This window comes from Hippopotamus amphibius, chromosome 14, assembly GCF_030028045.1.
Source record: "Hippopotamus amphibius kiboko isolate mHipAmp2 chromosome 14, mHipAmp2.hap2, whole genome shotgun sequence".
Taxonomy (NCBI): domain Eukaryota; kingdom Metazoa; phylum Chordata; class Mammalia; order Artiodactyla; family Hippopotamidae; genus Hippopotamus; species Hippopotamus amphibius.
This window is the reverse complement of record NC_080199.1, coordinates 62,806,873-62,951,051: the sequence shown is the minus strand read 5'-3', so window position 1 is coordinate 62,951,051 and position 144,179 is coordinate 62,806,873. Positions and strand designations below refer to the sequence as shown.

The following is a 144,179-nucleotide window of genomic DNA, read 5'->3' as shown; positions in this document are numbered from 1 at the left end:
CCTTGTGTATTTTAGACCATACATGGTATATGATTTACCATTTGGGGTGCCACTTTTTGAAATGGGCTTTGTTAAAATGGAGAATAACCAGAGAAGGAAACCAAGATTGTGAAGGGTGTAAAATCATAGAGCCACTAAAAAAACTAAGGATGTTTGGAGGATAGAGATTCAGTTGTCCTCATGGTTGAAAATACTAGTGGTCATACTTAAGGAGTTATCACATGTAGGTGGGAAGGAATTTGTTCTCAGCAGCTCCAGGGGGCAGTTACAAACAAATAGGTGTGTTTTGACGATTAAGATTCTATGATTCCGAACCTGAATAGGCTTGTTTTTATTTTAAATTGTATTTATTTTAAGACAGTATTTCAAAACATTGTTTTTAATATACCATCTAAGGCCAGCATTTTCAGTAATTTTTTAGAAAGTAGATAACTGAAACAAATGGGTTTATCCCTTTCCAAGTATCCTTATTGGTAATGTGTTGAGAGGGGGGTAGTTCATGCTTTTTCAGTAAATATTACCATTATTAATTGTAAATGAATGTTAGTTCAGTCCTGCAGTCTGTGGCCAAGAATGTGGAAGCAAAACAGTTCTTCATACAGGAGAAGAAAACCTTACACCTCCATAATCTTAACAGAATCTGAGTTGAAAATATGTATGAATCTGTTCTAAACAATTTTCAGAAACTGAGGCTTCTGGAAAGTAAATTTCCTCAAACAGAAGTACACTTCCTGATCCGTGTATAAATTTTCTCCCATATAACTAATATGGATATACTCTAAAAAGAATCTACTTTTTTTTTGCCTTTTGTGATTTTTAGAGGGTCATCCAAAAATATTTATGGATAATACAGTACTTATAAACTGATTCCTAACTAATTAAAGAATATAGTTATGAATCATTTAAGTAACTTCTGAGGAGGATTTTATCTTTGTTTTTTTTTATCAATTAGCTACAGGGAAAAGAAACTATCAAAGTCACTTCACAGAACAAAGATATTGTCAATATCTGAAATAAATGACACAGTTGCATTTTAAAAAGGGAATGTAAACAGGTAAATATGTGGGGAAAACTCACCACATTACCAACAAATTTCAGTAAATGTTGTACAGGTTTATGATTAGTGCACTAGATGCTGTATCTAATGAAACAGTGGTCCATCTTGAGGACTGACACTTCACAGACCTAAAAAAGACAAAAGTACTTTTAATGAATGTGTAAACAAAAAAGCACAGAAAAATACTTAAATTTAGTATTTTACCAAAATACAATATTTTTCCCAACACACTAACCTGATTAGAAGCTTAATTTGAAATTTTCAGGTAAATATTAAGTTTGAAAAATTAAAATTCATAGTAGAAAATAAATAGCTTTGGATATATGACACAGAGTATAAACATTTTCAAACCAGCCATTGTTAAACCTTATTCTTTTTGCCTTTATTATAATTCTTCTAGTTTACTAGTTATAATATTCCTGGATGGGGGGAATCCTAAGCACAGCTATTTATAGCACAATGTTTTAAATATATGCTAATAAACAAGTACAGTCTTAAAATACCTTGTTCATAAGAGATACTCAGTAAACACCAACTTATTTCAGAAAAGAACCTTCACAATCAACACAGAGCAAATATTTACAATTTTAACTCACAGATTACAAGAATACGCAGAACATAATAGAGTAAAACAAGTAATTCTCAAATTTGTTCAGGTGGCAGAGCAATTGGTGATCCTGTCTCTCTTTGCTGAGTTCCATTCATTCCCTTTAAATATTAATGTCAGTAACTGTGCTGAAGACCCAGAACAAGGACAGACAGAATCCAAGCCATTATGAAACTCTCAAAACCAGGAATTGGGGAATTCCCTGGTGGTCCAGTGGTTAGGATTCGGCATTTACACTGCTGTGGCCCGGGTTCAGTCACTGGTCGGGAAACTAAGATCCCACAAGAGCTACAATCCTTTCTGGAGGCTCTAAGAAAGAATCTGTTTTCTTGCCTTTTCCAGCTTCTAGAGGTTGCCCTCATTCCTTGGCTCATAGTTGCCTTCTATCTTCAAAGCCAGCCATAGCTGGTTGAGTCTTTCTCACGTCTCACCACTCTGACACTACTTCCATCTTCCACATTTAGAAAAACTGTAGCATTATATTGAGCCTACTCAGATAATTCAGGATAATCTATTTTTAGGTCATCTGAGTAGCAACCTGAATTCTGTCTGCAACCTGAATACCCCTTGCCATGTAACATAACACAATCACTGATTCCAGGGATTAGGATTTGGACATCTTTAGGAGAACCATTATATGCCTATCATATAAATGAATCATTTTCCTCTATATTTCTTCAGGAACACCATCGACCATCGTCCATCTCTAAAATTACATGCAAACAGTTACAGTATGCACATGATTCTAGAGAAAGAATCTGAAACAAGTTCTCAACATTTAAGAATCACTGGACTAGTTCACAGAATATCAATGTTCCTTAGAAAGACAGTTTGGCAGTGTCAACAATGCCAAATTTTAGACTGGCTTTTTAATGTGTATATTTTTAGCTTTGATCAAAAAACCTTGATATGGGTTGAAAGTTTTTTCTTGTATTTTTCCTCTATGTGTTTTTATAAGTAGTTCTAATCATCCTAATTATACCTCCACATCTTGCATTTATAAGCATTTTTCCAATTGGTAGTCATCATTTTGTGATGATGCTAATAGTAAATCCAGTGAATTTTCCACAGTTTATTCAATAATCTTACTACTATTAGACATTTCAACCCAACCCCTCCACCTTTTGCTATTATATTTAATATGCTGGAATGGGCATCTTCCTGTATAAATCTTTTTCCATGGTTTAGACTTATTTCACCTAGACTAGATTCCTGAAATTGGAACTTCTGGCAGGAAAAACATGACTATTTATATAGTCTTTTTTATTATTACTAATTACTTTCCAAATGGTCTGCTTTAATTTACACTGCCACCAGCCTTTACTCATTCATACCATCAATGTGAGGAGGTTTTTTAAATGTCTTTTGTGCATTGAAAAGAATATTCAGGGGTCATTTAAATTCTTATCAAAGTTATGAACTAAAAAACTTAGTTCTTCCTTAACTTTTAAATTCAACTTGAAACTCTGGTCAGTCTTTGTAAATTTTAACAGCAATCACTTTTAAGGAGGCTTTTTAAGGTCTCAAATATTTAGCATTTAGACTTTTATAATTTCCATAACTTCTGCTTTCCCTAAGTACTTAAATTTGATTAATAAATAAAACCTCTCCAAGAACTTATCTGAAAAAGAAAAACATGTATTTGTTTTTCTTACAGACTTATCTCTTTATATACTGAGGATATTAACCCTTTATCTACTTTATATGTTAAAAATATTTTTTAGTTTGTCATATGTCTTTACTATTTATAGCAAATTTTTTCCTGTGTGTACATTTTTTGTGTAGCTACCAGTGTCCTCCAAGATTGTGTGTTGAACCTCTTTATCATTCTACATACCTCCCGCAGTGATCTCATCCAATCCCACAGTTTAAACTACCATCTATGATTGTTCAACTAGTAAATCTATAAATACCATGCAAACGAGACCTATCCCCCAAATTCCAGACTTTGAAATCAAAAATCCAATCCTAATATCCAGTTATCTCTACAGAGGATGGAAGGATGTACTTAGCACAGAGACATATAAAAATCAACACTTCATATATCAAAATCCATCAAACCTGTTCTATTTTCCCTATCTCAGGAAATGCTACCAGCAGCCACTCAGTTGCCCACACCAGAAACCTAGGAGCCCTGCTACATGCCTCCTTCTCTCTGCTCCATATACAAAGGCTCCTAAACCTCTTTAGTCTTACCTTCTAACTTTTTCCATCCTAGCTTACTCTGCTCTGGCCTCATAGGCATTGAATTTACTGGTCCTTTCTGCTCAGGACATTAACATACGCTCCTCCTTTGCCTAGAGTGGTCTTCCTTCATAAGTCTCAGTTTAACTGTCCCTCCTTAGAAAGGCCTTACTTAAATCTCCAGTGTTAGGTTCCCATGGTGTATGCTTTTATAGCAACCTGTATTTTTCTGCTATAGTAGTTATCACACTTGTAATTTGTATGATTATTAACTTAATCCTTATTTCTCTAGACTACACCATAAAGGGAGGAACTGTGGCTGTTTTGCTCACCCCTATATGCTCAGTTCCTTGACCAATACATAACACAGAGTAGGTGCTAAATAGTTACCTGGGAATAGTTACCTAGTTAATACTGAATAAATAAATCTAATCTTGTTTATACTTCATTTCACCATCATTTCTAATTCTTTGGTTCAAGTACTTTTTTATTTCTTGCCTAGATACGACAATAGCCGCTGCAGGACTTTCTATCACCACTCTTGCATTTTCTAATCTGTTCTCCAGTACCCTTGGTAAAATGAATTTCTAAGAATATAAATCTGGTCATATTACTCATTGGTTTAAGATTTTTCAGTTGCATCAATATAAAAGTGACATGTAAGGCCCTTCATGGTTTAGCCTCTATCCACTTGATCAAGCTAAACTTTCCCAACTCCTCCAAAGCACCTAGGCAACAAATCACACAAACTACCTGAATATTCTTGACCATGCCAGGTTCTTTCTGACTCCTCTGTTTTCTTACAGTCCAGTGATTCTGCTTAAAATGCTTTCTATGGCCTATTTCTATCCTCTCTTTTACACCAGTGTAACTCCAATCCTTTAAGGCTTCACCGAGGTATCCTTCAAGACACAGCTCAACCTCCACCTCCTGAGCCACTTCCTCCTAAAAAGCCTTCCTGAGCCACCCATTCCTAACCTGGGTTAGATGTTCCTCCTGTACATTTCAAATTATAATTTTTAAAGAATTTATCTTTCTTCCATTAGACTTTCAGCTCCTTGCTAACAGGGACTACATATTTCTCATCTCTATCCAATTCTGATATGGACTTTGGTAAATATTTGACTAATCTATGTGCCAGTATATATCAAACCCATCAAAACATACCTACCTTTTGGGAACTGGTATTCCCACTTCTGAGAAATCATCTAATAAATAAACAAATAAGAAAGTCAATTAGGAAAGCATAAAAATGTTCACTTCAGAATTATTTATAATAAAAAATTGGAAACAACCTACATGTTCACCAATAGAAGAGTGGTAGAATCTGCTAAATGATAATGTAGCAGAGAAATTTAGGATGAGATTGTAAAAATGATATAGTAACTCAGAAGCTTCTTACATGTTAAGTGGAAAAAGACAAAGAAAACTATTTCACACTATGACCCTATAAAATTATATGTATAGACATTTACTAAGGGAACATGAAAATTGTATGAGTTGTTAATGTGGATTGTGATTTCATTGACTTTATCAGAACTTTATAAATATTGTTATATCTTCTCAATTACAATTATAATAAAATAATTTTAAATTAAGCCCATGTTGTTAACATGTATGTATATATTAGTGTATGCATATTTTAATGTGCATATATATATATATATTTCCTAGGTCTGTCTCCTGAAAGGTCCAAAAAGCAGCAGTGAGCATACCTAACCTTGGTCTCTAATACCATTCTCCACTAAGAGGAAACAGGGCTCTTTAGAGAAAAAGCTAACTCCAAGGCTTGGCAGGGTAAGGACAAGCTAAACTTGGAACAACTTACTATACCAGAAAGCAAGGAAGTACTCCCAAAAAATGATGTAGGCATACACAAAGACACAAGACCAAGACTAGAAGTGCTCCCATTAGCTAAATCTGGGACAATTCAAACACCAAAATAATTAAATACAGACTTAAATACTTAGAGGTGAAAGGTCATGATGTGTGTAACTTAGGTCCAAATGGTTCAGAAAAAAAAAAGTACAAAGTATACACATATCAATATAGCAGAAAAATACAAGAAAACAAAGGAAATATAGAAATGGATAAACATAGGAATTCATAAGTTAATGCAGATAATAAATAGATAAATAGAGAAGAAAGGACTCTGCCACAGAATGCTGTGGGCTGACTGATAAATGTGAAAGGAGTATTAGATTTGTTGAATCATTTTGCAACCATCATGGTAAAATTATATCAGCAATAATGGATGCTATACTTAAATAGGGACTTTTATGAAGAGCAAAATATATCTTCAAATATTTCCCCACAAATTGCTTATTTGCGAGGAAGGAAAAAAACAGTAACTATACATTGGAAAATTCGGGCCACATATGGACCAGGTGGTCAAAATTAACATCATCGATGAGGGACATATGGATATCATGTGCTTCCACAAGTGGTACCCTAAGAAGGACACAATACCACCTGTGCGGTAGTCCAGTTAAGAATGCAAAACCTCAGTTTTAATCATGAGGAAACATCAGACAAAAACAAAGTAAGGAATGTTTTATCAAAAAGGAGGGTGGAGAGAGAAACTACATTCTTCAAGAATGTCAAGGTTATAAATAAAGAAAGGCTATGGAAATATTCCAGTAAAAGAAGCTAGAGTCAAGACCCACTAAATGTAGTGCCTGACCCCACACTGGCTCCTATATTGGAGGGGGAAATGCTACAAAGCCCAACCTACAAAATTAGAATATGGATGGTAAACTAAAGTATTTCTTCAATGTTAATTTATGAAGTTGATAGGAAATACAAGTATTTAGGGGTCAAGGGCCAGGATGTATGTAACTTAACCTCAAATGGTTAAGAAAAAAATTGCATATAAAGAAATAGCTATATATATATTTGGAGAAAGAGACCTGACAAAAGAGCAAGTAAATAATATACGTGGGTGTTCTCTGAACTATTTTTATTTTCGCAATTTTTTGTAAATTTTAAGTTATTTCCAAGTAAATAAAGTTTTTTTTTTATATTAAGTCCACCTCAGAAAAATAAGACCAACAGGAAAATAAAAGCTATTTATGTAGCTTTTACATCTAGACAATTTGCATCTATGCAAATTGTTTTTAAAACATTCACCAGTGTACACTGGGTTTTCAAATTACCGTTCAAAATGTTTTCTTCAAGAGGCTTCATTCTTCCTTAAAAGATGAACAGACCTATAGCTTTTACAGTTTTATCTAAATAAGCTAATATGTTGAAGCCAACATTCCATCAGTCGCAGCTTACTCATCAGAAACAGCAGGAGGGGAAAAAAAAGCACTAAAATTACAAGACCTCTGCTCTCCACACTACCCATATTTACCATTCATTTGCTGGTGATTGCATTGCAGTTTCCAAGTAAAACCTCAAATTTTAAATTATGACTTCAGTTTTACTCTTATGACAAGTCAAGAATAGTATGCAGAGAAACAAACTGGGTGGGTGGAAAGGGGTTGGGGGGATAGGGTGATTAACTCTTCACTGTACTGAAGATGAAAGAAAGCTGACAACTTCTACCCCAATTGAGTCCCTAAATAATTGAGTTCTTTCTTCTCAGAAAGTGTATCACTGTGTGGAGTACTAAAGTTCAAGGAAGGTATTCTTACTAGTTTTTTACCTGTGAATCTGATGGTATGAAGTAAAAGTGCTCCTTTTTTTTTTCTCTAAAATTCAGTTCAGGAATTTGCACCCCCGTGTGGTCAAACATAAAATTCTTCATTTTCAAAACACCATTTTTTTTCCAGCTGGGTTTTTTTTTTTTCAGGCATAGGAACCAAGTTACTTGATTTTATTTTCTCCCATATTAGTGAAGCAAGACGCTTTAATGAAGGGTTGTTGGTTTACTAAATAGGATCTTGAACAAAACAGGACTTAAATCTACTAAAAGTGACCTCTGTATAAACTTAACTATGTGCAAAATGGAGATAACTGCACCCACCTCATGAGTTATTATGAGGATTCAAGGAGAAAATGAATATGCATGCTTAGCTGACACACTGTAAGTACTCAATAAATGTTATTATTTATTAACATCATCATCACTTTGTAATTCTCTGGACAGAATAAATCTTCAAAGGGGACTGGATAAAAAATTTACCAATTCATGATGTTCTAGTACAATCCTGCAAATAAGTTCCCCAAATATACCACGTATCCAGACTTCACCTAGCCAGTTCTCTTCACAGGTATATATATATTTTTCCTCCACAGGTATATTTTTAAATTACAAAGGATACGTGTTTATCTCTAAATGATAGAAATTTGGATGGTTTTTACTTCATATTTTAGAGCGGCCTGATTTTTTCCCTTTTCCCTTTAACTTTAATAATTAGAAAAAGCAGTACAACTATTCCATTTTCATAGGTTTCTCTTAACATCCTTATTCATCTGACAAAAATCATTACTCTATTTGGGAAAAATAATTTGTTAGGCTGATTTATCATTTTAAGGGGCTCTTGAACACAAATGCTAATTCCTAATGACCCGAACTGTAGTTTGATTTTTAAAACACCTCTAAAGAAACCATTTTAAAAGATCATTGTTAATGACTGACTCACAACAATAGCTAACATTCACTAATATACCAAGCACTGTTCAAATACCTTTACTATATTAGCTCATTTACATCCTTACAACAACCGGATGGAGTACTAGCATTAATCCCTTTACAAAAGATCATGCAGAGAAAAAGTAACTCATGTAGGATCACAACGCTAGTAAATAGCAGAGCTGAGCTCCAACCCAGTTTGGTTCCAGAGCCCACTCACTTAACCAGTGCACAAAAGTACCATAGAGACATAAGCCACATACTACTCAGCCATGTTACTTCTTGATGATGTCAAATTATTAAAATCCATTTCTCTTCTAATTGTACCTCAACAATGCAAACCATGCTAGTCTTCTCCCATTTCCTTATATCGTAGTACTTAAGGCATTTTCACGTGCAGTGTCTAATTTAACCCTCACAATCATGCATGTCTTTGTATACTCAAACAGTTATTATTCATCACAAGTTGTTTTACAACAAAAACTAAAAAAAAGTGTAGCAATGCCCCAGATTTTAAACTGTTGGATTCTTTAGAAAATACATTGTAACTTGGGACCGGGAAAAAAGTAACCGGTTTTAAAATAATCTTAAAATGTAATCATTTAGAATCAATGGCAGTTGGGGGTTTTGGTTTTTGTTTTTGTTTTGTTTTTTCCATCTTAAGTAGCCTGTGGCAGGTAGGATAATTCTCTCAAGCAAATGAATGATTAAAAGAGATTTTTAAAGAAGGTGTTCCAATATTGACAACTTTATCATCATTTACTGCCTTACCATAGTGCCCAGTTTTTAACGTTGGACAGATTCTCCTAGGTCTTGTGTTTCTACTTACTAGTTGTAAGACTTTGGGGCAAGTTTCTTAATCTGAGTCTCAGGTATCCTCTTGTGTAAAATAAAGATAATGCCTACTTCATAGGGCTGTTGTGGGCAATAAACATGATCATTCTGTAAAGCGTTTATTTAGTACCATGGCAGCCCAGAGTACAGTCAATACACGGTATCCAGCTATTATTACTTTACCAACGTGTGACTACAGAAACCCGTCTTTGCTAGATTAAGTTCCCTCACCAACCATTTTTTAAAAAATCACCCTAAGTGATCCCAAAGGCTGCCCAATAACCCATTCACCTCTCCCAAACCGAGGAGAATGTTTAAGAACAAGAACACGGTGAGAGAAGCTAGATTCGATGAATGTGCCTTCACAACAGGGAACCTAGAACCAGGCTCCAACGCGCGGGCGCGCGCGCGCACACACTCACACACTCACACACACACACAGGTTGGGTCGCACAGCACGGCAGAGAATTGCCCGAGCTCCAGAATCTGACAGATGCGGGCTCGTCCACGTGCTTGCTACCTGTGCTACCTTAGGGAAATTACTTATCAAGTCTCTGAGCCTTGGTTTCCTGGTCTGCAAACGGAGAATAATAATAGTACCTACCTCATAAAGTTGTTCTGAGGCTTAAGTGCGATACCTCCCGTAAAAGCGTTGACTTACAGCAAGAGCTCTACACACAGGCGGGGCTGTTTTAAGTACACGTGTATCCATACATACGGTGTCAGATTCCGTTGTGAGGAGTTTAGACACTGGCAATAAGATGTTTTTCTTTTCGCCTAAGCTGCACCCTTATTTGTTTTCCTCGAACAGCAGAATAAATGCCTATCGACTGATGCGTCATCTATGGACCCTCAGGCCCACAGTCCCCACGGTCTCTCCACCAACCTAGACAGAGCAAAGGAGCTGCACGCACGCGCAAGAAAAAAAGGTAGGAGGACTGCGACTGAGGAAGCGAAGGAAGAGCGGCGAACACGCGATGATTCTGCGCATGTTCAAGGCGCGGGAGTTAGGGTAGGAGTTTGCGCATGAGCAGAAGTGTCGGGAAAGCTAGAGAAGGGGGGTGAGGAGGCGGTATTGACAGCTGTGGGGGCAGCCCGCGTTCCCGGCATGCCCCGCGGCGGCGGGGTTGGCTCTAACGAATTTGAATGAGGAGCCTCAGCGCTTTCGGCGCCATTTTCGAGTGATGCCTGATCTCATCAATCTAGCGGGAGAGACGGGATAACCTGTCCGATCGTATAACGCCACTAGGACTCCGCCGAAAAATCACTAAAAAAATCGCCAAAAATTACTAAGAGCAAAGGGCACTTGGTGGAGCTTCGCCAGGGTTGGCGCAGCCGGTAAGAGCCTGAAGAAGTAGCAGAGCGGGGCTCGGGAGGTGGCAGTGGTGGGACCGGCAGGAGGTGGGGGGTGCAGGGAGTGGGCAGTGGGTCCGCCTTCATTTTAATCGCAAAAAAATGTGAGGAGATAGGGTTGGGGGTAATTGGGTGTCTGGGCGGCGGCGGGCGGAATGTGGCGGGAGCGGGGAGAGTCGGGGGTGTGGGGGGAGGGGAGCTGCAGTTTGAGCGGGACGCGCTGCGGCTGAGTGGCCGCCGCCCAGCGGATCTGTCAGCAGGACCCCCCGCCCGGGGACGGGGCGCGGCGGGGCTAGGCAGGCCGCGGCTCCTTGACAGGAGGAGGGGGACGAGCGCCTCCTCCCCCGTTGCCAAACCGAGCGGTCTTTCATCGCAGTTTTCCCGGCCCGCTGCGGCCGTCTTCCCGTGACAAGAAACTTAAGATCGGCGGAAAATTGAGGACCCGGAGTAGCGGGTGCCTTCGGTCCGACGTGCGGACAGTACCCTCCGCGGGACCCAGCTGTGTATATTGTCATCTTTGATGCCAAAGCGTGAGATGCCCTAGCAATGTGAGTTTCTCCACGCCGCCCTCCGGCTCTGCGTCCCTGGGTCCCGGCAGGGGTAGCGCTGACCGCGTCTGGCTTTTCCAATTTGGGCAAGATGGGGCGGGGGCAGGCTTTTGAGGTTTTAGCGGGCTCCTAGGAAAGATGCTGGACTTTCGCTTTTTGCTCGGGATTTTTGTCATTTGCTTTCATGGTGTCGTCCTTTTTTGGGGGGGGAGGGGGGAGCGGGCGAGTATTCTTGGGTGAGATGAAAGAAGGGACTTCGACCTTGCAATTTCCTTCTCCGAGTCGCACTTTTCTTAGAAGACTTTTTCATTCTCCAGTCTTTGAAACATGTTGTAAGAAAAAAGGCAAATCTTTGAAACTGTATTGATGTTTTCCTCCCGAAAAGTCTTTACCCGGAGAACTTAACGGTAATTTTGCAATCCCCACCTTTTCTTGGGAGCTCTCTTGACTTTGAGGCGGAGGGGAATGGGCTGTTATTTGTCTTTCCCTTTAGTGATTTTTTTTCTCGTAGTTTCTACCAATTTTTACTCGACAACTCCTTAATTATTTGGGCCAGTGACGGCTTTAACTTTTAGTAATACTTAATAGGTAGATAATGGCCTTTGTAAAATTCCTCATTAAAGATATACTGGATCTTGAATCCTCTTCTGCGCTGAAGGCACCCTAGATTAACCCTTTGCTGGTGTGATGTATTGCGTATGGGGCGCGCGACTCTGGGTTGCGAATATGCAGGAGGTGATATTTGCCGCAGCTATTCAATTGTTCGAAAACAGGAAAAACGCTTTCAGTCACACACTTTTTAGGACCATCTGCCTAAAGTTTTTCTCCCTGGAATTGATGTAACGATTGATTGATTGCTTTCTTATTTCTGTAAGGATTGGGGGACCCGCCCTCACTTAGACTTTTTCCCCGAAGAGAATAGGAGAGCGCAGTGTGATGTTTTTCAAATTGTGTCTAACGGAGCTCCCAAAACACCGAACTTGTTACCCCCTGATTGGCTGGAAGGAAGCGGGACTGGGGGGTTTGAATGTTGAACACCAGATTATAATTCTGGACTTTCCAAAAAATTATACTTTTAGAAAACCACATTATGAAACGTTAAGGCGGGGAGTTTCAAAAAAAAAAAAAAAAAAGGTGTTTAGTGTTTTTTCTTCCATTAAGGGTTTTCGAGTGATTTTGAAATGTATATTAAAAGTAAAACCTAGAGCAATTTTCGCAAAATTGTAATTCTGCTGGCTGAAATTACAAGACTTATATATTTGCCCCTGTTCTCTATTGGTTAAAAGCTGAGTTTAGGATTTAGGTTTTTTTATTCCTTTGACAGAAATTTTTCATCTTAACCAACATGTATTTGTTAGGTGCAGATTAGGAGAGAATTGTTTCCTTTATTTACATTAAAGGAAACTTTAATTTTCTTAATGTTAAGAATGAGCTTTTCCACATTTTCCACAAAAATTGGGTACATTTTTTAAATTTTTCACATATTTAAAATATATAGGTTTTGCTCATTTAGCCGTTGCAATGGACTTAAAAACCTTATTTACAAGAAATTTATGTTGCTTTAATTTAGACAGTACAGCAGGTAAGTAGCACAGGTGCGTGTGTATGATTTCATTCATAAATTCATTATGAAGAAATATATTGCATACAACAGTGTGGTTGTGTTGTGTTTTATTTGGTTGGTTTTTAGTTGGTTTTTGTTTAATGTTGCTTGAGACAGCCGTCAATATATTTCTGTTTATTACCAAGCTTGTCATTCCGTTTAATTGCATCTTGATAAAAGGCGGGTGTGGTTTTCAAAGAAAATCGGTAAACTCAATGATAAACAAGATAGCCGTCGATGGTTTTTAAAAGGTTTTTTAGTAGAAATTTATATCCTTTTATGAATAGTAATTGAAATTTTGAAACTTAGAGTTGTATTCTCACATTAGGTCAAGTGTGCATTGTTAGAAAATATTCAAATGAAAAGATCCTGTGACTTTTATAAATCTCTCTAGAGCTATAAATATAATTTATATTAATATGTGGAATAATTGAGTTTATAAATCATACTATTTTGTTTTGCCTTCAAAACAAGAATTGGAAGGACACAACCTATGTTCATTACTTTTTTCCAAAGCTGTTTATTTTGAGTCATCTCATGAAAATTTCATGAGATGCTAATTATCCTCTCTATAAAATTTGCTTTAAGGAAATTGTAGGAGACCCTATTTCTATTTTAAATGTAATTTTACCTAAGATACCAGAACCAGAGTGTTTTGCTTTTTTACTGTTTTGGTTTCTGTGTTTTATTTTTCATTCAAATTATTTTTTGACTTGGACAGTTTTGAGGGTGGGGTGGGGAAAGGCTTTACATTTCACCAAGCTGGTTAAATTTAATCATACTTTTTTTAGTGTTTTGGTTTGTGGGGTTTTTTTGTTTGTTTTGGGAGGTGATAGGTGAAGGATTTTTTTTTAATAAGCATTTTGAAAAGAAGTGAAGGGATTCCTTTATTTAAAATACTACACTGAAGCTTGAGAACACACTAGCACCTAAATAAAATCCACAGCATTCAAAATATTTTCCCTTTTATGTGGTGCTAAATAAGAGGAAGATTTTGGTTTTAGACTTGTGGGCGTGTAGGTATGAGTTCTAACATATATATATTATTATGTTGTATATATTATCCGTATTTCTCTGAAGAAATGGATAATTCTAATTTATTTTTTATTGTAAGGACTAGAAAAGTCTTATATTACCACAGGAAAACAATGGTGGGGAAAGGTGTTGCTACCGTAGCTGTATGCTGTGTTTACATTTTGTGGGGGAGAGGGAACTAGAGAAGGTGAGGTATCAGTCTTCCTGGTAGCATTGATTTTCATTTGTTTGCCCTTCATACTATTTTATAAAAGTGCAGTTTTAGACTTTTTTTTAATGCTGTTGTCTTAGTTGTACATTTACAAAATGTAGCCTTAGGTGTTTGTATGTAAAACTGCTTTTTTCCTAATCAGATTAATAATCACTTTTAATGTTTATCTAGAGCTAAGAATGAAAATTTCAAAATAGCTTTCATATTCTGGATCCCTTGTTTCATCATGCTTTGTCATACATTTCTGTTTGTTTTTTGTTTGGTGGAGACATATATTTTTATCTCTGCTTACTTATTAGTATGTAGTAACTGTTCAGAATGTGACAAAATAACTTCAATCCAGAAATACTAATCAGTTGACTTGGTTTACAAAAAGAAAAAAAAAAAAACCCAGCGACTTATTAGATATTCCTTCTACTTGATACATAAGCTTTCTCCAATTAAAAAAATCAGAGTATAAATTTACACGTGATTTTGAAATTTTATTCTATAAAAACTTATTTCTCAGAGCATTACTGGCCTAAAATTGGCTGTCTTTTTTTCCTTTTGTTTAATGAAGCTTAATAATCTTAACTGATTTCTTTTTAACCCTTTTTTAGAAGAAACAGATTATTGGTCTGATTATAACTAGAAAACACATTTTAGTCAGACTTGTCAGAGTCTTACTATACATGTAGTTTTGTTTTATTTTAATTCTGCAAACTTAGAAACATTGTGTGCCAGGCAACTAATTTTGGCATGTAATTAGAATTCAAACTATGACTTGCTGAAATTTGGTAGCCCCAAATCTTTTAAGACCAAAGGAAATCAGTAATAAACTACCACTTTCTTTCAAGTAAGTGTCGAAAATGGGATTAAGCTGCTTTTGCATTTAATTTTTACAAGTGACACTATTAGAACTTTAAAGTCATGATTCTCTTAATATTATAGGAATAACATCAGTTGTAGAATGTCACATTGCTAATATGTGTTTATATATTTTTCTGATTATTTGCATGAACAAATGACTGTAAGAGCCTTCCTATAAATATTGCTTTCTGTTAGGGAAATGATTTTCTCTTGCCTTTTTTTTTTCCTTTGCCTGTCTTAAAGATACTTTAAAGGATCTTTCTTTTAGAAAGACAAGTTTTAAGTATTGGAATTGATATTAAATATATATAAATTTTATTCTTAAATATTTTTAGTCAAATTATGAAAAGTTAAATACACTTTCGTTTAATCCTGTCCTATTTCACTAAAGAATCTTTGCACTGGAAAGACTTGTCGTGGGTTCTGAGTGTAAAAAGCCGTATTTTGTAATAGTTTTGAGATTTGAATTTTAATATTTCAGGATTTTTTAACATCTTTTTATCATACACATTGGGTTTAATATTTGTCTTCTATCTGAACTTCTTTTGTTTTTTATTATCTAACATTTTTTGTTTCCCTGCTATTTAAAAGCTTAATATTTGGCATGGAGTACTTACTGCTTTCTTCTATTATCCTGTGGTGTTTTTTTAATTAAGATTATCTTCATTTTCTATATGCTCACATATAGAAAACTGTATCTTTTGAGGAAGACTATGTACAAATTATTCTAAGTTTTTAAAATGTCATGGTTTCAGGGTTTGTGAGTTATATATGTGTGTTTTTTGTCATTAAACAATCAGATATTTGGTTGCAGAGGAATAAAGGATTTTATTTTAAATAAAAATGGAAAATTCATTAGAGCATTGTGGTTCACATATCATACATCATAAACCTTTGGTAATTTAACAATTTAATATTTTTATATAGTTGATTGCCACTAAATTATTGAGACTCAGGTGAAACAAATGAAAACACCCTTACATACATTTAGTTACACCACCTCTACTTGGACACATTGAAAAAACCAGTAGCCCAATAGTCATCCATTTATTACTTATAAATATTTTAATTTGTTTTAAAAGTAAATTCTAAGTTTTGTTCTGTTAGATTGTAATGTCTTAAAACATTTGGAAATATCAATATTATTATTCACTCAGACTTGGCAAAAGACTAAAATTGAAAATAATGGTAATTTCTGTCACCATTAAAACATATGATAATTTTGGGAGAAAGGTAATCAAAAATTTGTCTCTATCCCTTGAGTAACTTTTTAAACTGTGTGAATTTTATGGGTTTTAGAAGCACAAACTATATTTCCATTTTCCTTATGGAGTGCCCTTTGCCAGTTCTCTAACAACTACCTACATAAACACACACACTCATCTACACTGCTTTCAAAATGAAAGCCCTAAAGAGAAATGAAAGCAGAAACATATTAATCTGATTTGTTTGAAGAGGCTTCGGATGGTAAAGCATATCACAGGTGTTTCTAATCAAGATATTCCTATTTTTAAAACATTATTTTCAAGTTACGGTTTCTTAGAATATAGGCAAGATTGGGGTCGTTTTGAAGATCTTACCTCTGTGTTCAGGAATCAACTGTGAAACTGCAGGAGGCGGAAATCTGTTGAGTGTCTTCGTGCTATAATACATGACATTTTTATTGCAGGTTTTGACCTTTAGGAGAGAGCCAATTCTGGAGAACAACATAACTTCTTTGATTGAACATTCACATAATGCATTGAAACATGATAGGAGATTAAGGTATACTAATGAATTTTAAAAGCATACAATTTTATATCTTTGTAATGTAATTAAGCTAGACAGTTGGTAAAGCTAGAATTTTTCGGTGAGCTAAAATCAGTAAAGATTTATTAATAGAAATCATCCAGTGAAGTGGCCACGGTTGCATTTTCCTGATTTATTAAAACTTCAGATTTTTTTATATAGTTGATATTCTTATCATCTTGTATTAGGTCCAACTCCAGATGAATTTATCCTAAAAATAAATATGTGTGTATAATAATCTTTCTTTTTTCTTCTTAAGGTTATTACAGTATTATATGTAAAAGAATTAAATAGTGGATTTTTCATATTATAAAATGGAAGGTTTAAATCAAATGGAATTTGGTGTTTCACTCTTTGATAGGTATAGTGGTAGCTAGAGCTGGCACAATCAGATAAGATTAATGAGAATATTTTAAGAGACTTTAAGGTATTCCAAGTACTATCCTAACCAAAAGTGGCAGTTTGGTTGAAACTGAAAAACCCACTTTCTTAAGCAGAAACTAGCATCTTACTCATAAGTATTCTGAGTGAGATAGTTAAATTGTTCATATCAAAAGTTGAAAACTCTTTAAAAGTAAACTACAATTCCAAAACTTCCAATGACTTACTGTCTTTACCTGCAAAATACTTTATCACAGAACCACTTTTCCAGCATGTTTATTTGCTTTGAAATAAAAGTTATTTTGTAGTTTTAGTTGAAGTTTCCAGATACTTAGCTAATAAAAATTTTGGCTGTTTTCTAAATTGTAATCTGGTACAATGAAAACTCACTGAACAGTATTACTAAGTATTACTTGGTTAGTTTTTGAGTAGTAAGGTATTAATTACATGAAAAATTATTAACCATAATGTTTTCTAAAACACTATTTGCTAAATAAAGTGAGGTTTACTACAAAATAACATACTATAATTTTTTATTTAAATTTTTTTCACCTAAAAATATTTACTTTATATGCTTAAGATATAGGAAATCACAAAGGTTTTGTTTTCATAGGAAAAGTGTAATCTGTCTTAAGAGTGAAGTGTATTTATCACCATGGTCATGGAATTGCTTTTATCTTTAAGCAGTGTTAAAATTTTTAAAGTGAGTTCTCAAATGTGTGTTTAAGAATGTTTGAACATTGAGATGCATATCAAAATACTTAAAAAATCAGATATTTCTGTTGTATTAGATATTAGATAGTCCAGGAATGTGAATCCATTAGCAGTTAAGGTTAAGCAAAATGTTAAAGTTTAATAGAAATCAGTTTGATGTAAGGGTGACGTTCAGGTATTGGTGTCATTATACTGTAAGTTGCTTGTTTGAGATAAATACAAGGTATAGAAAGTCGTCATAACTTTGATTTGAGAATGTTATAAAAAAGCAGCTTAGTTAGGACAGGATGAAAATTGAATACAATTTTTTCCCCTTTAACTTAACCAGTGTTTTCTAGGTTAAAGAACATTAAGATGAAAAGTGAAAAATACAATTTCTGGGGTACCTGGGGGAAAAAAATCCAGGATCAGTTTATCACTTTCAATCCAGATATCTTTATACACACAGCCTTAATGAGTTAAATGGGGGAAGAGAGACAGCTTTTGAATTTATATTGTGGAAAAGATATAAATCCACAGAATTGTTCCTAATTTAGAGAGTTTATGATTTGTGATCTCTAAAGTTGTAAAAATTTATTGTTTGGACACAAGTATTTAGCATCATAAAATTGTCCCATCTATAGCTTATAAACATTGAAATTTTTAGCTTAGTAAATAATTTAACATCTAAAAGAATTGAAGCAGATATTAACAGTTTTCTTCTATTTGGTCAGTTCTTACAGAGTAAGAAACTTTAACCTAATTAGTAATATTTGTTGTTTTGGGAGACAGGTTAATAAGGGCTTTTACTGCTGCATGTGATTGGCTATCTCTTAACTACCCCTTAAAGGACATTTTGTAAGGATTTTGGCTGTTTTAAATTTACAGACCTGATTATCTAACTGAGCCTTAACATGTAGTTCATTATGACAGGATTTGGGGGAAGGATTTATTTTTTTCAGTGATAGATTTCTGTGTTATTTGTGCACTATTTATAGTTTTTGTTAAATGCATTTTCAGGGTTAAATAACATTCATTTTCAGGAAAATTCTTAATTGTTCCCAAAATACAGTTATACTGTCAGTGTTCCAGTTTTATTGAAATATAGTTATCCTTAGGGAGAAAAGAATATTTGAATAAATTAGAATAGAGGTAGTTTAACATATCTGTGGATGAAGGGACTTGGAATTATTCGTATTTGTCATTGATGTATAATGCTAGTATGTAAGGACAACTTATATTTTAAGAATTTTGTCAGCTATAAAATTTTTCTTTGAGGTTTTATAGTGTTACTGAGGATTCATTAAAGAGTAAATACAGTTTCTTAATGAAAATGTTTTAAATGTTTATTTGAAGCAGTTTTGTACATGTGTGTATTTTATGTTTTCCTTTTTTGACTAGCAAATAGATCCTTAATCTGTTTGTTTTCTTCAAATAAGACTTAATGCATTGGAATTGTATTTTCTGATAAGCATTTTCAAAAGGCAATATTTAATTAATGTCAGGACCTAATTTTTGTATTTAACATCATTTTGAAGTAGAATTTCAATTCTCAGCACCACAAACCACACTTTTGATATTTCATAACATATGTGATTGGGCTTAGTTTTACTTTCCTATTTTCTTGGTTAGAGTCAGTTGGAGGAGGAGTATGCAGCCTGATTCAAATGTAGTTGCTGAGACTGATTGATTGACTGGTTAATAGTTTATTAATTTATTACTGTTTCTAAATGTCTTAATTTTTAGAAATCCTTCTTTGATATTTGCTGTTACTCTTTTTTATTGGATAGCTTTTATACTAAGCAAATATATTTAGTAATTTTATCTTGTGATCCTCAGAATTTTTTTTAATCTGTATTACTAACATTGTTATTAAGCTGCTGCTATGTGGAAGAATTACTTTTTCAATTTTGATAAAAATTAAAGATTGGGTTTTTTAACAAAATATCTTAGTTGTAAATGTTACTGTATTTTATACTCTTATTTTAATCTCAAACCTATCCTTCTTGACTAGCTATTTAAACTTAGCCAATTCTTGCTCTTAAAAAATAATTTACAGATGTCCTAATTTTTCTGAGTTTTTAAATATTTTTCAGAATCAAAAATACTTAAGACATTAAAGAATAAGAATTTCTTTTCAATTTAAAGTTACAAGTCTGTAAATAGAATCACATTTAAGTGTAAAGATAATTTGACAGAACAGATATTTCTATTTTTGTTACTCATCAATTGATATTATGTACTTGCTAAGTTTTTAGCTTTGTGTTATGCATTCACAGTAAGGAAATTAAATATGGAAATTTTTTTTAATAGTTGGAATTTTTGTAAAAACTTTATGGGCTAAAATCTTACTTATTTGCTAATAGTGTTAAGCATATGATGGTGATTAGATATGTGGAAACTGGGAGACTGGAGCTCTTTATAAGCATAATATAATTTCATTTCTTGATTAAAGTTTAGATAGTTTCTTATTTTCCAGAAGAATAGCTAGGTGAACCTGGTTAAAACTCTTCAGAGAATTTTGATAATTGAGCAGTTAAATCTAAACTAGGAGCTAAAGTGTCACTACATGTGTCATTAATTTTTTTCCTTAGATACATTATAGGTTCCCTTTCTAATCAAAACACCAATTTTGTCTTTTCTTCCCTCCCCATCCCACTTTAAAAAAAATTTTCTTCTTAACTAATTTTATCATGTAGTGATAGAAGCAGACCTGCTAGGTAGGCTGAGCTGAACCAGCTTTTTCCTCTGTGTGTTAGTTGCATATGCATTTCTCAGCTTGCTGCTTCAGTAGCAGCAACAGTGAATAAACAAGTATCACCACAGCCCTTGTTCTTGCTCCCTACAGTTGGGAGCAGGGGTTGGGAGATTGCTGCTGCTTGTCAGTTATACAGAATAGCATCAATATGCAATAATGGTGGCCAACAGAGCCTGTACCCACCAGCTTTTACAGACCAGGTGAGAAGGGCCCAACTGTCAGTGTAACCCATATATGGTATAATGAATACATTCTTTGACAAAAAGGTATTTTCTCCCCAAAGCAGCTTAAAGAGAACAGTAGATGCTTATAGTTCTTAGACTCTTATTAATTTTTACTGTTTATTCTGGGTTTTGTTCATTTAATTTTTATTCGGTTAGTTCCATCTGTTTGATGGAAGACTCTCTTGATTCTGAAAGTATTTATGGTATGTTTCATGCTTTTCACTTTTAAGCTGGTAGAGTAGAATAAATTATTAATAGTTGCTGATAACACAAGTTAGGTAATACACTGAAGAAAGAAAAGTTGACTATGGCCACACAGGAGTGTTTCTTTCACTTTGGGAACATATTCTAAGCCCATATTATCTTTATTTTATAGCCCAGTCTAAACAAGGCCAAACTTTTGTTGACTTCACTGTAACTAAAAAGAATAACACCCTGTACTGCTTGGTGTTGTGTATAAAGACAAAGCAGGCTGCAGGTGGAAGCATGTAAGTCTCTACTTTTTCTCACTGTTAAAATAATGCCTTATATCTGAACTTGGTAAATGGAAAGTTCAGATTATTCTAAATCTTTTGGAAATAGGACTCTGTAGTTTCAAATAGTAGAGTGTTTTTGGTTTTTAATGATTGAATTTGTACAGATGTGCATACCTAAATACTATCTGTATGTTTTTCTGCTCTTTTTATATCCAAATTCCAATAGGTTGTAATTAAGGGAAGTGAATATTGGGTTTCTATTGCAGTTCTGATTTCTATAGTACTGAAAACTACAAATGACATTTTTAGTGTATAAGCCTAATGCCCCCATTTAAAGTCCAACATTCTTTTAAAAAGGTAACCATGGATTATTTTTTCGTTTGGTTGATTGGTTTTGTTTTATTTTGTTTTTCCCTGATACTATAGTGTTTTCATTAATATGTTGATGTAATTTAACAGATAACATATTAATTACCATTACCTACCCTTAACCAAAAAAGTGAGTTACATAATGCTTTATATTGAAAACACCTTGTTTTTACTACTAATTACTGTGTAAAGTGTCTGTGGACCACCTGTACCAGAATAACCTAGAGTAAAGCATTTTTCCAGATGTGTTGAATCAGAATCTCTGGAACTGGACTTAGGAATTTGTGTTTTTTACAACATCTAAGTGTGGTTTTTTTTAGAAGCACCACATGTGAGAACACTGCCCACAATGAATTGGGGAAGGATTCTTCACACCAACGAACCATTTACATTTTCTGCTTTTTTTTTCTCTAAGCTCAGTAATTAATTATGAATCTTATCATTTCTAACACAGTAGCTCTAGATTAAGTCTTGTTATTTCTTCAGTCATGAAGAAAATCTTTATTATGAGAGCTTTATTTTTGTTCAGGTACCTTGGATGAAATTTTAAGTATGTTTGGAACGTTTAGTATACCTCTAACCTGTACTTAATGAAAACAGAAGGAATTGATCACTTAAGAATTTTTTAAATTTTCATTTAGATACTAGCTATTTATCTAAATGTACTTCTAAATATGTATTGGAGAAAATACAGAAAGGGAAATTTTTCATATGCTGCTTGTGGGAGCATTTGGCAACATCCTGCTAAAGTTGAAGATATGCATAGGCTTTAACTCAGCAATTCCATTCCTAAATGTTGCAGATAAACTCAGACATTTGTAGTAAAGTCTTATTTATTTTTACTTTTAATAGGAAGAAATTGAAAACAGTGTAAATGTTAAGCAACAGGAGAATGGCAAATTGTGACATAGTCATGTGATGAAAAATGTTTGTTATACAGCTATAAAAATGAGAGCTATGTGTATCATCACAGATGAATGTCTTCAGCAAACACAAAAAAGTTGCAAAAGATTAGATGCAGTATAATAACATTTATATGAAGCCTGGAAGCAATGATATTTATTGTTTTAAATACTTGAATTTGTAATAATAGTGTAAAAGGATGCATAGAAATTAAATACCAAATTCAGGATTGTGATTATGTCTTAGGAGAGAGGGGAATGGGATCCAAGGTATGGTACAAAAGGGACTCAACTATACGTGTAGTCTTTTTTCTTTAATAAAAAAAAGTAAATAAATAAAAACAAAGTAATCATGACAGTATTAGAGTTCAAGACAGCTGTATTGGAGGGCCAGGAGTAGGATGTGGGGATTCATTTTACATCCCCTTGATTTTTCTCTGTTTTTGAAATATTTATTTTTCAAATAAGTTTTTAAAATGTACTGTCCTTTTTGGTGGAGATATTCTACAATAAGATGTGCACTTGGAATACTGTGTTAAGAGCATAAATTGGGTTTATTCTATGTCTTGTAGTAAGTGCTTAACTGTTAGTTGATGTATGAAGTACAACTTGTAATCATGGCCGACAGAAATCAAACATTCTGACCAACTTAAGTTGGGATATTTTTAAATTCTTTTATTTTTCAAGATGAGCTGTACTGTTTCCTTCCTTTGCATACTGGCTTTTAATCCTTCCTGCTCTTATAAGTAAAGGACAACCATGGAAACAGTTTCTCTTTTTTTATCACTACTCTTTCATTTACTCTTTAATTCAGGCAATTTCATGACTGTGTTTTGTTTTGGCCATAGATCATAGCATACTGTTTTCAGAAATTTCTTCATGCATTTCAAGCTCCAACTTAAGCTTTGTATTTATACTGTATTACAATAGAATTCTTGGAATTGGGTAATATACAGATTTGTAGATTTCATGTGCATGTGTGTGAGAGAAAGAGAAAAAGATTGGTCAGTGTTGAGGTATGATGCTGAATTTATGTTAAAATATCTGCAATTATATGATGTCCTCCAGAAGCCTCATTGTGCTCCAAGTTAGACCTTAAAGTATGAGTTTTAGTTACACTTACATATTTGACTTTTAAACTTCAAGAAGGTAATGGTAATAGAAAAGTAGAATTTAAAAAATTAATAATAGTGCTCTGGACTGAAATATGTAAATACTGCTGCTGGGTACTTCTAATCTGTGATTGTTCTGTGCTATATATAAGGATCAAAAAGCAATGATTGTCAACCTCAGTTGAAAACTTTCTTACTTATATAATGTGACCAAATTTTTTAAGTCTTCCCTCTTATTTTTTCCTAGGTTAATAACAATATAATGAAGACCATAATAAAACAAGCCCCCTACTTAGCTCTGCAATTCTTACCTTGTAAGTATTAAACCACAGTCCTACCATTGCTGTAAAAAGTTACTATTTGGTGTCATATTTTGCTTTATTTCTGAATTTTTTCCTACCATCCTAGAATAACAACTTTCTAACCTCCCCTTACCCCCCAACACATTGAAGTTTGATATTAATTTAGTCCATTTTAGAGCAAGAATAATGCCATTGCCTTGGGTAAGTTTTCTGTTTTGGGAAGGATTTTACAGCCAAACCCTGTCATCCCTAAATCTGAGAATCTTAATTTTAAACCCTTTTCCTTCAAAGGAATTTACAGATAAGTAGTGGTCTTTTTTTTAATCATCATTATTCATGTTTATTGACAGTTATTTTATGGTTTTATCAGTTGGAAGTGTGCTGTCCACTGGAGAAATAGTTTTTTCATTTATCTGTTTTTACATTTTACTAGATTACACTTCTTTGTGCATGCTTAAAATTTAGCTGTTAAACTTCAAGAGGTGGGAAAAACAGGAAGGCAATCCCTTTTCCTTCCTTTTATATGTACACATGCATACCTCTTTCTTAGAATAAAAAACATTTTTACCCTGATTCATTTTACTTTTAAGAAACTTGTAAATGCTAAGGGAATATTTCTAATAGGTTAGCCTAAATTAATATTATACCCCTAGAAAATTGTCAAAAACAAGGTTATGGTAAATGTACAAGATACTTATTTCCCTAAATTTGAGAACCTAAAAGCAGTTACCAAAAAGATTCATTTCTGTGTATTCCTTCAGCTAAATTTACACCTCTATATAAAAGAAACTCAATTGCCATTGTTTCTGTTCTTAATATTGAGGGATGGCCCTGTTTAAAGGAGAACTAGTGCTTCATATTCTTCTCTTACATTACCTCATACCATTGCATTAGTGACCCAGTAAATAATGTGTGTGTGGCAAGGAGTGACTTTATGATCATAGATTAGCCATTGAGCTCAATAAGTAGTTTTTAGGGTGGGAATCAATTAAATATTGAAAATTTATAGTAATGAGCCAGTTTGAAGAGTAGTTGCCAAATGCCACAGATCACTTCTTTTTATAATTTTTTCCCTTTGTATTTTTGGAATACTAGAATGGAAACATTTGCAAATCCCCAAAGAATCCTATATAATCCAGGCTTGGGTTTCTTAATTGGTCCCTTGGAAGCCAGCTCAGCTTTTCTTCAACTTAAATCTTAGAAAAAGCAATCTTTTCAATTGGTATTGCACTCTTACTATAGACTGGAGGGCAGTCTACTTTTCAAAAAGAAATAGGTATCATTTAATTTCCAACAGATTTGTAAGTACAGATAACATCACATTCTTAAGCTTATTTCATCTCCTTTATAAACTTCTAAGCAAGCAGCCTTTCTTGGATACTCTCCAGCATCCTTTAAATATAGGTCATTTGCTATATTTCATAGTTGAAATGCTTTCTCTTGTCTCTTCTAGGTAGTATGCCTGGAGTTCCTTTTAATCTTAAGTAATAAAATAGTGATGTTCCCAATTAAACAGTATCCAGAAAAATAGGCACATAGTGACAGTGGTCATTGATTCTTCATGATTGTGTGTTTATTCTGTCTTCTCTCTTTTTTATTTTATGCCATTGTTTCTTTAAGATAGGGGTTTTTTAAAACCATTTGTGGAATATGGATGTTCCAGAAATTGTGGAATATTAGTGTTCCATATGTTTGATACTATAAAAATTAAATAATGATAGTGTTTTGGGTTCATTTTTACAAGTTGAATAGAAATGAAATATTTTTCAAGTTTGTTTTTCAGTTTTAAGCTCTTAAACTTTCATTGCTTTACATAAAACATTCAGAAATAGTCGCACTTCTTCCTACTTTTTTGAGCCTTGTTTTTGATTTTTATATATTTCTGTTATGGAATTTAAAATAATTTAATACATCATTTGGTGCTAAATAAAATAACTTTAGGTTCATTGTCAGCAGTTAATATCATTGCTTCTATCTGTTTAATCTACAAAACAAAAATTTTAAGACATTGACTTTGTAAATAAGAAACAAAAGATAAAGCAGAAAATTCACTATTCAGTGCTGTCAATGTTAGTAGTCCTGTAAACAAAGGTGATGGAGATAAATTACTTTGTAATTCAGGAGACTTATTAAATTTGCCTGCTGTCCAAGAGATAGACTAGTGAAAAGAAATGACAGCTATTTCTCACATTGGGCTGGTTATCAGGATAAGTTTTTAGAAATGTTATCAAGTTTAGCCATAGAATAGCAATGGCATATAATCATACCACTCTAGAAAATCTTGTCAGTTCTTGAATTATAAATAGTGTAAATGTAGGATTGACTGATAGTACTGGAAGTAAAATGCGAATGTTGTAGTCAGTAGGGTAGTAAGTGATCAATATGGCAAATGATATAAAGTCTGTTGTATTTTCAATCAAAGTGTAGTGCTTTTTGTATGAGTCCCTAGATGTAGCTGAAATTTCTCCTATTTTTATTTGTGATGGAAATTTACTGGTGTAAATTACTGTCTACCTATGCCACTCATGAGGAAATTTTAATTATGAATAAATTTATAATGTGGATGTTTCTGAGAGAAAGATGTGTGCCAAAAGAGAAAAAAACAAATTGTTCTTTTGGCACTTGGATTAGTAAGGGGTGTTATAATCCAAAGCAGAAAATTTTATAAGGGCGCTAAGTATTGTCAGCATTTGATGGTAAAGAAGGATTTGCAAACTTAATAATATCATCAATTGATATTAATTTAGTGAGCATATCAAGTCTAAGCTCTTAAAGTTGTATATTGTTTTATAATTTGTGAACATAGAGGAACTTGACAGTATGCTGCAACAGCCATTTTTCAGTTATTGTTCAAATAACTATTTTTGAAAAGTACACAAAGCTTAATCAAATGCCAAGTGTTCCTGTCCTCAAAATTTTGTATATTTGACATATATGTTTAAGAGAATGAGTTAAATTTGAGCTTTAATATTTAAGGCAATGCTATGTTTCTGATCTCACCAAAATTATAACCATGAAATTTGAGTTTTAATGCCAAAACTATATAAAGGCAGTGAATTCATTGTTTTCCTGCCCTGAACAACTTCTCGGTTCAAGATGGATGGTTCAAAGAAGACTAATAGAAAACTTATTCTTTATGAACTTATTTAGGATATTTTCTTAGGAAATTAAAACAAGGCAGAATTTAAGAGCACGGGCCTTGCTTTAAATAGGAAATAAATATACAAATATAATGAACTCTGGTATAATAGGAGTTTCAAGTTCTAAGCATAAATATAATAGGTAACATCCCAGAGTATTCTCTGCAGTCTTGTCCTTTGCCTGTTTGTCTGAAATTTGAGTCTTCAAAATTATCTCCCTGTAAAAACAGGAATAAATTGAATACAGATTGACATAAACATATATCCAGTTTTCAGCAATCACACCTGACTTTTTTCCTAGACTGTCAGTTTCACTCTTCCTGTTATATCCAATAATAAGTTTAGTAAAATTTTTTCAGTTTTGTTTTCCTTAATTTGGCTCTACCAGCTGTTTCTTAGGCCTCTGAAACTTGGTGCCTTATAGTCAGAACTTAAAATTGGCAGTTTGTCCTCCAAATCCTTAACAGACAGCTTAGTAAAATACATTGAATTTTTCTAAGAGTCAGTTTTTAAATTGATCTGTGTTCATTTTATTTTAGCCCTCCGAATATTAGAATTAGAACCATAATAAATAGACTTTTTCCTTAGTGTTATAAATTGTATTTATGTCAGTAATAACTCATAGAAAATAAAATTTTTGTAAGAAAGCAGGTTTCAATTTAGCATGTAACCTGATTTTTGACCCTAGATTTATCTTCTAAAAATAGTTTTTGTATATTTTCTCTAAGCTAAACATACCCAAGTCCTTCCACTGATTCTCACAATATGAACTCTAGACTATTGGTATCCTGAATATTTCACTTTGAATCTGCTACATTTTGTTAGTATTACTTTTAAAATATTGTATATAGAACTCAACCCAGTATAGTTAATGTGGTTTGAGGTACAAAATACAATATGTCTCTTATTAATAAAATACGTCTATTAATGCATCCTGATTCCTCTGACTTCCTCTTTGTCATCAGTACTGTTGGTTCATGTTGAATCGCAGTCCACTGAAAACCTAAGTTTGTCAGGAGTGTATTTCAGATCCTACTATAAATTTAGATTCAGCAGGTATTTGTTGAATATTTGTTCTCTACTAGATGTGCTCATAAAAGTTTAAGGTTGTACACTCTTAACACCAGGTTCATGAAGTAGGTATTAATAGACCCATTTTACAAAGAGGAAACTGAGGCTCTGTGTACTAAAATAATTTATCCAAGATCTTGACTCATAAGGGACAGGGCCAGGATTCCATCTTGGGCTTCTGGCTTCAGATTTACTGTTCTATGTAATTGCTGCCTTGATAAATTATTTTTGCTGTTCATTTCATTGATAAAGTTAGAAATGCAGAAATTGACCCAGTGAATTCTGCACTCAGGATGATTTAAGAGCTTAGGAGACATGTCTAGAACTTTTTAATATCTTTGTTAAATGCAATAATGCCTTATGTAAACTAGATGAACTGAAATTAGAGCAGTGTAAGATAGAAAGTAAACATACCTAAACAAAAATGTTAGTGGAAACAAAATTAGAGTTGCCTATCATTTACAGAGAGGTGAGGGGGAAAATCATTAATTTATATAAATTGTATATTTTTTACTGTTTTAAAATTTTTGTTAAGTCTATTATCTAATATTAAAAGGGAACTAATTTTTAAGGTGTGTAAATATTCCCATTTACTCAGATTCATTTTCAAATTGACTTAAGCAAGACATTTATTTTCTCACCTTTCAAAATGACTGTTTTTTTCTTAGAAAATCATAAGAATGAAAAGTTGATATGTCAAAAAGCCAGTAGAGATACTTAAAAGCCCACAGGCAAAAATATATCAACCAGACTTGAAACTAAGACTGTTATGTAGAGATTAAAGGACAAGAACTGAAATGTGTCTGTTTGCTGATGTTTTTTAATAGCTTTTTTTTTTTTGGTTCTGCATCTAGTCGTCAGGGCTCTTTCCATGTCAACTTGGTGAAGGTGGCACTTGTTTTAGCCAGCAAACTTGGAAGGAGAGATTAAAGGATGCAGGCACTATGTTTCCAGTGGACCGGGATACAGAAGTGGAGAAATGGCATGGTCCATACCAGGAAGCATTGCCCCATAGGTAGTCCAGTTTGAAAGGAGGATAGATATGAAATACTGAAACCAGTTATCTGCTCAGCACAATATTCAATCCTGGGAATAATTGTCTGTAGTCAAAACTTATTATGAATGGACAGAAACCTTCAGAAAGGTTGAAGTAAGAATCCACTAAAGAAGATAGACTTAAATTGTCCTTAAAAGGAGGGATAGATAGAAGGGGGGGAGGGAGTTGTTAGGGAGTATTTTAGCCTCCAAGAGTAGGTTCAGTGAAGATTCAAAGATCAGGTAGGAATATACAGGTTAGGGGAGGAAAAAACTGGAGAACGATTTATGATAAGCATCTCAGTTCTTCTGGCAGCCTTGAAAAATCACTCAGTGGGGGAGGATAGTCACTACTCAAATGATAAGTAATTGTATTTGTTCCACTTGCTACTCACCTGGTGGCCAGAGTAGCATCAGACTTGATCAGTCTTTTGTCCACTCATAAATAGTTCACTTGCTTCTCTAACTTATAGGGACCCTTTTCCCCTAAATATATAGCCACCATACTTTAAACACACTAACAAAATTAATAATAATTCCTTACTATAATAATGTCTAGTTCCTGTTAAAATTTAAAGGCATTTGGTTGTCATGGCTCTTAAAAGAGATCTATTAACTTGAATTGTAGAGTGTTTTCATTAGTGAGAAATAGGAAATACTGGCTAGATCCTGATTATACAGACCTTGCTACTAGGCAGAGAAGCACACACTCCACTTGAGAAGCCACAGATACATTCTTGAATATATGACTTTCAGGAAGTTGTATTAGTTGACTAAAGATAGGAAGTCAAGCTGAAATGCAATTGTAGATATCAGGTACTTAGACTTGATTTTAAGGTATGAAATTAAGAATGGCAAAGAAATTGATGAACTACAATCTCAAAGAAAGGGTCAGTTAGTTTTATTGACCAACTGACTACAAGGAATGATTGACACAGGATAAAAATTGTAAAGAAAGAATAGCAATGAGTAAATATCCGTAATTTGAATGCAAAAGAAGAATGTATCTAAGGAGAAAAAAAGTTAAGATAAACAGCATATTTATTTATGTTCTCATCAAACTTTTCATATTGCATTTCTTGGCTGACATTGTGGTATAGTTATAATTTATTCATATCTAGGGAGTAGAGAAAAGTCATCAGAAATTAAAAACGCAATATAAATATTTTGCTTCTAAGTAGTTTAGCTTTGTATATAAGAAACTTGTCAGAAAATCTAATAAAATGATAACATATTTTGAGAGTACTATATATCTATATATAGAGAGAGTGCTATACAGCTCTATCTGTATAGTACTATATATATAGTACTTGTGCAAATATAGTACTTTCCTGGAATAAATTGAAATTCACTTCACACAAAGTTTCTAAGTAATCATTCATTAATTTCTTCATCAGGAAAAAAGATGAAGGGAATGTAGCAACTTTATATTTACTTAAACCAAAAAACCAGGTTTTTTTGGATTATAAAACAGACCTTCTGGATTATATCTGAATATTACTTCATTTCAAGCCTGTTCACAAAACTGAATTTTAAATGTATCTTATCTAGTTAATAAAATCTTTGTTTTTAAGCATTTGCGTCGAAAAAACAGAAGTAAAAGAAAAGCAAATTTTAATCTGTCATCTGCGAGTTTTATTTCCTCCAGGTATAATATCTATATATCATACCACTTGTGAAGTATTCCACTGTCCTGAGTAGGGATAGTCACCCTGTGGCCCAGGGGCTACGTATAGCCAGCTCCTTAGAGGTTTATGTGCATAATTTGAAGCATACTTGAAGAAAGTAATTACTATTATAAATTGTGTTAATGGCAGATTAAAAGTAAAATTATTTGAAAAATCTGAAGTATCGATAACTTAGTGACACATAAAGGATATGCGTAAATAACAAAATAGCAGAAATATTTTCATGACATGTATTAGCATCTGAATATCCCTAACATGTGACAATGGAAACTGGCTATAGATTCAAAGAAATTTTGAATTTAAAATAACCCTTCTTTGAAGACATAATATAAAACCTATTTTGGCACCCCAAAGTAGAAAATCATTATAAATGGAAAGGAAAAATCAAAGCTTACCAGCCTGAGAGATTATAGTTGCTGTTGAACACAGGTAAAGAGAGATGTACCTTCCCCATCTTGCTGAAATTGCTCCAGTGGAATCCTGCACTTTATTAATACACTTAAGTAAAGAATTTCCATATTTTTCTGGCATATGGAAATGTTTTCTAATATTTTAAATTTATCAGGCTTTTGAATAGAAGGCCATGATTTTTAGTTTTTCAGAGTTAAAAATAGAAATAAAAATAGATAGGAAAAAATCTTTCTCTGAGAGTGTTTATTAAAACAGTGGTAAAATTGCAATATTATCACAGAAAGTAATAATCTTTAAGGGATGAAATTAAGATGAGAGAAATTACGTTTGCTGATAGGAATGATCCAATAGAGAGAAGAATTAAAGATGTAGGGCAGAGCGCTACAGGAATATCCTTAAGTAAGCAGGAGAGGATAAAATCTAGTATAAAAGGGAAGGGATTTGGCCTTACAGTGATTGTTCATCTGTAATACAAAGAAGAAAGAGTTATATGAGCACAGATACATGTATGTAGATAGGTGTGGTGGAAATTGGCAGAAATTCTCTTCTGATAGCTTCTGTTTTCTTAGTGAAAGTGAGGATGAAAGGGAGATTATTGGAAGTTTGAAGGGAGAGAAAAGACACCTGTCTGATGTTTTTCTAGAAGAACGAAAGAATGAATGAGCCGAGATTGCCAGATAGCTGTGAACCAATTTTAGGTATAAAAGATTTATTAAGTAAAATTATTTCTGTTCACAGATGACATGATCTTACACGTAAAAAAACCTTGCTTACGCACATACACGCACACACACAAAAACCCTGTTGTAACTTAATAAGCAAAGTCAGCAAAGTTTCAGGATACAAAATCAGCATTCAAAAATCTGTTGCATTTTTATGCACTGACAATGAATAATCCAAAAAGGAAAATGATACATATATACAATGGGATATTACTCATCCATAAAAAGGAACGAAATTGGGACATTTGTAGAGACTGGATGGACCTAGAAACTGTCATACAGAGTGAAGTAAGTCAGAAAGAAAAACAGATATCGTATATTAACGCGTATATGTGGAATGTAGAAAAATGGTACAGATCAACCAGTTTGCAAGACAGAAATAGAGACACAGATGTAGAGAACAAATCTATGGACACCAAAGGGGGGAAGCAGGGCGGAGGGTGGGGGATGAGGTGGGATGAATTGGGAGATTGGGATTGCCATATATGCACTACTAATAAAAAATATCAAATTGTACACTTTAAATATATGCAGTTCATTGTCTATTATATCTCAATAAGAGTTCTTTAAAAAAAAGAAATAGCATGATATTACTATAAAAAGGAAATTAAGAAAATAGTTCCATTTACAATAGCATCAAAAAGAATAAAATGCTCAGGAATAAAATTAACCACAACGGTGAAAGACTTGTATACTGAACTATATATATATAGCATTGCTAAAATAAATGAAGAAGACGCAAGTAAATGGAAAGACATCCCATGTTCATATATTGGGATTCTTAATATTGTTAAGATGAAATACTACCCAAAGTGATTTACAGATTCAGTGCCATGTGTATCAAAATCTCAATGACATTCTTTGCAGAAAGAGAAAAATACATCCTAAAGTTCGTATGCAATCTCAGGGGACACCAAGTAACCAAAACAGTCTCGAAAAGGAAGAACAATGTTGAAGCTCTCACAATTCCTGATTTCAAAACTTAATATAAAGCTATGGTAATCAAACAGTATGATACTGACATAAAGACAGACATATAGACCAATTGGAATAAACTAGAGACCCCAGAAAATAAATTAGGTGCCCTTAGGCCCCTTGCATATATATGTTCAAATGATTTTCAACGAATGTGCCAAGACCATTGAATGGGAAAAGGCAGTCTTTTAAAGAAATGGTTTTGGCAAAACTGGATATCCAAAAGAAAAGTTGGACACTTACCTCACACCATGTACAAAAATTAACTTAAAATGGATCAGAGACCTAAATGTTAGAACTAAACAATAAAACTCTTAGAAAAAAACATAGGGGGAAAGCTTCATGACATTGGACTTGGCAGTGATTTCTTAGATATGACACCAAAAGTACAGGACCGTGCAAAAGATAAATTGGACTTTATCAAAATTTAAAACTTCTCTGCATCAAAGGACGCTACCAACAGAGTGAAAAAGCAACCTACAAAATAGGAGAAAATATTTGCAAGTCATGTATCTGATAAGGGATTAATATCTATATATCAAGAACTCCTATAACAAAAAAAATAATTTTTTTTAAAAGACCTCAGTTAAAAATTGAGTAAGAGACTTATTGAATAGACATTTCTCCAGAGAAAAGCAAAATGGCCAATAAATACAAGAAAAGGTAACGTCACTAATCATTAGGAAAATGAAAATCAAAACCACAGTGAGATAGTACTTCACTCACATTAAGATGGCTGTTATCAAATATGTGTGTGTTTGTGTGTGTGTGTTGGCAAGGATGTAGAAAAATTGGAACTTTTGTACACTGGTGATAGAAGCGTAAAATGGTACAACCACTTTGGAATACAGTATAGCAGGTCCTCAAACAATTAGAATTACTATGTGATCCAGTGATATATAATGGGGTATATATCCCCAAAAATTGAAATCAAGACTCAATATACCAATTGTGGTAATATTGAACCACAATTTTTTAAAATAAGTAAAGACATTCTCACTGTGAAGTTTTTTAAAAAGATTTATAAAACTGATTAGATATTTATTTGCCATGTCCATAACAGCATTTATCATAATAACCAAAAGATCAAAGAAAACAAATGTCTGTAGATTAGTGGATAAATAAAATGTATTATATACACAATTGAATGACTATTCAGCTGTAAGAAGGAATGAAAGTGTGATACGTACAACATGGATGAACCTTGAAAAAGTTATGCTAAGTAAAGTAAGTGAGACACAAAAGGACAAATACCATATGATTCCATTTACATTAAGTACCCAGAATAGGCAAATTCATAGAGAAGAAAAGAATTGTGGCTTCCAGGGGCTGAGGTGATGGGGGAGTGGGCAGTTAGTGTTAGTGTTTAGTGGGTACAGTTTAAATTGGTGTGGATGAAAAGGTTCTGGTGATGGATGGTGGTGATGGTTGCACAACAGAGTAAATGGACTTAATGCCACAGAAGTATACACTTTAAAATGGTAGAATTTATATTACCACCAATTTAAAAAATTATGGTTAGATTATACCAATTGTGGTATATCTAACCACAATTTTTTTTAATAAAATAAATGAAGACATTCTCACTGTGAAGTTTTTTTAAAACATTTATAAAACTGACTATTTGCATTTTTCAATATTCACATTTATTTCTTTCAAGTCTGGCACAGTTGGCTTAGTTTAAAATATATAGATTTAGGGGAATTCCCTGGCAGTCCAGTGGTTTAGGACTCTGCGCTTTCACTGTCGAACATGTAGAGAGAGGGAAACATATAGATTTAACCCCCCCCCCCAAAAAAAAGGTTGGAATTGAAATAATTTGATTTTTGGAATAATCATTTAATCTATATGTCTGCTTTGCGTGGGCAGAGAACAATATGCAGTGTTGAACAACTATTTGCTTCGTGTTTTTGTGTCTTATTATATAAATGATTTTAGATTCTTTCTTGAGAAGGGATTATGTCTATTTGGTACACCAGTATACCAACTCACGTAACAACTGGTACAGTGCCTGGCCTATAATAGATGTTCAATAAAATATTTTTTAAATGGAAACTGTACATATATAAATTATGTATATTTGAGCAGGAAGGGTAGCCTAAAGGACAGTTCCTTAATATAATTGATAAATAGAAATATGTATTATGTTTCTCAAGTCAAACATTTATTTTGGTTATATATTAAAAACTGTGCTGAAACTTGAGACAGTAATAGAGTAAGATGTGAAACTGGTTGCTCAAATAGAAAATTAGTTACATGGGAATTCCCTGGTTGTCCAGTGGTTAGGACTCCATGTTCTCATGGCTGAGGGCCCGAGTTCAGCCCTGGTTGGGGAACTGAGATCCCACAAGCTGCACCAGGGGGCTACAAAGAAAAAAGAAATGAAGAAAAGGAAATAAGCTACATGTATTTTTAATGGGAAGATATTCACAAAAAAGTTAATCTGAAATATGTGACAGTTATGCTTTGTATAAACAATTAGATATTAGAAGGGAGGGGCAAATTTCAGTGCACATCCCCTTATTCTGTAGTAGAAGTGGTGTAGCTATTAGCATAGCCATTTTAATAAGAAAACTGGGGTAAAAGAAATTGTCAAAGCTTGAGCTACAGTGGTGGTAGTTTTCTGGTATCTTTTAGTGAAAGAAGTAATTTCATTCCTACATCTGAGTATGTGGAAATGGTTTAGGAGTATACTTCTTTGCGTGGTAAAGAGTGGAGACAAGAAGAGAATAGGAAGATCAAGAGCCACAACAGGGCTCCTGTTTTATTTCTCATCTCTGGGTACAAAATTAACTTATTTTTCCAAGGGTTCATATTTTAGAATTACTTCCTATATAAAGTGATATCCAACTCTAACAGAATAACTATTCTAGTAGATGAATGTTGAGGGTAAAATAATGTTTGGATTTTTAAACAAATGAAGAGAAAATTGGTTTGTTTTAGGCCTTCTGTATATTTTTACTGTATTTAGTATTAAAATATTTCACATGACTTGATTTTTTTCCTTTAAAAATATATTTGCATTTTGCTAGCTTAAGTTTATTGAAACTTAGCTCTTGTATGTCATTTCTTATTTTTCCCCTGACATGAAGTGTTACCTACTTGATGAAGATGTCGTTTGAACGGTGTACTGCAAGAAATTAAATGCTGTTTGTAAATTATGCTTTTACCAAGGTAAAGACAAAATTTTATGAATTCACTTTTTGTTTATAAAAGGAAAAAATAACTTCATATATTTAATACATTCAAAAGTTTGATTAAATATTTAATGGTATTGACTTTTTAAGGTGACACAGAAAAATGGTTTTATATTTCTGCTGTTATACATCTTTGTGTTCTTAACCTATAGCCATATGCTTCACATTTAGTAGACTTTCTTTAAATTTTCACTGTAGGAATAAGTTTTATTATGCTGTTCAAAAGCTTCCAAGAAATAACTGATTATGCATACTATGTTAATGTTAGAACCTTTAAACATGCGGTTTTTTAATGTATTTATCCTCTTTTTCTAAAAGAAAATTTTTTTGTATCTTTAGGTGCTAATGTGTGTTTAAAAAAAACAAAACCTTGGAGTAAAGTAGCAGCACATAATGGTTTGTGGATTTTGAAAAGGTGCAGGCCATATTGTGCTGCCTCAAAAATACAAGGATCTGATCTTCTGAAGAAAGTATATTACTTTTTATTCATAGCTCTTATGATAGCAATGTCAGCAGTGCCTTAGCAGCACGTAAATATTGGCGTTAAGATTCTAAAATTATCTCCAGTATTAACTGTGCTGCTGAAGTAAGGTTGGCCATACTCTACAGTCATTTTAATGTATATTAATATTACCAATGTATTTTCAGCTTTATTGATAACTAATTTTCATTATTGCTGATAATCTTGTTATTTTTAGTATGATTCAATAAAAATAAGTTAGTACTACTTTCTAGATGTGTTTATTAAAATAGTATAATTGCAATTTAATAATTGTGTTGAATGCCATCCAGGGTTTATTGAAAGAGCTCATACAGCATCAAATAAGTTTATTTTAATGCATATTTATATTCAGTTTAAATATTTAATTTTACTTCAGATAGAACAGAAATATTAGTTTTCCCTTTGTTTCTCTAGTGAAATGAAATTAAGACATTTGGCTTATCTCACATAAAATATACATTTTGAACAGAACTTAGAGAATAGCTTTTAGTAATATTTCTAAATATTCTCTTATAAGGGAAAGGGGAAAGTATCAAAACACGTGGATTAAATTCCTGAAATCCTGTCTCAAAAAATGCACTTAATCATAACTTTAAAGGTAGGGAAGAACTTACAAATGACCAGTATATTTGTTTGAAACAGAAACTCAAATTAAGTAATTTGTTACACATGCAGATTAGGTTCTTAACTCTGTGTCTTCTGACTTTATACTATCATATTGGTGTTTTTCTTGTTTTTATTAAAATGGTTTTCTTTAATCCTTAGCCACAGATTTTTGTTTGGAAGTAAAGTCAAAACTATGAAGGCCTTGTTTCCTTTTTTTATATCTAATATTTAACTTTAGCATAAGACCAGAAATTATTATGAATAGTTACTAATTTTATAGATGCAAACAGTCAAAATTTTTTAAGTTTGAAGGAAAATCCTTTCTTTACCTTCCGTTCCTTATTTGTTGGTGTTTAATAGTCATTAAACTAAAAATTGATGTTCAGGATAAGAAAGAGTGTGTTTGTGTAGTGTACCATACTCCTGGGTCTTATTTCCTACAAGGAATATCTCACTCCTTTCTGTTGTTACCATGCAGAAAATCTATAAAATATAAGCAGTTTTTAACAAATCATTTCAATTATAATTGTCTTATTTGGAAACCCTAAAATTATTTCAGATAAATTTAAGGAATTGTATTTGAGCGTCTTCTGTTTAAATTCTAATTTCAAGGTGAAGAAAATATATAAGACAAAGCTCTCATTTTTAAGAACAATCTCACTTTTTTCCAGCAAAATTTTTTTCCTAAAATAAAGAAGTAATATACCATATTGGCTAGAATCAAATGCCAGCTTTTACATGGAAATAATATTGCCTTAGGGAATTTAAAAATCATTCATGAAGCTTTTAACCTATTTTCTTTATTTCATCTCAACCATTTCATGAAAGACTGTATCAAATATATGATAATTTTTGGTTCCACTAAAAATATTTCAGGAACTAATACATAGATGCTTAGAAATATTTATTTAATGAATTACAAAGTTCATCCAGTATTTTCCAGAAGAATGCAGAAATTGGATTTCTATTTTTTGTTTTGTTTTCCTTAACGTATTTGAAGTGATAGTTTAGAAAATTATATTTAGTCTAATCTGCCTTCTAAATGCATTTTACATTTACTAAGTAAATATATATAGGTGCTCAAAATTTGAAAAGGGATCATTTGGGGATAAATTAAAACTTAATTTAATCCTGAGAATGGATTAAAGAAAAATTGAAATATTGAGAGAGTGATAAAATATAGAAAAACTGTTGCATTGAAATTTACTATAACAGTATGCAGCTTTCCTTCCAGTCTCTTATTAGAGAAAATGAAATAGCCTATCAATACCTAATGAAACACTCATTTAGGTACCTCAGTAGGTCTTAAAGTTTTATTTGTAAGAGTTAATATACTTCCATCTTTGTGAAATTTTGAAACACAAAAAGCAAATACTAAAATAAAAGTTACAGCTTTTCATGTTAGTCTTAATACGGCCATTTATTTTGTAAAGAAAGAATAGAGTATGGGTGTATATTAAGCTTTCATTTCTTCCATCTTCTTTGGAAAAAAATCCTAATCTTTTTCATTCAGGTTTAAGTTGATGCCAAATAATTCCAATATTGAGCATCTTAAATCTGTTACTTGGAGTATGGATTAAGTTTGGAGCTAACTCAGAGGACTACAGGCAAGTATTCAGGAGATAGCCAGAGGGATGTTTTAATAGTTGAACAATTCAGTTTGCATACTATATTCAAATTCAGATCTCTTAAAATCAGATATATGTGAAAGTAGAATTGAAAATTTGATCATAGACTAAATGCCATATTTAACAGTAAAGATTTTCTTCTATCAATTATGTATCCTTTTAATTGTTACAGAATTAGAGATGTTTTTAAGCCACCAAGTATCATTACTGATACATGTCCAGGTTAGCGGTAACTGGATTAGCAAGATTATACTTTAATTAAACGATGATCTCTAAGTTAATATATTTATTTATTTAGAAGTTGACATTCTAAATCAATTTTTTTTCCTTTTGCAGGTGGATATTACTATCCCTTATTCATGGAAAAAGTTTTATTCTAAGTGTTGTTTCTCATTGAGTATTAGCAAAAAGGAGAAAAGTTAATGTCCTAAACTTTTGAGATAGATTTGGCAGTAGTATTTAGATCTATTATTGGGTTGGCCAAAAAGCTAAGTTTTTTCCATAAGATGGCTCTAGTAGCGCTTAGTTGTCTTTAACTTTATTTAAAACAATTGTGTTAGATTGTATTGTGACAGCTGTCATATCAGCGTGCATTTTTTTAAAAACTTATCAAAATTGGTGAATTTTTGTATAGCCATTTTAATATTGAAGATGGAAGAAAAGCAACATTTTTGGCATATTATGCTTTATTATTTCAAGAAAGGTAAAAATGCAATTGAAAAGTGAAAAAAGATTTGTGCAGCGCATGGAGCAGGGGCTGTGGACTGATCGAATATGTCAAAAGTGGTTTGCGAAGTTTCGTGCTGGAGATTTCTCGCTGGACGACACTCCGCAATCGGGTAGACCAGTTGAAGCTGATGGTGATCAAGTTGAAACATAAATTAAGAACAATCAATGTTATACCATGCGGGAGATAGCTGACCTACTCAAATTATCCACATCGAGCATTGAAAATCATTTGCACCTGCTTGGTTATGTTAATCGCTTTGATGTTTGGGTTCCACATAAGTTAAGCAAAATAACCTTGACCGTATTTCTGCATTTGGTTCTCTACTTAAACATAACAAAAAGATTCATTTTTAAATTGTCCAAAGTCCAAATTGTGACAGGCAATGAAAAGTGGTTAGTGTACAACTATGTGGAACAGAAGAGATCATGGGGCAAGCAAAATGAACCACTACCAACCACACCAAACACCGATCTTCATCCAAAGAAGATGATGTTGCATATATATGATGGGATCGCAAGGGAGTCCTCTATTATGAGCTCCTTCCAGAAAAATCAAGCGAGTAATTCCAACAAGTACTGCACCTAGTTAGACCAACTGAAAGCAGCACTCGACCAAAAACATCTACAATTAGCAGAAAACGCATAATCTGAGACTTCTGTGGCAGTCCAGTGGTTGACTGCGCTTCCACTGCAGGGGGCGCAGGTTCAATCCCTGGTCAGGGAACTAAGATCCCACATTCCACGCAAGGTGGCCAAAAATAAATAAATATTTTTTAAAAAAACAAAATGTGTACTCTTCCATCAGGATACTGCAAGACCTCATGTTTCCTTGATGACCAGGCAAAAGCTATTACAGCTTGGCTGCGAAGTTCTGATTCTTCCACCGTATTCACTAGACATTGCACCTTTGGATTTCCATTTATTTCAGTCTTTATGAAATTCTCTTAATGGAAAAAATTTCAATTCCCTGGAAGACTGTAAAAGGCACCTGAAAGAGTTCTTTGCTCAAAGAGATAAAAAACTTTAGGAGGATGTAATTATGAAGTTGCCTGAAAAATTGCAGAAGGTAGTAGAACAAAAGGATGAATACCTTGTTCAATAAAGTTCTTGGTGAAAATGAAAAACGTGTCTTTTATTTTTACTTAAAAACCAAAAGGAACTTTTTGGCCAACCCAATACATACATGTCTGGGAGAAGAAATGAGACCATCATCAGTACATTTCAGCTAAAATTTTTTATTTTCTTACCTCTTATCAAGAGATTTCTTAAAATTTGTTTTATTACTAATAGCTTGAGCCCCTTTAATGGAGAATTAATATCTCCAGCAAAATTTAAGAGTTTATGTTCTTGTTTATTTATAAAATATATCCCACAGATTTCTGATATCTTTTTTTTTTAGGCTATTTACAATGAAGAAAATGTTGGCAAAATAAGTTTAAACTTTCTATGTTAAACTTACTGTGCAAGGTGACTAGTTCCTGAGTTTTTGTTTTTTATTATACTGAAATTAAATTGAACATTTATAATTTCTATTTGGGTCTATTTTTTTTTTTTCACTGTTTTACATTTTATTTTATTTTTTTTCTCAGATCTTTATTGGAGTATAATTGCTTTACAGTGTTGTGCCAGTTTCCACTGTCCAACAGAGTGAATCAGCTGTATTTGTACATATATCCCGTATCCCCTCCCTCATAAGCCTCCCTCCCACCCCTCTAGTTCATCACCAGGCATAGAGTTGATCTCTATTTGGGTCTGTTTCTTGATTATTAATACATAGGATTCATGCAAAAACTTTATGAATAATACATTTAGATTAGTATATTGATGAGTTCAGGTCCCCCTTAATTCTGTGGGACTTTGAATAATCTGATACTTATTATGTTCTTGTGACTGAACTTTTGTGTTTTGAGAAAATGTAAACTGCCTGGAGAATTTTGTTATTTATATTTATCTTATGCTATAGGGGTTAGATTTTTTTTTGAGAAATGCTGAGAAAAAAAATTTTAAGCCACCTTTACGCTAAATGTTCCTCAATTTGATCTTTTTATTGAAGTTATTCTGTATATCTTTATTTTATAATTTAACCACTTAACATGAATTAATATCTTTAGGAAGTTGTAGAAACTTTAAAATCACTCCAGAGTTTGCTTATTTCCATATCTTATTATTTTATAATCTATGGGAATGCTTATATTTATGAAAGTAACATTTTCAGGGATATAAATTCTTATAGAACCACTAAAACTGTTTTTCTCTTTGGACTTTAATGCATATGACAGTAAGCTTATAAGATAATTTTTTTTTTAAGTTTTCATGTGATCAGTTAAAAATACCATTTTAGCATGAAGCAGTGAAGTAGTGTTGTCCCATAGTTAGAAGTAAAGAAAGTTTAAGTCCATCAGTTCTTAAGAGAGTTTGTACATTTTAATCTGTAGTCTCTGCAGATTTTTATATTAATTTATGTTTCCATAAATGTCTTTTCTTGCTTATGTATAACAAGGAGTATTAAAAATAGATCTGAAGCACTTATATAGAGAGGACTATAAATTTATTTAATTTACTGTATAGACACTGAGGATTAGCACTAAACAAACCAGATGAGTTCCAGACCTCATGGAGCTTACAATTTTGGGGATGAGGCATGGGTAATAGAATAGATACTGATAGGTATTTGGGTTGGCCAAAAAGTTCATTGAGGTAACATCTGGAAAAACCTGGACAAACTTTTTGGCCAACCCATTACTAATATGTCAGATGATGATAAGTTCTATGAAGAAAAAATAAAGCAAGGGAAGTTGGAAGGATTGGTTAAACGTGTTTGGAAGGCAGACAGATGTTTTTAGTGTGGTCAGAAAATGCCTCACAGAGATGACATTTGAACAAAGACCTAAACCATTAGGTTTCTGGGAGAAGAGCCTTTCACGCAAATGAAATAACTACAGAGACCTTGAGGCTGAAACATTTTTGGTGTGTACCAAAAAGAGCAGCAAAAAAGTCTGGATAGCTATGATCAAATACAAGGGGAAGAATCATAGCTCAAAAATCAAAGTTTATAGGAGCCAGATCTTATGGCTATTTAAGCTCTTAGCTTAATGTACAGATTTAATTTTCCTTCTTTAATAAGAGAACCTTGACAGTTGTATGTGCCTCAGCCTATTTGACCTTTGTAGATAGAACAGAATATTTTTTTGTATCTGACTCAAGGTTAGAACCTCCATCTGAGACCATTTAGAACATAAAATGTTTAAATGGTTGGTTAAGTAGGTATATGTGTGATGATCAAGTTTTTATGAATTGTGCTTTGATGGCTCTGAAATTGTTTTTTACTTGGCTCAGTTTAGCTAGTCAAAGCTAATAGCTCCAAAAAAAAACACTGAACTTGTTCACATTTGTCATTTACTCAAATGAACCACAGTTATTCTTTGACTCCTCCATTCTAGGCATTGCTGCCATTTTTCTCACTTATTCCTATTCTGTTAGCATCTTAGCTGAGGAGTTCTTTGCCTGTAATTATTCCATCCACTATGGTATATCACACTAGTTTAATCTTTCTAAAACACTGCTTTTGTTTATAGCATAAAATTCAGACTTCTTAACTTGTACCTCATGATCTTGCCCCAACCTTCTTAAGTTTTCCCATTTTTCTTCAAGCGAACTAGTCCTGCTCCATCCATTTTTGTCTCTGTACCCTTTTTTGTGCCATTTCACCACCCCAGTTCTCCCCCAATTCCTGTACCTTTTTTTTGTTTTTTTTAATTTTACTATTTTTTCAATCATCTGTTTTTATACACATATCCCCGTATTCCCTCCCTTCCTTGACTCCCCCCCCTCGAGTTCCCCCCACCCTCCCCGCCCCAGTCCTCTAAGGCATCTTCCATCCTCGAGTTGGACTCCCTTTGTTATACAACAACTTCCCACTGACTATCTATTTTACAGTTGGTAGTATATATATGTCTGTCCTACTCTCTCACTTCGTCTCAGCTTCCCCTTCACCCCCCGCGTACGTTTTTTAAAGGCAGATCAAACCTCTTGTGTTTTCTGACTTTAACAGTCTGGCATTACCCCTCCTTTCCATGTTATGAACAGATTATACCTGTAGTTCTTAAGCTGCTTCTTTCACTTAACAGAAATACAGCATTTCTGTCATTAATTGTGCCTCATTTATTCATGCATATTAATATGAAGAGAAAATTTAAATTTAAGAAAACAAAAAGCAGGTGATCTAAGACATCCAGAACTTCAAAACACCAGCCTAAATATTAGGTCCCAAAGTTCAAATATTAACTTTATGCTGACAAATGATATAGTTGATTTTTTTCTCAGTTATATGAAAAAACTATATCACATACAATAGAGTGTGGACCAGTCACAATATATTTCTAAGATTTTAGCACATTAAAAGAATTAAAGAATTTTTAAAAGAATAATGAATTCTCTTTCAGTTTTCTAATATTGTAAAAGCTATTAATAAATATACTCATTTAAGAAGTAATCCATGTGTTTATTATAGTGTTGTTTATATTAAAAGATTGAGTTTTTAAAGTGTCCAGTAATGAAAAACTGATTAAATAACGTGCTGAGTGGAATACTGTGCAGCTATTTAAAATAATGTAATGAGTATTTAATGAGCTAGAAATAGAAAGTTCATGATTCAGTGGAAAAAGGTACCAAATAGTGTGAACAGTCTCATTAGAAGAATATGGATGCTAAAATGTTATTACTGGATCACTATGGGTGTGAGAGAAATCTTACTTATTCTTGATTATAAATAAGCATGTATGATTTTTGTGACAGGAGGTGCGGAGTTTGTTTTTTGAGAAGGAAAAAGATTCTTGAAAAATAAGAAGTTATTTGAAGCAGCCTAACCACCACTTAATCACCTCCTTTGGAAATCTGTAAATGGAAACCCTAAATTCCTATGGGTTCAGGAACTTTAAAAGTGATAATGAAGTATTAACTATCATGGGAAGAACTGGACAGGTAGTTTCAAAATCAGGTAACTTTAAAATCAGCTTCAGGGGAGCAATCTACTCTGTTCTCAAAGTAGTGTTGAAAAGGAATTCAAGAATCACTTCTTGAATTCTTTGTTGAGAGGTTTTTCTGTCTTTTCCCAGCCCCTAAAACCTCAAAAGGTAAGTGTAAGAAAAGGAGTAGATATCTATTTTGAAACTATATTAATAAACTGTGTGAAGAAAAACAAATCTGGTTTATTTTACAGTTATAGATATTTAATAGCACAATGAAACTGACTTTCAGATCTTAAAAGGATTTTTCTGTTTAAAAAGAAGTTTGTTTTAATTTTTCCCAGCATAAAAATAATGTGTAAGCATAGAAACCTCGAAAAAGGCCAAAAATTCTATTTAAAAATTACATTTTTACCATCCAGTGGCAACTACTGTTATTAGCAGTATATTATGTCCTTTTTGTTGTATAGTTGGATTAGCGAATTTATTTCTTAGTTCATAATGGTGCCAAGAATTGAAAAGAACATCACCCTCTAGAAAAGAGATATGAGATATGCTGCTGGCTCAGAAAGTTTTTCTTTACATCTGTCTAAAATACAGTTGACCCCCAAACAACATGAGTTAGAACTGTGTGAGTCCACTTATTTTTTTCAATAAATACTGTACCATCTGTGATTGGTTGAATCTGAGGATGTGGAACTGCGGGTGTGGAGGGTCAACTGTAAAGTTACACATGAATTTTCAGCTGCAAGGTGGGTCAATTCCCCTAACCCCCTTGTTCAAGGGTCAACTGTATACCTAAAAAATAATTTTTATCATTTGTTCCATAATGTTTTCCTGTAAAAATATTTGTTTTTAAATATTTTTTTCTCAAGATATTTTAGTAAATTTGAGCACATGAAAAGATGCATCTTGTTTACCCTCTAGCTTCCTCTTCCACACCTGCATGTCATCCCCAAGGGTACCTTTCCATAGTTTGAGAGCCTTTCTGAAGCAGGGGATGTCATTGAAGGGTTCTAATTGGGAGAGAAAGAAAAATAATTACTGAAAATGTATTACTCCAGATTTGCCGAAGGAAATCTAAGACCAGTATAGTAACTAAATTATGTGCTGCTTTTGTACCCCAATAGTCATATCAGATGTATCAAAAAGCTGAACTGGTGTTCTGAAATTATGGAACTCAAATTTTATATTCAAAAAACATTTACTAATTACACATATTTTGGTTCAAACGCAAATGGCTAGGGTTATCAAAATGTAAACACAACACAAATATGTAAATTCATAGCGTATGACCTCTCTGTTACAGAGACCCATTTAGAATGTAAGCAAAAATAGTATGTCTCAACCTATTTTCTCACATTTCAATATTTTATAATTTAAAACTCTTAATAGTTTAGATGGGTTTAGAATCTGACAACTTGGCTAATCAAATAAACTTACTTCGGAGTCTAAAAATCTGAGGAGAGGGGTGTTTGTCACCAGAACTTGCCTATGGTACAGATGTCAAGTTAGACCCTCTGTTACGCCACTTTTGTCACCATTTTAGTTGGCATTTTATCCTTATTTTTTCAATAGGGAAAGCACCCAAAAGCAAAGGCTCAGGTCCATAATAGTTAAGCTACCAGACCAGTTTTTTAGAATATAACTCTTTAGGTGTATTTACCTTTAAAACTCAAGGAATTTGGATCTTTAAAAAATGATGACTTACTCTTTCTAAAAAATTCCACATAGTTCTACTCTTCAGGAAAAATTTGTGATGAGTTTACAATACTTTTATATTTGTTAAGAAATTAAAGTCCTTTAAAAAATAATAAAGGGAATTGCAAATGGTTTTTTTGGATAGCCCAATTGGATAATTTGAAATTTAGGTAAAGTTTCAACAAATTTCAAAACTAGCATGAAAATTCTTTATTTAGGCTAAACTGTTGCTGTATGCTAATAAACACTTGTTCCCCCAAACCACTGTTGATTGAAAGTCTTTTGTGTGTATGGCTCATATCAGGCCACATGCAGACTATGGATGTGAACCAGTTTTAGAGGGCATTCAGAGAACTGAAAAATAAGATGTCAGATGTCTTAAGGGGTGGTTAAAGGTATTGAGAAGCTTGCTTGAAAAAGAACAATATTGAGACTTTTATTCTGTATTGCAAAATACAGAAGGGTAAAACTGGGGAGATCGAGTTCCAGGGATGCAAATATAAACTCTTAAGCAAGGGATTTCTACTGATGATGGATGTGTACATTGTGGAAATGGACTGCTTTACCAAGGACCTCAAAGAGGGATGAAATGAGGGGCAGGCGAGTAAGATTTAAAGATATCATTTGAGGTGAAGAAAATCAATACATCAGCTTGAACAATTTCTTGCCTTTAAAATGAGGGCACTTGTAACAGTTTTTGACTGAAGGAAACTATAGGGAAATTTCTAGATCTTTTGTTTTAGGACAGCTTTTACTGAAAACAGAACTGACTAAGGAAGGTACTCCTTCAAGAAGTTCAAAATCAAGGTTTCAAGAAGTGTATGTCACTTGTCTGAAAACTGAAATAATGAAAATGTTAATGAGTTGCTATAGTTGGAACATAATATTTAAATACTAAAAACATGTAAGTTGGCATTTTCAAGAAGGATTACTTTAGCAAGGCTGTTGGATAAATCCAGTATACAACTGGATCATTAAGTTTTTTATTTTCCTTTTAAGACTTCAAAGAAGAATAAAGTTAAAAAGTTTAGATAAACTAACAGGAAGGAACCAATTCTACAGAAATTCTTAATCATACAGCTTTAATTTGAAGAGAGTTGAGTCATTGTGTCAATGGAACATTCTTTGATGTTTATATTCTAGGGTGCTTGGATTTTTCATAAGACTGCAGGGCCATAGTTTGGGATTAGAATTGCCACTTTTGGAATTCTCTTTCTGTAGTTAAATATAGGAGGATTCAGCTTTAGTTGGAGCTTTTCTTACCAAATACATAGTAGGTGCTCATTAAATGGAGTGTTCCTAGGAAGATCATTCTCATTCTGAAATTGGCACTGGGTCTAGTTGTCTAGTTGATTCTGTCATCAAATATACAGGAAATAATCATTCTGTAATATATTTGCCAGTTTTTTGAGCCCAAATCATAGTTGAGACTTAATTAAGCAGTATTATGGCTTGGCCAAGAAGATAATTTTTATGACATCTTTTAGTTTAGGCTTTTTAGTTTTTACAGTTCAAGTACTTTTCAGACTACTCTGGTTCTCTTCCAAATTTATGTAGAGATTTTTGATAGAAGAGAATTGTTAACACAATAGGAAACATCAGCCCTGGCACATTTGTTAATGTTTATTTGCCCCTCTAGGAAATAGGCCAGTAAATTTTATTTTGAGTGGCTATTTTAATGAAAGTGACCGAAATCAATCAGATCAAAACATTTAAGTACCTTCCCCTTGGGTTGTGAATGATTTTTTTTTTAAGTGCATATGGAAACCACTCAAACTTTAGGTGTATTAGTGATAGAAATAAGTGCTGACACATTGTTTATCCTTTGCCAGAAACTTTTACATTTAAAAATCCTTTGATTTCTCATGACCACCTTGTGGGGGAGATACATCATTAATCCCATGTTATAAGGTAAGGAAACTGACAGGGAGATAGCATGCCTGATGTCACATAACTAGTTAGTAGTGGAGTCAGGATTCAAGCTCAGGTAGTTTCATTGCAGAGCTCATGCTCTTAATGATTATATTTACAACATCTGTCCTAGAGTTAACAAGAAGTAGAGGAGACAAAATTAAATATTAAGCCCTAAAATGCTCAAAGTGATAGTGATACCTTTCAGAGAATGTTAAGACATTAAAATAGTTTTGTATGTAGAAGCACTATACTAAGCACAAATTATCTTCTCAAATATTCCATGATGGTGCTACTGTCCCACTGCAAGGAGGCATCCTCAGAGAAATGTGGTTTGGTAGCACTGGACGTGGGTATGTGCCCATGTCCTCCTGTGTAGTCCGTGAATATACATTGCAGGTATATGAATTCAGTTAGCCCTTAGTAGTGTTGTCCTCCCCTTAAGAAAACTGCCCCATCTATCCAGAGCAAGTCTACACAATCTATAGGTCATACTTGGTTGTACTGTTTTTAAGGCATCAAAATATCAATGTTACCTCACTTCACATGTCTTTTTGGAAGCTAATCAAAATCTAAGAGAGAAAACAGACCTTTTGTAACTAAAAGGCTGCAGACAGATTATATGTTTAAACTAAACTTATTTTTCAGATTACCTATCCCTAAGCTATGAGACATACCATTTTCTTTGTATTTCATGTCAATTTAAAGAATTGAATTTCTGGCAGACTTAATAATCATTAACTTCATTTTATAGAGCAGTTCCAGGCAGTAAAGCAAGTTCTTACTGAGCCTTCAGAAATATTTTTGGGTATTGCCTCAGAAGGGCACCCTCCTCGCATCACCTTCACATACACAGCACAGAAAATTAATAGCTCCTTGTTCTGTCCTCTCATCCTTATAGTAGTTTCATTATTGCTTATATCATATTGTGATTACTTTCCTTATTTCTCTATAATTAACCTGTAAGCCTAATAGGCTTGAGCCCAGACTATCTAAACTCAGCTCATCTGGTGACTAATATAGTGATCTCACACAGCACTCAGTGTTATGTTCCCTTCCTTATTATGGAATAAATTGATAGCAGTGTGAGTATGGCTACTCAAAACCACTCACTTGTTGGACAGCCGGAAGTTAGATCTTTTCAGTGAAATTCTCCCAGGATCAATTAGGTTAAATCTATTTCCAGATCAATATCACAGTTTCATTGAAGGATCACAAGGAAAGAGAAATGAGAAACATGAAATAGTTCTTGCCAGGTAATAAGTTTTATATGTGAAATAAGTCTTTGTGAGGGCTATTTATCTCTTACTGAGATGATGCATAAGTTAAGGAATAAAGAAATTCACAGAGCACGTTTTATCTCATAGGTAACAGACAAAAGAAACTTCCATAATATACCTGATGTAAGTCTTAGGAAAACTCTAGCAGATTAAAATGGTTTCCCAGAGGTTCTTCCTGAAATTTTACAAGAACAGTATGGAGGTCAGGAATTCCAGTTAGCTTTGCTACCATCTCAAGATTCAGGGTTTTAAAAAAATATTAAGTCCTTTTAAAAGTATTAAAATTACTTAATGGCTGTTTTCCCCACTTCATTCATCTGGCTGATCCTACAGTTGATTGCTTAAGACAGCTTTAAAATCCAAGTCAACCTTACTTAGACCGATGAATTCATATTAGCTTGTCTGTAAGAATCCAACCAGAACAACTGTTTGTGATTGCTTGTTTCTGCCTCATCAAGAAATAGTGTTCACTTTCATCTTTCCCACCAAGGTCATAGGGTGTGACCTTTTTTTTTCTAGTTTGTCTTCTGTTCTTGCTGATCTCCCAGACTCTGAACTTTACCAGCATCTTGAACCCACAGTACCCAGCCTCTAAATCCTACCTGCCTAAATCCATGGCATTCAGATGCTTTGCCCTACACTGGGAAATCATCTGGCTTCTGGGCTCTACTTTTGTTTGGAGAACCGAAGTATATTCTCAAATTAACTGAAGCTCTAGCCTTAATACTCTGCTTGCTCTCAGATCGATTTCACATGGTGGTCTCCGTTGCTCTTCATAGTTAGTGCCTTCCAAACTAAGCATGACCTACCTGTCAACAAAATACTTGGGTGTTTTACAATTAACATATATTCATTGATAATATACCTTACATGTCTGCTACTCTAAGATTGTTTTTATTTTTAAGATGTTTTCTAAAATTAATTGCTCACTGCCTGTAATTGCTCATTACCCTCATTTTTAAATAAGGAAAAAGCCTAAGATACTATTGCGTTAGTATAGGATTTTGACATCAAGATTCTAAATACAACACATGGCACAATGTCAGCAGTTAGTTAGCTTTAAATAGATAATTACTCGATAGAAATTATCCAGAGACCTGCAAAAGGAAGCATGAGAATGATGAAATCATCTTATAACCTCATCTTCAATCCAGACCTGCATAATTACTCGCCACAGAAAGGCCTAAAGTTGTTGGAAATTCCTTTTTTTGGCTAAGTTTACTTTTCATGTTGTTTCATTTCCTGTCTTAGTATGATAATCTTTTTATATGAAATTGTGCTGTTTAAATTTTCATAATTTTAATTTATTCATGTGTAGAATTGTATAATTTTATAATTTGTGAGATCTGATGTATTTCAAGTAACAATCTTATGCAAATAAGAACATTAAAATTGAACTGAAAACATACCTGACAGAGTAAATATCCAAAAACTATTAAATTAATATTGAATGAATTAATAAGCCTGATTTATTTAACATGGTGATAAATCAGAATTTTTAGAATTCTGTTGTCAACAAATAGTCATAACTTTACAACCTTCTCTGTGTTTTCAGTGTTTACTTTTAATATTCAGTATTTTTGTATTTAATTTCTCATAGTTGAAAAGATGAAACCTCAGAAACAAAATAATGTTTTAGATTAAATATTTCTTTTTAGACGATGTTTTCAGTTCTGTTACTGGCTCCTAGGGAAAAGAAATTGCATTAATGTAGGCATTTCTAAAGAAATAATTTGGGATTAGTATTTCTTCAATAATTCATACAAGAATTAAGAATAAGGTAGAAAATCAAGTAATATAAATTAGAAGTAAAAATATCCATTAGATTAATTTGCTGATTCTAGACATGAGACTCTATAAATCATTTTCTATCATTTTTCCTCATTTTTAGTCTCAGGCAATGAAACTTCCATCACTTGAATGTCATTCAGTAATGTGTGTATAGCTATCCATTCATTCAACAAATCACTTTGTTCAGAGGCTTTTGCCTCTGATACTAGTCTTTTCAGTGTCATCAAAATGCATTTTATTAAGATGACAATTGAGCATGTAGGAGCTTAAGCTTTCCCATTGGTTTAGAAGACCATGAAATGAGACAGAACAAAAAGTTATAATTCAGTATAATAAAATTTGTGAATATTATCCTAAAGAAGTGTTTAGGTAGCTTGGTTACTTTGCCAGAGGAATGACAATGTAAACAGAAGCTCACACTGTTCCTATCCTAGAGAAGTTTAAATATGGTCTTATTCAAATACTTAAAAATTGGCTTGGCTTAAAGTTGTGTAACCTTAAGCAAATTATTCTCTCCAAGCCTCAGTTGTAAATTGTAAGTAAGAGGTTGAACTTGGATCTGTCTTGTCCCAAATTTTTATAATCCTAGAACAGTCAGCCTCCAGTGTATTTTATGAATAATTCTGTACACTGACATATTACTCATTACAGGAAAAAAAAAGTTAAATAACCTTGTAGATTTCTGTGGAAACCTCAGTTATAATCTTAGAATTTTGGATATTATATATTTAATTTTTCCATTCTAGAAAAATAATTTAGATTTATTTTTCCTACCCTTTTGTCAAATCGTCACCTTGACTGTATGAGACATGGCCAACAAAAAGAAAACAAACCCCATGGAAACTTGGAGAAGGAGAGGCACTCACTGTAAATAAAAAATATTTTAATGTTATCAGATAAAGCATTTAATTGAATTAATGGGACAATATGGAGCACTAGATGATTTAATTAACTGAAGTTTACAATGACTATTGTAAAACATTAATAGATGTTTGACTATTTTATAAAACAACAAAAATTACAATATTTCAGTATATTTTCTTGCCTTAAATAGTATACTGAATATAGTTAAATTTTATGTAAGGATCAAGTCATGTAAAGTATTATGTAATAATAGATTTAGAAGTTTCAAGAGTAGTGTTTTTTAAGCCATAAAATCCAGACAATGTTTGATTATAATTTTTCTTTTTTTTTATTGTTTTTTTAAATTAATTATTTATTTTATTGGCTGTGCTGGGTCTTTTTTTGCTGTGCACGGGCTTTCTTTTTAGTTGCGGTGAGTGGGGGCTACTCTTCGTTGTGGTGCGCAGGTTGCTCATTGCCGTGGCTTCTCTTGTTGCGGAGCACAGGCTCTAGGCGCGTGGGCTTCAGTAGTTGCATCACATGGGCTCAATAGTTGTGGCTCACGGGCTCTAAAGCACAGGCTCAATAGTTGTGGCGCACGGGCTTAGTTGATCCACGGCATGTGGGATCTTCCTGGAGCAGGGATTGAACCCATGTCCCCTGCATTGGCAGGTGGATTCTCAACCACTGCGCCACCTAGGAAGCCGTGATTATAATTTTTCTTAAAGTTAACTTCGTTTTTCTTGAAGTAGAGTGCAAGAGACAAATTCAGGTTAACTAAGGATTCAATTTGAAAAATTCCAGTTTCCTTTAAGCAAAATTTCACTTTATTTCAAACTGGACAAAATTATATTGTATTCATAATTTGACAACACACTTGAAAGTTGTACACTCTAAAGGATTCAAATTACAGACCTTTTAGTTATAATCTTTTGGTGATAAGCAAGGCCACGTACTTGTAAATCTCTCCTACTGCCAGAAATTCTATCAGAAGGGACTAGATGATCAAGAATGGCTACTGGGTTTTTGTTTTGTGTTTTGTTTTGTTTTGTTTTTGGCTGACGCAGCATGTGGGATCTTATTTCTAGGGATCAAACCATACCCCCTGCAGTGGAAGCATGGAGCCTCAACCACTGGACCACGAGGGAAGTCCCAAAAATGGCTACTGGTTTTGATCATGGTTATGTACATAAATTTGTTATGTACATAAATGTATGGGTTTTTGTTTGTTTTTTTAAGCTCTTTATTGAATTATAATTACTTTACACTGTTTTGTCACTTTCTGCTCTACAACAAAGTGAATCAGCTGTATTTACACATATATCCCCATATCCCCTCCCTCCCTCAATTCCTTCCCATCCTCCCTATCTCACCCCTCTAAGTCATCACCAATCATCAAGCTGATCTCCCTGTGTTATACAGCAGTTTCCCACTAGCTATCTATTTTACATTTGGTGGTATATATATGTCAATGCTACTCTCTCATTTCGTCCCAGCTTCCCCTTCGCCACCCCCTGTCCCCAGCCCCATGTCCTCAAGTCTGTTCTCTGTATCTGCATCTTTGTTCTTGCCCTGCCACTGAGTTCATCAGTACCATTTTTTTAGACTCCATATATATGTATTAGCATACAGTATCTGTTTTTCTATTTCTGGCTTACTTCACTCTATATGATAGACTCTAGGTCCATCCACCTCACTACAAATAACTCCAGTTCATTCCTTTTTATGGCTGAGTAATATTCCATTGTATATATGTACCACATCTTCTTTATCCATTCATCTGTTGATGGGCATTTAGGTTGCTTCCACGTCCTGGCTATTGTAAATAGTGTTGAAATGAACGTTGTGGTACATGTGTCTTTTTGGATTGTGGTTTTCTCAGGGTATATGCCCAGTAGTGGGATTTCTGGGTCATATGGTAGTTCCAGTTTTAGTTTTTTAAGGAACATCCATACTGTTTTCCACAGTGGCTGTATCAAGTTACATTCCCACCAACAGTGCAGGAGGGTTCCCTTTTCTCCGCACCCTCTCTAGCACTTATTGTTTCCAGATTTTTTGATGATGGTCATTCTGACTGGTGTGGATGTGGCTTTGATTTGCATTTCTCTAATGATTAGTGATGTTGAGCATTTTTTCATGTGTTTGTTAGCTATCTGTATGTCTTCTTTGGAGAAATGTCTATTTAGGTCTTCCGCCCATTTTTGGATTGGGTTGTTTGCTTTTTTGATATTGAGCTGCATGAGCTGCTTATATATTTTGGAGATTAATCCTTTGTCAGTTGCTTCATTGGCAAATATTTTCTCCCATTCTGAGGGTTGTCTTCTGGTTTTGGTTTCTTTTGCTATGCAAAAGCTTTTGTTTCATTACGTCCCACTTGTTTATTTTTGTTTTTTTTTCCAGTATTCTAGGAGGTGGATCCAAAAGGATCTTGCTTTGATTTGTGTCATAGAGTGTTCTGCCTATGTTTACCTCTAGGAATTTTATAGTATCTGGCCTTACATTTAGCTCTTTAATGCATTTTGAGTTTATTTTTGTGTATGGTGTTAGGAAGTGTTCTAATTTCATTCTTTTACAACTAGCTGTCCAATTTTCCCAACACCACTTATTGAAGAGGCTATCTTTTCTCCATTATATATTCTTGCCTCCTCTGTCAAAGATAAGTTTCCCATATGTGCATGGGTCTATCTCTGGGCTCTCTATTCTGTTCCACTGATCTATATTTCTGTTTTTGTGCCAGTACCATACTGTCTTGATCACTGTAGCCTTGTAGTATAGTCTGAAGTCAGGGAGACTGATTCCTTCAGCTCCGTCTTTCCTTCTCAAGATTGCTTTGGCTATTTGGGGTCTTTTGCATTTCCATACAAATTGTAAAATTTCTCGTTCTAGTTCTGTGAAAAATGCCATTGGTAATTTGATAGGGATTGCGTTGAATCTATAAATTGCGTTGGGCATAAATGTATGTTATGTACTCTACAACAGTAGAAAATCTGAGGTAGTGATAATTTGAGGTGTTATATTCTGTAAATGAGAGTGAATATAATTTCATCTCATCAAAAATGGTTATTAAAATAATACTTTAAATGCCTTAAAAGTTTTCTGTTTGCATTTTTCATGTGAGATAATCTTTTATTACTAAAGACCTAGTCTATGACCAGTACTTCACTATAGTCTAAAAAGGATAGTCACAGTCAGCAAAGAACTTTTAGCCTAGATAGTAATATCATACTAACTTATAGGAAACAATTAGAGAAGAGTAGAGTGTAAAGTCTGTCTTGCTGACCTGAAGTGCAGTAGAAGCTCAAAGGAAATATGGATTTAGACAACAGAGAAGACTTCTTAGAGGAGGTGGAAAATGAGCTGGGCTTAAAGAATAGATAGGATTAATTCAGTGAAATGAAAGAATTGGAGACTTATAAGTGCAGAAAACATGAACCAAGGCATGATCAAGTAGGAGGGAGTAAAGTAGAATTACTGGGCTGAAAACAGGTTGGTATTGGGGAGTAGGTAGGGAAATGAGTGTAACTATGTTTGAGATTGTTTTCCTTCCTTTGCGTAAAGTACCCTAATTTCTAATTGAAGAAAATGAGAGTATATTTGGATTGCCTGCAGCCCTTTGAAAATCAAGGTGTGATGATTTGAAGAAAAAAGGATTTGTAAGAAATATTGGAAGGAAATCTAGGCTTAAATTAGATGAGTTTACCCTAAACATTGGGCGGGGGCTGGGGGGTGTTGTCTGTGGCCTTTAACTCAGCAAATCAGGGGAGAAATCTTGAGAGGAAGAGGTTGCATAGCCAAAAGTCTACTATCAGGGATATTTTTTGCCCAGGTGAGACAGACCTTTCTACTACAGGAATGATTGTGAATTAATACCATAGTACTGTTGTTAAGCCAAATAGAAACAGTGTACAGTACTCCTTTTCCAAACCTCTAATTTGCATCCATGCCTTAGCACAAGGTATTTATTCCTAGAATGTCCTTTCTCTCATCTTCAGCTGTCTAAATATTCTTAGGCTATCTAGCTCCTGCGTGAAATTTTTCCAGTTCACTTTTCCTCCTCACCAGCAATACCATTTCTCTCTTTTGTGCTCCGATACCTGACCTAGAACAATTAATACATCCTGCTTTATGGGCAGAGGCTATTTTATTTTTTATTGTATACTCTGCAAGTCTAAAATAGTGGGTGCTTGATAAATGGCAATTGATTGCTGAAAATCAGTAGTGATTTGGTGATAAATTAATATGTTCTGGAAAGGCTGAATACAAGCTAGATAAATACAGCAATGTCCAGGCTCTTACCTGGTAGTTCAGAAGTTCTCCACCTTTTACTGTTTCACTTTTCAGGATTCCTCTCATTCTGTGCTACCTGTTAGCATTCAAGTCCTAGCTACCTTAAAGTGTTTTTTTAAAAAAATTTAATCAAAGCCAGAAACCTATGGGTGGGGGTATGAATAGTTGGAAAGCCTATGAAATTTTGAAGGCTATTAGTGATCTAATTGATCATCTAAAACTTTGCAACAAAGTATAATTTAGCTGTTTCCTATTAGCTTTTATTTGTTGTCTCTCTGAGAAGATGGGAGATGGTAGTAGCATGAAAAGGCCTTACATTAAAAAATACTTTAAAAAATTTTTTTTCAAGAAGCATAAAAATAAATGTATCGAACATCTGCTACAATTCTTTAAAGTGACTCTAAAGTTAATGGTATGTTTCTGACTCCCTCTGAATGTTAGGGCTACCTTATAGAGTGAAATGGGTTTTCTTATAAACTTTGTCAATTTTATTAGAGACTAAGTCACGCGAAAAAAACTTTCAGAAATCTCAGAAGGCAAAGAAAATTGTGGATCAAATATGTAGCATTTGTTTTCCGCTAATATATTTTAAGTCATTTATATTGTGATAAGGATTTATTTTTATATATCCTTAGAGCTTTTGTATAAAATCTATAGGATATTTACGTCTGATTTCCAGAACATACATATAAATTACATTTTTTTGGAAAAGTCTAATGTTGCTATTGGGTTCGGTTTGGCTTTGAGAGAGGTTGACATATTTGTTATACCTAACATTTAGCCAGAAGTCAGGAATTCAACCAGCAATTAAATAATGGTTCCCATGGTGAAGCAGTTTCACCTCTGTATTGATTTGCTTTATGACCTGTTTTCTAGGCACTTACTTTGACATCACCACTGCCCCCACAAAAAAAAAAAAAAAAAAAAAGGTGAGAACTGACTATATCACGGGTACCTAGACCATGTGGAGAAAGGACTGAGACTGGAAGCAGAAAACAGACATTGTCTGCACAGAACAAAGTACCAGACAACAGCTCACTCTAGTAAAGGGCTATAAATGCCATATGAGAAGGTCTTCTCAGTTCAAAACTGTAAGTAACTTTAGGGAATTGTAGGGGAATTAGACAGTTGTCTCTGCTGACCCAATAAAAAAATGTCTTCATTTTGTAATTTGTGGCCTGTACGCTTATAAATTAAGATGCACTGAGTTGTCAAGTAGTGGACTTTTCTGGTTTGCGGGTGAGAACTTAAGCCAAAATAGAAAGCAGTATTCCCTGAAAAGTAACTTGGGACCTTTGCCTTAAGATCTGAGGCAAAGGTTGTATGAACTTAGCTAACTAGGTTAAAACTAAGTTATTGGGCCTTTGCCTAGATAACCAATTAGAGGACTTTGGTCTTAATATAGCAAGGAATAGGGAGGTATTATATAGTCTCTTGAAACAAAATAATGAAAACTTACAAAATAATGGAATTTTTGGAAATTAAATATGGCTATACTATATATAGAAGGCGTCTAAGAAAGTCTGTTGGCAAGGAAGTTTGGCATGTGACTACTGTGGTAATCTAGGAGTGAAGAAACCCTGAACAGAATAGTTGCAATGAGAATGTAGATGAGAGAATAAATTTAAGGTATTTCAAAAGAAAAAACTGTAGAATATCATGAGCTGGATAAAAGGGGGGTGTCAAAAATTGCACATTTTCTATACTGGAAGACAATGATAGTATCACTGAAAGAAGAGAGTTAAGAGAAGCTAGCTTGAGAAGGAAAGGTGTTGAGTTCCATTTTTGTAATATTGAATTAAAGGTGATATCCAGGCATTCCTTTTGAAATGATTTGATTAAAAGCCACTGAATATACAGAACTGGAATTCTATGTAGAAGTTTGGATGGAGAGGTAAATTTGTCAGTTATCCACTCAAAGCTGATAAGGGTAGACAAGCTAACTCAAGTTCTTTGTTAAACACAATATATCCCTTTCTTTTAAAAAGAACTATGTAAACACATACATTTATGTAAAAAACTTGATTGGGTATGTAGTCTTAAATAAACATTTCCAAAACAGAATTAAAACTCTCCTTTTTTTCTTAGTGTCGAATCTCAAGCTTGTGCCTATAGGAAAATCCCTACACTTGTGTCAGTTATAAAGGTCAGTGACTAAAATATGTTAATATTCTTGAGCCTTACCTTTCCTTCTATTCATTAAACAAAGATCTTTCCCAGTATTACACTGAGGGAGTGAAATTGAGAACTTAAAGTCCAAATAATTCAGTCAGTTAAAACTGTAAAATTGACATGGCTTTAATTTCTCAAATGGAAAAGCAAGTGATTGAATTGTGGGAAATGTGCCGGTCTCCAGTTTCAAGAAACAGTACAGCACAAAGACCTGGCATTCTGGCTGAAGAGTTGTAATAATAAACAGAAATTTGAAAACCAGGAAGACAAGTTTTCCAAGAGTGCAACTGTGGCATTTCAAAAGAGATATAACAAAAAATTCCAGAAGATTGCCAAAAATAGGTTTAGATAATTGAGATTCCTTATTTGAATACTTGCTTTTGATGGAGAAACAGTTAAGAGGAAATGAAGCTTCTGTCTAAGAGGTCTCAAACGTTTTCTCCTTTCCACCCTATATTGGGTTTATTTCTGAAGAAAAGTGTTAGCCAAAAAAAAAAAAAAATCAAATAGGAATTCAGTACTGCTTAAATTGTAGCCAGAAGTTTAAGAAGTGACCAAAGCAAAAGAAATTCTTTAAATTAATTGAAAGCAAATATTTTGGTTTTCTAGGAGCTAAACCTTGTTTTATAGGATTCCTAGTTAGAATGTCAAAGTATCTTGATCTGTTTACCTAGTAATTACATGCCCATCATGAGACAGAAATACCATATTACTGTACATTTTAAATTTCTAATATGTTCTACTTTAATGATACTTACGAAAACCTAAAGTGTTAATCTGTGCTTCCAGAATAGCCTTTAAAAACTCAGTAATGTGTCTTCTGAGTATACCAGAATCTTTTAGATCATTTTACCCAGATCCTTGAATCTTTTGATTAATCCAAATTCAGTGAACCTATATCTTCAAGTCAGGTTATGCAGAACTGGGAACATTTGTTTCTGTATTTCCATCCTAGTTACATCTGACTTACATGCCTGGTCTGGTGACTTCTACTATCTTTTCATGACTCCTAAATTATAGAGGTAAGTCAAGATTTAATACCGATTAGTCATGTGACATTCATTCTGAATTTGTATTCCCTTAATATTTATTTAATTGCTAAGCACTCTTGTAGCTTGCATTTTTATTAGCAAATTATGGTATGTTCCAGTTTTGGCTGGGCTGTATTACTCTGATTAAATGTATGATTTTGCATAACTTTCAACTAGTATTTCAATTAGTATTTCTATATACCTCTAGACCTTCATCTCATTTTTTGTGTGATTACCTATATAAACTTCTAATAGAAAAATACCATGGGTTTTTTTTTTCCTGTGCACTTTAACTTGAATCAACTCTTTCAGACTCTTTATGTAAAATATTCTCATCTGTCTTTGAATCTACTATAATTCTTATTTTTCCAAGTGCCTGTTTACTAAGACTATAGTGTTCCAAATTTTTCAGTTCAGTTCAGACTGTTAGATGTCCAGCACTGTGGGGGAATATGAAGAGCAGTATAAAGCACAATCCCAGTCCTCATCTTAAAAGAACTCATGGAACTTCAAACATTGCAGCTAGACTTTCATGGGGTCTCTTGTTACAAGAAGGGTAAGATCAACCTCTCCTCTTTGGCTTCCAGCTTGGGAACCCAAAGACTTTCAGATTCTTACCAGTGTGTGAAATGAGAAAAGTAACATGAAATGGAAAACACTTGGGGAGACTTCCTTGGCGATTCAGTGGTTAAGACTGCAGACTTCCAATGCAGGGGGTACAGGTTTGATCCCTGGCCGGGGAACTAAGATCCCACATGCCATGTGGCCAAAAAAAAGAAAGAAAGAAACACTTGGAAGTTGGTGTGTTTTACTCAAGTGGTAGAGTGAAAAAGCCACTTTAAAACAATGATTTCTGGATTTGAGGTATTGGTGAACTCTTAAGGTGCAGAAAGCTCTGTATGAATAAGTAAGTCTTAGGCACAATGAATAAATAAATCTTAAGCACATTTCAGTTTTGGGAGCAAAGTCCAATTTATTTATTTATTTATTTTTAAAGATATAATTTGATCCATGTAGTTTTGTTTTCATTATTTATTTATTTATTTATTTTATTGGCTGTGTTGGGTCTTTTTTGCTGTGCGTGGGTTTTCTTTTAGTTGTGGTGAGTGGGGGCTACTCTTCGTTGTGGCGCACAGGCTCCTCATTGCTGTGGCTTCTCTTGTTGCAGAGCATGGGCTCTAGGCGTGTGGGCTTCCGTAGTTGCAGCACATGAGCTCAATAGTTGTGGCTCATGGGCTCTAAAGCACAGGCGCAATGGCTTTGGCTCATGGGCAAGTCCAATTTATTTTGCTGAATTTTGTTGCTTATTTATTCTGTGCCGTGCTTAATACTCATTTCCCATTCACTGTGTAAGGTGTTAGCTTTTTATCTATTAAGATTTTTTCAGCACTGGATTGACCTCATAGTTTAGATAAATATTAAGGTATTTTCTGAGCTTAATAATGTTGAGATGCTGAGTCTTTTGGTGAAATTTGTACATAACTTTTCATTTCTAATAGGTCCAATAGAAGGCCTAACAATTCATGACAAAGCTGTTCTGGGACAAAGCTGGTGAGTAATTATGGGTTTTATGATGGTGATATTCCAGAAATCTGAGTATTTTTATTAACATATTTTTATCTCATCTCTTTACTTCTTGAACTTTTATTTAAGACACTAAGTTTGATATCACACCAGTGTTTTCCATGGGTTCACTGGCTCCAGGAAGGTAATAAAATTTCCCCAATTTCTTTTTAAAAATTTCCTCTTGGTGGCTTCTGCGTTGCTAAGTGTGCTGTTACAGAGTGAACTTCCCCAGCACAGAGAAAAAATAACAATAGAATATGGGATATTTAGAAGTCTTTGTAAGTCTTTTATTATTCCAACAAGATCTCTGGTAATGTGACCATTTTTGTTATTTATGATAGAGAACCAATACAAGGACTTATAAAACTAAACTGATGTTTGTCAGATGTAAACAGAATACAAGACAAATAGAAACAGCTTACAATTCTCTAAATCATATATTTCTCAAGCTTCTTTCCCTTGACTATTTTATATCACTTAATGCTCCTGGTTTCAGATGTATTTTGAAAGCAGCCAAAATTAATTTTGACTTTAACATAACCTAAGAATTCTTTGTAATTATGACTTGTATATTAAATTCAAGAGTAAAATTCAACACTAGAGCTCCTTTTCAGAAAATCTTTGTAGGGAGAGCTTCAAACCACTTATAAGGTTACATTGTTGAGGTTCAAAAATAAGCTAAAATCTTCAGTGCCTTATCAGAAATGAAATTAGGTGATGGAAAGAGGCTGAAACAAACATAAGTGGGAGAATAGGGGAGGCCCAACTATCCATAGTATAGTTAAGACTGACAAACTGGGACTTCCCTGGTGGTCCAGTGGTTGGGAGTCCCCCTTCAGTTGAGGGGTGGCGGGGGTGCGGGTTCAATCCCTGGCCAGGGAACTAAGATCCCACGTGCTGAGGGGCACCTAAGCCCATGCGCCGCCACTAAAACCCAGCACAGTCAAAAAAAAGACTGACAAACAATGCTTTGTGATGATGACTCATATTTGTGTATCTGAGATGGATTGACAGGAGTATATGATTTGATAGACCAAATATTTCAGTTTGGTTGGCCAAGACAAGCTTCTGCCATTATTTTCTTATAATTTCTTATGATTTTCTTATAATCAATTCAGTCGAGAAGTTAAGTGATGCCCATATGAAGATGTTAAAGTCTTTTTTTTTTTTCTAAAGCAGGCAAGAGTTTAAATTTGCCTGTGGTGCATCTAATATAATCCCATTTTCTTCCAACCATATGCTTGCCTCCCTTTCTAAAACAAGACTCTTTTTTGCATGTCTTGACATCCCAGTTACAGTACCCCACTCTGTGCTGGAGTGAAGGCGAGAGGCTTACTGAGATGATCTTGACAGATGTGTCTCCAAATGATATCATCTCTAAAATATTTACTAAAATAAGAAACTCAATCCACTCCGAAAGTACACTTTTCCTAATGAATAATATATATCTTTTAATTTTGGTAATCTATCTCCTTCTAAAAACCCCTGGATTGTGAACCCATGACTTTTGAGGAACTACTTAATTAAAGGCTTAAGTTATTTTAATTTAAACCCATTTTCAATGTTATGGATTGGATTTGTGGTAAGCTCTAGAAGGGAAGACCTTATTTTGCTCCTTGCAGTATCCCCCGTGTCTAGAATAGTATTTGGCACACAGTAGACGTCAATAAATATTTTCTGACTGAATTAATTAATTAAATGTATGTATATTATGTTTCCGTAGGTACTGTTTCTATTAGCACCTCAAAAAGAACATTTTATTTCTCATATCAAGCTAGTTTCCAGCAAGTATAAATGACTAAGAACACATTAACAGCAGTTTAAACATTTCCTGTCTTACTCCTTGCCAATCTGTAGTTACAGTATTTTTTACTTCGCTGTTCTTTTAACCAGTTATCAGTTTTTAATAATCTTATCAGGAAAGCACTATACAGAATTAAACAGTATAACGTATATAGCCATGCCAACTATACCCAGCTAGTTAAATCACATACATGCCTAAAGTTAGCAAAATAGAAATATTGTACCCTAGAATATGATGCTAGCAAGGGAACCAGACCAGACACATCATCCCCAAAACTGAGATGACAGACTAAAACAGCTAAGTTGGTTTTTCTGCAGTAAAGATGAGTGCCACCAAAAAGAAAACACTCATTCATCAGGCTTTTTTTCTTATTTGGGTCATTATTTTCGGTTGCTAACTTTAACATTACTAATATTGAAGTATTTTGCACTTTTCCATTATACATAATCTTTTGAGGTACTATTAGGAAATTTTTTAAAAAATTTCTTCCCTGCAACTTAGTACACAAATTTATAAGTAATTACTAGAAATTTCTGGAATGTAATTTCTTTACTAAGTATAGGGGTTTCACAGGAAGGATGGTAGAGTAAAATTTATGTCAGTATGAGATAATAGGCCATACTCTGCCGTAACAGTCCCCCTACCCCTGGCACACACACACCTATCTGGTCTGGTGAAAAGTAAGTCTTCCTCCCACACCTAAACCCCGCTCACCCAGTTTCCTCTCTATAGGTGACCCATATGCTGAAAATTCCATGAATATATATATAAGTATTATATATTTTTCCACAATGGAAACTATATACTGTATGAAAAGTAGAAATATATTTTTCCACTTTATACATTGTCTTAGCACCTTGCTTTTTTTCAACTTATAAATATTTGGCAATCCTTTCTTCTTAGTTTATAAACTGCTGTCTCATTCTTTTTAAAGGCTGCACAGTATTTCACTGTATGAACCATAATTTATCCATTCCCTGTTGATGTTTTTGAATAAATGAATTGTACTTTTTAAAATGCTGCTCAGCTGCTTTCACTCAACGGTTTTTAACCCTATTATGTGCAAAGTACTTGGTGATCTTTGATTTAATCATTCCCTTTCTAGATACTTATCCTTATATATATCTCTCTTTTGGCTGCATTGGGTCTTTGTTGCTGCATGTGGACTTTCTCTAGTTGTGGCGAGTGGAGGCTACTCTTTGTTGCGTTGGACAGGCTTCTGATTGTAGTGGCTTCTCTTGTTGCAGACTGCCGGCTCTAGGTGCAAGGGCTCAGTAGTTGTGGCATCTGGGCTCAGTAGTTGTGTCATGCAGGCTCAATAGTTGTGGCATATGGGCTTAGTTGCTCCATGGCATGTGGGATCTTCCCAAACCAGGGATTGAACCCGTGTCCCCTACAGTGATAGGCAGATTCTTAACCACTGCACCACCAGGGAAGTCCCTAATATATTTTTTAAATATTTATTTATTTTTTTTTTATTTATGGCTGTGTTGGGTCTTAGTTGAGGCATGTGGGATCTTCTTTGAGGCATGTGGTATCTTTCGTCGCAGCGTGCGGGCTTCTCTCTAGTTGTGGTGCACAGGCTCCAGAGAACGTGGGGTCTGTAGTTTGTGGCACGTGGGCTCTGTAGTTGAGGTGCGCGAGCTCAGTAGTTGTGGTGCACAGGTTTAGTTGCCCTGTGGCATGTGGGATCTTAGTTCCCTGACTAGGGATCGAACCCACATCCCTTGCGTTGGAAGGTGGGTTCTTTACTACTGGACCACCAGGGAAGTCCCTATCCTAATATTTTAAATGACACATATATAAGAGGAATTCCTACAAGAGGACTCACTAAGTCAAAGTAATACGTGTATTTTAAATGTTAGTAGAAGTTATATTCAAAGCTTTTCACCAGAATAGGTGCTAATTGGTAACAAAGGTATTTCTCACCAGGTGTTTACACATGGTAGTTAAAACTGTTGAGTGGATCAAGCTCATATTCAAGTGAGAAAAATTTGTTTTTATGATGGCATATAAGTCTATATAGAGGAAAAGGCTGATTAACATGCCTAGGAAAGGAAGGACACAAGGCCTCACAGAAGAGGTGCAGTTGACAGTGGGTCACCCATCTTCTTCATCACCATCATCACTGAGGGCCTACCATGTGCCAGGCAATGTGTTGAGTACTTTATATTATCTCCTTTAATCCTCACATATCCTGTTAGAGAGACATATTTGTTATCCTCATTTGATAGATAAAGAAGTTGAGGGCACAGAGAGGTTAAATGACTTGCCCAAGCCATATAGCTAGTGAGTGACTTAGTTGGGATTAGAAATCAAGCAGTCTGATTCCATAGCACATTCTTAAACACTTTATAAGTGTTCATGAAGAAGAGAAAGGGAAAGAGGCATTGAAGGTAGAAGGAATGTACGCCAAAGCACCAAGTGCCGGTGCAATTTGGAGAGCAGCAAGCAGTCATTGTGGCTTAAGCATTATTAAGATGTGGTTGCCCAAAGGTGGCATGGCAGAAGGCCAGAAAGTTAGGCTGAGTACATATGTGACTAACATATATGCCCTAAATATGTAATTTCCAAACAAGAAAATGGCAATTTCTTTTTCCTCTAAAAGAGAACAGAGAACCTCATTTCTTTTTCTGAGATTGCTCTGCCATGAAGGTACTCTCTGGTTTCAGTGTTTTGTTCATGGCAAGAGCTTCAGGCTTTTTTATCCTTTGAAAGCTATAGCATTCAGTTTTGTCTTCAGAGAATGCTGTTCTGGTGCTGACCAGATGGAAGCCTTCCATTAATAAAGTGTCAATCAGTAAGCCGAGGACATTAGTTCCATTGGCCAGTTTTCGGTTGTCAGGTTTTATGGAAACATACCTAGGACACACAAAAATGTTCAATTATAAAACATCCCTTTAATAACTAGCAAAACTAAACATATAAATTTGATCCCATTCTTTGATCAGATTTTTTTAAAAGACTTCATTTATAAATCCACACCAGTAATTTCACGCTACTGAAAATAGAGACCTTGCTGTGATCTCCAAAGTCATTTTAATCCCACGTTCAGGAATATAGCTAACGTTGATGAATTTTCATTGAGAAACTGTTTTCTGGAGCAAACAATTTGATCAAACAATTAAATTAGCTTAATTTTTATATAATGTAATTTAACTATTTCAAAATTTTGTTTTCAACTTACTAAATATTGTTTTAATCAATTTAATTGATTCAGTCATTTTAATGAACAGTGGATACATTTACAGTTTCCCCCTAGATCTAATTTTATCCATTATCAGCACTGACATTACAAATTTTCTTTTGTGACTTTCTCCTATCAAATGCATTTTTAAGGTGAAATTTTGCAGATGTTAAATGTCAAGAAGACTTTAGTGTCAGTTTTTCTCAATAACTGTCCATTGTTGAAGAGCAAAACATGGGGTCAAAAGTCTTCTGGAGTCAAAGTGACAAAACTTTCTATTTCCTGGAAAACTCGATAGAACCCAATACACATGATTCAAGAAAAATATACCTGAAATTTTCAGATTGACTATATGTTGCTTTAATAATGTCAATATAACATGTCCACAAAGATATGGCTATATTGCCCCTTCTTTATCTACCATCCAGGATATTTTTATGTCTTTGTGTCCTGCCACCATTTGTTTATGAGATTTGAAAAGAAAGGTTAACTTAAATTAGTTCCAGGCAGTAACCTAAACTATCGTGGTTTTATGGGATAAAAGGAGCCTTGGGAACATCCCTAGCCTCCTTTTAATTATGATTGATAGAGTGGTTATTGTAGCTCACATTTAGAAACTCATTCTAGGCAAAGAAAAGAATTCAATAATAAAATGTAAGAATTGTAAAACTACAAACTACATATCAAAAATGCATTTGTTATGTTTAATACAGCAGATTTTTAACATTAGTGAATCATTCCATCTACCCCCCGCACCAAGCCCCAGGTCTTGATTGTATATCCTAGAAACATTTGTCAAAGAGAAAAAAATGTTACAGAACACCTCACAAAATTAAAATGCAAATAGTATAGCATAGTATATAGTAGGTGATAACAAAGTAGAATATACTTGCAAGAAATCACTGGGCCTGACTACTTGATTCCCTAAGAGGCCAAATTGAGAAATGGAAGATTTCAAGACACAAGAAAAAGATAAAAAAGAAATCAATGGGAAATGGAAAATCAAAACTTATTTTAAAAACTTATAAGGCAACTACACTTTTCCATTTGAGCTAGTTTAAAAAGGAAAGGTCAGATAGAATATGGCTACCAAAGAGACTCTAGAATCCTGTGACCATAACTTGAACTTGATAAAGTGGTGTCATATGAATGGCCCCCTGCAAGATGCACGCCAAGTATTTCTAGTACTATGAACTTGAGAGATAATAACTGAGCAACTTGCTAAGTTACCAAGACATCAGAGTGATAAATCATATTAGTAGAACATACTGAACAGCTGGATGATACACCAGACTCTGAGGAGCCATTCAGGCTTACTCCTCCACTTTCCACCTTCAAAAAAAAACAAAACAAAACATCTGAATGGACAGATTCAGACCAAGGAGTGAGCAAGAAATAAAAACGATTGCTAGCTAAGTTAGTTATATGCCTAAGGTGGGCCTCTTAAGACTAAGAGTTTTCGTCCAATTACCTGAACTCCCAGTAATGTCACCTTATTTGGGTTACCTACCGCTACTTTTAAATTGGAATATCAAAAAACACCACGAACCGCTCATAGGCTGAAAAAAGTACTAAACTTCAAACAACTGAAAAGAATACTATTTGGTGATACAAGAAAAAAGTCAATTTTAAAAATAGCTTCTGGTTTTGGAATTATCTATTTTGAAACAAATATAATGTCATTCTCTTATTAAGATGAAAAAATTTCTGTACTATTTGTAAAACACAAACACTTAACAACAAAGGGAAACTACTGTCACTGTGTACACATAAAGAATATCCCAACTTGAGTTTCTAATGTTTTGCAAGATTACAGTCATTCTCTCCAAATGCATAGTTTTTAAAGAGCATTTAGTATTTCCAGGATATCTCTTTACCATGCATGTTCCTTTTGAAATCAATGACACCATTTTTCCTTAGGTTTTTAACTTTTTAGAAAGGTATCCCCAAAAATCTTAATCACACAAATTTTTTAAAAAATGGTAATTTCCCTTCTGTTTATGCTAGTGCACCTCCAGTTGTGCACAGAGGTATCTTAGAACATTTTGAGGTGAAGATAGGGCCTTAGGTATTCTTCACAATCAGCCTGTTAATTTAACTGGGTCTCTTTACCCAAAATGTCATTTCATGCTTCTTTGGAAAGGCAGGAGATTATAAAGTGTAAAAATTTAAGAATTGTCATACTGCCCAGGGTTCTTAAGCTGGTATGCAGGACCATGGGGTATGTTGTGGGAGGGGCAAACATTGATCATTCCTGATGGTTACTGCAAAAGTTAAGAAAATATCCCAAAATATGCCTCTCCACCTTTACCCCAAAACCATATATTTTATTTAAATACTATCAGTAAAGAACATACGCAGACTCTTTTTTTCCCTCCTGAAAATTAAAGCCAGCTTTCACAGTTAGTAAAATAATAGTGGGGCAGCTTTAAGACATTTTTAAGGGGGAAAAAAAAGTGTCTGTGACAGTAGAGTGGAAATCAGCCTTAGGGTCCAGCCAAGAATAACAGGGGGGGGAAGTGAATAATTGACTCAGAAGCAACTATCGTTAATATACTGACAGCCTATCCCAATATTTTGAATTGTGTAAGAGTGCCAACGATGTAACAGGAGACCAAATTTGCCATGGGATATATCTGCCTTAATGATGTTTAAAAATAAAGTGGAATGGAGAAAAATCAGTAGCCAAATCAGAAGGACTGAAAGAACAAATATACACAGAGTGTAAGGAAATCAGGACAAACTGTTGAGCCTTTGCTATATGCCAGCAGCTAAAAGAAACCCTTGGGGAGAAAAAGCCTTCTCATTCCATATCTATAAAATTATTTCCTCCTACTACTTGAATGACCAGAGTCCCAGTTTTCCCTGGACAATTTTGATTTATTCCTATTGTCCCACAAAATAACAATTCATTCTTTCACTCTGAAAAGTATCCCAGTTTGGACAATAATTATCTGGTCATTCCACCCAACTCAACTGGTTACCCACCGCCCCCCAAATTATTTTGAGTAATCTTTTTTTTCCAAGAAAAGTTTCAGGCATGAGAAAATTTCAGTTTTGAGGGGAAACATCAGGAACTGGTGTAGAATAGAGGCTTCAAAATACAAAATACCTGATTCCAGTTTGGCTATCAGTAGTGCTGTCAGAGCCGCACTGGAAAACCAGGTCATGGTAAGAAGGTCTTTGTGGAGGCAGTGGAAGTAAGGTCATCTGAGGAGGGAAAGAGTTACTCCTCCAAGTTGATGCTGAAGGTTGCTCTGTAAACACTGTAATTCTCCCAGTTAGCATCTCAATTGTTTTGCTGCAAGAGCCAAACACCCTGAAAAAAGCTTGAGTGTTTCGGTTTAGGAAATGCACCTCCAGAAGAGCAGGTCTTGGCTGTAGCAGGTGTTCTTGGTTTAAGAGATCCACCAGAGGATCAAGTTCATAGAATACAGCCTCCCTCTGAAGCCTAAGATAGTCTGAAAAGTCAGTAGGTAATAAAAGCTGGTGAGTTCTCAAAAAATCTAAGATGATACTAAATAAAACACCATCTCTGTCTACAAAAATCTGGCCACCAACCATCCTGAATTCTTGGTCTCTGCCATCTAAAATTCGTGTCAACCGAGAGGCAGGAAACTGCTTTAAGGTTGAAGACCTTGTAGTGAATATCTTCCCTCCCACGTTCAAAGTGACCAGTTCCTCATTACTCATTCTTCTCTTGCTTCAAACCATCAGACACAGACTTAGGAACTTGAAAGTCAACCTGTAACCACAAATGTTAGTTATATATGATTAAGAAATGTAGGGGAGGGGAATGTAACGAAAACAGAGACCTAGATTTCCAGGTAACTACTGTTAAAGCAAATAGTGTGTCCATAGCTGTGTTTACAAATTTGAGAGTTGCCTGGGAACATGCAGTATACAAAATGAAAAAGCAACAGATGAGGAACTGGATAATTTAAGGAAAACTGCCACATGTCTGAGGACAGGTGTCAAATAGATCCCTTTACTGTATCCCATTTAAAAAAAAAAAAAAAAACCCTTCATGAAAACCTCTTGTAAATCTATATTAAAAATATATATACTGGGAGCAGAAAAGCATTCCCCCTCTCCAGGCCTCTTAACTACTATGAGTCCTCCTGAAAGAAACAGTCTTAATTTCTTATGATCCCTTTAGCAATTTAGTGGCTAAATCATGGATTGTCAGTTGAGGATGAGGCAGTCATTACCTCAACTAGCAGCTTAATTTGACTACTCTTCTCATAGCTAGAATGATTCTTCTGTACTTGAAATTTAGTTACCACCTTTTTTCCTGTCCTTGCTTGTGTTACCTCCTCTCAACCAAATTAACAGACTGGGATAAAGAACTTCTGGGCTGTCAAGGAATGTCTTGTGCCATGACAGAAATAAGGTTGACTGAAAGCAGTTCTAAGATAGTCACTTCTTGTTTTCACCTGAATTCTAAACATGGTGGGAGATAGGACATCTTTATCTCATGTGAGCAGACAGGACAGCATTAGTGTTTAGCTGATTACTTTGTACTTTATAATAGCTGATAATTTCATCTATTGTCAAATTAGTCTTACAACTCTTAAAAAATTCTTTAAACAAATGGATTGATTGGTTGTACAGTTGCCATGATACTTTGGAACAACACTTCGCTGCCAGTAAAAAGGAGGCTTTCCCATTTCCTGCTCTTGCCATGTGGTTTTTTTGTTTTGTTTTTTTTGGTGGGGGTGGGGTTTGTTTTGTTTTTTAACCCATGCCTTTGTTTGCACAGTCACCTAACACTTTTGTAGTTTACCACCAGATTCCTTTGGTGATAAATTTATAAAACCTAAGCAGATAAAAGTCAGACTGAAATAAATCTCTACCTGCCTAAAAATGTAAACTTAGCATAAGAAAATGCCAGTTTTTGTTTACATGAGCTTTACATTGTATTGAAAAAGAAAACCTTGTCTGCAGAAAAAGTTGGAAATTCAACCCATCATATCTTATTCCTTTTTAAAAGAATGTTCACGCAAAAAAAAAGTTGCTTTACAAGAGTAATCTTTATTACATGCTTAAGAACAATCATTATTACACTACCTCATCAATACAATATTAAATCATGTACTGTCTCACCTCCTCTTTTTTCACAGCATAAACACAACCGATATTGAGAGTAGGATGCTTATTTCAAAAACACTTTAAAAAAAGGAAGGAGGGTTCAGGACTCACTATTAAATTTCACTTTTATCTTTATGCTACCTAATTTCAACAACATGTACAGGACATTATTTTTTAAAGGAACACTTTTAGAGGAAAATATCTGACTGGAATCTTGACCAAATCTGAACTACAACTCTGTATTCTAACAAATTTCTAACAAAAGACACAGAACTATGTACTTGAAACAGATTTTATAATAATTTGTATTTGCATACAAATTCTGCCACATTGTTCAGCACCACCAAAATAAAATTCTTCAGTCTTTCACTGAAAATGAAAAACCCATCTGTCCACTGTTCCCAGTAAAAAACTGATTGTTCTACAAAATCAGCTGATTTAGTCAGGTAGGAACTAAAGTTTGAAAGATTGTCTTTCCAAGTTGCGATTTCATCAAATAAAGACCATTCTAGGAATATAGTAGGACTGAAGAAAATGAGAAGGCCAAGCAGAATGATTAACACAAATAATGGATAAAAGCTCCAAGGAATCTTGCTAATGAATGTGCCAGTGTCTTGAGGCAAAGAAAGTTTATCCACATCTATGAGTTTTATGTCTTCCCACTGACTGGTATCAAAGTTCTTCATTAAAGGGCTTGAGGGCAGATTAGAGGGAGGCAAAGGAGTTTCCTTGATGACTTTTATTTTCTCCCTGAACTCCTGCATCTGTTGCAGAAATATGATGGGTTCTGACACATCTTTGAAAGCTTCAGCAATGTTAAAGGCCATTCGTTGTTCCTGCAAGATGGTGTTGAGTTTGTTGATCTCTGGGTCATAGGCCTGCATAACTGCAAGTTTCATGGTCTCAAAGTCAGACAGGATTTCATTCTTTTTTTGATCTAATGTGTGCTGTAACTTCTCAAAAAACTCCTTCACTTTATCTGAATCTTTAGTCAGCAACTGTAGAGATTTCCTTTTGCTAGTTTCCAAGGTATCCAAGCGAGAAAGAGCATCTCCCCGACGCCAGGTCTCAAAGCTCTGAAAGAGGGACTCAAAGGCATCCCTTTCCTGAGCATAGGCATCTTCAATAGAACAGAAAACATGCTTGGTGTGGTCACCACGAGTAGCACAGATCCCACAGATCAGCTGCATATCAGTCAGGCAGAAAATGTTGAGAGGCTGCCCCAAGTGTCCTTTGCACACTGGCATTTTGGGAGAGATCTTGATCTTGTTATACTTTTCCACAATACCCTTCAGGGAGTAATTAACCTGCAGGCTATTGACTCCAGTAGCTGAAGTTTCCTTACGGCATGTGGGGCACTTAAATGGAGATGATCTCCACAATGAATTCCGCACATTACCCTCTAAGATCCCTTCTAAGCATTTTTTACAAAAGTTGTGTGAGCAAGGCAGAACTCGAGGATCATCAAACAGACTGCAACAAATTGGGCACGTGAGATCTTCTTCAAGCAGCTCCATCACATCTCCTACCAGAGAAAGAAATATTTTATTTTACTGCAGTAATCCCCTCCATTTGGACTATGGAATAATTACAAGAAACTATCTTCACAGCCATTAAAAATGATTTTTCACTGAAATAAACCAGTCAAACAAAGGAAATAAGTGAGAAATTTGGGAAGGGAATGCACACCAAAGCAGATTTACTCTGCTGGGACTAAAACACACTCCTTATTAGTAGAGCTCCCTGTACACAAGGCCTTTGTGTGGGCTTTCCAACAACAGTCTTTGGCTGAGACAGGGTTAGGACTAGGACAACTGCAAGTTGAGCCAGCAGGACCCAACTGCTTGTTTTAAAACAGAGCTGACTACTAGCTGTCGGAAACAAAGCCACTCAGTGTCTGAATAGAATGAGCTCTTTAGTCTGGGCCCACAATTACAAAATGGTATGCTATTTAAAGAAAGAAGCACAGAAATATAAATACAAGCATGTACTCTCACGTAGACTTTTATTAAAAACTGGCATATTTTTCTATTTCAAAGGCAAGATTACAATTATTAAAATCAGAGGTAAAAACATACAGTGAGAGAGCTGTAATTCATTCTTCCCTAGAGAATTAAATGAATATTTTTTCCAACCTCTGGAACAGTAATCAAAGCTATTTGCACTGTCTACAGAAATCACTTCTCAAGACGCAGTGGGGAGAAACCTGGCCATCCCTGACTCTTCCAGGGCATCTGTGAGGACAATACTAGTTTCACAGTAATACCAAGATGTTATTTACTTTTGGCACAGTGTTGACAACGCACTGTAAAAAAAGCTATGGTGAGTAGACACTGTTGGAGCCTTGGCAGGAATCAAACACGGCACTAGGTAGCACCAAACTGGATTCCTGGTCCAGCTGTATTCTTTACCACCACATACCCACAGTAGGGAGAGGGGTGAGGGCAGCCAGTTTCACTTTAGAATGTTCTTGATAAAGCAGTAAAAATTATTCATTTTACTAAATCTTGATCCTTGTGCACGTCTTTTTAATATTTTGTGTGACAAAATATGAATTAAACACAAAGCATTTCTGCTGCACACCAGCAGATACTGTCTGGAGGAAAAGCAATTGGGTGAGTGAGTTACAGGCTAAACCAGCTGCTTTTTTCATGGAGCACCATTCTTACATGAAACAACGAGTGACAGGTTATGGCTATGCAGACTTAGGTGTCTGGCATTTTTCTGAAAATGAACAAAATGAGCCCATTACTTCAAGGGAAAAAAATGACAGTATTTCTCACAATAATAAAAAGTTGAATTTTCGAGTGAAAACTGGATTTTGGAAAACATATTTGCCACTTAAGAGTTTGATAGTTTACCATTAAGACTTTTCTAATGAAACAAGTGGTGATATTAACACGTGGGTTTTGGTTTTTTTAGGGGAGAAATCATGTATAATGAAATATGTCACTATTTGGAGATCTACATTACCAGTGAACTAACTGGTTCAAATCACCAATGCATGTTAGAAATCATGCATGGGTAAGAGATCAAAAGGTCAATATATTAAAAAATATGATTTCAGATTCCATACTGCAATTAACTTTTAAGAAACTACCACTTGTTGAGTTTTGGTATAGTATCAAAGAAGATTGACAGTAACCAGAAAAGGCCATTAAAATATTCCTCCCTTCACCAACTAAGTATCTGTGCAAGGCCAAATTGGATTTTCTTTGTACATTTCAACCAAAATAACTTACTGCAACAGGTGTAACACAGAGACTCCTGTTGTTGTCTACTAAATAGCAATTCATTAAAGAGATCTATAAATACATAAAATAATGCCAACCTTCTCACAACTGTATTTTGAAAAATAATTATTTTTCACAAATTACTTATGTTAACATGTAATAGGTTTATCATTATTTTAAATGAATTATCTTAAAATTTTTGTTTTAATTTCTAATACAGTAAATATTTATATATAATACACATGTAAATAAAAGCTCTTGGGAGCCTCAGTTTTTAAATGAAGAGGGGTCCTACGACCAAAATATTTGAGATCTCTGAACTAGAGAATACCAACTCTCAATGCAACTTTTATCCCTAAAGTTTTAGAACCAAAAATAGTGCTAAATATGTCCTCATTCAGTTTACTGAGGGATATATATATATATATATATATATAACATTATCCCCAAGGTAATAAAATAGGGTCTAATAATCTCTATGCCATCTTATAACCAAAAGTAAATAATTTTTAACAGTAATTTTAAGAATCGCAATTGGAGCTACAATCCAGAAGATAAATAGTATTTAAAAGATAAGCTTAACTTGCAGGACTAATTTGTTTATGGTTTTATACTAGGTTGTGAGAAATATATGTATAATAAATATGTAATATGTATATATATGTACATATACATATTCTACATATACATATATATGTAGAATTAAAGCAAAGAGTATTCTGTCAAATTTAGTGTCATATGGCAAAAATGGTGATGAGCTTATTTTTTTGAGAAATCTTTTGTGAGATGACAAATCACACAACCTTTGAAAAGTACTGGGAAGAGAATGGCTGCAGAGACTGAGGTTAGTGTGCTAAGAAGTTATTAAGTAGCTATAAAACACTCTGGCTCTTTAAAGCAAAGAAGGAAAACTTTTGATGATCCTGGTTCTACACTTTGTCATGTCCATTGCTCTCCATCACCTTTCACCTAAGAATTCTACGCTAAGGCTAGATTTTGGAGTAAACAGTAGAAATGGGAAAGTAATGGCGGCAGGATTGAATAAAGTAAAGCTAATTTACTCCTCCTCACAAGGTTAATAGTTCCAGAGCATCCTAGCCAAGCATATTAAATAAATAAAAGGAAAAACAAAGGATACCAAGTTTTGTCATGAGAAGGAGAAAAAGGGCACCCAAGACAAAGGGAAACTTTGAAGAAAACTGAGAATACTGCAATAGGGGCCAAAAAGAATTTTAAGGCTATCAAGTATGATCAAAGGAAAAAGGAAAATGTCCACGCAGGAGAATTTAGAAATAAAAAACAGTCATCCCAAAGCCATAATCAATTTACAGCTCTTAAAATGAAACGGACAAAAAAAGTTGGTATTTCAAAAGTCCCTTTTTAAAAAAAATTGCATCAAAATCATGGTAGGTCCTGTTGTTCCACTTTTAGTGATATAACTTACAAATTTTGGTTTATAATTTAAAGATTCTCATTTTAATCCACATTAAAACTTAACACTTTTATTTTCTTAGCTTTATACTCAAAACTATGACAAAACTATGTCACTTTCACAGCTGACTTTTAGAGAAAACTGAGACATATTAGCCTAACAACCCAAGAAACCATGGCAAGTTTGTTGCCTTAAAAGTTTTAAAGGAAAATACATATAAGGTTTTTAGTTTCACTAAGTGAAGGGTATGCTTCACAGTAAAGGAACTTATAGATCCTTTTCTTAAAATGTGGCTAACACATAAAAATCTAAATAAATCAATTGAACTTACTCCTTTGAAGAAACTAAAGTACATATCCCCCTCTTTGGGGGGACAAATACAGATGTCAAGAAAGTTTATGTGAACAAAATTATTGTTCACCAGTGATAACATTTCAACTTAACCAATGTCAAATTAAGTATATAAAGGCAAACAAGTTTTCCAAGATTCATTTCTTCTTTTGAATTAAAAATTTCCCAAGTTTTACGTATTTATTTTGGCTCTGCCACATGGCTTGTGGGATCTTAGTTCCCCAACCAAGGATTGAACCTAGGCCCTCAGCAATGAAAGCGTGGAGTCCTATCTACTGCACCACCAGGGAATTCCCAAAAATTTCCCAAGTTTTATACCAACAAAGAAATTAGCCAAATATATACCTAGTTATCTACCCCCTCTGGTTTTCAACTTCATTTTCCTACCATATTTATATTTTAAAATACACTTTTTAATTTATATAGAATAAAACTCACTCCTTTGAATACACAGTTCTGTGAGCTTTGACAAATGCACAGTTGTATAACACCACCACAGATTTATTTTTAAGCAAACTTTCAAGATATTCATACTTAAAACTACAAAAACTGTTTGATTAATATTACCTTGAGTGGGTATACAGCAACAAGAGTCTCTACAAATGACAGTAACACAACAACCAGAATATTAAAAACCGAAAAGTCAACACCTACAAAGGAAAGGAGTCATAAAATAGAAGGAAAAGTTAATATATGACTTCTCCCTCCTGGAAGCCCTTTTGTTTTTATATGATCAACCCCAAATGATTATAATTGAAGAGGTGCTCATTTTATTCACTCTTAAAAGGTAATTTTAGTAAAACCTTTTAATTAAAAGAAACCTTCCTATTAAATCTTTGATCTTCATTAGTTGATAGCAATATAAAGTTCAAAATAATACCCATGATTTCTTTTCCAAATCCCATTAGAGAATAAAAAGAAAAGCCAATATATTATACTTTGTATCTTAAGAGATTTAAACCAAATTTCCATCCTGCTTTGAGGCCTCTCTGAATTCAGGAATTTCAAAGCAGTATCTAAATACCTAACAAGTAACTAAAAAGCAAACACTGAAACTCACTTCATAGACAAAACTAAATTATGTGAGCCCTACTAAACAGCCATCAATCAACCTTATCTTGGAACAAAGCTTGGAATAGAAGAGCTCACCTTTTAAAAAAAATTACTTCCTCTCATCCCACTAATTAATTTTATTTTCAAGCAGTATACTGTATTTTCAAGTAGTATACTGATATTTTAGTATGAGATCCACTAATAATGGTTTCTTGAAACTTACTAAGGATCTATTAACTACTGAATCTAGGTAGAGGATGTTAAGGATATCTATTGTAGTATATATATATTTTTTTCCCTTTTTTTTTTTTTAATTATTTTTTGGGGGTACACCAGGTTCAATCATCTGTTTTTATACACATATCCCCGTATTCCCTCCCTTCCTTGACTCCCCCCCCTCGAGTCCCCTCCCACCCTCCCCGCCCCAGTCCTCTAAGGCATCTTCCTTCCTCGAGTTGGACTCCCTTTGTTATACAACAACTTCCCACTGACTATTTTACAGTTGGTAGTATATTGTAGTATATTTTTAATCTTCAGTATATTTGAAAATTTTCACAAAAAATTGGAAAAAAAAGAACTAAAGAGGGGACCAATTATAAGAAAACTATTGAGCTAAAAAAGTAAAACTTCAGAAACATTAGCTAACTATGATAAGCTTCACAGAGAGCTTAATCTGCTATATTGTTTTATCTTTTATAAAAAAAATATTGGAAATGTCTGGATTAAGGCCTGTGAGGAGACTGACATACTTGTCTTGCTCTCAGTCTATGCCCTTGACAAACCACTTACACGCATTTTTCTCCTCAATGAATAACTGTTTTGAAAGGTAGCTAACAATATATGAAAATTATTTACCAAGTTTCTTTAAGTACTCTGTATCAATGTGTTATTAATACTTCATTCTGGCTTTCTGAGACTGTTCCAAAACTTATATGATCCATACAGGATCAAGTGAGATTAAGGACAAAATCTCTGATAACTTGAACGTGTAATATTAAAATTAATATACCACATATAGTATCTAAAAGATCTTATCTAACTGTTATGTGGCCCAATTTAATTTACCTTTGTGTCCATATAAGACATAAGTAACTCACCTTTGCTGGCATTATCCTAGAATAAGTAGTAGTTAAAATTTCCCTCGAGGTATTTCTTAGGATTCCTGATAAGTAGAGCAAAATAAACCTAGTACAGAAGGTCCAGCAGCTTGCAAGCCTACCAACTCAGAAAGTTTACAAGTTTTTGGACTAAGGTGACAATCTCAAAAACAAAAAACTAGGTCATTACCTTCATAGTCCAGACAAACTTGGAAAAAATGCGTTTTTTCCTTTCCTTCATTCTCTTCTATTTTACCTTGACTTCTTTGTTTATTCTTCTTTTAACTCATCTTCCCCATTCTATTTCAAGGAATACAATCTTTTGATTTCCTCTTATTCCTTATCTCACACCTTCTTTTTACCTTCTTATCTTTCTTTCCCTATTTTCTATTCCCTGTGTCACCTGATAATCACCCAAGATATTATTCTGTAATCCTGTAAATGGGCAGCATTAAATCAGTAGTTTTAGGATACCAGCTAGATCAGCTATCCCTGTTCCATTTATATACAACTATTGAGAAATCTATGAGGACACCAAATGGTGTTGAATCCCATTCTTTCCCACCCAGATGAAATCAATTTGAACATAATGAGGGTCTGAATTTGAAGGAAACATACATGTAGCTTAAATTATTCTTCTAGTCTGGTACCAACCAGACCCAAATCATTTACCTTTACCTGTTAAAAGTTAAAATTAAACTGGAACTACTGACTTCTGCAAAGGTTTTATAAACCAGAAATGTCTTGTTTCTGTTCTCCCAAATAAATGTAAATAAATAAATGTAAAAAGTTTAAATGAAGGTGGCAAAATTTTACCCCTAGACCAAATTGTCTTCTTTCACAAGAAGCTTGGCAATCATTAACCTAAATTATTACCCCCAACAGGTTGGTATCTATTAAAAGTTTTCATCATCTAGCTCTGCATTTGAGGTTAATTCCAACTTTCAGAAAGTACTGTCAAAGTCTAGCATTCAGTACATAGCAAGTTAGATTGATCTAGATAAGTGAAATTATTTACATAGTATGTAATACTGTACCAAAGTGAAAACAGGCATTTAGTGGATAACTAATAAGTACTACCTACCAACTAATAAGAACTTACTTCTGAGATGGAAATGTAACTGGTCTGAACAAAGTTCCTTTTGCTCAGGGTAGAATTACATACACATTTTATTCTAAGTAAAACTGATCTAGAAAATATTTCAAGTAGAAAGCTAATTATGCTAAACTTTAAGCAGTTTTTAGGTTGGCTATATTCTATGCACTCTGTTGGCACTCCTCGCTCATATTCAACACTGCACGTATGCAGGGGGAAAAAAGGAAGAGCTCCTTTGTGAGTTTTAAATGGGGAGCCAGGCTATTGCCAAGTAGGATATACTTGTGGCACTTATGCCACAGGAAAGACAATCATTTAAACCACTGGCAAAATTTTCAGTTCAACTTTTCCTTAGAAATGTATTCTTCATCTTTAATTCAAATGAATTAGAAAGCGTTCACATTACGGGAATTTGCTTTATAGAAGGCCTAACTGGAGTGTTAACTATTCTGTATGTCAAAGGACACCTGTTTTTGGTTAACTGTTATGAGTACTACTCCTCTTATCTAAGAGTCCCAAGGCAAGGTAATGACAACGGCAGTGTCTTTCACGAATAACAAGAATGGGTAATCCGATGACCTAATGATATTTAAAAGACAAAATATAAACCAAAAGTCAATTCCTGACCTAAATTCAGAAATATAGCACATTTACAAAGGTATTGTTACTATAAAAGGTGTGATAAATGCCTTACAAAAGGACATAGAAAGCTGACACCATACTGAAGTTGGAGAGGTTATCCATGCAAGTGGATTTTGTTTTCCTAAAATTATTATCTAAAAGTAATTTGTGATTATAGAAAATTCAGAAAATACAGGAAAAAAGTTACCTACAGTCACATCAGCAAGGAATAACCATTATTATTATATTGGCATATTTCTTCTAATATTATTTTGGCACATTTCTTCCAATCCTGTGTATGTTTGTGCACACACGTATTTTAACAAAACTGGTAGCATGACACAACTTTGTATTCACTTTTTTCACTTGTTTTATCATATGCATTTCCCCTATTGTTATAAATTCTTCTAAAACATGATAGTCTATCTTATGGATGTGCTATTTCTTATTGTTTGTTTTGGGGGGGATTATAACATTTTAGTGAACACTGTAGAAAAGTCTTAGTCCAATGCTCTAATTATTTCCTTAGATGATTCCTTTAAGTGTATTGTTAGGTGGGTCAAAGAGTAGGAACATTCTTAAGGCTCTTAAAGAGACCGCCAAGTTCCCTCTAGAAAGGATATACCACTTTCTGAACTCTGACCAGTGATGTATGACAGTGCTCCACCTCTCCATGCAGTTCCCAACCTTATAACAGAACCATACTTTTACAGAGCTTAGTAAAAAAATAAGAAAAAGGCATACTTTTTTTTACCATACCTACCTAAGTTCAGAATATAAAAGTTTAAGGCAGTTCATACTAGTATGTGTCTGTATATTACCAATATATAAGAATATATGGTGCTAAAAGTTATGGGGTAGGCATAAAACAGAAGCACTGGACTGAAAAACACCTTAGAGATCATTTAGCTAAACATCTAACTTTACAAGTGAAAAAACTGAACCTCCTCCCCTCCCCTAAACTGTACACAGCAAGCAAGGCATAGGACCTGAGTTTCCCAATTCTCAGACTTTAGAACTATCTGGAAAGTGCGTCAAGAATTCAGTATCCTGTTGACCCTCAGGAGGAGAAGCGGGGTGGGGGGGAGGTGTTGGGTAATGGGTGTGGGAAAACTCAAACAAAATGCATAGAATAAAGGTTTAAAATTTTAATTACATTCAAAAAAAAAGAATTCAGTATCCTCACTCATCAAATGGAGAAACTTAATCATAAGCTCTCTAAATCCCTTCTAAAATTCTATAATTTTTACAAAGTAGGTTGTAACAGGTTCTCCAGTGAAGGGTAAAGAGCACTGAACCTGCATTTGAGTACCTAGCTTCAAGCACTAGTTTTACCCTTCATAGAATGAGGATTTTTACAGTACCTACCTCATAATTTTCTTGGAAAGATTAAGTTGACAATTTTGTAAATTACTGAGCTACATCAGTGTAAGGTGACTTAATTACATATGTGTACAGATACTGTGAAAACTATAAATACACATTTATAGTGTTATATTAGAGCATAAGTGTATTAACCAAGAAAGGTCCTAAAAGAGAGTTGGACTCTCTTGAACTGTAATTTCAAGGGAGGACAAAGTACAAAGCACCTTAGTGGAAATGGGCATAGCTGAACAACAGCTATGGCAGAAGTCCGGCCAGGTAACCAATAAGGGAAGAAAATGAAAATAACCTGGTGTTATGGAAGGACTTGCCAGAGACGCTTACTACCTCAGCTGGTGCTTAAAAGATGGTATTTTTAGGAAAAGGCAGGAGAGCATGAAGAAATAGATCTTGTTATTGTGCAAGACCAGTACAACCAGTTAATCAACAGCTCCATCAGGCTCTACCAGTGGAAGTGGCTATGTAAAAGAAATTCTGCTTTTAAAATACCTATTATATATAGGTCTCTGAAGTCAGAAAACTCAAGCCCTGTTGTACAAAGGCCTAGCAGCAGTGACACAGAAGGGAAAAAAAAAACTATTAAAAAAGAAAGAAAAGCTGCTGTAGTCTCTTTTCCTTTGCAATATATATCTTTGGATTATAGTATGTTTCAAATAATTGTGACATAAAGAATTTCCAAGTATGGAATCTATTTTTCTGAGTTTTGACAAAATATGAAAAGAACAAAGGCCACCCACGAGAATGGGAACACATGCATTCTACAGAGTTCAATTTTGAAAGGTTCTGGGCCTGAAGAAATTGGGTGCTTTTTTGTTTTTTGTTTGTTTTTAATATAGGGAAAAGTATTGTAATTTACCTCTGTCCCCTGCAAGCAGGTGTATTGGTCAAGGTTACTATTTCCCAGAGCAAAGCAATCAGCTTTTGGATTTGATTTTTGGTTGGTTGGTTTTTTTTCCACGTCGTGACTGGTAATCAAACGAGGCTACTGCAAATAAAGAACAAAGAAAGAAGGCATTATGCATTTATTTGCACAGGGGATCCTTAGTGTGCACCCTCAATTTTTTCAGTCATCCCCCAGAAATCTAGCCTGCTAGGACCTGGTGAAAAAGCCGGGAGCACGGGAGAGGCTGGAAATCTTTGTGCTAAAGAGCGTCTCGGTTAGGGCGCCCTCCCACGGCGCCGGACAGCGTCCCCAGGTTCAGTGCCGAGGGGTGGCCGAGCGCTCTGACTGGTTCACGGTCTCCTTTTCTCTTGTAGGCGATCGGGAGGCGCTGGCAGTGAAGCCGGGCGTGTTCGGGAGCCGAGCGGGTTTTCGGGAGCCTGGACGCGCCGCCGCGGCCCCGCGGCCGCCCACCCGCACGCCGCGCCTCCCCACACCCTGTGCCAGGGCCCGGCAGCTTCCCGCCGTGCCGCCGGGACCGGAGCGCAGACTGCGCTCTCCGCCAGCCCCCCACCCTGCAGGTGCCGGCCCGGCCAGGGCAAGTCCCCACCTCCTTTCCCCAGGAGGAGCCGGGCGGCGGGTACTTAGCTCGGACCTCCGGGGCTGCTGGTTGGGACCCGCCGGGAGCCGCGCAGCGGCCGCTCCTCCAGCCGCGGGCACCGCGCGTCACGGCTGCAAAATGGATTCGCGGCGCCGACGGACCCCGCCCCGACGCCCTCCTCCCCCGGCACCTCGGGCCGCCTCCCGGCCGAGCCTCGCCTTTGTTCCGCCTCCCGGGTCTCTCCTTTCCCGGGGGAGGGAGTGGGTGAGGGGAGGAGAAGGGAGCGAGAGGAGGCGGGAGCACTTCCGGTATCGCCAACCGCCGCCGCCAGCGGTGCGCCCGGGAGACGGGAGGCTCTGGGGCTGCGCGCCTCTCTGCCTTCCAGAGGGGCTGCGCGCTCCCGCGGAGCGCCGTGCCCGGGGCGCCGGGAAGGAGGCGTGGGTCGCGCGGACCCGCGGGCTTGGCCTGGCCGACCGCGGGCGACGGGAGGCGGCGTCGTCCCCGGTGGAGCCGCCTGGGAAGAACGCCGGCGCGCGACAAGATGGTTGGGTTTGGATTGTTGTACTTTTTTTTTTGTTCGTTGCATTTTTAGGAACAAAAAAAAAAGCCCAACCCTTCACACCGCTTCATCCGCATCTCTCAGGACAAGAAGCCCGGCCACAGCGGCTTGTGGGGACGGAGACGACTGTCCGCCCCGCACCCCACAGCCCGGGGTGGGTGGGACGGGCGCCCGCGTCGCTCCAGCCAGAGCACAATCAAAATAGTTCACTGTTGCCCCCCAGCCCGCAGCTTGCATCTATATGTTTCTTCGCAGGCATTAGGCTGAACACTCGCTACCCAATTCAAGGCTTTTTTTTAGGAAAATACCACTGCCCTTTCCTTTGAAGAGAAGAAAGAACTTAAATATGTCTCTAAACTATGAGCCGCTAGCCTGACTCACTGTTCTGACGTCCGGTCCCCTGTATAGGGACCTTCTCTAGTATCAAACGCGTTAAGCGCTTAGCAGCGAGCGGTTACGAGAAGCTTACAAAGATGAAAGAATGGCTTCTCCAAAACTTGCAGTCTTGGGGTTTGTTGAAACAACGACGAAATCACAGAATATGCCCTGGGGTTGAGTTTGCCTCCACTTGGTGAAGTCTGCGCTTTGGAAGCAGAATTTGGGGGAAAGGTATTTGAGGCCTATCATAAACAGTACTTGGGTCCGGTGACTAGTAATTCTTAGCTCTAATCCCATGAAAAGCTCCTCCGCACTCCCTTCTGAGATGTCCAGTTCTTCACCATGCGCGGGGTCCCTTAAACCCAGTTTTGTTTGTGTCTCCCTTAAGCCCAACTTTGCCTTTTTGGAACAGTCCCTATGTTTATGTCATTTTGCCCTCATAAGAACACTGTAGGACAGAAATTATGATCGTCACCCTATAGACGAGGAAATGGATGAAGTGATTTCTCCAAGGTAAAACGCAGGAGGCAGAGGTGAGACTCTAAAGGCAGATTCCAGATACACATTCTTTCTACAGCACCATGACTGTCAGTGCCAACAAAAACTGCACCCCAGCCTCCTACTGTTATTTAAAAAAAAAAAAAAAAAAAAATCCAACCAAGCAAACCTGATTTGTAGAAACATTTTGAATACCCTAATATTAAAATGATACAAGAAAGTTAGGTTATTAACTCATAAATCAGAAATTATCCTTATGTAATTTTGTAATACATATGTGTATCAGGTTGGTGGTAGATATTAATAAACTTCTGACCAACTAAATGTAAAACATTGGTTAAATCTGCATAGAAATCTCTAGATTGTTTAAAAAAAATTAACTACTAAAAGAATGTTGTATATTAAACTCCAAGTTTAGAGAAATAGGAAGGGAAGAATAACCTATTTTACCTCCCGTGGTCCTAATAAGACAGCCAATCAGGGAATCACCATATATAGTGTGACTAGAAAAAGAGAGTTACTGCCGGATTAACAGTTACATACACAGCTACCTCCTTCCTGGAAGAGCACAATATAACTAGATCCCGTTAGAGATAACACTGAGGGATTGTCAAAATTCTTGTCACACTGGAATTTCCTTCTATTGACTGTTCTTCAAATAACTAGACTAAGCTTAAGGTTGGAATTCATATGTCAGCACAGCAGTAAGATATAGTCTTATGTAAGTTTGTCTTTTGTGAAAAATATATTTTTACAAGTAGAATTTCTAATGTTAAATATTTGAAATACACACACACACACACACATATATACTTGTTTTTGTGATTTATTTCATGCTGTTGTTTTTGTCCTGAAGTTTGACAAAGGTAAAATCTGCCAGCTTTCCTTCCACCTACCAAGACATGTGATCAGATATTGCAGAACAAAAGAGGCAGTGCCAGATTTGGTGTACACTGAAATATGAATTGTCAGAGTGGGGAACATCTAATAATTAAGACTGGAGCAGTTACGTGCAGGCGAGGGGTGTTGGTGAGCCTCCTTGGATATACTGGAACATTTCATTACTATTCTGTGCTTCCCTTCCCAATAGCTGCCAAAGTCATGAATGCAAGCCCCAACATTCCCCCAATGAGAATTCCTGGCAATACAAGGCACTGACATTGCAAGGTGTAGCAAAAAGAGCAGGGCAGAGACTTTGGAATCAATTCTGCATCCAAACTCTAGCTCTGCCATATACAAGTTGTTCAACTTACTAAACATCTCTAAGCTTCAGTTTTCTGTTCTGTAAAATGGGGATCATGTTTCACTTGATCATGAAAATTAGATAACATACAAAGCAAGCAACATGGTATCTGACACATAGGAGGTACTTAATAAGTGGTTGCTATTGCTATGTGGGAGAAGAAAACCATGCTGGTTTTGAATAACAGTTTTAGATTTGTAAATGTGAGGCTCAAGCACAATAGTCTTAAGCAGAGCTAAACTGCCTGTGCAGTAGAGGAAGCTAGCACCATAATTTCTACTTTTTTACACCCAGCCTAGGGTGGCCTTTTAAAAGTATGTATCTTTCCAATGCTGTACCTCCTTCCTTGAGCTTAGGGAAGGAGAGGAAAAGGAAAAAACATCTCACTTAATGAAAAGAAGGCTCTGCAGTGTTTTTTAAAGCTTCACAGTTTCAGTGAAATTGTTGAAACATCCAAAACATTCCACTAAAAGAAAAAAACTACCTGTAAAAATACATTTATCACAAAAGACAGAAACTTACCTAAGACTTGATGAAATTCAAGGAATTAGTCCTTGGTTTGAAGAAAATTTCAGGTTTTATATGTGTCAGTTGCACAGTGAGGATCATGCATTAAAGGGAGCAAACAGCAGGATCAGTTAGCTTTGGGAGAGAATGAGAGATGTTTAAGCAACAGTAAACTTGGCCTTTAGTTGTGCCGTTTCTTTAGATTGAAAGATAAATTATAAGAATAAAGTAAAATGTCAGAGGTAATTAAGACGATATTAACATATGCTTATAATTATATACTCAGGATTGTGCTAGGCACCAAACATACTAATTGAGGAATTTCCCATTTGGTTGAAGAGACAAGTCTTAAAAGCATGAACTAGTTCAGTGATAGTGGCTGTTTAAGAGACAATGTGAGTGGTGTGGTGAAGACAAGATCAGAGGATGCCATGGAATCATCACAAAGATTTCACAGGGAAGGTGGGTGTCAAACAGAACACTTAAAGATCATGGGATTTGAAGATAAGAGGAAGAGGATTGGAGGTGAGGAACATAAGTTCAAGGTGGGAATGAGCTTCACTGATACTGAGTCAGTGAAGAGCATGGCCTAGTCTGGAAAAAAGGTTTGAGGCCAAACTGGGATGTTTTGATCTCAGAATAAAGAGATGAACCTCATTCTGTAGTAAATAGGAAGCCATTGAATAATTATGTATGTGGCACTAACAAGATGAAAGCGGAGTTTTAGGAAGACTAATTCTGATAACAGGGTCCAAGATTTAAGGGAGAAGAAATTTCCTTTATTTTAATACTTTTGAGGTTATTGAAAATTATAGATTTTTTTAAGTGCAGTAATGTACATAGAAGTACAAAATATGTACCTAAGTTAAATCCCATTGAACCATTTAATTTCAAATATATTGTTTATTAAAGTTCTCAATTTGTAAATAAAATGTAATGTAGAAAGAATTAACCATGACAATCTCCCAAAGTCCTCCAAGAGGAAATTATATGTATGTGTATATATATATGTATATATATATTTATTCAATCCTCTATAATTTATCTTACTATAATGATCTTAGCTATATTCTATGACTAAAGTTAGTATGTTGCTTAAATATTAACTACATTTTAGAGTATGCCTCACTAGAGCTTTAAAAATCATTACATATACTCTGAAATGTAGTACTATGTTTTGATATTTTTAACGATTACATACAATTGTTAATTTTTTTTCTAAATTTAATTCTCATACATGTAGAAGTTTATTCGTGATGAAGAGTCACTTTATGACGACCTTAAAAAATGACTCATTCAGGTAAAGACTACTGGTGTATAAGTATTTGCAGTTGTTTAAGAGAACTTGATTTGTAGGAACTGTATTTTGGAATCTTTGTGTAGAGTTCAGTAATCATGTGCTCTAATTTTATCTTGAAAAATGTCAGTTATAATAACAAATTTTATAATTTCAATTTACAAAACTACTCTCACCCTGCTCTATGAGAGATTTTTTGAACATTTCTTCTACAAATTAAGGTACAATAGTTTTCTATTATAGTTTTCAATAGCTATACTTTCTTTATCTTAAGTAAAGGCAGTAGTATATCTCACAGAACTTTGGTTCTGAAGGTCTAAATTTATCAGATATTTACCTATACGCTATTGCACAAGAAATACATGCTTCTGTTTTTTAATATGAGTCCACTTGAGTCTCTCTGATATCAAAGCATGTGGTAATAAAGGCCTTGTCAAAAATGTATTTATCTTATAATGGTCTTGTTGTTTATAACACTGTGGTAGTTGTTGCTAGAATGTAGCTGGACCTCTGGGAGCTAAAGCAGCCCACACTCCTCCCAGTCAGGCAAAAGACACAGACAATCCAGAAGATTCCTGAGACTTGTTATACAGTATGAGCGCAGGTTAGGCATTTTGTGAAGGTCATTGACCCTTGTGTTGTAAAATTCAACGGACATTTTTTCAGTTCTCATTCACTTTGATCTCTTAGCAGCTCTCACTGCCTTCTCCTTAAAAGGCCCTCTTTCCCTGGCCTTTAGTAACATCATGATCACACCCGGCTTTTCTTTTTCCAACTCTTTCAGGGACTCTTGCTGGGTTGTATCCAGCATTTAAGTTCTGGAATTCTTTGAACGCTCAGGTTCCAAGACACTGTCAGGATTTTAGCTATTATTTAATAACTCTCACATTCCCTGTAAAGCAGGGATCACAAATGATAGCCCGTAGTTACACCATTTTTAAATTTAAATACACTTTAGTGAGACATGCTCCTTCTTCCTCTCCCATAATCCTTCCTCTATGCAGGCATTTGTGTTAGCTGTTGTGTTGCCCAAGGCTCTTGTTCCTTCCAGATTCAGGGTTCCTGCTCCGGCAGTTCCCTCTCTACCTAATGATCCCCCCCCCACCCCGCCACTGGCCACCAGATTCCTCCTCCTTATCCTCGTCCCCCAAGCATAACACAACTGACACATCCTGTATTAGCTTTCCAAGAAGTTCCAGGCCAAGGTCAGATCCCTCTTAATCATCACTATCCTATGCTCTTCTTCCATTGCACACACTGCAGTTTCTTATTATATATTTATTTGTGTAATAATTTAATAATGTTTCTCTCCCCACTTGACTGTAAAGTCCGTAAGATCAGAGATTGTGTGCATTTGTATGCAAGTGTTTATCTGTGTTCTCTCATCATTGCGGTCCCAGCACCTAACCCAGTGATTGTAATTTTTTTTTTCATGAATGTTTTAAGGAAGTAAGAATTCTCTTTTTCAGAGATTAGTGGTACATTTCAAACTTCTAAAAATTAGCTGTTAAGACCATCTGAAATGGTAATGTACTCTGAATTTTATTCACTTAAAATAGGCACTTTAATGTATTTTATTTTATCAAAGCAATATTTTCACCCTTTATCTGCAAAGCACAGTTTTCCAGACTTTTCCTATAGCTTACACAGATGTGTCAGTAGTCTTTAGTCTTTTACAGGAGACCTCATCTGGTACATTCATACAAAATAATATGTAGCCATTTTAAAATCACGTTTTAGAAGGCTATTTAACAACTTGAAAAATTCATGATCTTTTATATGAAGAAAAGCAATTTTCAAAACTGTATGCAGCATGATACTGATTCTTTGTATGTATGTGTGTGCATGCATGTGCACGTATTAAAAAGATATCACAGGATTAACAGTTGTTATCTAGAAGTAGTAAAAAGTGAGAATTATTTTTATTTTGTCCTGATTCTTTAATGAAGTTTTCAACATTTCTATAATAGTTATATAATGTATTACTTTTCTTCAATTTATTTATTTGGCTGGGCTGGATCTTCGTTGCTGCGTGTGGGCTTTCTCTAATTGTGGTGGGCAGGGGCTGCTCTTCGTTGAGGTGCACAGGCTTCTCATTGCGGTGACTTCTCTTGTGAAGCACAGGCTCTAGGTGCACGGGCTTCAGTAGTTGTGGCTCACAGGCTCTAGAGGGCAGGCTCAGTAGTTGTGGTGCACAGGTTTAGTTGCTCCGTGGCATGTGGGATCTTCACGGCCCAGGGATCAAACCCATGTCCCCTGCATTGGCAGGTGGATTCTTATCCACTGTGCCACCAGGGAGATCCCTTACTTCTATAGTAATAAAAAAAAAAGTTCTTTAAAAGTTGCTGGCCCATGCTTTGGAAAAAAGTTTGACAGTTCTTGTAAAGATTAAACATAGAGTTACTGTATGATCCAGCCAATCTACACATAGACAAGAGAACTGAAAGTATATGTTCACACAATAACTTTAACGTGAATGCTCATAACAGTATTATTCAAAATAGCAAAAAAAAAAAAAAAAGGAAACTCAAATGTCCATCAATATATGAATGGATGAGCAGAATGCGGTGTATATATTACAATGGAATATTCTTCAGCCATAAAAAAGGAACAAAAATACTGATTCATGTCACAAACACGGATGAACCTTGAGTACATCATGTTAAGTGAAAGGAACCTGACAAAAAGGCCACATATTGTGTGATTCCATTCAGGTGAATTGTCCATAAGCTCCCACATGCCATGATGTGTGGCCAAAAAAAAAAAAAAAAAGGACAATACAACAGTATTAAAATTTTTTAAATAAATGATTAGAGGGAATTCCCTGGCGGTCCAGTGGTTCGGACTTTGTGCTTCCATTGTAGGGGGCACAGATTGGATCCCTGGTCAGGGAACTAAGATCCCACAAGCCATGCAGTGCAGCAAATAAACAAACATGTCGTTAAAAATTTTTTTAATAAAATAAGTGATTAGAACTACCTATAATCTCACTATAAAACCAGTCTGATTACCTGATATAGAAATATATTGTTTTCATTACAAAATAGTTTAAATATACAAAAAAGTGGTAACATACAAAATATCTAGGTACCCATATTACCTCCATGTATGTATTTACACTTTTACCACATATGCAAATATCCATGAAAATATGTTGTATTATTTTGCAGGTTTGAAAATCTTATATAAAAGTTGTATCACAGTACACAAGGATGTATGTTTTTAAATACTGGCTTGGCCAAAAAGTTCGTTCAGGTTTTTCTGTAACATCTAATGTTTCTATCATAGTAACACATGCTATGAACTGCTAGTTGGGGATGAAACTTTGCAACCTCTCTTCCTACTTTCCCCAGGAAGGGGTTATCATGGAGATCAGAGCTGAGATTCTAAAGAGGTCTTGCCTGGACTAGAATCCAGAATCTTTTATTCACCAGCAGTGGAACATTTGACACATTACTTACTCTGGTCTTCAATTTCCTCATATGTAAAATAGAGGTAATGACAGTCCCTGTTTCATAAAGTCATTTGAGTATAAATTAAGGCTATGCATGGGAAGCACTTGGTACAGTGAAGCACAGTGTCTAGACATGCCCACTAAGTGTTTATTATCATTGTCAACATCGTTATTATTGCAGATATGAATCTAGACATCACTCTTTCGTCCTATAATGAAAGAGTGGTGCACATAGCCAGGGCCAGCTCAGAGCAGGGGAGGCTAACGTGTTCTCTGCCCTCTCCAGTGGTGTGCTGATCAACAGTTAACATTCAGCTTTGGACAAGGGTAGGGGGTGGGGAGCCATATTTTGTGGTGTTTACCAATTTCCATGTTGTAAATTCTCCCACCATGGCTGATTTCAAGCTGTCAACTTGAGTTCACTGAATGCTGACTGCAGAGTTGGGAAGAGTTCTCAGAATCAGCTCTCAAGTCACAGGAGCCTGCTCCAGCACACCCAAGAGAGAATTTCTTATCTTTTTTGCTGCCTCTTTGTTCACTGCTGAAACCAGGATCTGTTCCGTCTCAGGCAGAGGACCAGGCATACCTATCTGATGTGCTTCTGCCGAGGTAAGAGTTTATTTATGCCTGGAAGATAGAGATTCTTCACATCTGAAGCCCAAAGCAGTGCTCAGGCCCAGCTTGCCAGAGTACTCATAGCAAATGATACTTTAATTCTCATTTGTTACATCCCCTTTGTGAGAGTGGGTGTGTCCACAGTCTAGAGTAAGATTCTGTTATCTTTGGTCATGTGGCCATAATGCCTTCTTAAGACCTTACCTATTTTTAACATGTAGCATTTTGCATTGCTCTATTTCTACTTAAGATGTTCAAGTAATCATTTTGTCACCTTTCCACAGTTTATAATGTTACTTTCTGATGGCTGCATAATTCCATTAATACACCTAATTATGGGGTATATGTAAAGGAAAAAGAACCAGGAGGCAAAAACTGGGGAAAGTGACATAAATGTAAGAAAAAATAAGAATTTCAAGAACTGAGTATGGTCTTACCTGTTGACGAGAAAAGTAAATTAAGCCCTGAAAAATAACTGTTGAATCTTACAATTAGGTCTCTAATACTTTCAGGAAGAGAAAATTCATCTCTGTATGCAGGGCACAGGTGGGTGGAGGCAGTGAAGTGCATTACCTCATGTAGAAGTCAAGTGGAGAAACTGAGGCTGGAGTGGTTCATTAACCTGCTCAGGGTCACACAGGGCCAATCACCAGGCCAGTCTTCATTCCACCATAGCCGGGAGTGAATGAGATTTAAGGAAGTGGAGACAGGAGGTATGAACAATTCTTTCTGGAAGCAGGATGGGGAAAAAAGAGAAAGAGCAGTAACTAACTAAAGCATAGGGACATGGAATCACTGCTTTTATAATAAATATAAGATTCAGTTCCTCCAAAGTTGATATTGAAAAAGTCCCCAGTGAGTGCAGGGCCAGAAGCAGACAGACCACAGAACCGTAAACCCTGTCCTGGAGATTTGTCTTTACTTTGGGAATCTCACCCTGATGATCTTTGCTCCATCAGAGCCTTCTCGGACCCATTATTCCTTTCATATCTGAGGCCCAAATGTGAGATGACAAAAGGCATTTCTTAATATCCCGTGGCACAACCAAGTCAAAGCCAGAAAGTTTAAACGGCTTTTCTCAAGGCAAGAACAATGTTTCCTAACCTTGACAGTCACAGAAACTGCCCCAGACATTCATTTAATTATACAGAATGTCAAGAGATTTGGATTCAGGTCTATGGTGGGGGCCTGGGAACGGGTATTTTAAAGTAATGCCAGTTATCCTTAAATTCCTGTGGGTTTGGGTATCACTGCTGGCAGGTAACAAAGAGAAATAAACACAGTAGCATAAATCCCCATAGTCTGGCTCACAAGAAAAGGCCTACTCATAACCATGCTGGGGTCCCCACCCTACCCCTGTGGTTTGAAGCTATCTTGGCGCATGCTGGCTTAATCTCCAGCCCAATCTGGGCACCATAGAGGGAGGTCCGTTGCCAAACTATAAGGTGGCAGGAGAGGAGGGAAAGAGGGCTTCTTCTGTTCTTAATATGTTTCTAATTAGCACACCAATACAGACAAGGCCTGTTTTGCCCACCTCATTCCCTTCTTCTCTGTCCCTCCAGCAGGCAGCTGAAGGTGGCAGCCACCTCCCTCCTCTGGGCCTCTCAGTCTTCAGGAGGGTGACCCTACATCTTGGTTTGTTTGGGGAGAGTCCTGACTGAAGCCCAGAATTCTCTCTGCTTTGGTGTCCCCTTTGATTCTCAAAAGGGTCCCAGTGTGAATGATAAATTATATTGTCATGCTGTCTATGAAAAGAGCGAGAACAAAAACGCAAGTGCACAGAAGCAAGAAGTAGTCTGCCAGCAATTTACATAATGACTTCCAATTATCAAGCAAATCACTCTGTGACACTGCACACATCATTTCAATTAATTCTCACAGCAACCCCATGAGGGAGCTCTGGGCACATGGATTTTTGCAGATGAGGAAAGTAGCAGGGTTAAATGACCCGACCAGGGTCATCCAGCTATGAGGAGCAGAACTGGATTCAAACATCCATCTGCATGACCCCAACTTCTGCTCTGAAAGGGACCTGCCTGCCTCCTCGGGCCATGTGGACACCCCTCCCACCAATTTCTGACTGCGTTAAGAAACAGAACTTTATCAAGAAAGTTGGTTGGTTTCAACACTGAAGGAGCTCTCTCAATTTTCATATTTTTTGTCTTACATTTGAAAGTAGAAATCTATTTCTGCAGCTGTGTGTATAATTCAGCTCTTGTTTCTGTAACCTAATTTGAAAGAACACTTCCAAAAGAAGCAACGAAGTCTACAAAAGCACAGTTTGACTCAAGTGGATCCAACCAATTTGCAAATGGAAAATAACACTGAGGAATAAGTTTTGCATCCCAAGTGTGGCTGCTTCAATTCATCCTTCATGAAACTAAAGATGTAAGTATAACCCAGAAAATAGATGGTTCAACATCTTTGCTTTACATCTGCACAGCTTAATCTTCTAAAGCAGCTGCTCTCCCAGAAAAGATGACCCTTTGCTTTCACCACTAGATTGTCTGCACTTTTCTTTTTTTTCCCTTTTAAAAAATGGATAATTTTTAAAATTTTAATCTTTAATTCCAAAAGCACTGCCTTAATGCATTCTCTTTGGGAAAAAAATCATACATAAGGTTTAAGTAGCCTTTGATCAATACCCCAGTCCCAGACCTGTGCATTGTTACTGGTTGGTTTTTGTCCTTCTATCCAGGAAATTATTTTTCTACCTTCTGCCTTTTCTAATAAAGCTTCCAGTACAGGAGTATATTTTCCTTCTTCCCCTCAAACTGCATCCATAGGGAAGCTCTGAAAATCTCAGAGATTGAAAACTCTAAGAGGACTATAGCAGCCTCTCTCTCCTTCTAGTTCTTCTTTTTCCCTGTTGAGTGGTTAAGAGCAAAATCTCTGGAGCCAGAGTGCTGGGTGGGAATCTTAGCTTTATCACCGATTAGCTGAGTGACCTTGGGAAGTTCATGTATTCACTATTCATTTAAATGTATTTATTTACTGAGTGCCCTTTACATATCAGGGGTATAATGGTATACAAGACAATGTTCTTACCCTTGTGGAACCTACATTCTAGTGGGAGACACAGAATGTAAACATATGAATGAATATAGCATAACTTCAGGTGGCAAGAAATGCCACCAGGAAAGATAAAACAGGGTCAGGGGACAGAGACTACCTTTTATCTAGGTGAGCAGAGAAAACCTCCCTGAGGGTATGACGACTGAGCAGAAAGCTGAGCATAGTTAGGGAGTAAATCGTACAAAGATGCAAAGGGAAGAGTAAGTGCAAAGGCCCTGAGGCAGAAATAAACCTGAAGTGTTGGAAGAACCAAAGAAGGCTAGGGAGCTACTGTAGGAGAGAGAATGGTGGCATGTGAAGTCTCCTGCTTTTCACCATCACCTCCTGTCTTTCAATTCCTGTGGTTCCCCAACTCCATTCGATCCTATAGTCTACTGTTTTACTACTTTTGCTTATTCCTCTCCTCCCTCATGTCCTCACTTCCCTCTTTTACCAGCTTAGATACGAGGTCCATTTATTATCATCACTCCCTTGCATAAACACTCACCTCTTTTTAACTTCATACCATTTTCTCTTTCCTCAAACTTCCAACACTTCCTCCCCAACCATTACTCTTCATTGATGAACTTCCTATTTCACTGAGAAAATAGAAGCAAACAATAAAGGAGGTCTGCAAGCCCCCACCCCCTCTTCTACCCACCCACCCACGCTTATGTCTGTATCCTCACCTTCCCTCCTATCCTGGGGACTGAAGGCCTTCCTACAGGTACACCAACTTACCCCCTCTCTCCTGCTCTAGCAAGTTTCCTTCCTTCTCCTCCATTAGTCCCATCAACATAAGAAATTGGTATAATCTCTTCCATTTTAATAAAATCTCTTGACCCCACTTGCACCTCTAGCCACCACCCATTTTCTGACATTCTTTACAGCACAACTGCTTTCACTCACTGTCTTCACTTCCTTTCTCCCCATTTCCTCTGAACCCTCTCCAGCCCAGCTTGGGCCACCATTCCACTGAAACTGCCTCCGTTGTTCCATCTTTCACTGTGGTGAATCCAACGGTTAATTCTCGCTTCTCATTTACAGGTCCATCGCCAACACCTGCGCACTTCTCTTCCTCCACTGCCACCTCCCCACGCCACCCTTATCACTCCCACCTCTGACTCTGAACAAGTCTCCCTGCAGCCACTGCTGCCCTTCTGGACAGTCACATCACTGTCCTGCTCGTATCCCTCCCCGGCTGCCCGCCCACCCACCCTAACTCCAGTCCCTACATCGGGACAAGTTCCTACACGGTCTGCCCTTTCCCCCACCACCCAGGACCTCTCTGACCTCTGCTTACTCTCCTGCCTTAACCCTCCCTGCTGTAACCACATCGGCCTCCTTGCCATTACTCAAACGTGCCAAGCACACCTCTTCCTTGGGGCCTTTGCACTTGCCATCCCTACTGCCTGGAATGTTCCTCCCCCAGAATGCACTTGACTCGCTCCTTCTCTTCTTCAGGTGTCTGCTCTCTTGTCACCTTCTCAGGAGGCCTTCCTGTCATCGGCTCAGCCACCCCAGTAGCCCCTCACTGCCACTCACACTTCCTATGCTCCTTTTCCACTTCATTTTTCTCCATAGCACTCACCACCACCTGATAGCCTACATAGTTCTTTTTTTCTTAATAGAAGCATAGTTGAGTTACAGTATTGTGTCAGCTTCAGGTGTACAGCACAGTGATTCAGTATTTTTGCAGGTTATGCTCCATTATAGATTATTACAAGATAATAGTATTATTCTACATATTTCTTTGATTATTGTCTCCTCCCACTAGAATGTAAGCTCTGGGTAGGAACAACATGCCCACCATCTAGAATAGTGTCTGGCACATAGTAGGCCCTCAATCATTCTTTGTTAAATGAATGAAGACTTCACACACAGCAACCAGGAACTGGATCATGTAGGGCCTTGTAAGTTCCCCACTTTATTTTATTTTTTTAAAATATTTATTTATTTATTTTTGGCTGTGCCAGGTCTTAGTTGCAGCATGTGGGATCTTTAGTTGCAGCATGCAGGTTTCTTAGTTGTGGCATGCATGCAGGATCTAGTTCCTCTGCCAGGGATAGAACCCAGACCCCCTGCATTGGGAGCCCTGAGTCTTACCCACTGGACCACCAGGCAAGTGTCCCCCTGCCCCCACTTTATTTTAAATGTGAAGGAAAGTCTTTGGAGAGTATGTGGTCTGACTTACAATTTAAAAAGACCTCTCTGGCTGTTGTGTGGAGGGAAGACTGTACCGAGGTAAGAGTGGCCTCAGGGGCATTTGGAGGCTAACGCAGTATCCAAGCAAGAAAGAAAACGAGGACTTGAGCTAGGGTGAAAAAAGTCAGATTTTTAGATATGTTTTGGTGACAGAACTTAATAATGAGGGGTCTGAGAAAAAAAGAGGAATTGAGGATAACATCTAGGTTTTTGGCCTCAGTACTTAATCTTTCTGAGCCTGTTTCCTCTTCTGTAAAATGAGGATAATTAGAGCATCTCTCTCTTAGGATTGTTGTGAGAAAGAGCGTAGAGGATATCGATGGCTCACAGTGTCAGGCACATGGTAAACCCTCAATAAATGTTGGCTCTTCTTATTGCCCTAAAGATTACTGATTCCTAGGATTACAAAAATATCCACCCCACAGAGACCGAGGGAAAACATTATTTTGTAGAGTGTACCCTCCCCTCCTAAGGGACAGACGTTTATTTAACAGAATACTTAACATTAGTGTTGGAACAGTTTACTTGCACACAGATACCTAAAAGAATTCCTCACATTTCAAAAGGATCATAAGACTCCTTTAAGTAGTGTTTGTGCATTTAATACTTAGCAGAAGGAGTAAATAAAAGCTGAAATTACAAACCTCTGCTGATTAAAAATCAGTCAAAATGTAAGAAAAAGTCCATCTGAAATAATAGTGATTTTTTAAAAACAGGTATTTGCTGCATTTTAATACACCAGAAACTAAAATACCATGCTGTCTGGTTCAATACAGGACACCTGGCAACCCTCTTTGTCAGGGTAACTCAGCTTTCTGCAAAACCAACACCCAGCTCTTTCTGGCTACACTGGCCTGTCCTCATTTCCCCCTGGAAAACAGTTTTAGACTTAGTGCAGATAACATTTTGCCTCTATCACAATTAGCAGCTTCTCTCAATGGGTCACCTGGCTTGGCGAGTGCTTGTGTGGGGTAACCTGGTATCTTCTTTCAAAGCCTCCCAATGGTGGCCTCCAGGTAGCACGTGAAGAGCTGCCTACAGGGAATTTAGGGGCTGCTTCAGGCCCTTCAGGGACTTTCCTGCTAGTATCTTCTGCCTCACCAGGTCTCCTTGATTACCGGTGATCTGAGTCCCCCATCCGACTGAGGACCAGCCATTCTTCTTCCCACACACAGTCTCTGCCCTGCCCCCTCACAGCCGGGGCCTCTTTTATGGACCCTCTTCTCTTCCTGGAGACCTCCCCTCACTCCTCTCCTCAGGTGAGGCCCTAGGGCACTTCTTTTCTGCTGTGCCTCTCCCCAAGTAGGGCCTCTATTTCCAACCCAAGCGCTGCCTCTTCTGCACTCTTAGCGCTGCTTTGACCTGTCAGTGACAGCCCTTAGGGCTGGGCCCGACTGCCCCGACCTGGTCCTCAGCTGGATCATAGTGGCCTTTCGCAGGGCAGGGACCCCCCCTTTCCCACAGCTGACCCTGGAGTCGTGCCCCCCCTTTCCCACAGCTGACCCTGGAGTCGAGACGTCCCACGTGGCCTAGATAGACTATCCTTGCTCAACTTTCCTGCCAGCCACTCCCTGCACCCCAACAGACAAGCAGAATACAACAATGGCTGGCTCAGATGGAGACACTCAGGAAAAAGGGAGGCAGCTGATTAAGAACCAGCTTCAGAAAGAAAGTCATGGTTCCTCTGAAACAGTAGACTGCAAGGGGCACGTACATTTAAAATGCTCCAGGCACAGGATTCTTTGAAGGTTTGGGCATTTGAGTTTGGGGTTGTTGTTTTTTAAGAGAAAAAAAATGTCAGATAACTTTTTTGCACCCTGGAAACCAGGGCCTCGCCTGGAATCATAATGTAAAGCTTCAGACTTAATCTGGTGGGCAGGTTCACTAGCTATACATTCTCACACCTTTATCATGTATTACACAATCGAGTTTCCCTAAAAAAAGATATATTAAAAGGCAACTTCCAACCTTTTAATAAGTACCCTTGGAATGTTATACACATTCATTATTAAAATAGTGTTTTTCAAAATTTTATGAATTCAATTTAACAATTATTATAGTACTTTTTTATGTACCAAGTACTAGCCTACGAGTTTTACAAAGATTAACTTTCTTAATCCTTAAAATAACTTAATGAAACAGATACTGTTATTAACATCATTTATAGATGAGGAAATTAAGTCATAGAGAGGTTAAGTAACTTGCCTAAAGTCACACAGCTAATAAGTGACAGAACCAAGAATTCAAACTGAGACAGTCTGGGTGGGTCACAGCTATATGCGGAGGTCCCTAAGCTATGCTGCCTCTCTAAAGGGCCTGGGGACTTCCCTGGTGGCACAGTGGTTAAGAATCCACCTGCCAATGTAAGGGACATGGGTTCCATCTCTGGTCCAGGAAGATCCCACATGCCGCAGAGCAACTAAGTCCATGTACCACAACTACTGAGCCTGCATGCCACAACTACTAAAGCCCATGTGCTTAGAGCCTGTGCTCTGCAACAAAAGAAGCCACCGCAATGAGAAGCCCACATACTGCAAGGAAGACTAGCCCCTGCTTGCCACAGCTAGAGAAAGCCTGTGTGCAGCAAAGAAGACCCAATATAGTCAATAAATAAAAATAAATAATTTATTAAAAAAAAAATAAAGGGCCTGAAAAAATATATAGATCTTTAATATATATTTATTATATATAAAATACACATTATATACATATATTTTTGTGCATAAATGTTACATATTTTATACACATACATGTATGTACATATGTATATGTAAATATGAGAGCGAGAGAGAGAGAGAAAAAGGGGTTGTAAGTGCAATTTTTTCCAAATGGCCACCTTTCTGCATGTTTTCAATACATGCCTAAAACCCAGAAAAGTACTGTATGATTTTTCTGTAGCTACATCCTCTTGAGGAAACTAGAGAGCTGGTTTCATATACCACGGCTTCTTATCTGAGAAATGAGGTGGCTAGATTAGAGGAACTAGTTCGTCATGTGAGTTTGTAAGAAGCCTCCAACTTCAAAATTATTCTCATTTCCTGGAAGAGTGACCAGGTAATTTTCCTCTTTAGAAATCTGACTCCGTGAGATGTCCTGACTCAGTATCCTGTGAGCTAACTCTGGACTATCCTTGTGCCTTTTGGACTAAATATAATGCGGGTTTGTTCTGTACAACAAGTGATGCTGCAGGTTTAATTTAAATTCTAGGATCTCAGGCCTTAGGGTTCACCAAAAAGCGCGCAAGTAAACAAGGGGGCCTGGGAAATGCGTTCTATCTAGTACCGACACACCTGCGCCCCCTGCCGGCGCTGTGCGGGCGCGCGGCCTCGTAAGGCCGCCACTCCCGCTCCCGCGGCGCAGAGCGAAGTTCCTCCCTTCCCCTCCTCCTGCAGCGGCCCAAGCAAGCCACGCTTGCTCAGCACTGCCCCGAGCTAGGCACAAGTGAACTCGGGGCTAGGGAGCGAAGATAAATCAACGCGTCGCAGACGTAAGGGATCTCACGGGCTATCGGCGCCCACCCGAAGCAGCGTGTAAGAACGCAGCTTGAGAGGTGCGTCTCTGGAGCCAGCCTCCTGTCCCATACGTTTGCAACCACAAGTGGCACGCAGAAGCCTGAGTCAAACGGCACAGTACAATGCCCTTTTGTTAGGAAAGGAGGGCTGTGACTCACCCCAGCATTTTCTCCGTGCGGAGAAACCAGGGCCTGCTCAGGAGCAACAGGCTAATGGGTGCTCCCGTGAAGCTCCAGGCTACCTGGGAGTAGTCCTGACAGCCGGCTCTCTGGGGTGCGCATGGAGGGGCTGCAAGGAAAGGTCACGATTTAACCGGGAAAGGGCAGAGATTAAGAACAGGGGCCAGGAGATCTATGCATTTTGATATTAAATTAATACAACCAAGACCTCTGACGCTTTTAGTAACTAGATGCTAAGCTAGCTCCCCAACTAGATTTTGTTGGATTTTTAAAAATACAATTTTATCTGTTTGTGTTTTTCAAACTAGGCCGGGAGGCCTCCTCAATTTCTAAAATACAAATATTCTTTCTGTTCCTCTTCTCAAACTTAATCAGACTCTGGACACACCCAGCAACTCAGCGTGTCTTTTAGTTAACTCTCTGTCTCCTTTCACTTTAGAGAAAGTTCTGCCGGTTAACAAAACCTGCCACACGAGCCTGGAGGAAAAAAGACTTGATGGACGAGGAAGAACACGTTTTTCATAATTCTTTTCAAAATATGAGGGGAGAAAATAAAAGGGAGAAATATGTCACTCGATGCAAGAGTCACTCTGGACAAGTGTCTTGGAACCATGCCCTAAAGGACAGACATCATGGCAACCAAAGGGGGATATAATTACAAATGAGGACCTTGGAGGAATCTCTAAAACAGTTCCTATGAAGGGTGAGTGCAGAAAAATCTATGCAAAGGAAGAAAGACAAAACTGGGACCTCACATGAGCAGAGAAAAAGAAAAAGGTGAGAAGGGAGAGAGGAGGAGGTGGAAAGCAGAGAGGAAGGAGTGAGTGTGGGTGGCGGGCTGCACCCGGCTGAACATCTCACATGTATAATTCAATGTAAGAAATGCGTGGCTTTGTAAAAAAGCAGACAAAGAGAGTAGAACTTCGGCATTCTCTCTCTCTCTCTGACACACACACACACACACACACACACACACACACAGTAAATATGTGAAAATGGGGACAGTGCAGAAGAGCATAATGTAGAAGTGAAAGCCTCTCCCCTCCCCAATACATAGCCACTTAATAGGGATGGGAGAGGTGCAGGGGGCGGGGACAGGTGGGAGGCCGTGAGCCCTGAGACAGCAGCTGCAGCTTACCTGCTGAAGGCCAGCTCTGGACATTGTAGTTTAAACGAAAGGTTTTCAGCTAATGGCTTCACAGGAAGCCATAATACAGGCTTCCTACCCCTAAAAATCCTCACCTAATTCTCAGCAAATGTCAGACCTGTTGCCAAAAAACAACAGCCACCTCCCTATTTAATTGGCAAAAAAACAAAACCAAAACCAAAACCTCTATTGTTATACATGCCTGAAATGTTAAGAATGTACCTGTAGCAAATTTGAACAGAGCGCATTAAGCTTTGTGAAGTAAACTGAATGAAAGTGTATACAACAAATATACAAATGTCACTCTCAGAACCTGGGTTAGCTGGTGTGCAGTAATAAAAGCCAGCGGGAAGATTCACCCAATGATGTCGTATTTATATCTGTCTCCTCTGTCCTTTCACAGGAGGTCGTTGTGGGAATGAGGATGAGGATGGCGAGGAGAGGGTGGTAGGCTAATGTCATGCCTGGTGATAAATGAAAATGTTGAATTTCCACAGGTATGTTAGAATTTCACATATCCTGTAGAGAGATTAAGATAGCATTTTCTCATATAGCTTTAACATAAAATAGTTAATCCTGAAGAATGGTTAACACTTAGTACTTTACCTATTATAGAAATAATAATAAGTACTATTTATGTAACAAATAATTAATATAGATATTTATAGTAAATATAGATTCTCCTTCATACAGTTATAAGAAGAGCTCTAGTTATTTTAGTAATAATCCTTTATATAATTCTTTACGAATTATTAAAGTATCAGTTTGGCCTTTGACTAGAATATCTACCAGGTTCTGGCAAGGTTAGGACTAGGACAGTCCTCATTGTATCATCCATATTTTATCTATGTATAGTTAGTTGGTTGATTTATACCCTACTTTTTTGCACAAGAGATTTGATTGCCCAGTGCCTTTCACATCAGAGGTGCTAAGTAGTCTTCAACTGTATGCTATTAGGCTATATATAAGTGTATATAAAAAAATGTGTGCCAATTAGAGCAGTCATAATGTTAGATGAATATATTTGAATAATGCTAAATACTAAAACATTTGATAACTGAAATGGTTTCTTCACACTCACACACATGCACACACACACCTACACACACACTTTTTTTTTTTAACCCCATAGCTTTTCTGAATAGCAACAGAAGAAAAATGCAGAAAATATAAAGCCCAGCTGGGGTAGGCCCTATGCAGTGAACTCTTTGGTATCCCTAGCAGAGACCTGGGTTTCAGTCTGTTCATAGTCACCCAAATTAACACAACAGACTAGAGATGTGAAGTCTTGAGAAGATTCAGTCATCTCAGCATCATCCTTTCAGAGAGCTGTTATCTATAGTTGAAGTAGTCAAACCACATAGCTCTTTATATTTATTTACAGTGTTGTAATTGTATAACAGGATAGAGGTACCAAATGCATTCAATAGATAAAATGTACTTTATTTAAAATAGGAAAGGATTTCCTGGGGGAACCATAAAATCAAGAATGTTATAAGCATTTTGTGACTCATCCAGACATGATTACCAACCAATAAAAATAAATATTCCATAATACTCTCAGTTTTCACTAAATATTGGTTTCTAAGCCCTTGTTCTATTGTTTGCTTTGGTTAAAACAAAGTCTTTAAAACCAATATCCTTTATTATTTTTTAATAATAATAAAATTGGGTCTTCAGTGCTGTGCAGGCGCTTTCTCTAGTTGTGGCAAACAGGAGCTACTCTTCCATGCAGGTGTGCGGGCTTCTTAGTGCAGTGGCTTCTCTTGTTGCGGAGTACAGGCTTCTAGATGCACAGGCTTCAGTAGTTGTGGCTCATTGGCTCTAGAGCGCAGGCTCAGTAGTTGTGGCGCACAGGTTTAGTTGCTCCACGGCATGTGGGATCTTCCCGGAGCAGGGCTTGAACCCGTGTTCCCTGCATTGGCAGGTGGATTCTTAACCACTGCGCCACCAGGGAAGTTCCCAATATCCTTTATTTATCAGTACATACTAGGTGGGAATCTTTATAATCATAGAATTTTATGTGCAAAAAGCTGCCCAGGCAGGTCCCAGCTCTGGGTGTGCAGTGTGTACAAGCCATGGAAGCATCCTTGTAGCCCAAGGGCTGGGGCTGGCTGGACCTTTCCCAAGGGGCCCTAAAATAACACGGCTAAAAGTGGAGAAAAAGAAGCTAAGATCTGAAGATAAGATGGGCCTTGCATGGGAATGAATTGGGAGGTTGGGATTGCCATATATACATTACTAATAAGAAAAAAAATACCAAATTGTACACTCTAAATATATGCAGTTTATTGTATGTTAATTGTATCTCAATAACAGTTCTTTTAAAAAAAAAAAAAGGATGGGCCTTGCATGAGGTCAGAGGGCAAGTAAAATCACCAGTGGGAGAACAGTGGTGATTAGAACCTGGAAGTTGAGAAAAAAGATAAAACAAGGCTTTATGAGGCCTGAATCAACTAGAACAGTTCTACACTAAGGCTCTGGATGACAAGGTGGGTCAGAATATTCCCCATCCCCCTTTTTTAGTCACGATATTACCAATTTAATTTACACTGAGAAATTTATGGCCACAAGCAACCAAAATGATGATGATATGGTGATGGCGTGACTGGTGTTTTTTCTCCCTGAATTCTAGACGTGGGAAGCAACAGCTCTAAGTCAAAAGCTGCTTTTCTGGTTTGCCTGAGAAATCACTGTCACTGGGACCAGAAGTACTCAAAAAAATACTGCATTCTCTCTGCAGACCAACATGGGAAGCAGCCCAAGTAAGTCCGAGGCATAAAGTTACCGTGGCATAAGACTATGATAGTTTAGGCATCCATCTCACTGTTGGAGTACCTTGCTCCCCCACAGCATCTACATTAGAGCTGGATTTGCAGAAATGCTGGGACCAGAAATGCTGGCTGGCAGTCCTTTGGGATCCAGAGCTGTGAAAAAGGGAGAATCAAGGGGACTAGGAATTGTTTGTTCAGCCTACGGAATGTAGATTTTGCAGTTTCTTTTTTGTAAACTGGAGATATCTTTTTTTCAAATATAAAAACTTTTCAGGTAATTCCCTGGTGGTCCAGTGGTTAGGACTCCACACTTCCACTGCAGGGGGCAGGGTACGATCCCTGGTCAGGAACTAAGATCCCTCAAACCTTGCAATGTGGCACAAAAAAAAATTTTTTTTCATAGATTCCCCTCTCCCCCCGCCAAAAAATAATCCCCTAGGCCTTAGGTATGGAGTCTGTAATATTCAATGTATAAAATGGTCCTGTCAGTTTTAGCCTCAGCCAGAGATGAAGGAACCACCATACCTGATAGAATTATGAGATTGGAGGTACTGTTTACTGCAAATAAGTAATGGATGGAAGCTCCAGGGGAAAAGAGACAAACTGTATCCCCAGCACCTAATAGGGCCTGGTTCACAGTAGGTGAAGATAAGTATTTGAAAATGAATAAACAAATTAATAGATAAAGCAGAAAATTGAAATAGAAGGATGATGAGGTAACTGGTTTTAAGTAATAAAAACCCTGAGATATCAGAATCCAGGAAACTAGATTCAGTCTAAAAGGCTATATATAGCACCTGGAAATCAGAATACAGGTCTAATCAGGGACTTCCCTGGTGGCACAGTGGTTAAGACTCCTAGCTCCCAATGCTGGGGGCCTGGGGTTCGATCCCTTGTCCGAGAACTAGATTTCACATGCTTGCCGCAAATAAGATTTTGAATGCCACAACTAAGGAGCCAGTGAACCACAACTAAGGAGCCAGCCTGCCACAACTAACACCCAGCACAACCAAATTAATTAATTAATTAATTTATTTTTAAAGGTCTATTAATTAATTAATTAACAATCAACTTAAAAGGTCTATTAATTAATTAATTAATTTAAAAAGTCTAACCATAGCAGTGGCTTCTTTTGCATTTCCTGCTGAACTACGGTGGCATTACATTTCTAGATATTTTTTCACACACTTAATTATGAAAATTTACAAATATACAGCAAAGTTGAGAGAATTTTACAGTGAATAGTGTGTACTTACCACATGGATTCTACCATTAATATTTTGCTATACTTGGTTTATCACATCTATTCATTTTCTCTATCCCATCATCAATCCATTTTTATGCATTAAAAAGGGGAGATGTCCCCCTATATAGTTCAGCATGTACGTCATTAACTACAGCTAAAGATTTGCTGATGTTTTTTAATTTTGAAGTGAAATTTATATACAATGAAATACAAAATCATAAGTGTAAATTTCCCAGTTTTAACAAGTACCTGCACCTTTGTATCCCAAATCCCTCTCAAGATCTAGAACATTACTATCCCCTGAGAAACTTCTCATAATTCTTAAGAGGTTTTTGTTGTTGTTGTTGTTGTTGTTTGTTTGTTTGGGTTTGGTTTTTTTGGTGGGGGAGGGTTAACAGAAATGTTGACACTTCAGTGTGGTCTGATTACAGCTTAAAATTGCTAGAAAAAAACTTAGTGGTGGTCCTGTATCGAGAGTAAATGGAACTCCATGAACATCGCCTTCAGAAATGATCTCCAGTGATGAGATCCATGAGAATAATTGATTACTTGCTGTTCTCAGACTTCATACAACTTCTAATTAAAGATAAGACCAATATAAACATCCAGCTTGTGGCAAACCTTTCTTCTTTCACATTCTCCACTGACACACCCACAGAAGGAAAAGAGCTTGTTCACGTCGCCAGCCTGTGTCCTGCAGCTCACATGGCCTGAGTCTCACTGCTGGGGTCCAGATTGTTCTGGGTGGCTTTCTGCACTTTTTCTCATGCCCAGGAAGATTAAATTCTTAAAACCAATAAGCCAATATGTCTAATTTCCCCTCAAAATTGTGTGTTGAAAACCATTCAAAAAAGCTTCTCATTATATGTCTTGAGAATAAAATAAAATTATTTACTTTACCAGACTTGATCTTCATTTAACTTTCAGTTTGCTGTACAACATTTCAGATGCAGATTATGGCATTAGAATATGGAACTTGAGTCACATCTGTGTAGTACCTGGACATTATGATGTCATTAAAATATCCTTTAAAATTTTTATTATGGAAATTTTCAATCATACACAAAAATAGAATAATAATGAATCTCCATGTACCCATCACCCAGCCCCAAGAATTAACTTCTTAGTAAAATGCATTAAAAATTCGCCCATGTTGCATGAACCAATAGTCTGTTCCTTTTTATTGATGATAAGTATTCCATTGTGTGGATTACCACAGTTTTTTCATTCCACCTTGATTGCTTGTTTGGGGGCAATTAAGAATGAATATTCACATATAGGTTTTGTGTGAATGCAAGTTTTCATTTTACATCGATAAATACCTAAGTGGGATTGCTGCTAAGTCATGTGATAAACATGTGCTTGACTTTATGGGAAACTGCCAATTTTTTTTCCTAAACTGGCTGAACCATTTTGCATTTCCTGCAGCTATGAATGAAAGTTCCTGCTGCTCTACATCATGACGAGCCTTTTGTATTCAGTTCTTTTTTTTTTTTGAGCCATTCTAACAGGTGTGTAGCAGTGTCCCACTGTGATTTTAATTTACATATCCGTAATGACTAATGATGTTAAGCACCATTCCATATGCTTATTGCCATCCGTGTATCTTCTTTGGAGAAGTTTCTTTTCAGATATTTTGCCCATGTTAAAATTAGGTTATTTGTCATATTGCTATATGAGTAAAAGTTCTTTATATATTCTGGATAGAAGTTCTTTATTGGATATGCAATTTACAAACATTTTATCCCCACTTATGGCCTGTCATTTCATTCTCTTTATTAATCCTTTGCAGAGGAAAAGTTTTTAATTTTGATAAAATTTAATTTCTCAACTTTTTCTTTTGTGGTTGTGTTTGTGATGTCATGTCTAAAAACTAATCACCAAGGTCTCATGTTTTTTTTTCTTGCTACTCTTACAGTTTTGCATTTTATATTTAGGTATGTGATCTATTTGAGTTAGTTTTTGTATGTGGTATGAGGTATGAAACTATGAAACTCTTAGAAGAAAACTTTATGATGTTGAATTTGGTAGTGATCTATTGACTAGGACACCAAAAACACAGGCAACAGGAGCAAGAATAGACAAATGGGACTGCTTCAAACTTTAAAACTCCTGAACAGTAAAGAAATCATCAACAGAGTAAAGAGACAACCTAAGAATGGGAGGAAATATTTGCAAACGATGTATCTAATGAGGGGTTAGTATCCAGAATATTTAAAGAATTCCTACACCTCAACAACAATAGCAAAAAAACCCAATTAAAAAATGGGCAATGGATCTGAACAGTTCTCCAAAGAAGATACACAAATGGCAACAAGCATATGAAAAGATGCTTAACATCACTAATCATCAGGGAAATGCAGATCAAAACAATGAGATATCAACTCATACCCATTAAAATGGCCACTATCAAATAAACAGAAAATAATAAGTGTTGGTGAGGATGCAGAGAAATTGGTACCCTTGTGCCCTACTGGTGGGAAATTAAAATGGTGCAGCCACTATAGAAAACAATATGGAGTTTCCTCAAAAAAAAAAAAAAAATGCTTCTCCTGATGCCCAAGTGGCCTTAGTTATGTCATATATAGTGGTCAAAACTATAACTACTTAGTGACACTGGTTTTGTAGCTAAACCAAAATAACAGTAATACAAACCACGTTGAACAACAGATCTCAAAGTGGAGTGCTCAGGTTATATTTTTGTATGTGGGACAGTGTGGGCTAGAGACTGTGGGCCACAATCTCTATATTGGGGATGGAATTGCTTTTTGGCCCAACTATTGAACTCTGTAATTATTGCAGTGAGACTGTGGGCCAGCAGGTCAGTCTACACCCCCTTGTGTGGATCATAATGGATTATAGCTTCGCCTTGGACCTCATCCTCGCTGTCTGAAATAAGACCTACTGATCCCCTTTGAGACTTACTCATAGTTGGCTGAGTCTGCACCCTTGGCAGGGAGGAGTATGATTGAGGTAAAGACTGCAAGATGGCCCCATCCTGCCGCTTGGAGTCCTGTTGATAGTAGTTTTGATTAAATGTTGAATGAGACAAATTAAATGAATTTGCTCCCGGTCTCTGTGGTCAGATTAATCAGAATAGCTGGTGGAGGGGCGTACTTTGAGTAAAAACTCAAGTTCAGCCAAGACTGCATTATTGCACGCTGAGGGGTGGAGAGGAATCTGCCATGGGCCCTGAGTGTCCCTGAATGTTCCTGCCGGGTATGCCATGAATGCAAACCCCTGACCATTCTGTCCCAGGGCCATTTCTCAGGGTTGTGTTTGTAGCAGGCAAACTTGAAGAAGGGGTAACATCTCTCCCAGACAAAGAGCAGGCTGGCTTTCACTCACTATACAGAGAATCTTCCCAGCTCCATGATTCTTTCCTCTAGCACAACCCCCTGCATCCCCAGGCATCCATCATGGGCCCTTTGTGGGGCTTGTGGGACACGGGGAACCAACACAAATCAACATAAAGCTCTGAATACTACTTCTGCTGTGAGTAATAAAGTCCTTTGTCTCTGACTAAGGAATTTTGAGTCTCCTGCCAGAATCCACAAAACAGGACTGCTTATAAGCAGGGTACAATCCCAGGCTCTTGACAGTCATACATTTCAATTTGGCTGGTGGAGCTCTAATGGAGTCGTTTAACTTGTTCTCTATGCCTATATGGCCTGTAAACTGGAAGCCAAATCTAGACATTTCATCAGATTCAAGTTCAGCTTTTAAGGCAGAAATACTTTGCATTGGTGCTGTGTCCCTCCTGTTGCACAGTGTTAGGAGATGTAACATCAGGTTTTCCGGTTTTGGTGATGCTCAGCCTATCCAGTGGATTCAGTTGCTTTCGGTAGAGTATAAAGTTCTCCATCAGCATTTCACCTAATTTTAGCATTCATTGATGACCACTGCCCTGATCCCTTATTTCATTTGTGTGTTTTTTTTTTAAATATTTATTTATTTATTTAATCACTTATTTTGGCAGCACGGGTCTTGGTTGCAGCACGCAGGGTCTTCGTTGCAGCGTGTGGGACCTTTAGTTGCAGCATGCAGACTCTTAGTTGGGACATGTGGGCTTCTTAGTTGTGGCCTATGTTCGGGATCTAGTTCCCCAACCAGGGATTGATCCTGGGACTCCTGCATTAGGAGCGAGGAGTCTTACCTACTGGACCACAAGGGAGGTCCCCATTTGTAGTTTTTTTAAGGGTAACATTTAAATGGTATCATTCTTCCATTCACCTTCTGTGATTCTTCAGTAAAGGAGAACTTCCTATCATTGACTATTTGGTTGCCCTAAAATCTGTTCATCCCTTTAAGGCTCTTCTCTGGGCCCCTTGTTTCAGGGAAACTCACACTTTGGAGTTCCTTCTTCCAACTTTTCTAAGTCTCTCTCTGGTACCTGCAACCAGCCAGGGTTAGCAGGGTCATACAGCTGAGGCGCCCCAAACCCAGACTGGAACATGATTTGGTCATAAACTTGAGTTTGTTTCAAGTTTTTGTTTTGTCTTGTTTAGGGGTTACTTTTTTCCTTTTGTTTTAACTTTGTTTTTAATATGTAAAATATTTACATGGTTCCCAAGTCAAAACTGTATACTAAGGCACACCCACAGAAGCCTCACTTTCTTTCTCGTCATCCCCTCCACCCTGCTTCTTCCCTTCTCCTATACGTAATTATTTTTATTGGGTTTTTTTTGTTTATCCTTTCATTATTTCCTTAAAAAATGCAGTCATATACATTTATATATTCTTTTTCTCATCCCCTATGTCTTACACAAAAAGCAGCATGCCTTATGATCCTTCAGCTTGATTTTTTTTTCTCTTAACAATATATCCTGGAGTTTACTTCATTTCAATATATGGGAATGTCCCTCACTCCTTTTTAAAGTTGCATAGTATTTCATTATGTGAACATATCATGGTTTATTCAAGCAACTCCCTTATTGATGGACACATGGGTTGTTTCCACTTTTTTACTCTTACAAAAAATAAATGTCACAACAGGAAATTCCCTGGTAGTCCAGTGGTTAAGACTCCAGCACTTCCACTGCAGGGGGCACGATTTGCATTTTTGCTGGTATAACTTTGGACTAGATTCCCACAAGTGGGATTGCTGAGTTAAATGCATATTTCGCTAGATTTGGCCAAATTCCCTTCCATGTGATTATATTGTTCTGCACTTATTAGTACATCGGCAGTGTTTGAGAGTAACAGCTTCTCTGACAGAGTGTATCATTGAAGTTTTGGGCTTTTGACAATCTGGTAGGTAAGAAGGGGCATACTGAGTTTTTTTTTTTTTGGTAAGCTATTCTGAAAAATGCTTTAAGTATAAAATATCAATATGAAATGTAGTGTTTCCTCCAAGTAACTTTAATTTGCATTTCTCTTATTATAAGTAAGGTTGAGTATCTTTTCATGTCTTTTTTAAAGATTTTTTTTTAATGTGGACCATTTTTGAAGTCTTTATTGAATTTGTTACAATATTGCTTTGGTTTTTATGTTTTTGGTTTTTTGGCTGGGAGGCATGTGGGATCTTAGCTCCCTGACCAGGGGTGGAACCCCGTACCCCCTACAATGGAAGGTGAAGTCTTAACCATTGGACCACCAGGGAAGTCCCTCTTTTCACGTGTTTAAGATGATTGGCTTTTCTTTATCTGCGGACTGACTGTTCATATCTCTTCCCTATTTTTCTAAGAATTGTTAATCTCTTTCCTCTTACTTTTTAGGAGCTCTTTAAATATTAGAGTATTAACTCCTTGAGAATTCACTGCAACATTGTGTTCAGTTTGTCAGCTGTCTAAATTGCTTTGCAGTACTTTGTCATACAATATATAATATAATATTCCCTTTCAGTAACATAAATATCCCATTTCTGCTGTGCTAGGTACCTTCTTCCTAGTATCAGAATTACTGAGAGGCCAAATGATTGACAAGGAGTTTAGTAAGTGAACGTATCAAAAGCTACTTCAACTGTGTAGACTTCTATGCTCTGCCTTCCCTTTTCTTATTGTACTAAGGATGAATCGTCCATGCTGGTACTGAAGGTCAACTCCACCACTTGTGTTTAGATCCCACCCCCTTACTTGCTCAAGGATATCATTCCTGCAAGTCTTTCTCTTGAATCATAAATTTTCCCTTCACTATTGGATCTCTCCCTATCAGCATTCAGACAAACTGTAATATCTCCCTTATTTAAAACTAAAATTCCATACCCCACAATGTTTGGGGCTCACACATCTCTATCCTGCTACCACCGCATTTCTCTGCTCTCTTTTACAGTAAAAAAAAAAAAAAAAACTCAAAAGTTGTTTATTCCTATTATATCCACTTCCTCTCTTCCCATTTTGTGCTGAACTCACTCTAGTCAGGCTTTTGTACCCTACAGTAACAGCTCTCATCGAGTTTACCAACGACCTCCATGTTCTTAAATCCAGGCGGCCATTCTCAGTCCTCAGTTTATCCATTCTCTCAGTAGCATTTGACACAATTGTTCAATCCCTCCTCCTTGAAACCCTTTCTTCATTTGGTTTTTGACATAAGACTCTCTCCTGCTTCTCTTCGTATCTCACTGGCCTCTTCTCAGGCACCTTTGCTGTTCTTTTTTTTTTTTTTTTTTTAATTGTAGCTTTATTTACTGATCTATGCACAGAACAACTTCTTTTGGCCACACAACACGGCTTGTGGGATCTTAGCTCCCCAACCAGGGACTGAACCCGTGCCCTTGGCAGTGAAAGCAGGGTGTCCTAACCACGGAACAGCCAGGGAATTCCCACCTTTGCTGTTCTTCCTCAACTCAGTCCAGTTTGGTCTCCGTGGGATTTTATCAAGAATATCTCACCTGAGTGTTCTTTGGTCATATATGGTCTTTTGATTTACTTCTCCTGGGATGCGAATCTCCATCATGTGTGAGTTTATTAAATTAAATCTAAGGGCAGAAATCTTTTTACTTAATTTCCAAGTCTAATAATCATCTCCATTTAATATAACTAAGAAATTCCCCCACAACTAATCCATCTAAGATTTTAGTCATAATGTATAGTCTTGGCCTTACTCTGACTAATCTCTACTCTATATACCTTCAAGTGCTGAAAGATAGCATTGAAAGAACACCTGCTCAAGAAGCAAGTAGTCCTGATTTCTGGTTCTAGTACTTCTTGGTTATGCCTCTGGTTAAGTTACTTAATCTTTCTGAGTCTCCGTTTCCACATCTTAAATAAATGTGGATTATAATTTCTACTCACAGTTGTGAAGGTTTAATAAGATAACAAATGAGAAAGCTTGGTGTCTTGGTGATTAGTATTAACACCCATCCAATTGCATTAGCCAGAATAGTTTCCATTTTTTCACTGTCGTGAGAACTGCTGAGATGAGCACCCATATATGCATACATATGGTAAATATATACATATATGAATATTCTTACTTGGCTCATTTCACAATGTCATATTAAAAAAAAGAGATGGTAACATTCAGTTGATTATTTGAAGTTGTGTTTCATAACTTTGCTCACAAAATACCCACTGTGCCAATATGACTTTCTAGTGAAGTTATGAAACCATCATGATTAAGTGTATATTTTACAGAGAAATATTGATAAAGCTGGCAAAATATATAATATTTTTAATACTTAAAGGAGATGTTAGAAAACCATCATACTCTGATGGGAATTTCTGTCAGTCTTCTAATTAAAAGGATAAAAGTCTTGTTGCTCTTTACAGAATGGCACAATCACAAAATGAGAAGAGCCACATAATGTTGGAGAAGAATTTATATGAAAATAAGTTATTGGTACAATAATTAAAGGAAACTCACATGAAATAATTTCTTTTATTCCATTAATCAATGATAGTTTTGAGATAAATCATTAAGATAGTAAGAAATGTCAAAAATTACCTGTATGATGAATTATAGTCAATATATATTATAAGCATACAAAAATAACCTATGTGATTATGAAGTTTTACTGCCTATATATAAAAAAAAAGTTATTTTAAAAGTTATCAACAATAGATATATAGGGATTGTCAAATGGTGAGCCCTTAAAAATTATTTCATAGAAAAAGTATACTCTTTTCCAATGTTACTGAGTGCACAACAAATGAAATACTAAGCTACTTATATCAGCAATCAAAATTTAGGATTTATAGCTAACCTAAAATGTAACACCGGCTCCTTTAGCAATTCATTGTACAGTTTATCAACATAGCTTATTAGCCAAAAATCCTAGTGAAAGACTCCAGAAATCAATGAATGTGGTGATCAATGCTGATTTTTAAAAATCAAGAGTAAGCTCATAAGTAGGGAAAGATTTCTTCAACAGATACAAAAGGCATTCACTGTAAAGGAAAAAATTTGATAAACTGAATCTAATTATAATTAGGAACTTCATCAGTAGACACCACTGGACTTCCCTGGTGGCGCAGTGGTTAAGAATCCTCCTGCCAATGCAGGGGACATGGGTTCGATCCCTGGGTCAGGAAGATCCCACATCTCATGGAGCAACTAAGCCCATGCACCACAACTACTGAGCCTGAGCTCTAGAGCCCGCGAGCCACAGCTATTGAGCCTGCATGCTGCAACTACTGAAGCTCCCACGGCTAGAGCCGGTGCTCTGCAACAAGAGAAGCCACCACAGTGAGAAGCCTGCGCACCGCAACAAAGAACACTGCCCCTGCTCTCTGCAACTAGACAAAGCCCACATGCAGCGACAAAGACCTAACACAGCCAATAATTAATCAATTAATTAATTAATTAAAAAAAAAGACACACCACTGAAAGAGCAAAAAGACAAGCCACAAACTGGGAGAAGATGTTACTGAACACATGTTCACAAGTTTGTGTGCCCAATGCACAGTGAGGCCAGACAAACCAAAACATTGGAGCTGGGAGCAGAGAAAGGTTTACTGCAGGGCCGTGCAAGGAGAACAGGTGGCTCGTGCTCAAAAAACCTGAACTGCCCTGGTTTGGGGGGAGAAGCTTATATAGGCAAAATTTGTGGTGAGGACTGCAGGGTGTGAGACTTTCTTCTGATTGGTTGGTGGTGAGGTAATAGGGCAATTCTCCAGGAATCTTGCAGCTCTGCCTAAAGTTACTATCCTCTTACCTGGGTGGGGGCCTTAGTTCCTGAAGAACTCAAAGATATTGTTACACATATATCCCTTGAGGAGGAACCAGGATCCTGCACTATAGTTTTTTGATTGTTCCTCCTTTGTTTCTGCATTCCCTTACTTCCCTGATTAGCAACTGTTTGAATCTTCTCTTTGGCATTCAGGAAGGTCTAGGAGACAGAAGCCCCCCCCGCTCCCCCCACCACAAATAAGAAAAAGTGGGATACAGAAAGGGTTTTGTGCCCAGGAGGGCCCCACAGGGTCCTGCTCAGTTTCAAAGATATTCATAAAATCATATATCTGACGGAAGACTTTTATCCAGAATATATTAATAAATTCCTACAAATTAAAATGAGTAAACAACAGTTCAGTTTTTTAAAAAAGGCAAAGCCTTGCACAGGCACTTCATGATAAAGGCCTGCTTTACTGTCCACAAAAGGTAAAGAGATTAAGGTATAATTCTTCCAGGTTGACAGTTTTTTGGTAGATCACATTTTTTATTCCCTGGGACCTTTTTTTATAGAGCACATGCTATTGGCTTTTCTTCCTTTTTAATATTAAAAAGTTGTTCTGTTTTATCCTCTATTATTCTTATTTTTCTGTACCTCTATCAAATTCCTTTATTTCATCCCGTCTTCTTTTTCCTTCCTAATGCCAGATCTATATATTTTTATCTCAACCTGGCTTAAGTGTCTTAGCAATTGAAAGTACTAAATATCCTTTTCTTTGGGCCATCTAGAGACACCCTATGAAGGACACCGCTGGAAAATGTTCTATGGTGCTGCTACCTGCAAAGCTGCAAGATGACTAATGTCAGTCTGTTGGTAGTAAAAGGTTCTCAATGTTATTTGCCTTATTTTTGGTTGTTGAATGTAGGTAATATATCTTATAATTCAGCCAACCCAGATTAAATGAGTGCAACTAATGCCAGGTAAATTTATTTTATTTTAATTTTTTGGCCGCGCCATGCAGGATGCAGGATCTTCCTCGACCGACCAGGGATCAAACCCATGCTCCCTGCATTGGGAGCTTGGAGTCTTAACCACTGCACCACCAGAGAAGTCCCTGCAAGGTAAATTTAAATATCAACTTATGAGGTGAGGGAGCGAAGGAAACAAAAAGAAAATTGGGTATTTATTCTTAAATATAGCATCCTAGGGAGGCTGTTTGCATAGTGCCTAAGAACACAGACCCTAGAGCCTAGACTTGCCTGGGTTTGAATCCAACTTCCCATATTGACTATGTAACTTTGGGCACATTTCTTATCTTTTCTTTGCGTTAGCTTCCGCATCCGTGAAGTGGAAGATAGTGTGACCTCATGGGGTTGTTACAAGGATTAAATTTGTTTATAAAAAGTACTTAGTTCCTGGCAATAGTAAGCACCACATAAATGTCAGTTACTGTTACTCAAAATATAATAATGAATAGATCAAGGCCCCAGAAACATTGTTAGTTTTTAGAAATCTTTTTGTTATGTTTCTGATTTTTAAAAGATCACAAATGGGGCTTGGATTAGTCCAAGAAAAGTTTGGCTTAATACACTGATAAATGAGTTTTTAAGAAAGAAACCATTTTCTATGACCCAGTACAGGGAGTAGAGTTGACTAACAGGAGATGTCTGGCTGGCATAAAAACCATTAAAGAAAATCCTGAGCACGATGTTAAACTCAGCTCGGAAACACATGCTTTACATTATTGTCCTATCAGTTCTTGAGTTCCTGGCATATGTCGCCGAAACAGACAGACTTTTTTTTTCAAGTAGTCATTCTCTGTTATTGCTTTTGACTTAGATAAACGACCTTCTAACTAACTATTGGGAAACTTTTTGTAGGCTTTACTTGTGATGGTTATTTAATGTGACAACTGTGTAAGACTGTCAAAATATCTCTTACATTGTGCTTTTCAAAAAGAAAGGCTAATTTCTTTGAAAATAATAATGAACGGATAATAGAATCCCAGATATAAGAAGGAAAAAGGTCTGCGAGCTCATGGATGGCATTCATCTGCCAAGACAGGGAAGTCTGTCTCAGGAGTTAACCAGTTTTGCTTGCTTCATACTGCTGAGTACACTTGAGTTGCTACAATTGGGGCAAAGTGCACTGGGCAGTGCCCCAGCAAATTACTTTTCAAGGGAGGAAAGACTAGGGCAATTCTGCCTCTACAGTAAAGGCCAATTCACAGCCATCTAAGAGTCCGGCTTTTCACTGAAGATGTGACTAACCTGAATGGCCTGAATCTTTATTATATATTTAATACCTGTACTACTTTTAATAATATTTCCAAATATTTTACCTTATAACAACGACTTTTTATTTCTAAATACATGTGTTACGGCAGCTTATGGCCAATGTAGAGATTAATGAAACATACAAAAATAAAGTGCACATCGCATTTTGAACTGCGAGAACATTTAAGAGGATTGTAGCATTAATTGCAAGAGTTAGAACTTCAGACTTTGAGGCAGCATGATCTGGTGGAGCAAACACAGGCTTAGGAGTTAGGCTGATGGGTTCTGAATCCTACCTTGTTTACTTCCTAGTCATCTAAAGCTACACAAATTATTTAATCCCTCCAAGCCTATTTCTTCATCTGTAAAATAGAGACAGTATTCACTCTCAAACCTTTCAAGCATTCAATTAGATACAGATATGAAAGAGTGCCTACCTCACACACAGGCAGAAAATTTTTGTCTCTGCAACATTCTATTAAATTCCTTCCTAATGGAAAAAACTAGAATGCTAACACTTCTCAGAATATTGGTCAAGGTTTTCAGTAAAAGAAAATTTCATGTATAAAATGATTACCAAGAAAGTACTTTATAGGCAATGAGGGGTTCAGTGATTACCTTGGTCATCAATCCTATGATAACTAAATCTCAAAGTACAAAACCTGTAAGTTTTAGTAAGTACTGTAATGAAAATGTCATTTGTATAAACATCAAAGAGAAGCAAGACCCTGAAAAAATCCTCCTATTCTGAGGAGAAAAATTCTCGATAAAGGATATTTGGACTCAGGTCACTAAAAAGTTGTGTAGAGGAACCCATTACATAGTAAGGGGGCATTCTGCGTCCGTTTTGCAGGACTTGAATCCTGGGGAGGCCTTCAAGATGGACACCTTACTTTGGGAACAGAGGTTTGAGCCAGGTTAATTGTAGAGGTCGTCCCAGACTATCTCAGATTACCAGTGGTATCGGAAGATGGAAAATGGATCAGGGGCGGGTGATCTAAGTAAGCGTGTAGATCACAGGTGCCCGCCACGGGCGGTTCCTACGTGGAAGCAAGAAAGAACTGGCGGTAGGAAGGGTACTTCGCCCGAGGCTCCGCAGCCTCCCCGCTGCCTCCGGGTTCCCATCACACTCATCAGAATCAGAATCCTCCGTCAACGAAGAGGGTGAGCTTGGAAGAGGCCGGTCAAGACTCGCTCTCCCGCTCCGCCCCAAGGTCTCTTCCCGGGGTGGCCTCCTGCGCGCCCGCATGACACCAAGGGTCACGGAAAGCGCATCTCTGCACCTAAAATGCAGCAGGACCGACAACCGAAAGCCCCAGGCGCATATCCACAGTGCAATCACTAACAGCCATCACTGGTGTCCTGTGAGTCTGGTTAGGATTCGAGAAAACTCTTCAGAAACCCGACACCGTAGCTGGGCGTGGGGGTGGCCGCTCTCTGGGGAAGCGAAGTTCTCTCGGCGCTGCGCGCGCGCGCGCGGGGGAAACCTCGGGGCGCTTCTAAATTAGTTCCCACTCCCCCAGCCAGGTTTGCCTCTGTCGACCCATCCCTAAAGATAATGTCAAAGTGGGGGTCACAGTTTTAAAAACATAGCACCCGAGGACCCCTGAGCACGCGGAGAAACCAGACAAGCCAGCCGTCCCAACAGTATCAAGACACAGGGGTGGTGGCACTAAAAGAAAAGTCCTCGGCGCGCAGGCGCGCGCCGCCCCCGCCGCCCGCTCCGCCCCTAGCTCCGCCCCCCGCCCGCGCCCCTCCCCGCCCGCCGGCCCTCCGTATCTTCCGTCCAGACCTGCTTTGCCTCAGCCTGCGCTGCGCCCTCCAGGCCTGGGGCGTCGCGGTACCGGCCTCCGCGCTTCACACGTACCCCCTTCGGCGCTCGGGCGGGGGCGGGAGGCGGAGCAGAGTGGTGGCGGGGGGGGGCCGTGTCGCCGCGGTCTAGTCGCGGCGGGCGGCGGTGACGGCGGCGTCGGAGGTCCCTCAGACATGGCCGCCTCGGTGTTGTGCTGCCTGCGGTGCTGCAGAGATGGCGGGACGGGCCACATCCCTCTGAAGGAGATGCCGGCCGTGCAGCTGGACACGCAGCACATGGGTAAGGGCCCTCCCTTCCCCGGCGCCAACGGCCCACCCCGGGTTGGACGCGGCAGGTTGGGGTCAACCGGGGGTCACGAGGACCGAGCTCCGCCGGGCCCCGCCCCCTGCCCCTCGCCCGGCGATGCTGCCCTCGACCGGGTTCGGCCTCACGGATCTCCTGCCTGCTCCGGCCGACCCCACCTCGGCCCGGGTCGGCGTTCAGAGCTGCGCAGCCCTGTCCGCTCCTGCCTTGGGAAGAATCTCTGGGCTGCCGCCTCCCGAGACTCGTCAGAAGTCCCGGGCGAGGGAGGCTGGGAGGACTCTGTGCTCCTCCCACAGTGCTCCACTGTCGAGCTCCAGTCAGATCCCACACATTCCCAGAATGTTTTAGCTATCCTCGGCTCCTTTTTTCGCCCTGACAGCCTTCTCTTAGCCCATCATTTATCGGTGGTTTTATTGGGAATGATTTTCCTGTCACCTCCTAAAGTCAAAATAAGGCAAGTTGCAGAAGCCTCACTCAAGTCACAGCTCAGGTCCGAACATATCATTTCAACGAAAACCTCCCATTGTCCGACTCCTCCTTAGTCAGCTTAGAGGTGTTGTAATTTCACCTGACTGGCCTCTTCCCAGCAGGTCAGGGTATTGCACAAATAAAACAGCGCTTTGCTTCTTCGCATCTGTGTTTTCCTTCCAGTTTCAAATGAGCTGATAGCTTCTCTTCTAAGATTCGTCCTTTCCTCTCTGTAGCCCCTTTCACCACCATGTAGTTGCATGCTTCTGGAGTATGGTTCTAGAAGGAGAAATTTCCCACTATAATTATTTCAGGGTACTGTCTCTTTTGTGGATTATTCTCTTCTACGTATACATCTGCACTTTCAGTTTTTCCCACGTCTCTCTTTGGCTAAAGGACAGTGCGTTGAAATAACAAAAGGAATTCTTAATATTTATAGCAAAACCCTCTCTTGCCCAGACTCTCTATAATTCTGTATACTAAATCACAAATGTGATAATTTTTTACCACTTTGTGGGTATTTTAATTCTTAGATCTCTCAAGTATAATATAGAACCCTAATATGTAAATATATATGCATGTTTATGTATATCTTTAAATTATTATTCATAATTTATAGACAGATGTTCAGATTCTATAATTTCCCTCAGAAAATGTTTCATTTATTCATTCACCAGCTGATATTTATTGACTGACTATCGGATGGCAGGCATTGTTTTAGATGCCTGTAAAGGAAAAACCACAGTAAAGGAAAACCACGCCGTGGAGCTTATGATCAGCTTTAACTCCATCTCTACTGCCAAACTCCTGAGTTACCATAAGATGCTCTTTAAAGTATTCCTGTTCTCTGGTCTCTTCTTCAACGAAGAACTGGTCACTTTTACTTATTTCATTGTGTTCCTTTTTCTAAAGCTGCCCAGCATCTTTCAGTAGAGTAATGCCATCCCCCAGTTTTCTTCCTACATGGAAACTTTTTCTTAACCTGTCTTCCAGTAAATTCAGATTCTTCAATCACAGAAAAAGCCTCATTTTAGAAACCAAATAACATAAGAGGAGAGGCTTATCAAGTTAGGAATAGTTTTCAAGCATCAATTGATCTTAAGTTGAAATATGAGAAGTACACTGAGCGAGTATGCATGTATTTGGATATGTGAGATGTTGTATTAGATCACCTAAAGAATGTTATTGCCTTTCTTTTTTACTTTTTTTTAAATTTTACTTATTTTTGGCTGTGTTGGGTCTTTGTTGCTGCACGCAGGCTTTCTCTAGTTGTGGTGAGTGGAGGGCTACTCTTTGTTACAGTATGCAGTCTGTCAATGTGGTGGCTTCTGTTGTTTTGGAGCACCGGTGCTTGGTGCTCCAGCTACAGTAGTTGCAGGATGCGGGCTCAGTAGTTGTGGTACACAGGCTTAGTTTCTCTGCAGCATGTGGGATCTTCCCAGACCAGGGATCGAACCCGTGTCCCCTGCACTGGCAGGCAGATTCTTAAGCACTGTACAACCAGGGAAGTCCTGTCTTTTGTTTTGTTTTGTTTTTTAAGAAAATAGTCTGTATGTTTCGTATGCAAATGAATATTGTCTCTTTCGAAGTTGTCACTTATTTTGGTGATGATGCTGCATCACATAAAACGACTTGAAATTCCTCTTGGGATTTTCTGTGGCATAGTTTTATAAATATTTTCATTTTTACCACGACTTCCATATTTAATTGACTTTTTAGAAATGAATATTTTCCAAGGTAGCTACTTTGAAAGGGATGCCATTCATTTGGAAATGTCTAATGTTTCTTAAAAAATATACTTTGGCTATGTTTTAATATGTTCTGGCTTTACTCAAATTTGACTTGGCTTTCTAAGCAATCTTGATAATTAATAAAACTGTACAAATCACATAGATCCAAATATAGGATATCTTTGTGCTTAAGAAAGAGAAATGGAATAAGCTTAAAATAACTCCCTAATGATTCACAAACCTTTTTGAATGTTCTGTGAGTATATCCATCTTTCTGTATAAAACATCTCAGTACCTAGCAGAATGCCTTGGCTATAAGAAATGTTATTGAAGTAAGAGAATAATAGCATATTCAGAGTTGGTTCTGTGGTTCCAACTCAGAGTTATGTATGAGAACCATAGAGTATTGCTGGGTATGAAAAAAAATACCATTTGCATAATTCTTTGAAATCTTAGGATGCTTTCAGTTACAAGCAATAAAATCTATAACTCAAAATTATTGAAACAATGAAGGAAACTTATTGGTTCATGGAAATTTAAGCACAAAGGCAGCACTAGCTTCAGGAAAGACTCAGTGCTGCCAAGGACTGGGCTTCTTTTCATCTCTTTCCTCCGTCTTCTGCTTCTTATTCCTGAAGGCTGGTGTCCGTGATAACTTGCAGCTTCTCACTGGGCTGTAGGCTTCCTCATTCAGATCCAGCAAGAATGAGAGAATCCTTATCCCTTCATTCTCTCTGCAGAAGTCCTGAGGCTATCTAATGGTAGTGGGTTAGGTCATATAACCGTCTTTCACTCAGTCACTGCGGCCAAGAAATGTGAAATGCACTGATCGACTTAACCTAGGTCAAAGCTGTACCCCTGAAGCCAGAGATTGAGTCAGCTTCCTTGGAACTGTTTTGATCTCCAGAGGGAAGTCTGTTGGGAAAGAGAAAACAGATGCTACATGTCCACTACAAAGTACTTAGCAGAGCATATTCATTCATTTCTGTGTCAGTTATTTGTCGAGTGCCTGCTGGATGCCAAGCACTCCATGGTCTTTGCCATCAAGGAGGAGCTGGGCTCTGGATGCCCTCCAGTTGAAACTGCTGGAGGTATATGGGGCAGCCAGATGTAAATTATGTATAAAGACACTTTCCCAGAATTTGTCGTTTAACATTTGTAATTAGAAAAAAAGTATGCGAATGAATTCTTAATAATCATGTAATAGGATCTTAGTTTTACTTTATATGTCTCTCTTAAATCAACCAGTTTAGAATTGTGATAAAATCTGAACATCTGGAATTTCTCTTATGTATTTGTCCCAAATAATTTTTTAAGTATGAATTCCACAGTGAGTTAGAGACCTGCCTCCCTGTTAATACCTTGTTACTTACACTTGTTATTATGTTCTAGTTTTATTTTTAACCCCTCTGAAGGAGTTCCCTGCAGTTCTCACAGCTAGATCTGCTTGGCTTGTACACTAACTACCAGAAAAGTCATACTGGTTACAGCTCTTGGGAGTCACATGCCTCGATGTTATAGGATATTTATTACATATTAGAATTTTGTTTAGTTTCTTCATGTTCTCTGATATGCTTTCCTAAATCAATATTTGGAAAAGAATTGGTATTGGAGTCACATTCTCAACAGACTTAGTTTCTCAGTCTCATCTATCAAATGTTATTTGAGCCAAATGAAAATTTTCCATGAAAATAAAATGCATTTAATGATGTAAAAACCTTGTTTATATATTTGCAATATGATTGAGAGCAGCTATCTTACAAACATTTTTAAGATCCTAAAATTAGCACTTTTCCATGTCAGCTATTTCAGGAACACAGAGGTATGTTCCTTTCCATCTTCCATTAATCTTCAATTCTTACTTGACCAAAGCACTAGCATAGGACCTTGTACCTGGTAGACATTCAGTCAGTTTTTAGCAGATTGATTTAATTTGTTTGGATTGAACTGAAAACTGTACAAATTTGCTAGTTTCTTTTAAGTGTTTATGTTTTTATTTAAATCAAAATATTTACAAAATCATCAAATTGATTTATTGGCTAAAATTAAAGAAAGTCTGCTCTGGAAGTTGCCTGGTTGCCTAGTGGTTAGGATTCTGGGCTTTCACTGCTGTGGCCCAGGGTTCGGGAAACTGAGATCTCACAAGCCACATGGCGCAGCCAAAAAAAAAAAAGTCTACATCTACCTTAAAAGTATTTTAAATATAATTCAGTATACTTCAGAATTACTGTTTATTTGAAACAGTGTAATTCAGAATTACTGTTTATTTGAAACTGCCTAAACAAGATTTCCAGCCACAAATTAATATTAAATATAAATGTTCTCCCAAGGAAAAAAGTGAATTAAATATTTTAAATAATTTATCAATATTTTCATATTTCAGAGTATAGTCTCCCTGTTTTTTGGAGACCAAGAGTTAAAAGTGAAACAGAAATTAATCTTGGTCGTTGGATAAGAGAATATAAAACTTTACACGGTGTCTATATTTTTTGTTTAGGAACAGATGTTGTCATTGTAAAAAATGGAAGAAGAATATGTGGAACAGGAGGTTGTTTAGCCAGTGCACCTTTACATCAAAACAAAAGCTACTTTGAATTCAAAATCCAGTCCACAGGTTGGTATAATGGTGCTTGACTATTAAAAGTCCTAATTATTCTAAACATGAGGAGTAATTTTCAATATATGAAAAGGATTAACGAAGTAATTAAAAAAACACAACTCTTACTTAGAGGAACTTTTTCTTCCACATCTTATTGTGTGATCCTGGTTTAATTAGTCAATTTAGTTATACTAGGTTCAGCTTTCTCATCTATAAAATGGATTACAGGAGTTGCTCTTCCCACTTCACATGAGCTATATGTATAAAAGTGTTTTAAAGACAGGACATACTGGCTCAGTTTAAGGCACGAGCGTTATTATTAATATGGTTAGTTATTAGTGGCAGCTAGATGAACTGTTTCATTTGGTCAAGCATATAAGCTGTAGCCTCTTGCTATTTTATCCTAGGATAAAATTAATCTTATGGTCCAGAGGTTTTCTCTCAACTCTTAAGATTCCCTGATGCAGTGTCTTCTGAAGCAAGTGGCAGATTTAGACTTCTGATAGAAGTCTAAAGTCTCTTTAAAAATTTAGAATCTGTACACCTGAAACTAAATCAATATTGTAAATCAACTATACTTCAATTAAAAAATTTTTTAAATTTTTTTAAATTATTAAGTTTCTTGAGTTGTATATCAATTCTACATGAGTATTATGATAGTTATTAATTAGTTAACTTGTGGCAGTGTTGAATATGGGGAAATTTTTTTTAAGGTTTTATTATAGAGAAACTTCTAGTGAAATATGGCATGAGTAGTATAAGTACAGAATAGGAAAACTAGAGTGGAATAAATTAATTCTGCTCTTACTCTTACTTGAATGACATAAAATATCCCTCTGAGGCTTGTTTTTTAAATTTGTTTTAAATACTGATTTTTCTTAAGTGTGTGAAATAAGTATGAATCTGTCCTCCATTCCATTCTTTTTGTAAGTTAATTCACTGGCTGCAAAATGTCTCTGGTTACTGTAATCTTCTCAAGTATAACATATCTTTTCTCAAGAGAAGAGAAAATTTCCTTGAGCCTGAAATGTAATACAGATTTTTATGTGGATTTCCTGTAAACGATGCTGTCCTCAATGATATGTCTAGAATAAGTGCATTATTGGAGTGTGTAGCATTGATCCCTCAGTGGAAGCTTCAGATAGTTGTGCCAAAGTGTATCAAGTGTGCACAGTTCTTTAGGAGTAAGGGGACTGTGTAACCCTGTCCAGAATTGTTGTCCCATGAAATGAATATTAGTACCTGCTGTCATTCTTGTTGCACCTTGGAGGATAAATTATATAATCAAATTATTTAGGAGGCCAAGACAGTGAAGTCCAGACATGCAGCTTTCTGATAATCTCACTCAATCCAGGAAAATTGATTGATTGATTGATAACATAGTCTTCAAACATCCTTTCATTTATAGAATTTCTCCTAACTGATCTTGATAAAAACTGAGAAGGAAACAGTTTGAGACATAATCAGGAGCTCTAGGTACTGTGTTAGATTGATTAAAAAGAGAGCTGCTTGCTTTAAAAGTCAACTCAGACCAAAAGGTTTTAAACTCATGGACCTAAGGTAGTGGAAAATAAGAAAAAGATTTTACACTTTATCATTAATTTTCTCTTCTCCGTGATACTGACCAGGTCATACATTATTTGTCACATATTATAGATCCAAAAACTAAAGATGGTAATTTCCTGCTTCTCAGAGGTGGTGCTTGAAATAGAACCCCAGGCCATTTAAATTCAATGTATAGCTTTTTAATAATATTTTTAGAGAATAATAATAATAATGACAATAGCTAGCATCTTTTAAAAGTACTTCCTCTGTGCTTTACTTACCCTTTTTTTTTTAAAATACACTGTTCCAAGTGCTTTACTTGGATGATCTTGCTATATCTTCTAATAACTTTAAGAGGTGAATTCAGTTAGAATCGATAGTTCACAGGTGAGGAAGCAGAGGAAGGTGAAGTAACTTGCCCGAGATGACATGGCAAAGTCAGAATTTAAACCTAGGCAGTACAGCTCCAGGGTCACTCGCTTATCTCTCAAGCAGGGCGGTACTACATCTGCAGAGAACATGGTATAGTTTGCAAACTACTGGGTTTTTTTTTCAAACTACTTTTAAAAGAGTTTTTTTTTAAGATTAACAAAAAATAGTTTAGTGATAATATGCCGCTTTCTTTAAGAACAGTTTACAGTCTCTTTCAAAACTCCTTTCATATTTGTATTCTTCAGATTTTGGGAGCATTTAAACTATTATATTTTTAGGAATCTGGGGTATTGGTGTTGCAACTCAGAAAGTTAACTTGAATCAGATCCCTCTTGGCCGAGATGTGCACAGTCTGGTGATGAGAAATGATGGAGCCCTGTATCACAACAACGAGGAGAAAAATAGGCTGCCAGCAAACAGCCTTCCACAGGAGGGAGACGTGGTGGTGAGTTTTCTTGTGGAGTTGTTTTCCAGTGTAAATTATTAGACTTGAACTGCTTTTAGTATTTCTATTTTTGCCTGGGAGTTTGTGGTTTGAATTCCAAAGCACCAGAATTGGATCTAATGAGGTAGTGCATTTTCCAAAGAGAGCACCTGATGTAGATGCTTCTGCCTTACCTAACTGCTTTCTCCTTTCTAGAGCTGCCACTGGCCAGGAAAATCAGCATGAACCCTTATTTCCATTTAGGGGAGAGTTTTCTGACAGGTTTGCTGCTGATCAACATTTCCTGCTTCTCTCACATAAAAGAAATCTTGGCCCACAATTTTAAAAGATTGCTGACCCTTATATCAGAAAATATTAGGTATTTTTGCAGCTGGAGATCTCTTAGAGAAACTTTTGACATTTATTACTTAATTTGTTATGAACTTCTGTTAAAGAATTACAGCATTTTATCAGGAGTGTTGGTCCTCGTTAAACTTAACCGTATTAAACTTCCTTCACTTTCAGAACTCCTCAAAAAACTAACTCAAAATCCTAAGGCTCGATTGTAGAAAAGTTTTTTTGGAAAGCAGGAATAGGAGTTACATATTATTAAGACTTCTCTGTTTTTATTCCCAACTAGGTACATTTAAGTCTTTACCAAAGCCACCCTACTGAAAATGTAATCCAAAGATCCCTTTCTGTCTTTTCCAGATACTTCCTCTCAAACAGTGTTATCCAAGAACCTTGTACACTGAGTTCAGGCCATTAGCTATTGATTAAAAACAGAGTTCTTGGGTCTTTTTTTAGCACAAGTGCGCTTATACACAGAGCCTTGGGTTCCTGGCTCTCATACCAAGTTGAAAGGAATCTGTAAATAATAAGAGAGAGTTTCTAGTAATAAGATAACACAGACAAGGTAAATCCAGGTTATTGAATTAAAGAAGTCAAGTTGAGGTTATCAGCCATCTCAAGGAATGAGATAAGAAGGAAAGAATAACACACAGTAGACATTCAGTACATCTTTCTTCAAAAAGATGTGGAAATGAAGATTTTAAATTATGTTTTGATCTTCCTTTTCTGCAGTTTAAAAAATGTGAAGAACAGTTTTTAAATAGGTAAATTATTGAAAGTGTGTTTTTCCTAAATGAACTAAAGAAAACAAGGAAACTAAAGGCATAACCATTCTTAAAATCTGCTTTTTCGTGTTCTTCCTTTCGAATTGTTGGTTCTGTGTTTGTGGATCATTGCCAGATGCCCATAATGTGGAACACCCTTATTCAAATGGTTATTTCATGAAAGAGAATCTTGAAGTCAAGTTGGTGCTGTCAGCCTGTTTACACTAAAAAATGAAATTCAAACATAAGAAAGGATAATCAATAACAAATGTTTTTCTTTGTTGATGTACTGAACTTCTACTGTGTGTTATTCTTTTCTTCCTATCCCATTCCTTGAGATGACTGATACCTCAAATTGATAGATTTAAGAATGTCATTTTTTGTCTGTCAGCATTATTAAATTAGAATGAGTTTTTATGCCCATTCTGATAAAAGGAGGACTCAAAAGATGAAATATAAGCAGAATCCTGAAAAGTAAAACATTATCCTACCCTATTAACCTTATCTTCCTAGTTCAAACACTGGAGAACAAATTTCACCAAATTGCTGACAATAGCATATAAGACAGGAAAAACATTCTCATATGTGTAGAATTTCAGTCATATACCTTTCTCTAATAAGAAATCAAGAAAAATAAGCTTTCAACATCTAACCAAATGATTGTATTTATACAGTAATCATACAGTACCAACAGGACCTACTACAGCACCACAGAGGCATAGCTGAAAGAGCTTATGCTTAGTTTTTCCTTTTATATATAGTTTTGAAAAATGCAGATTACATTTTAAAATTGCAGTTTTCTGTTTAATTTCAGAGCAGTTTCATAAACATTCTGTGTAACAGTAATAATAGCAGATACTTCTCTAGCATGTATTATGGGCCAGCACTGCTTTAAGTGCCTGGCAGGAATTAAATTGTTTAATCCTCGTGATGACCCTGTGAAATAGGTGGTACTATTATTACCATTTTACAGATTAGAAGTTAAGTAATTTCTTATTTGGAGTGATCCCAGGATTATAATATAAGCAGTCTAATTTCAGAGTCTGTTCACCAAACCTGCAAATAATTATTAAGTCCTTAGAACACCTCTGATTTTTTTATATCATTATAAGAGAATCACACCTAGTATCTAGAGCATATAAAAGGACAGATTAAGGGAATTCCTTGGCAGTCCAGTGGTTAGGACTCTGCGCTTCCACTGTAGGGGGCACAGGTTCAGTCCCTGGTCCAGGAACTAAAATCCTGCTTGCTGCACAGCGTGGCCAAAAAAAAAAAAAAAGGACAGATTAAGTTAGAAGATATTTGAATTCAGACTCTGCTGATGGAGCATGGGGTTTCTCACATTCTTCCTCACTTCTTTCTTTGATATAGAGTATTGAGTATTAGTGCTGGAGGGTGGGGTTGAAAACTTGCTTGCTTGCAATAGGTTATGCTGCCACCAGGTGGGGAAGGGTGCCTGGATTACAACCTGCTGATCCCAACTGCTGGATTTCTGGTAATCCTATACAGAGAGTAACAACACACTGCTTTTTTATGTAATTATATTTTTTAAATGAAAACAGACTTCTGCATTAAAAAAGCTAATTCTAGCCATCACTTAGCTTTATTATTATATTTAAATACATAAACTGAAATGAAACAAAAGCAGTGTATCTTTCTCAGTGTTTAGTCTAACCCTGGCTTTGCTAAGATTTGAAGAGAATCTTTTATAGCACTTAACACACTGATTTACCTGGGAGTTTGCTGTCTTAACTGGAAAGTGAGAGAGTTAAGATTAGATCATGTGTAAGATCTTTTTCTACCTATAAAAGCTTTTAGGTTCATATAATTTATCCTCAATCAGAAGTCCTTGAAGTGGTTGCTTCCTGGTCTGTGATGATTTCTCTATTGAAAGGTCTCCACTGTCTATTCTTAACTCTTCAAAGAAAAGGTACTCTTTTTGTCATCAATTAGTAAATATTGTACAAGGTTTTAAAGAGACTTTTGAAAGTGTAAAAGTTCTTAAAAGCTTTGAAGTTTTGAATTGCATGGCAATTAAGTTTTCTAAAGCCATACTGCATGGTTTTAAATCCAGCTCTGCCACTTCCTAACTGTGCATCCTTAGGTATATTAACTTCTCTGTGCTTTAGCTACCTCATCTGTAAAATGGGGATAATAAAAATACCTATCTTGAGGGACTTCCCTGGTGGTCCAGTGGGTAAGACTCTGAGCTCCCAATGCAGGGGGCCCTGGGTTCAGTCTTGGGCGGGGAACTAGATCCTGCATGCATGCCACAACTAAGAGTTTACATGCTGCAACTAAATATCCCACAGGCCACAACTAAGACCTAGCGCAACCAAAATAAAGAAGTAAGTATTTTTAAAAAATTACCTATCTTGTGAGGATTAAATGAGTAAATATGAAGTGCCTAGAATAGTGTTTGGTACATAATACAGGTTGTTTTCCAGCATTTTAATAATAATTGTTATTAATTGTGATTTTTGTACCATTAATAATGTACAAAGTAATATATTTTTATTCTGTTGTCTTTTTAAAGTCTTTTAAGCCGTTGTTTTTCTATTTTTCAACTTGATACTAATTACCAGTTATATGCAGTTGTAAATGCCCACTTTACCTTGGTAATACACTTGACATATTTGAAACCAAGGTAAAGAGATACAGAAATAAATTATTTTTTTTGGAAATAAGTTGTATAAAGACAGTTCATCACAATTGAAAACAGTGACAGGTAATAATCCCTAATGGTGAAAACTTCACTGTTTTCTCACCTTGAGATCGAATTCTACATATAAAGAGCAGTATTTTCTATATGAGTTTAAAAGGTCTCTCTGTTTACAGTATGTAGTACTTATATCATCTTAAGATTTAAAATATAAAATCCAGGGATTTCCCTGGTGGCCCAGTGGTTAAGAATCCATGCTTCCAATGCAGAGGGCATGGGTTCAATGCCTGGCCAGGGAACTAAGATCCTACATGCTAGTGTGGCCAAAAAACAAAATAAAAACAAAATATAAAATCCAGATTCTCTGAATATGGTACTAGGATTTAGTTTTACCTCTAATGTGGACTCTTGGGATTTTATCTCCCCCCCCCCCCCCCCACATAATCACCACTAATGTTTTTTTAGCTCAGTTCATGTAGAATGCTATCAAATTGTAAACCCTTAATAAAAACTACTGTGACCTTTTGCTTAGTTTTTTGTGTTTCCATGCTCCCCAATAAGTGCTTTCTGACTGTTCAGGTTTTTATGGACCGTGTATATTTTTACCCTGTTTAATATTTACTTTGCTTCCTAGGGTATTACATATGACCATGTAGAATTAAATGTATATTTGAATGGAAAAAACATGCATTGTCCAGCATCAGGTATACGAGGGACAGTGTATCCAGTTGTTTATGGTAAGCTAAAATGTTTCTAACTTTTACTTGGCATTTTCATTAACTTTATAATTCATTCATAAGGCTGGACAAGTTAGTAAGGACCTCTGTATATGGAATGTACTTAGTAGGTTATCACAATCCCACTTTGCAGGACTAAGGAAAGTTTTTCCGCATGTGTTTAAAAAATAAACTTGCTAAATACAGTGATTATGCTTAAATATGTAATAACCATATTCCCTTTTATACCATATACTCTTATATTCTAGAAAGTTCCAAAAAGCTTTACAAAAAGATATTTTTGCCAGTTGTGAGATAAGGTTAGATTACTGTGAAATGTAATTGTAAAGAATATTTTGGAACTAGGGATGGGAATTTCATGTAGATTGAGCATTGGTTACCTTTATAAAATGACCTAAATGTTAAAACTTCTGAGAGAAATTATGACTTAGAATGGTTTCATAGTAATTGTTTTCCTTTTGATAGCAAGGTACGTATAAGTACTATAGTTCCTGTACAAGTGTATCCCTCCAAGAATTGGGTTACTTAGAGATGACTCTGTACCACTTAGTTACTTTAATTTTATTACAGAAAATTTCAAACATGTATAGAAGTAAAGAGAATAGAATAATGAACCTTCATGTTCCCATCGCCCAGCTTCAAACAATTATCAACTAGTAGCCAGTCAGGTTTCATCTCCTCCCTGTGGTCCTCCTGTTCTTCACCTCTTTGTTTTTATTTTGAGGCAAATACCAGACATTATACCATTTTATTCTTAAATATTTTATATGTATCTCTAAAAAATACGGTGTCTCTTTATAAAAAATATACATAAGCACAGTACCTTTACCACTCTTTTCTTCATTTTTTATGTTATCAACTTTAAATCAACAGGTGTATGATTTAATCTCAGCATTTGAGCTATAATAAAAACTAATTGTTAACTTTTTTGTAGTAACTCACTAGAAAAGTAGCAGTGTTTGTTTGGGATGACAGAAAAGTATACAGTAACAAATATAAATAGTTAATAATTTGATACTAACAACCAAAACCTGTGCTTTACTTTAAGCTTTTCATTTATCTTCTTTTTTCCTAAATATTACTTTTCAGTGATTTTACCTTCTGTGTCTTTGCATGTCTTTGCATGTAAAGGTGTGTTTTTAAACTTGACATAGGTTAGTTTCATTGTAATATTGGGTAAGCCTAAAAGTAATGTCTTTATTTACTTAAATAAGTGGAAGTGTAGCTTAATATTTGAAATAGTTTAGTCTGAGAAATGAAATAAACATCAGTAGAATGAGTTATACAAATGAGCATAGCAAATGAGATTTTTATTCAAAATTGTTTCTTTGATTCAGCATTATTTTTAATGTAATAAAGATAGTAAATTATATATAGTAACATTTTATAAATTGAAATTGATAAACCAGTCTGATTAAATCAAATATTTTAAAAGCCAGATACTATCAAAGATAAAAATAAAATTCAAATTCCCTTACCCTTTGTCTTCTATCCCATCCCTAATCCTAGATCCATCCGGTCATTCATTTTGTCATTTCTTACGTTCATCCTATGGAGAGACAAAACTGCATAACACTAAAGAAAAGTGTTGTTACACAGTTAAGACTTCCAGCCTAATCTGAGCTCTCAGTGTTTTTGGCAATTCTTTTACATCTCTGCACATTCTAGACTTTCATTGTGCTTCTTGAATTTCCTATTCATTCTCCATAGCTTGACCTTCCCTTCCACTTTATAGAGAAACAGACCATCAGTGGTGAATTCCAGCTTCCCTCCCCATCCTCCTGAAGCTTTTCTGGATCTACTCCAGTCTTGCCTTCTTCCCATCCCATCGTAGAGGAACTGGTGCCCTTCATGTTAAAAAAACTTATTCTCTAGTCTAGATTTCAAATTCCCCAACTCTGGGACTTTACTGTCAGTTATTTCATCTCTGTTTTATGTCATCAACCTCTCTCTTCAATGCCTGTAAACATTAAGTCATTCACATTCCAAAATACCTTACCTTAAACTTGTACCCCTCATCCCTCCTGTGTTTACCCTTCTCTATATGGCTGCATTTCTTATAGAATAGCTTCCATCACTGTTTATATTGTATTGTTCACCTATCCTTCAGCTGGTGTGGCTGACTTTACCACCACTCCACTGAAACCACCCTTGTTAAAATCACTAGTGACTTCATGAATGTCAAATCCAGTACTTAACTTTTTTCTGCATTTATTATGAAATGTAAAATATTTAGTAATGTGTATTAAACATGTATGTGCAGTCTAACAAATAGCTATAAACTGAACACCCATATCATCACTATAGTCAAGATAATGAACATATTCATCACTCCTAAGTTTCTTCCTGCTCCCTATAATGCTTTCTGCTCACCTTTCCCCACCCCACGCCAGGCAGCCACTGTCTGCTTTCTGTCACTACGGATTATCTTGCGTTTTTAGAGTATTATGTAATCAGAATCATACAATTTTTATTCTTTTTTTGGTCTGGCTTCTTTTACTCAGCATAATTATTTTAAGATTTATCCATGTTGTAGCATGTATCAATAATTCACTCATTTTTATTACCAAGTAGTATAGTTCATTGTGTGGATGTATCACAATTGGTCTTTCCCTTCACTCATTAACGGATATTTAGCTGTTTCTAGCTTTTGACCATTAGGAATAAAGCTGCTGTGAACATTCATGTACAGGTCTTTGTGTGGATATATGCATTCATTTCTCTTGAGTGAATGCTGGTAAAAACATGTAGAAGCTGAATAAGGCCTGCAGTCTAATTAACAGTATTGTATGTGTTAGTTTTCTGGTTTGGATTTGTACTGTAGTTGCGTAGGATGTTACCCCCTGGGGGAAGCTGGGTGAAGGGTACACGGGACTTTCTGTATTATTTTTGCTCTTTGTGAATCTGTAGTTTTTTTAATAAAATATTTTTTAAGAAGTAATTTGTCTTAATGTATAAAATTGAGAAGATACATGTAGGTAAATAAGGAAAAATCAAATTACTGATATTTACATCATCTAGAAATAATTATCAATAATATTTTGATGTATTTCCTTTCAGTGTTCTTGATAGATTATTCTTCATTGTGGCTGTTTTTACCCAATAGGATCATGTTTTGTAACCTGGATAGCAGATGTGTTTATTATTCTTGCCTATTAATGTTATGGCATTATAGAAACAGTTTATAATTAATTATTGAAATTAATTACAAAATTAAGGTGTTTGCTTCTAATTTATTTTCTTTCTTTTTCTATCTGTAGTTGATGACAGTGCAATTTTGGATTGCCAGTTCAGTGAATTTTATCATACTCCACCACCTGGTTTTGAAAAGATATTATTTGAACAGCAGATCTTCTGAATGTATTTGTTTTCGAAACTTGTACTTCTGCACTGTTAAAAGTGTTTACCATTTAATAAAGCTTTACCTGACCTATAGATGAAAATATATTCTTAAAAATATGCTTGTTAATGTTGTCTAAGGAACCAATGTATACAATATACCACCCTGAAGTTGTGATTTAAAATACTTATGCTTTGTGATATGAAATCAACATTGGGGGCAGTTTATTTAATTCTTATTTAAATAAATATAACTATGAGTTTAACAGTATTAAATGGAAATATGTATATAGGTATTTAAAAGGGAGTCTTTCTTAATGTAAAATATTTGTTTTGATAGAGATACAGAGTTGGGTGGGGTTTTTTGTCATTCTGAAGTTTCGACCTCATTAACTATTTTAAGTCTGCAGTCCAATAATTTTGTGTCTCAGTGTCTTTTTTATATAGAGTATAACAAAGTGACAAATTTATGTTATTGGCAACTTCATTTTTGGCAATTTATTTAGTGTAAAATGTACGACTTTTCTTAAAATTTAAGTTGCTTATTTTGTTTGTAAGTCATTGCTTTTGATTTTCTTTGTGAAAGGAGATAAATGTAGTAGTTGTCGGAGCATTTTGTTGAACACCATCATGCTGTGTTACTTCAGTACTTGAGAAAGTAATGGTTGGTTGGTGATGTGTACACAGCAGACATTTAGAATAGTATGATGCTTTCAACTTAAATGGAAATGAGATTATTCTTTAAGAACTTTTATTTAAATGTGCATTTTTCTGTAAGGAATAATAAAATATTAGTAATTAAGGACTATTCAGTACTATATTACATACATGTTCTTCCTGTTTTGTTAATTATACAGTAATTCACTTCACTCTTGATTATTTCAGAAGTTCAGAGATAAGTGAATTCTTTCCACGGCCCTGAGCCTTTGCCTAGTTTTCGGGAAGAATCCCTGTCCTTTAGATAACACCCTACTAAGCTAAACAAATCACCGTCCATACCTTTGGTACAGTCTCCTTTCCGGGGCATGCAAAGGGTGCATGTGTTTCACTCTGTCAACACAGAGCAGGATGTTGTTCTAGAAAAACGTGGCCTTAGAATCGAAGGAGATCTGAAGGTAGTTTTGCCACCTGATCCCCATTATCTCTTCAGGCAAGTTCCTCAGTGCCTCTGAGCACAGGTTCCCCGTTTATAAAAGGGATAATCCTACCTACTTGATAAGATTCTGTAACTAGGTAAATAAGGTTACACATGTAAAACATCTTCCTCATCACAGTCACTTAATGACTAGTTTCTTTGTCGACTCTGCTCGGTGGTTTTCACAGTGTGGCCTTCAGACCAGCAGCTCAGCCTCACCTGAGAACTTGTTAGAACTAGACCCTCAGACCCCACCCTGGACTCACTGAGTCAGAAACTGCCAGGGATAGCACCCAGGATATCTGTGTTTGAACAAGTCCTTCAGGTGATTCTGATCCACGCAAAAGATTGAGAACCACTGCTCAGGAAAGAATTCTTTGAGAATGATTGCCTACTATAAACTTTGTAAGGATTTAAGACTGTTTTTGACCTATAGACAAAAGAATGCTGCACAATATTTATTTATTGTTCATTTGATAGACAAAAACGTGACAATGTTTTGAAAACATAGATATACTTGAGTAACATCTATTTACATAAATCCCAAATTTACCTCTGTAGATATAGAATTAAACTAACCTTATATTATTTATGCATTTTTGTCTGACTTTCTGACCTAGTAATTTTAATTCATAAAGAACATGCTTACTTTGGAAAGAGCATTAATATGATTACTGTTTGCTCTCTTCATAATGTTATCTACCTCTTAGTTATTTTTTTAAAAGCCAACTTTTTTTTTTCTGTATAATCATATTTTCTCAAGACTATCTTTGCTACCTCTAATCATACAGAATAGATACAGTACTAAAAATGGTACAGGAGTTATGTCCATGGCAACAGTTTGATGAAGTGTAGATGTGTTTTTAATCTCTAGGTATCTTATTTCTCTTAGGAAAATTACCTATAACCTCAGTCTAATCTTGAGAAAAACATCAGACAAATTCCAGAGAGGGGCATCCTACAATATACTTGAGCAGTACTCCAAACTGTCAATGCCATCAAAAACAAGGAAAGTCAGAGACACTGTCACACCCGGGGAGCTTAAGGGAACACGACAAGTCAATGTAATGTGCGAACCAGGAACAGAAAAAGGACATTAGGTAAAAACTAAGGAAATCTGAATAAACCATGGACTTCAGTTAATAATGTATCAGTATGTTTATTAATTGTAACAGATGAACCATAATAATGTGAGATGTTCATAACAGGAGAAACTGGGAGAGGGGATATATGGGAACTCTGTAGTGTTGTCTCAGTTTTTCTGTAAATCTAAAACTGTTCTAAAAAAATAAAGCCTATTTAAAAAACTATATTGAGCTAGGAGAAATTTAAAAATAAAGCCTTTCTTGAAGCCACTAGAACATTAGTATGATATATACCTATAGCTTAAGTATTCAGTGATAGCTAACTATAGACGTAGATGGGACATAAAACATTCCTGTATTTTAACACACAAAACCCTGCATTTGTTCCTGGCTAAAGAGAGTGTCCACTGTCTTGATTCTGCTTATTGCAAAAATCCATTTATTCACACTGGTGTAGCTTTATACTCACATTGAAAATTAATCAATGATTTATTATCCACATTATTTCAGTGATTTAAACATTGCAAGGGATTTGCAATTAGATATGTGAAACAATGAAAATCTCATAAATCATAAATTTACATTATTAAAAAATCAGAAAAAGAGAATTTGGCTTTTAACTGCCTCTGGCTCATCAGTTACGATTATTTGAATATATGTTCAACTTGGATTACAAACTTATTTAATTTAAGACTGGTACAAAATATAATTTAAGGCTTTTTTAAATCATTAACAAAAAGACATGTATGATAGTGTTGCTCACATCTCTTTTTTTTTTATTGTACGTTTACTTTTTAATGTAAGTCTAGATATGGACCAGCAAATCATAGCTGGAAATGTGAGTGAAATCTTAGACTAATCTTTTTTTTTAAAGATTTATTTTATTTATTTTATTTTTTTGGCTTCGTTGGGTCTTCGTTGCTGCACATGGGCTTTCTCTAGTGGTGAGCGGGTTTCTCATTGTTGCAGAGCATGGGCTCTAGGCGCTTGGGCTTCAGTAGTTGCTGTACATGGGCTCAGTACTTGTGGCTCACGGGTTCTAGAGTGGAGGCTCAGTAGTTGTGGTGCATGGGCTTAGTTGCTCCGTGGCATGTGGGATCTTCCAGGCCCAGGGATGGAACCTGTGTCCCCTGCATTGGCAGGCGGATTTCCAACCACTGTGCCACCAGGGAAACCCCTAATCTTGATAAATTACATTAAATCAATTTCTTTTAGATAACATAAAAACACTAGATATTGTGAGAGGGAAATTTATAATCAAAACTGGAATTTCGCTGTATGTAGTATCAGAAATGGAGTATAATCAACTTCCACTTACATTAATTTGCATCATTTATGCAACCTGGCGGGGAAATACTTTGGGGAGCTAACTGGGCTGTTCACCTAAATGAGTGATAGAATCAATCATTTGTTCAATAGGATATGAGACTCCCTTTCAACTTGCTCTTTTAAAAAAATTGGGACCAGATTATTGAAATAATGAGTATAACGTTAGATATAATTAGCAATATAAATGAATCACAGACCATCCAAGACTTCTATAGAAATCTGAAGGGAAAACTGTCCCAATATTGGCTGAAATGTATAATCTGTAGTTCCATAGGAATCATTACAATATAGTCATTCAAAAATTGAATCACTTCTGTGTTCTGTTTCATAAATACTTAAACCCAATAGTCCCTGCCCTCAAGGAACTCTGCTAATTGTAATTCATAAGTATGGCTCTACAATACCCAAAATATATTGATAAATGAAAAAAAAGTTGTGAAGCATTTGTATGTATAATATGATTCATGGTCCAGTGAGTAGGACCCAGTGCTTTCACTGCCAAGGTCCAGGTTCAATCCCTGGTCAGGGAATTAAGATCCCACAAGTGTGGCATGGCCAAAACAAAAAACAAAAAAACGAGCCTTCTGTATAGGAAAAATATGATGTAATATACACCAAAATCTTGGAAATGGGACTTCCCTGGTGGCACAGTGGTTGGGAATCCGCCTGCCAATGCAGGGGACATGGGTTCGAGCCCTGCTCTGGGAAGATTCCACATGCCACGGAGCAACTAAACCCATGTGCCACAACTATTGAGCCTGTGCTCTAGAGCCCGTGAGCCACACCTATTGAGCCCGTGTGCTGCAACTACTGAATCTCACGCACCTAAAGCCCGTGCTCCACAATGAGAAGCGACTACAATGAGGAGCCTGCGCACCACAATGAAGAGCAGCCCCCGCTCGCAGCAACTAGAGAAAGCCTGTGTGCAGCAACGAAGAACCAACAAAGCCAATAAATAAATAAATGAATTTATAAAAAAAAAATCTTGGGAATGAGATTAAAGGGATCTATCTCTTTTATTGCAAATTTATCTGATACATTTTTTACAATAAACATACTATTTGGGGAAAAAATTTTTTTTAAACAATGAGAGGAATGAAAGTGAATCTGGAGGAAGCCCTGTACACTAGAGAATGGGGGATTTTACATTCACACTTAAAAATCTAAAAGGCTGCAGTAGAATCACAACTCAATTACTTCAGTACAGGATATAATGTTTCATGGCAATTCATAGTAAAAGATTCAGAAATTTTAGTCAAGGCCATGCCTGGCACCACTACAACCCGGGTCCCCAGACCCAGGGAAGTAAGTGCTAGTGAAGCCACATGTGGAGTAGACCAGTTCCAGCAGACACTGCACTTGAAATTAAGGACAGTGATAAACCAGAGAAGGCTACCAGGCTGCTGAGCCGCTGCTTAGTCCATGAATGAGTCAATGAATGGTCCTTGAGGACACTGGGAATGTTGGAAGAATATATTCAATCCACTGGGCTATTGAAGCCAAAATGACTTGTGAGATGCTAATTATTTTAAGAAGTAGACTAGAAATAAAGCCAAAACAAAAAATCTATAGATTCACGTGTGTGATTCTCACAAATGTATTTCAGGAAAGACAATCATAGATATTTTTCAGATACCTGATGGTTCATCAGGTGAAAAAAATGGGTAGATTTATTCTCTTTTGCCTTGGAGGCAGAATTATTAGAAGGTACAGGGAAGAAGATTTCAGTTTAAGAACAGGAAAAGAACTTTCCTGTTCAGTTCACTACTGAAATTGATGCCTTGCAAAGAAATTAACTTCTGATCCCTGGGATTGTTTTAACAGTTGTTGTTAAAATATAGGTTTTGTTCTTGTTCAGGTATGGTGAACAGGAGAGTACCGCCATTGGAAAAGGTAGTGTTACAGTTCCCAAGAGGAGAAGGCACACCTTGCCACACAGGGACTCATAGGTAAGCATCAGGGTTGGTCAGGAGACAGAAGAAGCAAGGGGAAGGCATGGGCATGAGCCCTTATTGTGGTTTCCGTGGGCAAGGCAGGATACGCATACTCAGAATTGGCTAGTTTGAATAGTTTCAGCAGGCGCTGGGGTGTGGGGGCTGTCCCAATTGTGTGGTACCTGGCTCTGCGGTAAGTAGGACGGGACTATTGATTGACGTGGAATGTAAGAGTCAGATAGAGAAGGTGGGGGCTCTGGATTGGTTGGTTTGCAAACCAAAGGCAGGCTCCTGGGGTGAGTCGTTTGCTGTCTCTAGGAATTAGCTAACTCTGGGTGAAGCGGTCCTTCCTCTGACGGTAAATCCCCAGTAAAGCCTCGAGAATACAGAAAATAAGAAAATATAATCAATACACAGGCCAAATGACTATCCCAGAGATCTCATAAACATGGTTCTTGATGGGTTAGAGACCAAACCAGATGTTTTCTAAAACTGTGATTCTGATTCATTCAGACTGTTGCCGAGTCTCCAAACAAGTTAAATTGAAAACAAGGAAATAGGAGATGCTGGATCTCCAGGGATTTATACAAGGACTTGTCACATTAAAATCTGTGTTAATTCTGGAAAGCGGAGATGATACGATAGTTTATTGAGGAATGTAGTGCTAGTTCAGCAGGGTAAACAAGAGGTTTCACACAGTTTTCTGAGCAGACAGAAGTGACTTACCAGTGTTGCACAAGAAACTGTGAGATTACATGTTGGGGTAAAATTGTCAAAACTATGAGTATGACGGTCTCCTAGGTCTTATTTAAGGTCAGAAAAAGATCTCTGAAGTACCAGTCCAGTGTGTGGTGACAATCAAAAGCATGTATAAAATGCTATTATCTGGAAGCGTTTTGAAAATAAAGCAGAGAATCTTATCAACCGTTATAAGAGACAAAACACAAAGCTTGTCCTTCCTGACCTATGTTTGGTTTGCATATTGCATTTCAGCGGGAAAAGTGAGTTGAAGAAGCCCAAGGAAGAAGAGCACAAGTGACCCAGAGAAGGCACACAAGACACACAGGCCTATCAGTCTGGAAGTCAAGGCTGAGAAGAAACATTATCCCAATCTATAAAGTCATGGTAAGTATGAATGGGTTTGGTAAACTTGGACTTGCTATCAAATTCCAGAACACTAATAATTAAGGCAGCAACCCTTGAAACTTAAGAAAAGGAATATTTAGAGGCAAAAAGCTCCATGTTATCTTCATGTTGTGTAAGAAACAGGATTGTTCTACCTAAAGGTGGTTTAGGGAGATGTGTTTTGAAACAGAATTGTTAAACAATGAAGGCATCTTGGAGACCACTTGTCTAAATCCTAACTCCCCTCATGGGGAAAGTGGCCCAGGAGAGATTAGATTATTTGCCAAGCTGACACAGTTAGAAAAATCCAGGTAATTCAATACTCATTAAATAAATATAAGCACCTACTCCGTCAGGCACTGTATAAACTTCATTCTACGCTGCCATGTGATTAGATAAATCCATGAACAATTTCTAAAGGTTTCTAAAGGGTTTTTGATAGAAGCTAGAAATTTAGGAGTATATCCTTTTTGACTTTGACAACATGAAAGATAGTTTAGCAGTCCTACAAAACACATCCTTATACAACTGTCTGAGACTGAACAAAGGCCAGGATAGACCATTAGACAGATTCACATTTGATTACCCTTATTCAGTGGCTGGTTCCTGTAAAGGTGCCAAAAATGATGAAATAAATAGCTGTCTTTAGGTATTATCTATGTGACAGCTCTCCATTAGCATAAATAAACAGTAGTTAATGATTCACTGACTGTCATTCCTGGGTCAGGTGCAGACATGGAGGTGTGGCCTCAAAGACAGTTTCTGAGAAAACATGTTTTTTGGCCTTGTGTTATATTGTTGTAATTAGATTGGACTATGTACACTGAGGCTCAGAAATTTCACTTTAAACTAATGAAGTTTACTACAGCATGTCTTCTGTTGGCATTCCTGAATTTGTTGCTGGACCTTATTCCTTCCATTAAGCTCACCTTTAGAAAAGCCTCATTACTTGCTGGACTTTACGGATTCAGACCTTATGAAAATTCAAACACTGAAGCCCCGCTTTTTAAAAAAATTTTCGAGGGATACTTTAAAGCAAATATAATAATAGAAATTAAATTACAGGGAAAATATTTAAACTCATCACAAGAACAATATCCCCACATTTTAGAAGCATACATGTATCTTCGTATAAGCAATTGTCACACTAGTTATAAAACGGTTCCTGCCTATTGGATAAGGATTTTGGAAAATAGGATTGGCACACTTACTGGCATAACTTATGTATTATCCAAAGCTCTTCTCAGAAAAGGTGGTAGAACCCAAGTACGCTTTTGAAATCTCAACATGATATAGTACATTTTCTTTTTGATACTTTTAGGAGGACTGAACTTACTCATTCAACAAACATTTTTCAGCATTTACTATGTGCCAGGCACAAGGTTGGGCTAGATGCAAAGATGAGTAAGACAGTCTTCACCTTGGAGGAAGCACATGACCATACTCATGGCTCCACAACATTTTTTTCCTATTTTTTGGCGTATAATTGCTTTACAACGTTGTGTTAGTTTCTGCTGTACAACAAAGTGAATCAGCTGTATTTATACATATATCCCATATCCTCTCCCTCTTGAGCCTCCCTACCACCATCCCTATCCCACCCCTCTAGGTGTCACAAAGCATCGAGCTGATCTCCCTGTGCTGTGCGGCAGCTTCCCACTAGCCATCTATTTTACACTTGGTAGTATATATATGTCAATGCTACTCTGTCACTACGTCCCAGCTTCCCCTTCCCCAGCTGTGTCCTCAAGCCCATTCTCTACCTCTCTGTCTCTATTCCTGCCCTGCTATTAGGTTCATCACTACCATTTTTCTAGATTCCATATATATATATGCGTTAGCATACAGTGTTTGTTTTTCTCTTTCTGAATTACTTCACTCTGTATGACAGACTCTAGGTCCATCCACCTCACTAAGAATAACTCAATTTCATTCCCTTTTATGGCTGAGTAATATTCCATTGTATATATGTGCCACATCTTCTTTATCCATTCGTCTGTCAGTGGACATTTAGGTTGCTTCCATGTCCTGGCTATTGTAAATAGTGCTGAAATGAACACTGTGGTGCCTGTACCTTTTTGAATTATGGTTTTCTTAGGATATATGCCTGGGAGTGGGATTTCTGGGTCATATGGTAGTTCTATTTTAAGTTTTTTAAGGAACCTCCATACTGTTCTCCAGAGTGGTTGTATCAATTCACATTCCCATCAACAGTGTGGGAGGGTTCTCTTTTCTCCTCACCCTCTCCAGCATTTATTGTTTGTAGATTTTGTGATGATGGCCATTCTGACTGGTGTGAGGTGATACCTCATTGTGGCTTTGACTTGCATTTCTCTGATGATGAGTGATGTTGAGCATCTTTTCATGTGTTTGTTGGCCATCTGTATGTCTTGCTTGGAGAAATGTCTGTTTAGGTCTTCCACCCATTTTTGGATTGAGTTGTTTATTTTTTTATATTGAACTTCATGAGCTGTCCATAACATTTTTACTCCACCAGCAGGAACAGAAGGAAATTGACACAGACTTGTTTTTTTCTAGCATTACAGTGAAAATATGTCATGGTAACAAGTAGACTAGAATCATTCTGTATTTCCCTCAGTCAGATGCTCAGCTAGTGGGGGTTCTGGTGGAACAACCCAAACCTTCATTCCCAAAAGAACCCAGTAGTCAATTATCTTGTTTTTCTGTTTGTTTCTATGGTTTCCATTAACCCTTAATTTTGAGCATGGACATATTAAAGATACCCCAGAAAATCCCCTGCATTCCAGACATAGTCCTCCTTGTCCCCATTGTGTAGCAGCAACTTGCTTTCCCCCCGGTAATTAAGATTAATCACTTTATCCATTAGAATAACCCTTTTTCTGCCTGTTGGTTCAAAGGCATGAGGAGCCCAAAATGGCCAGGTGGAAGTCTCACCATCCAATCTAATATTTTCTTAATTTTTATTTACTTATTTATTTGTTTGTTTGCTTGTTTAGGCTGCGTAGGGTCTTTGTTGCTGCACTCGGGCTTTCTCTAGTTGCGGCAAGCAGGGGCTACTCTTCATTGCAGTGTGCAGGCTTCTCATTGCGGTGGCTTCTCTTGTTGCGGAGCACAGGCTCTAGGCTCATGGGCTTCAGTAGTTTCGGCGCATGGGCTTAGTTGCTCCAAGGCATGTGGGATCTTCCCAGCCCAGGGATCAAACCCATGTCCCCTGCATTGGCAGACAGATTCTAACCACTACGCCACCAGGGAAGTCCCTTCAATCTAATTGAAACACTGTTGTTTCCCCTGGTGAAAAAATTTCCTCTTTGGGGACTAAAATTCCCAATCAGTAGAGCTCAGGGTTATCAGGATGAGAAGCGAAAATTACCTGTGGATGAGTTATTGGGTAAAACAGTAAGAAGAGCCACTGTTACCTCAACCCCTTGATTCTGGACCATGTGTTCCGGTTATGTAGGAGACAGCAGGGTTCTTCCCCAAGGGGC

General features: G+C 36.4%; 4 protein-coding genes and 2 long non-coding RNA genes across 13 annotated transcripts; 4 read left to right on the top strand and 2 right to left on the bottom strand.

Annotated features, from left to right (window-relative positions):
* The first annotated feature begins 57,063 nt into the window (after positions 1-57,063).
* On the top strand, positions 57,064-61,104 carry LOC130835720 (uncharacterized). Its single transcript, XR_009049018.1, has 4 exons — positions 57,064-57,437; positions 58,435-58,492; positions 59,474-59,540; positions 61,049-61,104. It is a non-coding gene; the product is annotated as an uncharacterized LOC130835720 (long non-coding RNA).
* Positions 61,105-65,408: 4,304 nt separating this feature from the next.
* Positions 65,409-70,454, bottom strand: KCNRG (potassium channel regulator). The gene is made up of 2 exons (XM_057707755.1): positions 69,219-70,454; positions 65,409-65,781 (listed from the first exon to the last, which is right to left on the bottom strand). The coding sequence occupies exons 1-2, from the start codon at positions 69,797-69,799 to the stop codon at positions 65,541-65,543; spliced, it is 822 nt and encodes a 273-aa protein (XP_057563738.1). The 5' UTR covers positions 69,800-70,454; the 3' UTR covers positions 65,409-65,540.
* Positions 70,455-71,120: 666 nt separating this feature from the next.
* Positions 71,121-83,112, bottom strand: TRIM13 (tripartite motif containing 13). 5 transcript variants are annotated; one of them, XM_057707004.1, is made up of 3 exons: positions 82,999-83,112; positions 82,320-82,448; positions 71,121-72,722 (listed from the first exon to the last, which is right to left on the bottom strand). In XM_057707004.1, the coding sequence occupies exon 3, from the start codon at positions 72,712-72,714 to the stop codon at positions 71,491-71,493; it is 1,224 nt and encodes a 407-aa protein (XP_057562987.1). In that variant the 5' UTR covers positions 72,715-72,722; positions 82,320-82,448; positions 82,999-83,112; the 3' UTR covers positions 71,121-71,490. The 5 variants fall into 5 exon arrangements, with proteins under 5 accessions (XP_057562987.1, XP_057562988.1, XP_057562991.1 ...); XM_057707005.1 differs by having other exon boundaries at positions 82,954-83,107; XM_057707008.1 differs by having other exon boundaries at positions 82,320-82,445; positions 82,999-83,086.
* LOC130835597 (basic proline-rich protein-like) lies at positions 81,680-87,159 on the top strand. The gene is made up of 2 exons (XM_057707208.1): positions 81,680-81,721; positions 82,612-87,159. Exons 1-2 carry the CDS (start codon positions 81,680-81,682, stop codon positions 83,827-83,829), a joined length of 1,260 nt encoding a protein of 419 aa, XP_057563191.1. The 3' UTR covers positions 83,830-87,159.
* Positions 87,160-90,348: 3,189 nt separating this feature from the next.
* Positions 90,349-115,558, top strand: LOC130835492 (uncharacterized). Of its 4 annotated transcripts, none has more exons than XR_009048941.1 (6): positions 90,349-91,489; positions 93,736-93,883; positions 100,885-101,222; positions 101,996-102,089; positions 104,228-104,357; positions 115,450-115,558. It is a non-coding gene; the product is annotated as an uncharacterized LOC130835492 (long non-coding RNA). The 4 variants fall into 4 exon arrangements; XR_009048942.1 differs by lacking the exon at positions 115,450-115,558 and adding an exon at positions 106,271-107,012; XR_009048943.1 differs by lacking the exons at positions 90,349-91,489; positions 93,736-93,883 and adding an exon at positions 100,148-100,304.
* Positions 115,559-118,709: 3,151 nt separating this feature from the next.
* SPRYD7 (SPRY domain containing 7) lies at positions 118,710-134,950 on the top strand. Its single transcript, XM_057707011.1, has 5 exons — positions 118,710-119,029; positions 123,749-123,865; positions 126,106-126,272; positions 130,663-130,765; positions 134,026-134,950. Exons 1-5 carry the CDS (start codon positions 118,924-118,926, stop codon positions 134,121-134,123), a joined length of 591 nt encoding a protein of 196 aa, XP_057562994.1. The 5' UTR covers positions 118,710-118,923; the 3' UTR covers positions 134,124-134,950.
* Positions 134,951-144,179: the final 9,229 nt, after the last annotated feature.

Bases quoted from the DNA above. Each gene is read 5' to 3' on its own strand.
- KCNRG (XM_057707755.1), bottom strand. From the start codon at position 69,799: ATGAGTAATGAGGAACTGGTCACTTTGAACGTGGGAGGGAAGATATTC. The intron at 65,782-69,218 runs GTATTTTGTATT...TGTGTGTCCTAG, and splicing joins GATAGCCAAACTGGAATCAG to GTATGTTTCCATAAAACCTG.
- TRIM13 (XM_057707004.1), bottom strand. From the start codon at position 72,714: ATGGAGCTGCTTGAAGAAGATCTCACGTGCCCAATTTGTTGCAGTCTG.
- LOC130835597 (XM_057707208.1), top strand. From the start codon at position 81,680: ATGGGCATAGCTGAACAACAGCTATGGCAGAAGTCCGGCCAG. The intron at 81,722-82,611 runs GTAACCAATAAG...TTTGTGCTAAAG, and splicing joins TATGGCAGAAGTCCGGCCAG to AGCGTCTCGGTTAGGGCGCC.
- SPRYD7 (XM_057707011.1), top strand. From the start codon at position 118,924: ATGGCCGCCTCGGTGTTGTGCTGCCTGCGGTGCTGCAGAGATGGCGGG. The intron at 119,030-123,748 runs GTAAGGGCCCTC...TTTTTTGTTTAG, and splicing joins GCTGGACACGCAGCACATGG to GAACAGATGTTGTCATTGTA. The intron at 126,273-130,662 runs GTGAGTTTTCTT...TTTGCTTCCTAG, and splicing joins CACAGGAGGGAGACGTGGTG to GGTATTACATATGACCATGT.